At 34.5% G+C, this 118,184-nt stretch overlaps 8 protein-coding genes and 1 long non-coding RNA gene across 16 annotated transcripts; 6 read left to right on the top strand and 3 right to left on the bottom strand.

The window, feature by feature from the left end:
• The first annotated feature begins 1,526 nt into the window (after nt 1–1,526).
• On the top strand, nt 1,527–3,605 carry LOC105227756 (uncharacterized). The gene is made up of 7 exons (XM_011207262.4): nt 1,527–1,684; nt 1,921–2,057; nt 2,123–2,267; nt 2,323–2,345; nt 2,578–2,709; nt 2,765–2,927; nt 2,984–3,605. Exons 1-7 carry the CDS (start codon nt 1,668–1,670, stop codon nt 3,396–3,398), a joined length of 1,032 nt encoding a protein of 343 aa, XP_011205564.2. The 5' UTR covers nt 1,527–1,667; the 3' UTR covers nt 3,399–3,605.
• A 1,110-nt stretch (nt 3,606–4,715) lies between these two features.
• LOC105227757 (protein spinster) lies at nt 4,716–35,367 on the top strand. Of its 4 annotated transcripts, none has more exons than XR_007422344.1 (9): nt 4,716–5,495; nt 22,239–22,596; nt 24,451–24,777; nt 25,006–25,267; nt 31,451–31,549; nt 31,659–31,952; nt 32,026–32,167; nt 32,334–32,519; nt 33,847–35,367. XR_007422344.1 is itself a non-coding variant. In XM_049452802.1 (8 exons), the coding sequence occupies exons 1-8, from the start codon at nt 5,219–5,221 to the stop codon at nt 33,867–33,869; spliced, it is 1,782 nt and encodes a 593-aa protein (XP_049308759.1). In that variant the 5' UTR covers nt 4,718–5,218; the 3' UTR covers nt 33,870–35,367. The 4 variants fall into 4 exon arrangements, 2 of the variants coding, with proteins under 2 accessions (XP_049308759.1, XP_049308758.1); XR_007422343.1 differs by lacking the exon at nt 25,006–25,267 and adding an exon at nt 25,723–25,984 and having other exon boundaries at nt 4,718–5,495; XM_049452802.1 differs by lacking the exon at nt 32,334–32,519 and having other exon boundaries at nt 4,718–5,495.
• A 1,808-nt stretch (nt 35,368–37,175) lies between these two features.
• Nucleotides 37,176–38,844, bottom strand: LOC105227758 (probable citrate synthase, mitochondrial). The gene has a single exon (XM_011207265.4). The coding sequence runs from the start codon at nt 38,713–38,715 to the stop codon at nt 37,246–37,248; it is 1,470 nt and encodes a 489-aa protein (XP_011205567.2). The 5' UTR covers nt 38,716–38,844; the 3' UTR covers nt 37,176–37,245.
• A 1,923-nt stretch (nt 38,845–40,767) lies between these two features.
• On the top strand, nt 40,768–43,434 carry LOC125777681 (uncharacterized). The gene is made up of 2 exons (XR_007422350.1): nt 40,768–41,369; nt 43,158–43,434. It is a non-coding gene; the product is annotated as an uncharacterized LOC125777681 (long non-coding RNA).
• Nucleotides 43,435–45,409: 1,975 nt separating this feature from the next.
• On the bottom strand, nt 45,410–59,227 carry LOC105227760 (protein transport protein Sec24A). 2 transcript variants are annotated; one of them, XM_011207266.4, is made up of 15 exons: nt 58,946–59,227; nt 54,856–55,629; nt 53,909–54,789; nt 53,742–53,844; nt 52,613–52,739; nt 52,435–52,544; nt 52,134–52,365; nt 51,895–52,052; nt 51,256–51,481; nt 50,836–51,089; nt 50,399–50,767; nt 50,086–50,297; nt 49,910–50,007; nt 49,674–49,812; nt 45,410–48,057 (listed from the first exon to the last, which is right to left on the bottom strand). In XM_011207266.4, the coding sequence occupies exons 2-15, from the start codon at nt 55,594–55,596 to the stop codon at nt 47,946–47,948; spliced, it is 3,762 nt and encodes a 1,253-aa protein (XP_011205568.2). In that variant the 5' UTR covers nt 55,597–55,629; nt 58,946–59,227; the 3' UTR covers nt 45,410–47,945. The 2 variants fall into 2 exon arrangements, with proteins under 2 accessions (XP_011205568.2, XP_011205569.2); XM_011207267.4 differs by lacking the exon at nt 58,946–59,227 and adding an exon at nt 58,088–58,890.
• A 1,569-nt stretch (nt 59,228–60,796) lies between these two features.
• LOC105227766 (23 kDa integral membrane protein) lies at nt 60,797–109,664 on the top strand. Its single transcript, XM_049452811.1, has 7 exons — nt 60,797–60,807; nt 100,536–100,612; nt 102,767–102,854; nt 107,684–107,875; nt 107,957–108,118; nt 108,186–108,377; nt 109,400–109,664. The coding sequence occupies exons 3-7, from the start codon at nt 102,795–102,797 to the stop codon at nt 109,469–109,471; spliced, it is 678 nt and encodes a 225-aa protein (XP_049308768.1). The 5' UTR covers nt 60,797–60,807; nt 100,536–100,612; nt 102,767–102,794; the 3' UTR covers nt 109,472–109,664.
• Nucleotides 62,864–91,511, bottom strand: LOC105227763 (GTPase-GDP dissociation stimulator vimar). Of its 2 annotated transcripts, none has more exons than XM_049452800.1 (4): nt 91,330–91,511; nt 65,509–66,435; nt 64,117–64,503; nt 62,864–64,017 (listed from the first exon to the last, which is right to left on the bottom strand). In XM_049452800.1, the coding sequence occupies exons 2-4, from the start codon at nt 66,275–66,277 to the stop codon at nt 63,413–63,415; spliced, it is 1,761 nt and encodes a 586-aa protein (XP_049308757.1). In that variant the 5' UTR covers nt 66,278–66,435; nt 91,330–91,511; the 3' UTR covers nt 62,864–63,412. The 2 variants fall into 2 exon arrangements, with proteins under 2 accessions (XP_049308757.1, XP_049308756.1); XM_049452799.1 differs by having other exon boundaries at nt 91,022–91,509.
• LOC105227764 (programmed cell death 6-interacting protein) lies at nt 92,000–94,012 on the top strand. The gene is made up of 6 exons (XM_011207273.4): nt 92,000–92,303; nt 92,371–92,699; nt 92,756–92,846; nt 93,049–93,099; nt 93,162–93,622; nt 93,697–94,012. Exons 1-6 carry the CDS (start codon nt 92,138–92,140, stop codon nt 93,850–93,852), a joined length of 1,254 nt encoding a protein of 417 aa, XP_011205575.2. The 5' UTR covers nt 92,000–92,137; the 3' UTR covers nt 93,853–94,012.
• LOC105227765 (uncharacterized) lies at nt 100,639–102,714 on the top strand. 3 transcript variants are annotated; one of them, XM_011207274.4, is made up of 2 exons: nt 100,639–101,209; nt 101,356–102,714. In XM_011207274.4, the coding sequence occupies exon 2, from the start codon at nt 101,669–101,671 to the stop codon at nt 102,392–102,394; it is 726 nt and encodes a 241-aa protein (XP_011205576.2). In that variant the 5' UTR covers nt 100,639–101,209; nt 101,356–101,668; the 3' UTR covers nt 102,395–102,714. The 3 variants fall into 3 exon arrangements, with proteins under 3 accessions (XP_011205576.2, XP_011205578.2, XP_011205577.2); XM_011207276.4 differs by having other exon boundaries at nt 101,328–102,714; XM_011207275.4 differs by having other exon boundaries at nt 100,639–101,280.
• Nucleotides 109,665–118,184: the final 8,520 nt, after the last annotated feature.

Here is a 118,184-nt window from a genome sequence, read left to right as displayed (position 1 = left end):
CCGATTCGCCATTGTCCGAGACAGAAAACCATTTTACCAAATGATGGTAAAATTTACTTCCAAAAGAGTCGATATCGGACGATGTGACCAATGGTATACGGACCGCCCTCGTAGATTTTTTTTTAATTTTTGTTCGATGCAATGAGAACACTTGTAGTAAAATACAAAATTATCGTACACAAACCTCTGGATGCTAATATTGTCAAGGGGCGCCGATGTTTGATATGATGAACTTCCACAAACACATCGGTCAGAACGTTGATATCTTCTGATACAACAATTGCTTTCGAAGCATCTTAAAGGAGTGCAATATATACGAGGTGTGTTCAAAAAGTATCGCGAATCGTAACTGACAGTTTTCTTCGATTGCAGGGGCGTGGTGCATCATGAGTTCTTGCCACAGGGAAGAACGGTCAATAAGGAATATTACCTGCAAGTTATGCGCAATTTGCGCGAAGCAATCCGCCAGAAACGCCCGGATTTGTGGAAGAACAAAAATTGGCTTTTGCACCACGATAACGCCCCTGCTCACACACATCGTTGCTTGTGCGCGACTTTTTGGCCAAAAACAACACACTAATGATGCCGCAGCCACCGTATTCCCCAGATCTGGCCCCCTGTGACTTTTTCTTGTTCCCTAAACTGAAGAGGCCCATGAAAGGACGACGTTACACTTCTCTTGACGAGATAAAGACGGCATCGAAGGAGGAGCTGAAGAAGATAAAAAAAAATGATTTTTTGAAGTGCTTCGAAGATTGGAAAAACCGTTGGCACAAGGGTATAAGTTAACGCATTAGTTTGCTAGTCTGGCCACTGTAGCGAGTTAACACATTAGTTTGCTTGTCTGCCCACTGTAGCGTTCTTAAGAGCTACTCCACACCAGCCAGTAAGCGTGGGAATAGTCCGTGTCAACATTTTCACATCAACTGGCAAATTCTTCGCTACTCCAATATCAACAACAGCACAGCAGAATTGCCGAAATTATGCCAAAGCTTAGGGAATCAGACAGGGCTCATATTTTTTAAGTTTTAGTCTTAAGCCAGACTTTAAGAAGAGCACATAGTGCTTAATAAAATTATTAAATTGTAAAAGTTAAAGTTTAAAGTTTTTTTCCTGGAGGAATCATTTATAATATCTCATGGGGATTACTTTGAAGGGGACAAAATAGATATTCATGAATAAATAACTAATTTTTGAAAAACCACAAAATTCGCGATACTTTTTGAACACACCTCGTACATACATATGTATGTATGTATATGAACCCATAGTTTTCTCCTTTAGTTTCAGGTTATAAGTATGTTGCGAGAGAATTAAATTAGTTCCGTAAAAATCGCAAACTTTACTTGAAAATTATAAAATAATAATACATATAAATATAATAATAATATTAATGCTAACACTAACATCTTATTAGATTTGTTTGAATATATGTATGTATATGAAAACAATTATTTATAATCAATTTTAAATCTTGGCAACTCTATGCAAGCAAACAGTTCACAATGACGCCTTCTTAATGTTTCCAGTTGGAATTTGTTGACAGTTCTGAAATGTTTTCTATGCGTGGTGGTTTATTTAATTTTACATTGTTTGCACGAAAATTGTATCTTAAGTGAATGTATTATTGAATATTTTGCAAAATAATAGAACTTCGTGTTGAAGAAATGAGTATTTGCTCGGGGTAAACAAGTGTTTCTTAAATAAAAACTAAACAATTATGTACGACATAACATAATAAGTGTCAGTGCTAGTAGCTAAAAGGGAATTTGTAAATATTCAATACTTATAAGACATGACATAAAATGTTGTGTTATGTAGAAATTATTGCGACTAAAATAACGAATAAAGTATTTGAAATCAGAAAGGCTAAGTAATTAATGTTGTGTTTGTTGTTTTGTACATTTTATAACTTTGCAGAATATTCGATGACGAACGGCTAATCGAATTGGTAGAAAACCATGAAATTCTGTACAACAAACATTGTACTGGGTATAAAGGTGCTGGAGAAAAAACAGAGTCTTGGATTAAAATCGGCGAGGAATTGGGGTTGACTGGTTTGTAAAATGTATTTATGTCTATACTTTCAGGAATAATTTTTTATTTTTTTATTTTTATGTAGCAGAAGAATGCGCCAAAAGGTGGAAAAGTTTAAGGGAACGGTATTCCAGAGAACTCAAACTAGTTGAAAATAACAACAACTATGTTGTGGAGTGGCCTTTGTTTGGCGCGCTTTCATTTTTAAGACAATTTGTAAAACAACGGCAGTAAGCTTATATTAAATTAAAAATTAACAATATAAAATATAAAGTATAATTTCAGGGGGCGAAGCACCTTGAATGAAGGTAAGCAAGTAGAGGACACTCAAAGTGTAATACTATTAAAATGAAATAACAACAAGAAAAACGAAGTAAGCCACGAAACTATTATATAATATCCTACAGAAATAGAAATGAAATCATACAAGGACTTAATATATGCAAATGATTCCAGGGCTTAATATATTATAGTGGTCCGACCTGGCAAATTTTTTCAGAGATTAAATCGTTGCTTTAAAATTTCCGCATTATTTTTCAGTGAACGACGAGTTGTTAATCCAACTGGTACGTGATCATCATGTACTTTACCAGAAAAGCTGTTTAGGGCTTACGTCGTCCAGTCAAAAGGCAGACGCCTGGTTTGAAATCTCCGAACAGATGGGTATAACTGGTTAGTAAACAAACTTTCATTTTTGTGGCATGAAATAAATTTACACGATTTCTAGCCGAAGGATGTTCTAGCAGATGGAGAAGCTTACGAGAACGTTATACCAGAGAACTAAAGCAAGCGGAAATGCTTTCTGAAAGCAATGATGATGCAAGTTTATGTGTTCAGTGGCCTTTATTTAATTCGCTATCGTTTTTAAGAGATTCCGTTAAGCCACGACAGTAAGTTTACAGTTATACATACGAATTGTGCTTTTACTAATGAAGTCATATTACAGTACCCGTGACTCTAAGGATTCGGCTATTGTTACGATAAAAAGGAAAAGACGGAAACTCGTCTGCACAGACCATAATGAGGTTTCAGGCGCATGTAACTCTCCAACCTTAGTATGCAAAAAGGAATTTTTTATAGATACAATGTCGATGCCTCCAGATAATGAGCTATTTGCTCGAACTATTGAAGATTGTAGAGAAAAAATGATAATACCAAATGGTAATCAGGAAAAGTTCTTTGAATCACCAGAAAGTTGCAGAAATAACATAACGACAGCAAAAACTAATGATTCAATAAATTTATTTGGTCAAACAGTGGCTGCAATCATTTCGGAAATGAGTCAAGCGAAACAAGCAAAAGCAATGCGGGTATTGTTCAATGCTTTAATAACAATTAAAACCGAACCAGAAGAATCCTAATGCCAATTTTTCAAGATAAAATAGTATTAATTTCGTTTAAAATTAAATATAAGCCAACAGAAATGTATATAAAAACGATGGAAAATGTCCACTAAGTTTACTTTAGGAAATCATAATTTTTATAATCGCTGTAAGCCAAAAATTGTTTTTAAATTGCAATAATTATTGATTTTGAATGAATATACATAATTTTTGTTAAGATCTCAACTTTAAGTAAAACTTAATCCCTCACATAACTGAAAATAATGAAGGCATGCAAGTATATGGTACATACATACATGTTTGGAAATCGATGTGCTCCATAGAATTGGAATCCATTTATAATGTAGAAATCAAATATGGTGTCTTAAATTATCCTGGTGTCTACCGAATTTTGGATTGGCTGAATGTGCAAAGCGTTAGAAATAAAATTAACTCTAACTTTGTTGGTATTCTCGAAAAGTTCACATTGTTGTAGTGTTCTATGGAGAGCATTTAAATATACTTAGTATACCACTTTAAAAAAATTTTTTGGAGAAAACCTCACCACTTTTGCCTTGGAAATTAGAATTCAATTAGCAAGATTAATTCGGCATCCATCCATTTCTACCATTGTCCACTCAAACAAGCTTTCAGGCTCTTTAAAATCTAAAGAAATGCTAGAAAACAAAAATGAACGCAGATAAATAGCAAGACCTATTTGGTCTTCGGAAAACTACTTCTATTTGTTTTCTTAAACATCCATAAGCTTTGTGCCGGTTGTGTCCTGTGTGGCGACATATCGAAATTTTAATACACTTAATAAAACGACTCCTTAAATTTATTTCACATTTCTCTACCAGACAAGCCAAGAAAATGAATTGAAGCGGAAGTAAAAAGACGCTAAGAAAATTTGGCGGTCTGCCGGAATTGACTTATCACGGTTGAATGTCTTAACCCCTTAAATGCTCACACTTTGGGCATAAAGTATTAATACTTATAATTATAACTATTCCAACCACATATGATATTTTAATGTTATATTAGACTTAAGAAATAAAATTTACATATATTAATATACAAAAACTTCATGCATTTTAATATAAACAAATAGGAGTGAAAAAACGGGCATCTCCGTGAACACAGCCAACTGGCATATGACAATTTACAATTTTGATGTTTTCTTATTCATGACGTTTGTGAAACATGTGTCAGATTTCATAGCCAAAACCAGAGCTGCCTGAATAATTTTTTTCGCGTTGTAAATATATCGGTCGTTTCCCAAAGAGCGGGTTATTATAATAATGTGATGATGCAACCCTAGCAATCATTCCAATCAGATTTGAGTAAAATTGTTGGACTTTCACATCGAGTCGGCAGTTGTTTTTACACTTCTCTCGCGTTTAGTTGGCAAATTTTAAATTAAGTGAATTAATATAAAGAACGCCGACTTGCGGGAATATATAATTTTTCTATTATTACATTGCTTACATTTTAAAACATTGTGAATATTAAAAGATATAAAAATAATATAGTGTGGTCTATCAAGGAATATCGCACCTATTTAAGTAGAGAATAAAAATTGTACATAAAACCAAGGTCAGTGAATAGGATACCAAATTGAAAGCAAGATTTCGCTAAAGCAGTGCAAATAAAGGAACGTCAAAGAGATTTATGTTCGAGTCAAATTTCTGTAAAGACCGCTAAAATCTTGGAAACAGTAGGAAAAACGGAATTCCATTGCATAAAATAGTGAAGTAAAATACATAAATTTGATAACGCAGATCATAATTGCTGCGGTGTACGTGTGTGTGCGGTTATTTATTTAGACTGTTTGGAATTTTTGCAAAAATTCCACGTGAATGTCTTCACAATCGTCGGCCCGTTATTTACCAATAACCAAAATGGACAATCCCGCTCTGTCTGGGTCCAGTGGTGATGTGGAAGCCGATAGTAATTCTGTGGAAGCTAGTCTACCCGCCACCTGTTCGTCGCAGCAATTAATGCCTCCAAATTCAGACACGGATAGCGTTGTTGTGCAACCGCCAACTACCGGCATCACGAGAACACAATGGTTCACAGTTGTGGTGTTGTGCTTTGTAAATTTAATCAACTATATGGATCGCTTTACTATAGCAGGTATGTAAAAATAACAATTAAAGAAATAGGGCAGAAATAACACCTCATTAAGTTTGAAAATATAATACGTGACGCTAGTAGGGATTGTGTTATAGTTATATATTCATATCTAACAGGTTTTTTATATGAATTTATTTATTAATTCTCGATAGTATGTGAGCTAAAAATACTGATTTAGCAAAATAGTAGAAATGACACGTTGGCGGCTAAACGTCTTCAACGCGCATAGCATGAGTTCACTGTGTCAAGTGCTTGTACGTTCAGCTTCTGTTGTGCTTCTTGCTTTAGGCGCTTTTGAAGTGGATAAATATATTTTATTTCCATTAAAGTGCGGATGTATGCTTCTTTAAACCTCGAGGGCATATCTGCGGTAATTTCCATGATAAATTCGTTCTCTTTTATCGTACATACAAATGTTTTTTTCTTATATATATATATGTGCATACATACATATGCAAGTACAAAGATATATATAGGAATATGAGAGTATATAGCATAAACTGTTTCCTTTCTGATATATATGTATCTACATGTATAACATTTCCATATACATATTTATGTAGATCCTCCACTACCGCAAAGATAAATAGAATGCGTTTGCTGCAAATTAATTATTAAAAATTTCTCTCTTAGCTGAAAATTATTAAGCGTAACCTTTAATATTATTTATTTAATATAAATCGTACGGTAAAATATACTAAGCAGGTAGATGCATTTTTCTTCCAATTGCGTCACTTGTCTTTGCGCTAACCAAATCACACGTTCCTTCAAGTATTTCTAAAATACGCAAGAACGTTTTGTTTATTTTCGCACGCAATCGAGTGTCACTAGATAAGATTGATTTAATTAAAAACTGCTTTTTAGTACACCTACACTTAACATTTTTGAGGAAATATTAACTTATATACATATGTACATATATCGCATCCAGACTTCTTTATTTTCATAATCTTGGAGTGGCATTGAAATTTTGCCGAATGTTATCTGCGACGGACCACTTATGTTAGTTTAGTTATCGGGATTCATTGTGAAATTGAAAGATTTGAATTTTGTGGAAAAACGCGTATATGTTATGAATTATAAAATTATGATACAACTTGCTAAGTAAAATTCTCATCCAAAAATAAAAAAAAATTAAACCATATTATTTCCCACACAAGTAAAAATAATTTTGTTCCGTAGGTAGGATTTGATCATACGAATATTAAAATCAAAACAAACAAACAAATATCTTGTGGTGACTACTCTTAAAGCCAATCAAATATTGCGTTAATTTCGCTTGCTTACAGATAAGCAAATAATCAGTTTAGCTAGTAAAATTAGCTTATAAAAGTAGCTGATAAAAAATGTTCACTAGTTGTTAATATTGCCGATAAGCAAAGCAATGTAAATAACATGGGTAAATACAACCTATGTATATGTACATACATATGTGTGTACATATATTCTCTTTATCTCATTTAAAAATGAGCTTGAGCCACACCCACGTTCAAGGCGGTTAGTATGTATGATTGCATGTACATACATACATACATGTATTGAATTAATATTTTAGAAACAGTGTGTTCCACTGATTTTAAATCTTACAAATTTATTTACATATTGTACATAAGTTTGTATGCTATACTATGTTATTTTTAATAGTACACAAACATTTTTCAACATGCATACCTATGTACATATGTATGTATGAATGTACAAACATTTGACATAATAACTGCTTATCTGCGTATAAACAGTACATTTATGAATGACTATTATACCAGTTTATCGGTGTTTTAGCCACGTTGGGCGTACAAATACATACATACATACGTGCGTACATTTTTGTATAAAGTACATTTAATTTGCGTGAATCATGCCATAAGTGTTGTTTGTATATACATACTACATGTATGTACTCTCCATGCTCTGTGTGGGTCAGCATGAAAAAAGAGAAACTTGTTTTTATTATTCACCAATGGATTTTGTTTGTATTTGATTGCGAAAATGTGGCGTGATTTTACTGTATACATTGGCAATTGTTGTCTTGGCACACAGCTCATCATCGAGCGGAATTTTGTTTTTCCATCTCACACATAACATTGAATAATAACGTATTTTTAGTTACACGTGTGCTGCTCCGTCATCATGGTTAACAGTAGATTCACCTATTTCGGCAAATTACATTGATGTAAAACAAAAAATAAACAAAAACCAAATACTGACTAATAATGATAAAGTTTCGAAAGTATTAATGCTTAAACGAGTAATGGTGTTATTTTTAAGTTCTATGGCACTTCCTAAATTTCCAGTATTGACCGCCAACTTAGTTAAATGTGTAGCACGTGACCGGAAAGTTCTAAGATTCCACAATGTACATAGCTATTGATTGTAACGATATCGGTGTATACAGGAAAATGCACATAGAATTCAGTTACATAAATTGCATTGAAGGAATGCAGTTAGCATAGCAAATAGACACGCCTCACCATAAAGGCGGCAAACCGACTGAATTAATATTAAAGTAATATTGATTCATAGATGGATTTGCATAGGCATTTAGTATGTATAAATATTTAATTAAGCTACTTGCTAACGTATGTATGTGTAAAAAGTACTCAGATTTGTGATTATTATGGCTTATTATTGGAAAATTATTCTTTAATAACACACGTTTTTGCTACAGGTTTTGTTTATTTTTTCCAATAAAAAATAATGACAATAATTGTATAAACCGGGTGTACTAATATTGATTCGAAGTTTATAATGCTCAAAACGAAACGTCGGAGAGCGTATAAAATGTGACAAAATATTTTTACAAGTTTACATTCCTTACAGATAAACATTTAATTACATATTAGTACATGTACATATATATGCATATATAATTTCAGAAAATTGCAAAAAAAAAATTATTTAACTTATGCCCAAATCCATATAGAAGTCATACAAAACTACTTTAGCTATTAATAATCCGAATTTCCGTTAATTAGATGATAATTTGTTATCAACACATCACATGAATAAGTCGTTTCGTACTTTTGTTGTTATTTTATGCCCGTGACATTTTTGGAACACAGCGCTCTTATATTTATATATACATATGTATGTATGTATCTAGATATTTATACCATCAGTCAATCATTTTTTTATCATATTACATGCATATATCAATATAAATGATAACACTAATTTTGTGTAATGTGTCAGGTGATCACAACCTTCAGCTAAAATATAGACCAAGGCAAGTTTTAAATTACATACACATGTACTGTGAGTGACTTTGAAACCGGAAGAACATAAAAAAGTATAAATATGCTTTTTTTTAAGTAAAACAAAGCGTTCACTGACTGAATAGTTTTACAAGTTTGGTGTATAATTTTCTTAAGATAAGGCTATTGCTTTCAATTTCAAAATTGAATGAATTTTTTCAATTTTAAAGTTTGGAATATGAAACGGTTGCAAGGATTAGATAGATCTATTTTTATTTTAACGCCACACATTTTTTTGTAATATTTTTTGTTATTTATTATTGTAGCTTTCGCCTTCATACGTCATTCTCACACAGTTTGTGTCGGAAAATTTCACGAAAAATATTTTAAAACTCAAACAAAAATATTTATATATTTTTCAAAACACTTGCTGATGTGTGCAAGTATATAAAGCTGTTTACAGCTGTCGTGTCAGTTGAATAAAAAAAACACTGCTCTAAAAATATTTTAAAATAACTATAAAAAGAAAAAATATTACTTGCAAATTTTAAAAAACTAAAATTTTAAAATATTACTCCGTAAATCGCCAGCGCAATACACGTGTATGAAATATTATATATTTGTATAATTGAAGCGCATTGTTTGTTTACAATTAAAAGTTGTTAATTGCGTTAGTAAATATAGTGAGCTTTTACATTGTACAACCGTACACCCATAACCACATAGCCACGTTTGTACTTGTATTCTCGAACAATTGTTAAAAGTGGCGTGATACTACGAATATGGCATGAAAATGCAAAAGAAAAAGCAATTGCATAAGAAAACTGAAAATGTGGCGCATGAGTGTGGAGACCAATTGTTGTTGAATGCTGCCAAAAATGCATGGCATTTGCATTCTGCATTTCAACGCCACGTCATTACATTTCGTACACAAATTAACATGCAATTTACACTTGAATTGATTTAGCGATTAATTTTGTAATGTAAATATTTGCATTCTGACCATTTCGCATAAGTATTTACTAGTTTGTTTTTCAATTTAAAATTTTGCATAGGTATATTTGTATGCTGATATTTATTCGAAAATTTTCTTCGAAATGTCCTTGTACATGGAATACAGAACATAACTTTATGTCAATAAATAAATGAAGAAATCAATATGTATGTATGTGACGACCTTGCTATTTTGCCCGCCAATACATTAAAAATCAATGCGAAAATCGTATGTTGTTATACATACACTTGTTCAAACATTTCATAAGGCAATGAAAGAAATTGTAATTCAAAAGCTGCCCACTGCAACCGCGGATTTGGCTGGCCAAAATTTAACCGTTTCGAAAATACACGTTATATTTCGCAACGACGCATTTCGTACATATAAATATGTATGCAATTAAAAAAAAAACGAAGAAATAACTCGTTTATATTTTTGGGCATCTACAAAATACTAGTATGTATGTATGTACGTTTTTGCTGCGACTTTTGGCTTCCAGTCGATTACATATTAGGTTTAGGATGAATTGAACTGAGTTTTCAATAAAAAATAATAATATAAAGTACATACATATGTAATAATTTGACACAAGCCAAGCTGGCTATTAGCCTCTCAGTTTTTGAGTTATCAACCTTACACAGGTTTTTTTTTTCAAAAAGCTGCTCAATTGTCAGAAACGCCAATATCGGGCATGAAATTTTATTAAATCATTCTTCCGCTAATTTTGATAAAAAAAAAAGATCAAGCATATAACTCATATTTGTATACTATACTTGTTATACAGTATATACATTTTTTTACATGCACATACATATATGTATGTACATACATTTCTTGATACGAAGTCCCTGTTTGCCCACCTCAAGCAATGTCTTTGCACAGCATTGATATTCTAATGTCATAATTGATATGTAGTTAATGCAATTATCAATCATATAGGATTTGCAGTACTTAGTTATATAAATAGATAAATAACAAAATGTGTTATAAAGTCTGTGTTTTTGTAATTTTACTTGTTAATTAAGTTTATCTAACTTTAAAAGCTGCACGAGCGCTCGAACACATATTACATATGCATATTCAAGCTTAAAATCCCATAAACTTGAAGTTATATGTAACTTTTAATCATAATATAATTACCGTGACATTTGACTTTCCTATATTTGTTAAACTTTTACATCAAATATTACAATGTATACTTACATAAAGCTTTTATAATGACGAAACTAACAAAACAATTACATAATGTACCTTTTATGGTCGACTAAAATATTACTTAACCTAAAAATAATATCTGATAACCTTAAAAACTAACTATTTGTTATGGGAAGGGTTGCAATTGTATTAATTGAAAATTTAAAAATTTGGATTTAAAATTAGTTATTCAATTCCATTTAAGAATTACAAAAAAAGAATGAAAAGTTGAATATTTAAATTCAAGCTGTTTGCGATTAATTATTAATATATTTTATTTATATACTATACATATGTTTGTCTTCCGATTGGGATTAAATATTGATATATATTATTTATATATGTACATACATACTTTTGTATTCATATACCTGTATATTTTTTTAAAAATAAAAACCCACTCTCCACATGTTTACGTGATTTAGTACCACCACCCACAATATCCTGACCTTGGTATTCATCTGCGCTCTCAAAAAAAAGATATTTGCATTCATATTCGAATTTCTCCACTCAGCAATTAAATTTGTTCGCACTTTGTACTATGTACTATTGTACAAATGGATTTCAAGAAAGGAAACGTGGCAGAAATAAATAACTTTGTCGTTAAAAAATAGCTGTTTTTCATGTTTCCTTTACTAGAAATGTTTTTTTTTTTTAGTAGCGACTTTAAACTGTTCGCATTGTTTCGTGTGTTTAACTTTATTTCTGTTATTTATATTGGCACTTTTCCAAAAAGAAAAAGTCATCGTAAAGAAAAAAGATTTTCGAAAGTTGAACAAACAAAAATAGCGAACAGTAAAAACGAATAATATGCATTTAAATCTTTGTGCGCTATTGCTGCAAATATGTAGCTACAAATGTGTAAAAAAGCTTCTACAAATGCGTATGTATGTATGCATGTGTTTTGCAAAGTATTGTTTCTGTTATATACATATGTACATACATAAGTATTTCATATTTGTTGTTGTAGTCGCGCCCCCACAAATCTCTCAATTAATGACTTTAAGTACACAAGGTGTGCAGCAAAAGAGGAAGACGAAGAAGAGATGCATTCATTTCGGCATTCCTCTGGCCTATGGGTGCAGCAAACGCGAGCAAATTCACGCTTGATTGCTTGCTAATACTTATTGATTTAAGATTTTATGCTTATATCTGTTGATTTAAGATCTTCTTATGCTTAGAGATTCATCCATTTAAGCGCATTTATGAAACATAACTAATTTTGAGCTTATACATATTGATTTTTTTCTTTTTTTGGACAAAATTTCCAAGCATTAATTCTACGCTTTCTTTGCTTATATAAACTTAGATTTTTTTTGTTATGGCGGCAGCTTTTCTATGCCCTTCATTTCTTTTGTTTTTTTTTTTGTCTCTACACGCACAACTGTTGATGGTTGTTTTCGGCCATAACCTCTTCACTTCTGCATTCTTCACAGGTGTAAACAATTTTCTTTTATCACCTTTTGCCCATTCACAAACGCTGGCCCACAGAGCGCATACTCACAGATACATGCATGCAAATACACATATACATGTATATGTACAGTTGTCCACAAAAAAATAGGAGTGGCCACATGAGAAAAACGAATTGTTATTTTTCATTAACAAAAATGTTTGTTTTTTTCAAAATTTTTGCACAATGTAATTTGCTAAATATCTATTAATATTTCCAGATTTCATTTATTTCAATTAAGCATAAGCAAAATTTTTTATCGCAGTTTATATCAAGTAAACTAAAAAACTAGTTCCACAAAAAAATAGGAGTATTTTATGGAATACGTGACCGTTCTATATTTTTAATATATAATGCTTCCAAAGTTTCACAGAATATTAAAATAATTAATTTCCCGTTGAATAACCTCGATTTTTTTAACACAGCATCACATCTCCGAGGCATGGAGTCTATGAGATCCTGGCAACGCTTTATTGGTATTCCTTTACAAGTCTCTTCCACTACTTGCCATAAATCTCTCAAATGTATTGGTTTCTCTTCAGCTACTTTCTTCTTGATATCTGTCCACAGGTTTTCAATGGGGTTGAGGTCACGAGACTGAGCAGGTCACCACAAAACCTCAACTCCGTTGGCCCTAAACCATTTTTTTTGCGCACTTGCTAGTATGTTTAGAGTCATTATCCCGTTCATATACCCATATTAATGGCATATTCCATGAGGCATGTGTTAACTTTACCTTATATAATATTTTGACATATGCCCTTTGGTCCATGATGCCTTCAATTAAGTGAATAGGACCAACATCACAATGTGAAAAACGACCAAGTACCATGATTTGGCATCGTTATGTATAACGGTTTTTGTGGTAAACCGGGGATTATATTCTGAGTTAGGGGGACGTCGGACAAAGTTCCTAGAGCCTGTACTACCAAATAACTCAACTTTGGATTCGTCTGACCACAATATATTTCGCCATTTAGACGCGGGTCAGGAGACATGCTCTTTCGCAAATTATATGCGGGCTTCCTTGTGTTTCTTTTTTAATGGGGGTCTTTTTCGTGGACTTCTGGCAAATAATTTGTTCTGCTCCAAATGCCTACGAACAGTTTCAGTATTAACTGACAAATTTAATTCGTCATGGATGCTCCTGGCTGAAGCGAAAAGATTAATTTTGCAGAAGCGTACTATATTGCGATCGTCTGAAGTGGATGTTTTGAGCTTTTGTCTACGAGTTTCATTTTTGTTTCTATAATTAAAGGCATTTTCTATCATTTGAGGAGAGCATTTTACGATTTTTTGAATCTCTTTATAAGTTTTTCATAGTTTTCTCAATTTTTTTTATCGTTTTCCGCTTTTCCTCTGTATAATAATTTTCTCTACCCCCTGGTGAAAACCTCAATGATTAAATAAAATAATAACTAATTAAAATTGCTGCTAGATTATGGAACTATATTTACTTTTCTAATTTTGTGAAAATTTTTTATGTTAAGGACTATTTTGAAAACGAAATATCTAACACTCCTATTATTTTGTGGAAAGCAATAACCAGTGTCTCCGAGAACTAGCAAAGCAGAAGAAGAACAGCAATCATCACAATAAAAATTTGTTTTGTATTTTAATGCTAGTATCCCGTTATGTGTACCGTTATTGTTTCGTGTCATTTACATGTGATTTAAAAAAGTTATGCAGCCAAACACATTTTTCAGATTGGCACTCCTATTATTTTGTGGACAACTGTATGTACATTCATGCAATTTATTTCTCTAAAGAAAAGGTGTAAATTCGGTCAGTTGAAAAATGCATAGCAAAATTGTGTGATATATTTTTGTTTTTGTATATGTTTAGGCGCTATGCCTTTTCTATGCCTTTCGTATAGAAATACGCTCATACATGCATACAAATTATGTAGGTAACTCTGTACATTAAATGCTTACGAAAGTATCCGCTTTGGGTAAACGAACTTTCTCTTTTCCGCCTTTCTTGCGCTTAGTTTTTTTCTTTCTTATAGTAAATAGTTTTGATTTTTATTGCTCTTTACGGGTTTGTTGACATTTGTTGTGATAGTAAAAAATGTTTTGATTTTCATTCAAGCGATGCGTAACCGAGACGAACCCATAGACCATAAGCATACACTTAGGAGCTGCATACCTATCGAAGGTGAGAACCTTTGGTGCTGAATAAGGATTTTTCGTCCAAAAAAAGTTACAACGATACATTTATATGTTATAATTTTTACTACCTAAATCTGAGTTCAAGTTCAAGCTTGCTTTATTGCAATTTTCAGTATTTTGTCGGCGAACAGTCAACGACTTATCGATTTTACATTTGAGCGCAATATCTTTTAAAGAATAAACAATTGTTGAATTAAAATACTCTTTAAACATTTTTTTACTGATTATATATGTTTAATTTGCTTCCTAAATCATATGCAGAAAAGAAAAATATTTGCTTCTGTCAAGGATCTCGTCAGCGCTCAGCATCCTCTCAATGTCACTCACTCATTGTTAACAGCAATGTTGAAACATGTAAATGTGAAGGTATTTGGCAAAGTAAATTTACTGTGATAATCTGGCATAATTATTTGTAGTATTTTTGATCACTAAACATACATATAAATATCTGGTAAATATATACATATGTACATAAATAATATGATTTTTGTATTTTTTTAAATAATTTTTTTATTTTAATTATTTTTATTTTATTTTTTGTAATTAATTTTATTTTATTTTTATTTTTTTTATTATTTTTGTTTTATTTTTAATTTTAATTATTTTTATTTTATTTTATTTTTTTATTTCTTTGGTGATTAAATTTTTTATCGTGAATTATAATAAATTTCTCCCAATTCCTTTCGTAAATTTCAAATATATGTAGTATACAAAATACACATACTCAATTTGATTTGCACAACCTTCTGTTATGATTGACATGCAAATAACATTATTCTATGCTAATTACAGGGGGCATGTTAGAGCAATTTGTAATCGACTGTTATTTACAGTTTGAACAAATTGGATTTTAAATAAATGTAATATATTCGAACTTAAATCAAACGCACTAAATAAAAACATTTTTATTCGAAAAGTCTGCGAAAACAAAATTATTATGCAATAATGGAGAGAAGAACAACAATTAAAATCAGAAAAAAGCAGAAGAAAGTACGCAAACTGAAGCCTCAATTTATTCAATGCTTCGTATTTGTCAATGGAAGTTTTTTTCGTAATATATGCAAAGTATTTTTTGCCAGACGTTTTATTTTACATTATTATTTTGGCCGCCAAAGTTTTATATGTATTTTCCTCGTTATTTACTCGCAAATTTTACAACTGGAAAATTTAAGGTCGTTTTCAATAGCCACGAACTTTGCTTACTCTTATATTGTGTTGTTTACACTCGTGAATTTTGCATCTGGTTAAAACTTTCCAAAGTTTCCTTATTTATGCAATTAGTCAATGGAATTTTAGCAATTTCTAAGTGATCGTTTTATTATTTTAGGAAAAACGTAATATTAGTTAGTTGATTATTTTTACAGGTACTTTGTTTAGATTAATTTAATTGCATTAAGTAATATTGCAATCGAAAATCTTTTTGAAAGATAGTAACTGAATAGATTACAAGTTTATTTCTATTTCATGTCATTTTCTAACAAACTGTGAACCAGTACAATTAAATAATACACATTAACTTAGTTGAGCGTGTAATTTTTTTAGAGTTCAAGTGGCGTCATTATTTCTGAGTCATAGAAAAACTAATTTTTATACAGTTTATTGTAGTTATATTTGCATTATTTCCACTCATTCTCTATAGGCTAGTATCGTTTGATGATTTGCAAGTGAAGTCATTGAAAAAAATTAAATTAATAATTTTCTATAAATTTTTAATTTCACAATAAATATAAACTCACATATTATTATATATTTGTTTCTTCAAATTTTCCGAATATATAACAATAATTGACAGATATTTTGTTAATTAAACTCCATTAAATGATTCATTTTATCAAAATATAATTATGTTTATGTTAATGTATAATTGTGCGTTTACATTCGTTCATTTATAATCAAATTAACACATTATTATCATATCATACATTAATTTCCCATTATCACATGAGGATAAAGTAGTTCAATAATCATGCCTCAATCATAAATTATGAACGTTTTCACACCAACAAGTGCACATCATGAATTTAACTTTCAATATATAATTATAAATCACATTAGTCTGATGATCTCTGACAAACCACAAACCTACTTAAACATGAGATTGGCATTATCGCTTGACATACAAATACAGGTAATGCCTTTCACGTACCAAAGATATTTAAACATTCTTATATTATATACATATATATAAAAATATATTTTCGGTCTGGGTATTACCAATGTCGGCACATCAATTTTACAATGACTATTATTATTTCCACCTTTTGTACGCTTGAACCTCATAAAATACAAAACACTGCAGAAGTGGTGGAGAGTGCGTCAAAGCGATGCAAATACCACTATTTACTCGTTCAGGTGTCTGGCGTTTAAAGTGACGCCCGAGCACCGCCTCCTACAGCAGTGCAATTTGGCGCATATTCACACCCTAAGCCTCCGCATGTACATGTATGTAAATAGTTTTGAGTAGCCTAGGTGCATGTCATTGACCGAAATGCATTTCTCCCTCTTTCCTTTTCTTTACAAACGCCACAATATGTTTTTACGTAAATGCATATCAGTATATGTAAATTTTCAGTAGCCTCCACATGGCACCTATTATGTATAGAAAGTGCAATAAGCTGCATTAACCCTACCGCAATATTTAAATAGATTTAAATATGTAAAAATTGTATGTATATACATATGTATATATATTTATTGATATGTCATGTCATGCCTATTTTTGGAATTGTTGGACTTATCGCAAAAATTATAATGTGCAAGTAAACGTTAAAATGTATAACTTCATGCCGCTATTTCCAGCTAAAAATTCATAATGAGTCAACACATTTTAATAAGTTCAACGTGGAATAAAACTTGTTCGAATAAATTAATATTTAATTGGTATACAAAAATACAATATTGTCAAAATGAACCGTAAGACGTTTATTAACATCGATTCCAAAATGTTCAGAGATTCGACTTTTTCTCATAATGATATCGAATAATTATGCGGAGAGTTAAGAGGGGAACAGAGCTTTTGAATTTAACTTCTACTTCTTTACCTTTTATAAATTTAATTGTATTTTCGGAACAGTTCGTTGTTATATATAAACATAGTAATTGTTTTTTAAGTATAATATATTACAATTATAATTATAATGACCCATCAAATCTCATTCCGACAGTATGTGTTTATTATGTATCTTTATATACATCTCCGATTTATTTATGTATTTATTCTCTCACGTTTCACAATTAATTATTGCCCGATTATAAGACCGCCACCAAACCTACAATAGTTAAGTACATGTGTACCTTGTAGTATTGTATTGGTGGCGGCATTCTCCCGTTTATTTCGCCGGTGCCGGCTTCGCAAACTGGTTCTCTTGAGCATAGTATTAGCAGGCTATTTTACCATTTCTGCTTCTTTTCTGATATTAGATTTGTGTGCCAGCTTTTATTTCTGTTTTGCTACTATTACTTCTATAACTTCATCATTATGTTTGCTTTCCATTGACATTGAATGCAAGTCTTTCCGCTTCTCGACATTTCGATTGCTATATGTTTTCTTATTTTGATATAAAATCCCACCTTAGCCGCTTAGCTACTTCAAAAGCGACGAAACCGTGCGCAAGCCAGTGAGCCAAGCCTTCAATTCGTCTGCCAAACACAAACACAAACAAAAGTGTGCTAAATTCAATTTTGCTAAATGATATTTATTTTATTTTAAAAACATCATTCCTACCCACAACATAGCAGCTTGTTGGCTTTCGACGGCAATAACGCAATCTTCTCGTTTATGAATGCTTACGTGTTGACGCGCATACCAATTCTACGTATAGCTACATACATATGTATGTATTTGCATACACATACATATATTCATGTCTCTAGATTGCCACCTAGCTCTACCAACAACGGCCCCCAACCAATTCGTTTTTAGCTTTTCACCTTTTCACGGTTGATTTTTTTTCTGCTTGCCGAGCTCACCACTGCTTTTGGCTTGGTTTGCCTACGTAGACATCGTTCGTCCGTCAGCGTTGTTTGCCATTACGTCACTTATTCATTGCTGGCTAATACCGGCGAGCGCAGCGCTGATTGGTTGAAAAAATCGTACGATAAATTTCTCATAAAAAGACCCAGATAACAACGAAAATAATTAAATACAGAAAGTAAAAAAAAAACAAACGCGAATATGCGAGTAGTAGCAAAAGCGCTAAAAACTTGTGTTGAAGTGCGCTAATGGCAAGAATAGCGGGAAAGTTGCGGGGCAGTGCGCCTGCTTGGGTTTGTTGGCTTATTGGGGTTTTTTTTTGCGTGCAGTCGTTGCGGCCACGTCGTGTGTTGAAGGCGGTTGGCAATTATGGGCAAGCAGTTCGGCGTTGGCTGTCTGTTGTCTGACTCAGCGTTTGTACTCGCAAACTGGCTCATAAAACATGCACTGCAGCGAACTAGTTCTGCTACTCATTGCGTTTTTAGATATTTAAGTATGTACTATATACTTATACTCGTTGTGTATGTAGGTATATATGTCACTTGCTATTTTTGCTACTCTTCCGTTTACTTGTTGCGTTTTCCGTTGACAGCCAAGTTCTCTCGACCATGCGCCACGCTACGCTTTCATTAACTCTCCTAGACGCTTTTGTTTGTGTTTGTTTTCATACTACTTTACTATGTTGTGCTGCTTACATACATACATACATATACTTGTATACTACATCACATGAATAGGTAGAATGTAGCTAAATGTATGCAAACATTGAATACTTAACCTGAGTAAGTGATTTTTATCGTGATTTCAGGTAAACAAATGTATGTATGTATTTGTGTACGTATTAATTAACTACCGCAAACTTTACATTTTTATATTCGCTACGGTGGATGTTTGGGGGAGTGCAAGTACGCAAGCAGCGGAATGTGCCTCTGCGTTATTTTCTTCTTTTTTGTGTATTTTTTTTTTATTTGTTAGAATAGTAGGTACTTTTTTGTGTTATGAGTGGGCGCCACATTACACATATGCTAAATAGCCTATCATATTGTCATTCATGTGATCCATTATCAAGGTTGTGCTGACACATTGATAAGTGACGCTTTTAGCACCCAGCTCATTAAATTTGGATGCCACTCGTACACTCCGCTGCCAGTGTGAATATAATGAAGTAATAAATATATGAATGAGTTCTATAACAGGTAAAAGCATTTTAAATTAGTTGCTAACTCAAAAGTTGACAATTAACATTTATTCAAAACAGTTTTATTGTCTCTATTTATCTAATGGAATCAGTCGATTGTTAGATATCTAAAAGAATATTTTCGTAGACTTGTGCTAAATTCTTTATAGAATGAATGATCTTGGGTAAACAGTTTTTTTGTTGATAAGTATATATTCTAAATAAAGGACAAATATTCATAACCATAAAATTTGTACTATTTAAAAAAAATGTATAAATAATTTTCTCTTTGATAAGCAAACCACTCATTTCCGTATACAATGCGTTGTTTCAAAGTTAAAATAATGTATGACTAATTTAGAAAACAAATTACTAAATATTCATGTGTATTACATATGCTTATATCATATCAAACGGAATGTGAAATACCTACATGTGATCAAATTTGACCCGGACAGCCAATAAATTGTTTTTCACAAATTTTAATACAAATCTAGCCTACTGAATACAAGCATGTTAAGGCTTAATCCAATTCTCTATACATTGATGTTGAGATCCTCTGTGATCACTTTGATGCCAACACAACGACTTGCAAGCATTATATCTTAAACTTTTTCGATGTTATCTTCATTAACAGAGAGATAGAGAGAGATATGAACCACTCAAATCCCTGGCTCTACGTACCGGAATTGACCCGAGTTTAATCGGGCCAAGGGCTGTTTTTTCGGTGATCTCTAAACCTATTTGGAAAAAAATGAACGACTCGCATGAGGGAAGTTCTCGGTAACTTCATGTTCTTCAGTGAAGGCTTTTACCACCCAAATATTTGTGTTCGTGATTAAGTGGAATCCCAAAACACTTCCGTAACAGTTTCAAAATTCCAAGCATACACATATACATATTAGAAGCAGTTTTGTAGAAATTCTTTGTAGTTGAGTTTTTTCGATTCTACGATTTTTTTTTTTTTTTGAATCAAAAGTATGCTCTTCAGCGGTTTTCAGATATATTAATAAATACCAAAGCAAATGCAATTAGTCACGCCAAGCGGCTAGCTTGCAGCAATCCACACAAAGTTACTGAAATAAAATAAAAGTAATTGACCGCAAAACTCAAATCATCTAAAGGTTAAATGCAAACGAAAGATGAACAAAAAGCTAAACTTAGCTGCAAGAAAGCTTAAGCCATCAGCAAATGAACTTTATTATATTTTATTTTCTCGTCGCACAAATGCATACTTTAACGAGAAATTTATGTAGAAACGCTTAAACTAGTTTTACTTAATTAAGCTTAAACAGTTTTGTGTTGCGGAATGAAAATGATTTGCCAATGATTAACTGACCGTTTTCGAAGCAAGTGAATCGCTTTTTGCTGAAACACCAGACACTCAGAAAACGATGATGACTAAATGCGCATGAGACTGATAATAATTGATTGCCGCGTGCAACCTTGAATGCCAACAGGGGCCCTGCAGTTTGATGTCGCCACCGAATGGCAGTTGTTGTTTTTATAAAGCTTTCTCAAAGCGAAAAACCATTCGGTTGCCGGCGCTATTGACTTCGCCAATACACTGCACACAAAGAGTGCACGAATATACTTAAAACTTTTGCCTGCACAATATTGCAACGTTTTCTTATTAAACTAATAATTATAAGAATTTAAATAAAAATCTGAAGTCATCGCAAACGCTGCATGCCTATGTACAAATGGCAGTCTAGGACTCAATTAAAAAGAGTATTCCTGGAACTATGAGCGTTTTGTTTGTAGAATCCCCAACAATTTACACGCTTTAACAAAATGCATTATATTCTAAGGCAACCCATTAGCACATTAGTTAGTGGCAAAATGTATAACTTTCTTCAAATAGCGCCACTTCAGCGAATATCACACGAGAAAGAAGTTTAAGTGTCAATTAAGTTTCTATTAAAGGCTCGCTAGTCAGCTACTCGTATCATTCTACACTCACGAGAAGTACACAACATTGTCTTCTATTTTTTCATTTATTTCTGATTAAAACTCATACATACATACATATAAACAGCGCGATTGCAAAAAAGTCAACTGCTGGAATGTGTTAATTAAATATGATCATTGTAATTATCATTACGGTGTGGTCATGTTATGTGCTAAAATTAGAGTCGTCGGGCACGCGGCTCCAAAGCTTGAATGGCATTCATTCATTTATCGATGAAAGCGTAAGTTGCACACGGCGTTTCAGCATATCTTAATGCAATTGAAAAATGCTGTGTTGAAAAGAGTTGCCAAACGATATGTGAATGTCAAAAATGTATATGAATCCTAAGCGAACTTCATGGCCATTATTTATGAATTCGTCTTTTAAATATGCGTTTCGCACCCTGTATCTTTTTTTAAACTTATAGAAACAAGAAAGAACGTTAACTTTGGTGGCACCGAAGCTGTAATCCTTTTAACAATAAAAAGTGTAAAAGATGACCTTTATATTGGGTCAGTTTTGAATGATAGCTATATACTATAGTGGTCTAACCTTCCTTTACAACCTTCCTTTAAAAAATTATTTTCAAAAATAAATTTTCTAACCTATATTTTTCCTTTTTTATGAATATTTCAGGTGTTTTAACAGATATTCAAGCAGATTTTAAAATTGGTGACGATGATGGCGGTCTGCTGCAGACCGCTTTTGTGCTCTCATATATGGTTTGTGCGCCACTTTTTGGTTACCTCGGCGATCGTTACTCGCGTCGTTGGATTATGGCTATCGGTGTTCTGCTATGGTCGACAACAACGTTGCTTGGCTCATTTATGGGCGGCTTCGGTGGTTTCATCACATTCCGCGCGTTAGTGGGTATCGGCGAAGCCTCGTATAGTACCATAGCGCCCACCATTATCTCCGATTTGTTCATACACGATTTGCGTTCGAAAATGTTGGCGTTATTCTATTTCGCGATTCCAGTTGGTTCAGGATTTGGGTAAGAATTTAAGTGATATGCAATATTCATTAGCAAAATATTAGTTTTTAATAGTTAGCGTCGGTTATGTTTATGTCGTTGTTTTGAAATCTGTTTATATTTAATCATAGCCTATGTCTGCTTATCAATTCTATTTGTTATTATAATGTATTATAAATTTGCACAAGTTTGCTAAAATTAGTTCTGATAACCTCAGTCTACGCACATTCTAGTATTTATGGCACTGGATCCGGTAATCTCATTGCTGCAACTCTAGACTTGTTAGCGATCGCAATAACATTAACAAGTTTGATAAGGATTTTATAAATATTTTTATATTAATATTACTAAGTCCGCCTTATATACATACATATGTGTGTATGTATGAGCTTAAGTATATTTCTTTCTGTTGAGTCATTCACCTCTTGCTGACTTTTCTAGCTAAAGTTTAAAAGCGTCGATCGCGTGATTTCAACGAAATTGTGCAATGGAAACTATTTAGCATATTGATTACAATTCATAAAGGAATTTCGATCAAACGGCCGATCGCGTGCTTTCTCATGCACTCCCATGGCAATAAAAAAAATTAATTGTGTAAAACAAGGCAGGTCAAAGAGGCGTTGGCTTCCTTCAATTGAATTAAATTTTTGGAATTTTTATGATGAACACGCTTAAATGTCATCTGTAAATATTAACGTAATAACTTTAAACAGTGGAAATCAATACTATGCAGACGAGCCTTCACCAGCATAGCAGGTTTTCTCTGCATACCAGAGGGATGTTTATGGGTTTCTTAAATTACTCTGCATGCTAAAGGGAGGAAGGGGGAATACAGTGACAAAACTAATAACGCTGTTATATTTCATAATTTTTATAAAATAAAGTTTTTAAAATTTGTATAAAAAGAAGAGTAATATTTTGGACTCCGTTTAAAATTTTTTGTATTTTTTGCCGTATCTTGAATGTACTATATAGTAAAATTTGTAATGAACTCACGTTTCTATTTTGATCAGCAGTTTTTTGTATAGCAGTAAACACTGGCTTTTCACCAATCACTACCTCCGTTCATATGTATGTATGTTCATATGTTCCACTTTAAGAAGTTCCACTGTAGATTTATCCCACCAATTGCTTGCAACTTATTTCCATATAGTAATATATAACTTTCTACATTGCACGCGTTCAAATGTTAATTAATAATAGAAATTTTATTAGTGACATTGTCAATTCAAATCTAAATCAATTACTTTATTTTCATTCACATCAAATACGTACATAAGTACAAGTATGTATAGGCTACAGTAAATAAGTGCAACGAATTCTTCGCCTCACATCTTTTAATTTTGTCATGTCACTGCCATAGAGGTCATAACGTAAAATTTATAAGCGCTAAGTGCTTTCCCTCAAAGAAAGTCACGAAGGGAACCTCCCCTAAAACAATTCGAGGCGAGCGTCGCGTTGTTAGCGTGTGAACTATGTGCATTTTAGTTGTTTTTGTAATAATTAATGGATGTACGCATTGTTTAATTAAGCTTGGCATAAATTAAAAAAGTACATGAATAGGCTGGAGGCCTTCAATTTGTAGTCAATCAATTAAGTATACTTTGTTATTGATTGATTTCCATTCAAACCATTACGCAAAAGATGACAATTAGCGCTAATTTACTTTTTTTAGATTTATAAGACTCTTCGAGAAAACACTTAATGTGCTTCCATTTATTCTAAGCCATTTCCTGAATTAAAATAATTAGTCAATTATATGTATGTAGTTATCTTTAAAAATTAATTATCTCTATATTGATGCATTATTTATGAAATATATTAAATTATTGTTTAAAATATGCATGCTAATCTGCATTTTCTCTATTTACGCAGTTACATTGTCGGCTCGGAGACTGCCCGCTTGGCCAATAACTGGCGTTGGGCGCTGCGTGTTACACCCATCCTGGGCATTGTGGCCGTTGTGCTGATTATATTGATCAAAGAGCCAGAGCGTGGTGAGAGCGAAGGCTCACCACATTTGGAACCCACCAGCTACACAGAGGATATTAAGGACTTGGTGAAGAATCATTCGTTTATGCTTTCGACAGCCGGTTTCACTTGCGTTGCCTTCGTAACCGGTGCGCTCGCCTGGTGGGGACCTAAATTCATTTACCTAGGCATCAAAATGCAACCAGGCAACGAGGAGCTGTCGCTGAATGAGTGAGTATAATTGAAATGAAAGAAAAACTTTGTAGATATGTATACATGTATACTAGAAGAACATTAATTTTTGGCTTCCCCAAAAAATTTCGATTTCTATGTATTTATATGCAGTGTAAATACTTCAACATGTTTACGCACAAAAATTTAATTTACAAAAATTCTAGCATATTTAAAAACTAAAAAAGAAACACATAAAACATAAATCCTATTTATAAAATCAACTAGCGTATCGTACAAGTTTGGCATCATCGCCATGATAGCCGGATTGATTGGTGTGCCAGTGGGCTCGTTTCTGGCGCAACGTCTACGACCACAACACGAAAGCTGTGATCCATACATTTGCGCCTTCGGTCTGCTCATATCAGCGCCGATGGTCTACTTGTCGTTGGTGACACCACAAACCACAACCTCGTTCTGCTTCTTGTTCGTCTTTTTGGCGCAGGTGACGCTGAATCTATGCTGGTCCATAGTGGCGGATATTTTGTTGGTAAGAAAAAGAATAAGAAAGAAAATCAATGAATGAATGCGGGCGTTCTGCAATCATCAGCAAATGCGTGAAAATATGCAAAACAAAAGCAAAAACAATGATAAAACAACACCACCACTGTCTGCTCCCTCAAACACACACACTGAGCGCGCAACAATAACAACGAATGAGCAAAGAGCTTGTACGATCGCTAATCGCAAGAATATTTAAGAATTCCAATGTTCGAGTTTTTGAAATTTTATTATTTTTTTTTTTTGTTATTGCAATTTTTATACTTAACACGAGTTTTCTTGTTTAAACGCTTTCAACGTTCTTACTAAATTTTGTTCTTTATATTTTCTTTGTTTTTTCCTCATACATTTTGGTACTAAACAAATTCAACTTTAAAAACGCACCATAAAAAATCCGTAATGTTTACCTGTTCGAAAAAAAAAAATGAAAAAAAAATTGAACAGCGTTTCGATACGTTTTGGCGTTATTACAATGGTAGCTGGTCTAATTGGCGTGCCGCTCGGCCCAATAGTGTCACGTGCAGTTGCCAGTTACAAGAACAACGCCGATCCCTTGGTATGCGCCTATGGATTATTCTTTAGCTCATTTTTCCTTGCTGCCGCGATGCTGTTTGTCACAAAATACGTCGTTATGTCGTATGTTTTAATGTTCATCGGTCAATTATTTTTGAATCTAAATTGGGCACTAGTGGCTGATATTTTACTGGTAAGAGAAATGCAAAAAGTAATTGTTGTAAAAAAAGTACACATGTTTTGTTGTGGTGGTTTTTGTTGTAATATACTACAGTCATACAAATTTACATGCTTACGTAACAAATGTAAACGTTTTATAAATTACTTAAATGCATAAATGCTTTCATATATAAATTATTGTAGTATATACATAAATATCCATTTAGTTAGAGCATTTGTAAATACTCATTATACATATGTATATTCATTTTCAATTATTATATAATCTATTATTTAAATTGTACATAAGTTCTGTTTTGATTATCTTTGTAAACGAACGGCAAAAGAAAGCCCTGACTCAGCATGATGAGCTACGACGATTTAGTCATTTCCGCCTTTTCGCCTGTCTGTTTGTATATACGCGAACTAGCTGTTAGTTTTGGAGATATCAATATAAAATTTCGTACACGACTTTTTCTTCTCAAGAAGCTGGTTTTTTGTCGGAACCGACATTGTCGGACCACTCTAGCATGTAGCTGCCATATAAACTGAACGATCTGAATCAAGTTCTTCTATGGGAAACTTTTTTATTTGACAAGATATTTTCACGAAACTTGACAAGGATGATTATCCAAGAAATCTCCTTCTAAATTGTTTAGGTCGGACTACAATAGCATATAACTGCCATACAACCTGAACTACCAATATCAAATCCTTGTATGAAAAAGATTTTTATTTGACGAGATATCTTCACGAAATTTGGTGTCGATTGTTATTCAAGGCAATGGTACAATTTCCGAAAAAAATGGTGCAGATAAACCACTCTAGTATAGAACTGCCATACAAATTGAACGATCAAATCAAATGCTCGTATGTAAAACATTTTTATGTGACGAGATATTTTCACGAAATGTAGCATATAAAGGCAACATTATAATCTCCGATCAGATCGGATCCCTATAGCATACAGCTGTCTCATAAACGAACCGAAAAATATAGCAGTGTTGATGATATTACTTGACATGCGTTTCTTTTGCCGCTCATTTAAATAAAAATGTAGTTTTAGAACGCTGCTTAAGCTTATTTATTTCATTATATGATTTTTAGAAGAAGATGTAGACATATAAGTCATATACTATACCTACCATACCTTTTTTTGCAATTTTAACTTAATTTTAGAATATTTAACTAACGCAATGAATTATTTTATTTTATTTCACCCCTATTTTCTATAATATTTATACCATTTCCTTTATTACTAGTTTTAAATCCTTCATTTGTCATACTTAGTTTCTTCGCTAAAAACTCCTTTCTGTTTTCTTAAAAATATTTTGTATTTTATATGCCTTGTTCTTAAGAAACTTTTGCCATTCTTCACTTCAACTTAATTAAACACATTTATCAGTATTAAATAACGAAATATACGAATGCATATTCCCTTTTATTACCGCACAGTGAAGCACTCACGCACCCAGCAAACTTGGCCCAGCCCTTGCCCACACGACGCGAGAAAGTTTTCTGTCCCTTTTTACTATATGTGTGTGCAATAATAAAGTTTTGCAATTTATTTATATGCCAAAATGCACCACTTATCTGCTTTGCAACCGCGTGACAACAACAAAAAACGTTTAACAGTAAATCTACACTTATACACACATACACACGTATTATAAAATACTCCCCTCGGCACTTGTGCTTTCAGTTCGCCGACTCGAATATTTGTAATTTGCTGGCCCTCGAAACAAAATGTTGAAAAAAAACATAATAAATGCAATAATGTCGAAAGAAATTACACCCCATGGAGTTGACATATTGCATTTTCACTCATTCCTTTACATATATACTTACATTTGTATTTGAGACTCACTGACTTCCAGCCAGCTTTCTATTGTACATCACGTGCTATATTGGCGCCAACTCCCCCCATTAAGCTCTTCGAATTTCTTTGCATTTTTTCCTTTTTTGTTTGTGGTTGCACACCCTTCCTGGTAGCAGTTGGATGTATGTGTGTGTAGGTGGAACCTTTGGTGCATTGGTAATCCTCATATTTTACGTATGCACGTGCTGTTCTTTCATATTAAAGGCTCTTCTGCTATTATTAAAGTACCCTGCTTAGCATATAAATACAAAAATGTTAAATATAGAAGCACACATTTTGTTAGCTCGATAAATCTTATTAGCGCTGGTGTGTGGATACCCCAATTTCTTTACTCCCTAGGGAAAGCGTTTGTCACTTCAACAGCACATTTAAGAAAATTGACAGCAGAAGTAATATCATAATAATATAATGCAGTCTTATCATAAATCTTGTAGACTTTTAGCTTAGCAGGTATTTTAAGCTTTGAATAAAATATGATAATTTTGATTTTATTGAAAGTGAAGTTTGAATACATGTTTACAAACGCTTTCTCTCTTTAAAAATATTCTTTTGGTCTGTAATATGTTTATTTTTATATTTTTGTCTGCTATAAAAAGCTTTATTATGTTTTTTGTAAACGCGGTATTGATTAGCCATATTATTTCGCAAAAGTACAATATTTATATATTTCTAAATTTTTTTTGGACTTGGTTTAAAAAATGTTTGATAATAATAAAATCGTTGATTTAACTCAAGTTGCTTCCTAATTGCAATTAATTCGAAATATTTTTATATATTTAACCACACTGTCTAAAATCTTGCTAGAAACGCGGAACGTCGTTATCTTTCAATTAATATTATGGCAATCTTCTTTGTTAAAAATTTTCAAGAAAAAGGTCAAATATTTCCTTGCATCATCCAAATAATATAATTACACATATGTACCTCTCAATCTTATCTATGTGTGTAGTTCCTTTTTTTTACCTCCATACTAATTATCATTGGTTATCTCTTCGACTGTCTAATTTTATCACGATCAGATGTTTTATGTCATCCAATCCAATTCACGCATACGCGCACATACACTCGTTATACAAATGCATACGAGTATCTGCTAAATATATCTCTACTTATGATCAGCTAGAAATAGGAAGAATATCGCATGTTATCTAAATGTACGAGTGCCAATTATTATCTAATGAGCTGTTTGGTTGAAAATTATATTGTCAAATAACAAATAAGAAAGAAAGACCTTTTAGCTGTATACTTATTGCTAAGCCAAGCGCAAAGTATTTTGCTATTTTTTTAATAGATATTTTTTATTAGTATTTTTTTAATGAAGTTAGTGCCTTTATTCACCTTCCGCTTTTTTTCTTAAATACAAGTTCTAAGTTTAAATATTATACACAAACATATACACTTACACACATTTGTATATTTATACTTTATCTTTTCATATCAATTTATTCAACTACTTTAACTCTTTACGCAATGAACTCTTTAAGAGAGATAATTTAAAAAATGCGTGAGTTGAAATGCATGGGTGTACTTACATGTGTATGTGTGTATTATATATAATTCTTTATCACCTTCACGAACTTGAACGTGCTTACGTATTATTATTAACAATTGTTTTTATCATTGGTTTCATAAGTTATTTACCAGGTTTTGCTTCAATTTCGTCAGCAGATTTATTTGACAGTAATTATGACTTTGGCATATTCCCTTATACGCTAGAATGGGGTTTATTATGTTTGCCACGAAGTTTGTAACATACAAAAGAAAGCGTCAGAGACCCTATATAATATTTTTTATAAATTATCAGCATAATGAGTTAAGTCGATTTAGCCATGTCTGTCTGCATATACGCGGATTAGTCACTCAGTTTTCGAGATATGGAGAAGCTGCACATTTTTCGGACTTTCGATTTGGAACCACTATAGCATAAAGCTGTTATACAAACTGAACGATCAAAATTAAGTTCTTTAAAGCAAACTTTTTTATTTGAAAAGAAATCTTTTTCTGATTGTTTTCCAAGAGTATATCCAAATATTTTTTTCTGATTGAACCACTATAGCAAATAGCTGCCATACAAGCAGAACGCTCAGAATCAATATAAAAATAAAAAATCCGATATGTAGATCTGACTGTCGTGGGAAAAAAAATTTTTTTTTTAGCCTTGTTTGTTAGAAGAATGCAGCTGTGAAGCTGTCTTTTTCTATTTAATACTTCTAGAGACATTATTACTCCTATATGCATTCTTTTTTGCCGACTTAATAATAGTTTATATATGCTCTTTTGTTATTAGATATATATTTCATAGTTATTAAGTAATTTGAATTACATATAGGGCCATAGATCACGAAGTAATTACTTGAATTGGTCTAATGGGATTCAACCTTAGTACTTTCCAGCTATTATAAGCGCAAATTAGCTTATTTTTAATATAATTGCTTTAATAGTGCAAATATTAAGAAATATTTAAAGAGTGTTAGTGTCGGCGTCAACTATAACATTTTTTTTTTCATATATGCATAAATAAATAAGTGTTTATATATGCATACACCTCGCTATTGAAACAATTAAAGACTCGTGGATCAAAATTTTCTATAATGCCTACAATGTCTGAAAATTAGCAAGCTGGTCTAGTGTGGATATAGAAAGTGTAGTAAATGCTTCACAAAACACACAAACTTTTTGTTGTTTCATTAGTAAATTTTCGAATTATTATCTATATATCATAATGACTCTTTAACCTTTCAATAGCGATGTATGTATATGGTATGTATTATTGTAAATAATAATATTAATCTAAATACTATTTTATATAAATTTATAAAACGTTTACATTTGCACAACAAACCTGTACACACACACAAGCACACTCTTATTCTAAAACGCTTTTGTTGCACGCATATCATATTGATTTTAATACAACACAGAATCCCTTTGACCCATAAGCCCGAAGAAAGCAAAAAAAGCAAAACAACTCGTTAATATTACATTATAAAAAATTTAAAAATTAAATTCTATCAAATAATTGCGCTGTCCCGGTATGTACAGCTCATATCGCTTCTAATGCCTAAAATTATGCAATGTCATTTGATAAGGAACGCGCGTTGCAACAACAGCACACAGTGGTGGCCAAGAATTCGTTAAATTCTCAAAAATATGCTCCGCCACGCTCTTAATTTGCTGCTGGTTGAATTATAGCCTACGCTTTTATAACGTATGTGATTGTAATTTAAACTTTCTCAAATAACGCATTATCCTGTACACAAACCAGTTGCAAGTGCATGTGTATTAATTTTTTGCTTTCTTTACGCGTTTATGGCCCCATCTGTGTGTAGCTTTTTGCAATTATAGCTAATTCCAGTGTTTCCTGTTCGTGCAAAAATCCTACCAAACACAAAAATTAATACTTTTTACGTTTTTGTTTTGCTCGCTTAATTCGCGTAGAACCAGCAATGGGGGAAGGCTTTACTAATTTTAGATAAATAACACATTTGCGCACAGTAGAATATTTTTTTAATTTTGATTCAGCACACACCTTTTTTTTGTTGTTTTTATTATGTAGAATGATTTAATATAAATAAATAGCAACAAGTTTACAAATTCTTAACGTTTTCTTCACCTTTCCAGTATGTTGTCGTGCCGACTCGCCGTTCCACCGCCGAAGCCTTCCAAATTCTGGTCTCGCATGCATTAGGTGATGCCGGCAGTCCTTACTTCGTTGGCTTGGTATGTATCAATATAGAAATGTGTCTTTATTTAATTAAATAGTAAAATTTTGTAAACAAGTTTTCTTATTTCGAAAATAATTTAACATTTTTCTTGCAATTCCTTTCAGCTCTCTGAAGGAATCAAGCGACATTTGCGAACCACTACCTCTCAAACTAGTGAGTTCAGTTTGGGTATACCTAGCATGTCACTGACTTTGGAAGATAGTAGTCAAAATATTACCGACAGCTTATTGTCGAGTAATGCCACGTCAGAAAGCCCGAATCTCTTAATGCAGGCCGCCAGCATGGTGAGTGAAAATGTCACAGCGCTGGTAGCGAATGCCACAAGCTTATTACAGCAAAATGCCACCGATTTCGTCAGTGAATTACGTGAAGAAAAAATACTCGAAATCGACTTGGAGGTGAGTCCTCGTGTTGAAAATTATTGCATGCATTTGTTTTTCAATTTCTCATACATTTCATTTGGTATTTTAGGATACCGATATCAACAGTTTCAAAGCGCTGCAATATTCACTCTTTTCCACAAGTTTTATTGAAGTTTTGGGTGCCGTTTTCTTCTTTTTAACTGCCATCTACATATTAAAGGATAAGCGTCGAGCGACGCGTTCCACACTTGGTAAGTTTAAAATCTTTAAATACACCGTAATTTGTGTTTTATAACAAAAGTATTAAATTTCTGAGTTAAAATGCGCTTTTAAATATCACAACTGTTCAATTGTAATTATTAAAAAAAAAGAACTTTTTATTTATTTTTGTTTATATATTTTGTTGTTATTTTTTAGTTAACGAATTAAACGATGTTAGCAATACAGCTAATAAAAATAAACAATTCGATTTCGAAGATTCTGAATGTATCGTCCTTTGTACTGATATTTCGCGAATACAACGTGCTTAAGGGGAAACAAAATTAATAGCAAAAGTTCATTTGCTCAAAAAAATATTCAGATTTAGCATTATTGGGTTTAATCGTGAGTTTGGTTTACCTTTTTTTTGTTTTGTTTTTGTTGTTTGTCCTTATTACATTCGCATTTGCAATCACTTGTTGAGCGAAAATCAGTGTTTAATGCTTCCAGCTATCATGCGTGCTAATTTTATTACAATGACCGCTTCTTGAAATGATTAATTTTTTTATTCTAAATATATTTTAATATTGATTTATATTATTTAAAATATATATATTTTTTGCATATTTATTTAAATTTTATTTTTGTTTAATTTTTTTTTATATATATTTTTTATTTTTTTATTATATTTCTATTGTATTTTATCAAAATTAAGATTTAATATTTAAAATGTCAAAATTTTTTTTTAGTAAAATTATTCTTTTATTTTTTTTTTTTTTGGCTATTATTACACATTGATTTCATTTGTTTAAATTATGTATATTTTTATATAACTCCTCTTTTGTTTAAATATTTTTTTATAATAATATTCTTTGAAATTAGTAATTCTTTATTTATTTTATTTTTAATTTTTATTTATTTATCTTTTTTTTAATTTTTTAGTAATTTTTTTATTTTATCTTATTTTCTTATTTATTTTTTTTTTAATTTTTTTATGTTTTATTTATACATTTTTTCAATTACCAATTTTTTCTTTTTCTTTTATTTTTTTGCTTTAATTTGTTAAATTAAATTTTATACCTTCTTTTACTATCCTTTTTTAATATTTTATTAATTTTTTTAATTAAATTTTGTATTTTTGTAATTACAAATTTTTATTTTTAACTTTTTTTTAATTTTATTTATTTTTTTTTAGTTTTTATTTATTTTTTTTTTTCAATTTTCTTTTTTTTAATATTTTTCTTTTTTAATATTTAATTTTTTTGTATTAAAATTTTAAATTAAATTTTATTCTTTTATAATTATCTTTATGTTAAATTTTTATTTTTTTTTAATTTTTTTTTTTAATTTTTTTTTTTTAATTTTTTTTTTTAATTTTTTTATTTTTAATTCTTATTAATTATTTTTTTAATTGTTATTTATTTATTTTTTCATTTTTATTTATTAATTTTTTTTTTATTTTTATTTATTAATTTTTTTTTATTTTTATTTATTAATTTTTTTTTTTTAATTTTTATTTATTTATTTTTTATTATTGTTTTTTTTTTAATTTTTTTGGTCTAATCATCACAATGTCCGCACTTAATCTACAAAAGATTTTCCAGAAGATATTCGAACTGTATTGCCTTAACATGTCCATTTGTCGTTCTTTTGTGTTCTTTAAAACTATCCCGTGACTTTTTTAATATCCCGCAATAACAATAATTTGAAAATATTTATTTTTCCATTTTAGGCAGTCAAGCAGCTGAGCAGTGAAGTGCACTTTCATTAAATTATGCTAATGAATAATTGATATGCCAGTTATCCGATCAGCCAACTTATCAACCCACAAGCAATCGACATATAACAACCACATAACCCGCCTAAGCTGGGGATGTGTTGCGCAGAAGGCAAACATACATACATATGACTGAAATATTAGTTTTAACTAATTATTTTGTAGTAGTAATGATTAGCATAGAATCATGTGTGCCTCAAGAAGTGGGTGTGTTCCTATTAGAAACGTGTAAATGGATTATAATGCAAACATCTAATCATTCAACATCAAACATACATATTGAAAGCATGTATATACAAAAAATAAACATTGATCATTCTCATTTAGCAAACACCATTAATCGTTAAGATGATTCCTATTGTGTATTTATTTGTATTATGATTTTGATATTGTCAAAATGTAAAAGTTTGTTAAATGCGCCACATAAAAACATATCTCATACCACATATACATATGTGTGTGCATGTTCAGAGTGTGCATGGGCATAGACGAGTGCGGCGCGATTATGAGTGTGGAAATTGCATACCCCTGTGTATGTAGTCGAAAGCTCAGTGATAGACATCATAAGAATTACAATAAAAAAAACAAACACCAATTTTTATGTGCAAATACAAATTGTAAATTGTATATTTTGCTGAATAGTATTTAGTAATTTTAAATTTTTGTTAATTACAATTTTATACTCACGAAACCACTCATTGCCCTGTGCGGTGCACATGCTAATTTTACCGCTAACTGAACATTTAAAAAGTTTAATAATTATGACATACATATGTACAAACATATATATATGTTATTAAGATTTTTTTTAATTTTGAAATATGTCTACGCAGACAGCAAGCATTGTATAAAGAGGAGTATAGGTACTAAATGCACATTAGGTATATACATAAATTAGTTAGCATTACAATAATTAGATAAATACTAATTTCTAAATAAACTAGTGGAATAAGCAGTGAGTAAGCAGCGGGTGTGCATTACAACAATTTCTCTAGTATTTCTATTCTAACTAAAAACTTCCAACTCAACTGAAAACCAAATTGCATATGAAAAGCTAAAATTCTTTTGAAAAATTTTCATTCTAAAAAAACTGAACAATTATGTCTCATTTATTGTATATTAACTGCCTTTTCCAACTATCTTGCTTAAATTACTTACTTTGCCTGCCGTTTATAAATTGTTGTTGTATATATGCATACCCCCTCGCTACCGTAATGAATCTGTTAGTTTTACCAAATTTCGCAATGGAGCAGAATTCATGAAATAAGACTGTTTTAGGATTTGTTATATATACATATATTATATATAAATTTAAAATAACTTAATTACAAATATATTGTATTGAATTAAACTTGTACGCATACTAAGTAAATACATAAATATTCTTATACATATTAAGTATTTATGTATGTATAGCATAATTTTTGGGTTTATTGAATGCTTATAAAAAATAAAAATAAAACATATTAAACATAATTGATTTGTTTCATTTCTGGTTCCGAAATTCCATTTATTTTTTATTCATTTATTTATTATTATGTTTTTTTTAGCCGTTTGTATGGCAGATATGCGATATAGTTGTCCAATCTTACCGATTTCGATAAATGATCAATAGAATATCAAAATGCACCTACATACATATTAAACTTCTTGCGGATATCTCAAAACCTGATGAACTAATTTTTAGAATCTCTAAAAAACTTCGGCGTATAGTAGAACGAGGATGATTAGTGACTTGTTGAATTTGGTCTTTGTTTGTCGAGAGAGAACCTTACTCCTCAATTGCCTACTCGGTTCAAAGTAGCACCTGTTGGCATTCGAGGCTAACATGGTTGTTGCTGTTAATACTAATTCCAAGATAGTTGGAATTATCTACGACTTTGAAGTTTTGACTGTCAACAGTGACGTGGGATCTAAGTCGCGAATGCGACGACTGTTTGTTTGATGACAGGAGATACATATTTCGTCTTGCGCTCGCTTTCTTATCCAGTTTGAAGAAAGCAGAAGTAATGGCGCGGATGCTGACGCCAATGATATCGTTGCCATCGGCGTACGTCAACATTTGTATAATCGTGGAGAAGATTGTACCTTCTCAGCTCGAATTATTTTCTCCAGAAGTAGGTTGAAGAAATCGCACGATAGGGAGTCGTCTTGTTTGAAACGTCGTTTGATATCGAACGGCTTAGAGAGGTTCTTCCCAATTCTGACGGAGCTTTTGGCATTGCTGAACAAAGCCATTAGTTTTGCGGGTATACCAAATACAGAATTAGCGACTTATCCTGCTATATGGTACAGAGTCATGGACGATGACAACAACTGATGAGTCGGCGTTACGAGTTTTCGAGAGAAAGGTTCTGCGGAAGATTTATATTAACATAGTTTAGCGAATTAAGAGACAAAGATTATGCTGGCTAGGTCATGTCCGAATGGACGTACACACTCCAGCTCTCAAAGTATTCGACGCAGTACCCGCCGAGGGAACCAAAGAAAGAGAAAGACATCCACTTCCTTGGAAAAACCAAATGAAGGAGCTGGCTTCGTTTGGAATCTTAAATTGGAGCTAAACAGCGAAAAAGAAGAACGACTGGATACCTAAAAAATTTTAATACTGATGTATTGGCAATCACACGCATTGTTGGTTTGGTGGAATCCGATACCAACTGTCGCAAATATCGACAAAATAATGGAAATTTTCCAGTTCAACCTTCAAGCAAACACTATTTTAACTGCCCAGAAGTTAAACCTTGCACAAAACCCCGTTTAGATCCATTTAAATAAGGCTGAATGCAACAAGCAGCTCGTTGTAGACGCAAACGGGTGAACTCAAAAAAACTCATGGACCGAAATTCCATTTGCGAATCGATCCATTGTTGAAGCCAAAGATTACTGATAATGAAAGGTGTATCACTGCGGCATGAGAACATTTTCGTGGTCGGATCACGGGGAGCTGGCGCAACCTGTGATTAAACCAGGTTTGATGGGCAGGAGTAGTTTACAGCGTGTTTGGAGCGATTGGTAGGGAATCGTCTACTGTAAACTGCTCCCCTACCCCAATTTCTCTCAATTTGAACTTGACTGCCAACAATTGAACCATCTGTTGGAAGCAATAGCCTAGAAGCAGTTAGCCATGTCCAACAGAAGCCAAATTGTGTTTAATGATGACAACGCCAGGCCATACACGTTGATAGTGTCTTGTAGAAGCTCGCGAAGCTTGGTTGAGCTGTTCTTATGCATCTACCTTTGGACCTAGCGACAAGTGATTACTACCGTAATTCAACTAAAAATTCAAGTTCAATAATTAACGGATTTTATTTGTTATTGTGTACAGTTAATAAAGGTCATTTAATAAATTTTCTATTTTTTATCACCTTTGTCATCGCATTTGCTTTTACTACCTGATTTTCCTTTCACAAACTTCATTAGTGCATCGCTAGTGAAGCTCTTCGGTCGTTCAATGGGTATTTGTAAGGCCCGATGCCAGGTTATGGATGATAACACACCAATTGCGCGTGAAATCCCAAACAGCACCGTATAGTATTCCATTTCCTTCAAGCCATAGTAGCGCAACAAGACACCGGAATGGGCATCCACATTTGCCCAGGGATTTTTTATTTTCTGCATTGATTTGAGAATGGGTGGGACCACTTTGTAAATTGTTTTCACCAACAGATAGGTTTCGTATTTTGGCAAATACCTTTCGCCGAATGCTTGCAGCGCCATATAGCGTGGATCAGTCTTACGCAAAACCGCATGTCCGTAACCGGGTATCACATGGCCTGATTTCAACGTTTTCTGCACATATTCTTTGACTTTGTCCTCTGGTGGATTTTTACTACCCAATTCTTTTTGCATTTTTCCTATCCAATCTAATACTTCTTGATTGGCCAAACCATGTAGAGGCCCAGCTAAACCGCTTAGACCGGCTCCATATGCAAGGAACGGATCACTTAATGCCGACGCCACTAAGTGAGTGGTATGTGATGAAACATTGCCCGAATCGTGATCGCTGTGTAAGAACAGATACAGGCGTAAAAGTTCGAAAAAGAATGGATCGTCGAAGCCTAACATGCGGCCGTAGTTGGCCGACCAATCCAGTTTCTTATCGATCTCATCGCAGCCCTTGCCGTCACGATAGATGTTTCGATAAATTCGCGCCGCTATATTTGGCAATTTGGCAAGTAGGGTTATGCCATCCTCCAGCGAATACTTCCAGAACTCGGCTCGCTTTACGCCGGAATGGTAGGCTTTTAAGAATTTACTGTCTTTGTTGAGCGATGTTACAGCCATTGAAAATTGTGACATTGGATGCAGATCTTTTGGTAAATTATCTAACATTTTTTTAACATAATCCGGCAGCGCGGCCTTTGCATTCCATTCGTCGGTCACCATTTTTGTCTGCTCTGCAGTGGGTATGTTACCCGTCAGTAATAACCAAAAGATGCCCTCTGGCAAAGGTTCGTCGCCACACTCAGCCTTCGGCATTTGTTTTTGACATTCTGGTATGCTGAAACCTCGGAAACGTATACCTTCATTGGGATCCAGTAACGAAGTTTCGCAAAGTAATGCTGGTATACCACGCATACCACCGTAAATTTGTGATATCTTCACTTCGCCTAATTTGGTGTTACCATGCTCTTTGACAAACTTCTTGAGTCGTTCTTGTTCGGATTTGATTTTCTCGGCGAGGACTGAACGAAGATCTGCTTTACCGCCTTTACCACCCTTCGTATCGCATTTACTGCTGTTCCAACGTCTACATATTTTACTCATATTTGGTGCCAAGGACCTAACGCACTGATGCGACGAACGTCGAAAGAAATTCATTGCCTTTAAATGTTTGTATTTTTAATTTTTTCCAAAAGTTGTAAATTTTTGTTTATTTTAAGAAATAAAAACAAATAAATAAATTTATAATTTTTAATTTTTTTGAAAGAATGTATAACATAAAATACAAAGAAGATTTTAATTTTCCTTTAAAGTACATATATGATATTATATGTGGTATTAAACAAAGGCAAGTTTTAGATTCTTTATTGGCATGGACACCGCTTATGCGCTTACAGCCGAGTTAATAACAGCGCGCCAATCGTTTCTTCTTTTAGCAATTCGGCGCCAATTCAAGACAATATGTAGGTGCTTCTCCACCTCTCTCCAGCATAGTGGACGTCTTCCACTTCTGCTGCTTCCTCCGGCGGGTACTGCGTCGAATATGTACTTTTAGAGCTGGAGAGTTTTCATCCATACGGATGACATGACCTAGCCATCGCTGCCGCTGTCTCTTGATTCGTTGAACTATGTCAATGTCGTCGTATAACTCCTACAGCTCATCGTTTCATCGAATGCAATATTCGCCGCGCAAAGGAACATAAATCTCCGGCAGAAGCTTTCTCTCGAAAACTCGTAGCGTCGACTCATCGGTTGTCATCGTCCATGCCTCTGCAACATATAGCAGGACAGGAATAATGAGTGATTTTTAGAGTTTGGTCGTTGTTCGTCGAGAGAGGACATTACAGCTCAATCGCTTACTCAGTTATAAGTAGCACTTAATGGCAAGAGTTATCCTGCGTTGGATTTCGAGGCTGACATTGTTCTTGCTGTTAATACTGGTTCCAAAATAGACGAAATTATCTACAACATTGAAGTTATGACTATCAATAGTGACGCGGGTGCCCAGTCGCGAGTGCGACGACTGTTCGTTTGATGATAGGAGATATTTTGTCTTGCCGTCGTTCACTACCAGACCCAATTGCCTCGCTTCTTTATCCATTCTAGAGAAAGTAGACTAACGACGCGGTTATTGAGACCAATGATATCAATATCATCAACGGACGCCAGCAGCTGTACACTTTTATTGAAGCTGGTACCTTCTTTATTTTGCAACTCGAATTATTTTCTCCATGAGTGGATTGAAGAAGTCGCAAGAGAGGGAGTCGACTTGTCTGAAACCTCGTTTGGTATCGAACGGCTCGGAGAGGTCCTTCCCGATCCTGATGGAGCTTTAGGTATTGCTCAACGTCAGTCAAATTCAGACATAGCGGCATAAAGGCAGCTCCTTTTCATTCTGTCGAAGCAGCTATAAAATCGATGAAGAGGTGGTGTGTCTCGATCCTTTATTAGTTGGCTTTGGAAAATTATTGGTCATAAGGTGGCATACTTTTAAGGAATTATTTGTGCAAAATGTTACCCCATTATATTAATTTGAGTAAACTGAGTGGGAAGTAGGGCCATGCCATTTTCGCATTGTCACATAGGAATATGATAAGAGATATGTAATTTCCCCCAAAAGTGGTCGGTGCCACCCCCACAGTCCACATTCAGCGCCGGCTTCTTTAAGTCCCTGATTATTGACTTATCTTGTTTTTAGCAGTTTTTAACAGAGCCGTTATATGGGTAGTATAAGGGCTTATCTTCCGATTTCTCCATTTTTACAGTGTCGATAGGGTATCAAAGGCATTTGTGCTGACCGAATTTAGTTATTATAGCTTGAGTGGTTTCGGAGATATGTACATTAAACCAATTAGACCAATTTTAGTGCTTAGTTATGGTACTCTATAAGTTTTTAGATAATGGCATTTTGTGGGCGTGGCAGTGGACCGATTATTTTTTGCTCCGTGGGAACACGTTGACCAAGTTTCATAAAGATATCTTAATTTTTACTGTTACAGCCTGCACAAACGGAAACAAGGACGGACGGACAGACAGACAGCCACCCGGATTTTAACTCGCCTCGCCTCCTGATCATTTATGCATATATGTATATTAAAACAAAATTTTACTTCCTAACACACAAGGCACGAAAATATCATTTTAAATTGTTGCTTACAGATCTTTCACCAAAAACGCCGGTTTGGGTACAGCGAATCAAACAAGAACTAATTTTCTTGTGACTTTTTGTTCAGTTCGCAATCGTATCGGTATTCCAAAATTTTCCAAAATGATAAACAAAACGCAAAGGTCGGTGCTACTTATAATAAATAGATCACACGTGACAGATTTAAAATTCAAATTCGAACACATCATGCGATGCCACCACCCCCTTGCTGTTGACTTCATCTCTGTCAATCGTTATCACCGTTTGCGATGGTGTAAGAAATAGCATCGCTTTGAGCCCCTCAAAACAGTTTCTTTTGAAATTTCAACGCGATCGGTACTGTCTAAAGACCATCGGACTATCAATTCTCGCTTGTTAATTGTTGTTTGCTCCCGAGCGTTCGAATCTTGCAGTTACATTTGTGAATATTTGCTTGCGCTTGCCTTTTATTATTAGACGATTGAGCAATTCTCATAATCGCTGAATCGACAATAACAAGCAATTACACAACAAGACAGCAAATTTGCATAAATAAATATTGTACACACAAAGTCTCGTTTGCGGAAGCTACTTTTCGGCCGGAAAATGTTGTCACAAGTTATCGTTACAATCATCGCTATAACAGTTATATTGATGTCGACGCTCAGTCACGCTGCGCCGGTGCTTGGTAATTGAGAATATTTATGAAAATATAGATATTTATTTACATACGAGTATACTTTTAAATGCAAATACCACACTTACAAGTCAATTACGCAATCCCGGAAATATGGGTTTCTACCATATAAGTAGACTGGTACCAAAAGATTTTTCAATAAGAGTGCAAAAGTTTTTTTTCAATAAAAAAAAACGGTTAGGGATATCAATTAACATGGGTTCCACGGGTAAGCTTGCAGAAGTACAGACGCTGAATCAATTTTCGTTTTCAAGCATAGATCGGCCGATACTGCTGCAACTTCACCTTCGATATTCGCACGAAGTTCGTCGGTTGTCGCTGCCTTGTTAGCGTAGACCATAAACTTGACGTAGCCCCACAGAAAATAGTCTAACGGCGTCAATAGCACGACCGAGGTGGCCAATTGACTGGGCCATTTCGTGAGATAACTTGGATGAACTTGGTATTCAATAAATCGATTGTGACATTCGCTGTGCGGTAGTGATTCCCATTCACAGCAATGTGCCGGTCTTGATCATCGCGAAAAAAGTACGACCCAATGACGCCACCAGCTCATAAACCGCACCAAACCGTACGTTTTTCGGGATGCAATGGTGGCTCATGGAGTACGTGTGGATTGCTTCCTGAACAATAACGCATAGTTTGTTTATTGATGAAGCCATTCAGCAGAAATGAGCTATATCGTTGAAGATGATTTTTCGATGAAAATCCGGGGTTGTCAAACGACTTCAGTTCTTGCGTCAATTTGATCTTGTAAGAATGTAGGTCAAGATCTTTTCGAAAAAATCGCCACAGCGACGTTATTGATTTGGGCCTTCTTCAATCGATGCGCTAGCGGCAACAAAATTCTCGACACTACCGGCACTTCTTTATATCACTAGCACAGGAACATTTTATACTAGAATTTTTCCACTAGACGCTCAATGATTGATCTGACAGGATGGTTATGACGACCATATCGGTGTATTTTTGTAGTGTCCCTATTGAAAAACTCGTTACTTTCGTGAGTCATTCTTTGAAACTTCGCATGGAATTTACAAATAATGTAAAATATTCTGATAGGAGAGCCCAAATCGTCAATAGTGTCTCTGATATAAGAGATTTTTTTTTCAAGATTCCAACAGACGTTCGTTATATATTTTCGGATGTGGCGGATACATATTGGAGTATTTATGAATGAGATTACTCCGAAATTTTCTAGAGTCGACACTCCTGGTCTTTCGATCCGGCAAATAGCTACAGAATTATGAGCATATTTATAAGAATTTTTTAATTTAGTGCCGTCGGCTCCCAAAATAGTATCGTTGTTTTCAGAGCATTTCTCCGAAACTGGATATACTCGTATTTGTTAGGTAATGATCGAAGGAATACGATTTTGGATAATAATGTAAGTATTTTCTCAGAAAACGTATTTTTGGAAAGCCACTATTCTGTTGAAAATCAAAACTAGTCCTTGGATCATTACCTGTTTCCATAGCAATATTAAATATGTTTGGTTTTTGGGTTTATATAAGTTTAAATCTTTCCGACCGCCAGACACATATTTTCGGTAATCCTTCAGGAGATTGGATACGCGATCAACAAAATCCAAGATTTTTCGCAAGATTTTGTTTCGGCAACTTTTGAAACCACAACCCACATTTACTTTGCTATGGGTTGTGGGTTCAAAAGTTTCCGAAACAAAACCTCACACATGATTTCTGGGCTGCGAACTTAATTTCTGCGTCCATTTTTTCCTTTTATTACTTATTTATTTAATTATCTTTTGTTATTTTTTAGGGTATCAAACCATTTTCGAAGACGATACCCGTACTCATGGCCGCCCCAAGCCGATTTTCGTGCATTGTGACGAAATAGGAAATCACTTGAATTGTATGCTCTATTGTAAGAGCAGGGGTTACAATACCGGAAATTGTGGCGATTTTACGTGTAACTGTTTTTAGCTTTAATCATTCGAGCTTATTTATTTTTGTGTAGTTAATTAATATTATGCTAAGGAGCTTTGTAAATTTGTTCTAAATATATTTGTAATAACAAAAAATATGATTCAACTTTATTTGAATAATTTTTTTAAGAAAATAGTGTGCTTTGAGTTAAACGGAATATTTCGCCTAATGGTTATTTACTTCATAGCAATATTAACAATGAACGTTAACATTTCACAAAAGTAAGTATTATGTAAAGAGAGAGGCCGAAAAGCGTGAATACGAAGAGCTTGACAAAAGTAATGCTCGAAAATTCTACGAAAAGATGCGGCCGGTGACTAACAGAAGGTTTCAAGACCGGAGCATACCCCAGAGGTGATCTAGTGACTGATGCTTAAAGCATAATAAAACTACACTTCTCCAGTCTGCTGAGTGACAGTGAAAGCATAATACTAGGAGACGGTGAACTTGATTCCCCATTCGATGACGAAAGAGTGGACGTTCCATTGCCTGACCATGAAGAAGCTCGATTAGCAATTACCCGTCTAAAGAACAAGTCGATGGATTGCCGGCCGAGCTATTCAAACACGGTGCGAAGAACTGATATAGAGCATGCATCAGCTTCTTTGTAAAATATTGTAAAATTTAAATGTGCTTTACGAAATCCACAAAAAGAGAGATCCTACAATCAGCGCCAACTACCGTGGGATAAGCCTCCTCAACATCACATATAAAGATCTCACGGGCATATTGTGTGAAAAATTAAAGCCTACCTTCGACAAACTGATTAGACCACTGTGTATCAGTGTGGCTTTAGGTTTCAGACAAGACGACTACTCACTGTGCGACTTTTTCAATCTATTCCTGGAGAAAATAATTCGAGATGCAGATTTGAAAAGAGAAAATATTTGTGTAAAGCTACTGGCGTACGTCGAAGATATTTATCATTGGCCTAAATAACAGCGCTGTTAGTTCTGTATAAGGAAGCGAAGCAAATGGGTCTGGTAGTGAACGAAGACGACTATGCTCCCGCCTCACAGTTGACAGTCAAAACTTTGAAGTCGTAGATAATTTCGTCTATCTTGGAACCAGCATTAACAATAACAACCACGTCAGCCTTGAAATCCATCGCAGAATAACTCTTGCCAACAGGTGCTACTTTGAACTGCGTAGCCAATTGAGAAGTAAAGCCCACTAAGTAAAATTGACCACCACTTCGCTTGAAAATATAATTTCTATATGCGAACGAAATCATAATACACGGCCTTAGCCGTTCAGGCAGCATGGATCTAAAAGTAATTTGTTTACAAATTTAAATTCAGTGCGAAAATGGTTCTCAAAGCTCTTTTCCAAATGCAGTTAAGAAAGAACAAACACAAACCACAAACTTCTGCAGTTTTCTTATTTAATTTAAATTAGCTTACTGCATTAAATTTATTAAAAATTATGCTTTTATCCACAATAGTTACAGTTACATTATTGTATAGCATATTTCTTTATACATATACAAATCTGCTTGTATGTATATATATAATGTATGTAAATATAGGTATTTATTTATAATTGCATAGAACCGCTAAAACCGAAAAAACTTAGTCCTAATACGTATTTATAATAATAATTCAGAAAATTACTAACATAAGTATGTTTATCTTTGCTTAATTCATAAAAAATTAAAATAATAAAAATATTTAACTAACCAAACAAATTATGTGGAAAGACTTTTAAATGTAAAATCTTTTAGACACATTGGTTCAAAGCATAAAATAGGCGACTGGAAAAGCACTCAACAATATTTAAAAAAACATATACACGCATATATTTTTATATTTAACGGCTTTTTGTTAAGATTACAAATTAGAGGAATCACTTTCCATTTTAGAATAACATTTTAGAAATAAATTTAATTATGTTTACTTCGCAACGTTTACAAACAATATAAATATTTTGGCTGCTACAACTAAAAAAAAAAATATTTTAAGAAAATTAAAAAAAAGGATGTTGAAGTAAAATTATAGTTAGTACATACTACATACATATACTTAGTATGTACTTACATATGTATTAGTTGTTTTTGTTATTACCAAAGTTCATTATTTTTGTAAACTCCTTAAGTTTCAGTTTTTGTCTTAAAAAATTAACCATTGCTAACAGTTATTTATTTTCAATTTAAAACGTGCCTAAATAACTTTACTTTTTCCATACATTTTACATGGAATTTTTTGTTTTTCAATATATTTTCAACTAATAAATATAAAAGAATTATACTCAATATTTCCACTGCATAAAAAGGGTCTTAATAATTTTTTACCTAAAAATATGTCTTTAAAAGCTATACACAGTTAAAGTTATGTATCAAATATTATCAATTCATATAGTACACCATGTCGTATGAGCAACACAAAATGTGCAAATCACTTGTATGAATTCTCAAAACACTTCATATACAATTTTAACTGTACGACTTTTAAGAGTGTTATATGAAAAAAAAATGATAACTTTTTTATAGAACGAATTTTTTAATGGAATATCATATCACTTGTTTAATGCAAAACGTAAAAAAATCCTTTTTTTTATATATGCGAAAAGAAATATGAATTAAGTATTGTTTACATTTTAAAATAATAGCTTGCTTACATTGGAACAATTCTTTAGGGCACAAACAGAAACTGCAGTGGCCGTTTGTAAAAAAAAATCAACTTTGTAAATAACCCTAATGTACATATCATCACCTAAATTACTAATATTGAAACAAAATTTGAGTTTTGGTTATAAAATGGTTATATCTGACAACCGAAGCTGAAAATTTAATGTTACACATACATATGTAATATGATGTAATAAATAGTAAGCAATAAAAAACTGAATTTCGATTTTTTTGAAGATACATTGTTTTGCATTTTAGGTGACGATATGTATGTATATACATTGTATATATGCTAACCAATTTCAATAAGCAACTAAGCAAACATACTAAATAATAACTATTAATTTATAATTTTCATGCTTAAACAAATTTTTTATATCAGCTACCACATTTCCATGCCACATGACGTATATTTCATTATTTAACGCAATTTTCGTAAATTGCTCGCTTTTTACAATTCTTAGTAAACAAAAAAATTTGATATAAAGAAAAAATAAGTATGCGCTCTAAATAAATTTCAAATCGAACCACAAACGTAATATATACTCTTCATATTATAATTTATTTTTTCGATTATTAAACACATTTAATATTTATTTCAAATAATTTTTTTTTAATAAATTAAAACATTGAAGCTTTCGTTGTAGTCACCACACCTTTCATAAAACCAAAGCATTTACTTAAATTATTAAAAAAAAGTGACAACAAAGAAAATAAAAATTAAAACACACGCTTTCATATCAAATACGAAGCATGAAAGTTTTAAAATTTTAAATTACAAAAAAAAAAAAAATTAAATTAAATAAAAGAAGTATGCATGTGGAATTGGAAACTTACTTAGGTATTAAAATGTTTTTAATTTGTTATTATTTATTATTTATTAATTCCCTATGTACAGACAATAACACAATTGCATTGCTATTATAAATACGCGTACTGCAGCTAGCTAGAATGCAGCCGGCTAGAATGTTTCACACTTTTTACTTTTTACTCAATATTTTAACATCGTTATCTCGTCTACTTAATTATGCATTCGTTTGTTTCTATAATATTGCCATCATCAGTCAAATGCGCCCCACATGCTGCGTTACTGCTCATCAATATGAATGAGACTTATGCCACCTGCCGCTCGCTCTCGCACTACACAACTTCGTCAGAAAGATTATCTAGATTTAACTTTGAACAATACAACGGGAAATAAGGTGTTACAAATATGTATGTATTCGCATAGTACCACAGCTGTTTATTATTAATCTCTTCGCTACTTAGGCACGCAGCAAACAAAGTTTAATATCGCTCACGTTTTCAGCTAATTTGCTCTGACGATAAGCCGGTGTTTTGAACACGCTTTTTGAAATCGCATTTCTGTATATTTGTATGTATGTATGTATATTAAAAACCCCGTTGTAGTCACGAGGCGTTCTACTCCGCTGCGTTGTTTTGAGTTTGTAACTAATATATTTATTATTTCAATTGTTGTTGTTTGCTGTTTACGCTATGCAAAGGCGTCGTTTACTCTTCGCTTCTCCGTGCTTATAGACTACACATTTTTAGTACGATTTCTTGCTTTCTAAGTTGTTAAAGACGTATTATATATATATATATATATATATAGGTATATTGTTAGTTTACTCTTTTTTCGTTTATAATCTAAAGTTAATTTTAATTATTCATTTTCGTATTTGCTTGTGGATTATATGCGTACTTATAACTGTAAATTCCTTATTCGTATATCAATCAACCACATAATAGGTAGTAAGTAGTTAATTGTTTAGCGAATTTATTGTTTGTTTATATGTATAATATATTTATATTTATAAGTAATTGATTACATTCATACGCTTTTACGCTTTTACATGTAAGATAAGAAATCGCTTTTTGTATTTGTTATCTTCTTTTCATCATTTGTGGCTAATTTCTTTAAATTATTGTATCTATGTATGCATGTATGTATATGGTAATCAATTAATCCGTTTAATTTCCACTTATAATATACTATTTAACCTGAGTCCGTATATGTTGCAAAAATTCATAATACGATAAACTAGATTCACTACGATCATCGACTAATTTCTCAATAAACTGTGGCTTGGCCGTACTTGTATCCCTGGAATGATAAGAAAAAAAGCAAATTAAGTTTTGATGATATGATAGAAAATGTGATAGGAAAATGTGTTTGATTAAAAAATAAGAAAAAATGTTAATTTCGGCTGTGCCGAAGCTATTATACCCTTCACAGTTGCACTTATTATAGCATATAAGGGTACAAACAGATCTTTATCTTGATTTCGATGGGTTAGTTTAAATGTCAGCTAATCTGAACAATTTGTTTAAAGATTGTGTCGTTGCCTAGCACAATAGTATGTACCAAATTTTGAGATAATGAGTCCTGCAAACAGGCGATAAATCGGTCGAATATCGTGGCAAAGGTGAGCCGAAGCCGAAAACCACGTCAAAGCAGATGAAATATCAAGGTTTTGTTGACAGTTTTCTTCAATTATCGCAAGGCAAAATTCCTGCCGAACGGCCAAACTCAACAAGGAATAATATTTGAAAAATAATGCCGGAATATGGGCCGACAATTCTTGGTTTTTGCACCACGATAATGCACCGCATTGATTGTTCGTGAGTTTATCGCCAAATTTTCAACCAAGATAGTGCCACAACCACATCATTCGTCCGATTTAGTTTCTTGTGTCTTCTGGCTATTCGGCAAACTCAAACGACCGCGGGGAAACCGTTTCGAGTCACTTGAAAGCATTGAATCGATACACGCATTGAAGGCCAAATATTCTTGAAGCCAATTCGACAGTCTTTGGTCGAATAAATATACGAGTTCGGAGAACTTGACTATACTTCTCATATGTAAGAGTGACTTTTAATGGCTTCAATGGGCTCATGGCGTGTTTCTCGAAATGAATTATTCAGTTTCATAAACAAAAAAATGTCGCAGGGAGCGAAATCTGGCGAATACAGTGGCTAAGCAATAACTCTATTTTCGTGTCTAGCCAAAAGAAAAGTCAGTAACAATCATGTTAAAATGAGACGGCGCATTATCGTGGTAAAAAAAATTCATGAATTTTCTGCTCCTTTCGCTCACGATGCATAGCCTAGGATAGATATGAGTTTAACCTGTTACAGTATCCATAACGAAGCAGAGCAAGGGTCACTCTCCATGTTGACCGTCTGATTCTGTGGAACGAAGCGAAATAAAAGAAAACGATGAGAATCACCTTAATTTTTGACCGAATTTGACATGGTTTTTTCGATTTCGCCCTTCGCTAAATTGTTCGACAGTTTTAACGATTAATAAACCAACGTCTCGTCAACAGTATTGATGATTTGGATAAATATAAATTCTCTTTTGCGACCTCTACTCTACGTTGTTTTTGCAAACGTTCCAAGTGCTTTGCTACGAGTCTACAATTGACATGCTCCAAAATATGTTGAGTCGATATAAGGCAAATTTTCAATAACTTTATTACATTCACTGCAGGCTTTGTGCACTCAATTACATGTGTTTGCAATAAAATAAAATTATCAAAACAGTTCTGCAAAATTTTCGACAATTCAACATACAAAAAACATGAAAAAAGATGTACCGAGTTAAATTTGATCAGATAAAGGTAAAGTTGCACTTATTTAGTCATTCGTAACCTTCTTAAGCAAAAACAAATTTTGCATAGACTTGAATTTAATCACGCAAAGTAGCAAGAAGCTTACCTTATAACCTGTACCATTGGCGGATACGGTTTGTCATCATTCAGACGCAATATAAATCGCTTTAATATGTCGTTGGCCGGACTAGTCACATTCGGCAAGCCATACAAATAGTCGGGCAATTCTGCGGTAGCTTTAACACCTATTAAATATAATTAAGAATCAAAGTTAATCATACAAATAAACAGAATGAAAGGAGAATTGATAAGAAATCGAATATAAATACACGCAAAACATACCAAATACACCTTCCAGCACATTGACGGGCACGTTAAGGCCAACATAGATGATAATTAGATTACCGCAATCCAACAAAAATATTGAACGCGAATCCAAGCTGTGAAAATGTAAACACAAATATGTATGTATATATGGTAATGCGTGTTATAAGAGATTTGTATTTGTGTGCACTTACAATTCAGCCGATAGCTGCAAACGCGGCAAGTCTGGTAAATCTTCCTCCTCCTCATCTTCTAAAGCATTTGCATTCGGATAGAACAATGCGTCGATTAAATAAAATTCTGGATAAATGAATTTCATCAACTGATCCAATGGCAAAGTCTTCATGCAATCCATCGCATATACGCGATCATCTAGACGGGTGCTGGTGCCGACGCGGAAAGCCGGCTGTGCAAATATAAAAATAAGGAAGCAAAAAACAAAAGCAATTTGTATAAACAAACTTTCTTTACATTTCAGACTTGTGCTTCAATCAACGTGTCACTTACGTGCTTGAGTAACGCCGATATATATAATGGCATCAGTGCCAAACTGCGCGGCGCAATCAATTGACCACTCTGGCCAGAGGGTAGATTTTGTGCAATTTTAAATGCATTAAATATATCTACAGTTGCGTTGATGAATGCCTCGCGCGCATCGGCAACATTCGACGTCAGCGACCGATCAACTGCCATTTTCGAAAGCAAACCAATTATGGCTTCCGTATCGGCGGCATGCATAACTTCGGGCAGTGAGCCGGTTACGGGTAGGCACATTGTATGGACACGTATGCGACGTTCACCCTCACTGTTCGTGTACAGCAGCGCTGCTTGGAAGCAGACCGTTTTCGCTTCACTCAACGACTCCTCGTACGAAATCTGAACGTGTGACATACAAATGAACTCAAAAATATGTAAAGTGTGTAGGCATGTTGTTGGTAACTAACCTGCATGCCATAGCCGGCATCTGGATTGACGTTCGGCAATGAAAGTAAGTCGGTTGAACGTACGAAGAAATTGCCATGGAATGTGTGCACCTGTAGGCCGCGCGTACAGCGTATGCGCATCACAGCCTCAAAGCCGATCTTACGCACCAAATAGCGTTTGAAGCATTGCCTCACTGAGTCCACAATTTGCGGCTTCGTTTTCTGATAGAGCGGGAAGTGATGCACGCAGCCGCCACTATATTTGCTGATGCCCGCTGCAAAGATGGATGAAAGTATTGTTTGTTTCACAAGCGATTTTTATATTTTGATAGCAATAATTGTTTAATTACAAACTCTTTTTTAGGTTATCACAAAAAAGATATTAAATTTGTAAAATGCAAGACAATAGAAAACAACTACATAAACGAAATCATTACTTACATATCGTTGCCATATCACTATACTGTTGATTCAGTAAAAACAAATCCACTGCAATTTGGTAGCCCGAACATTCCAAGGCAAAGCGCTTATAGAAATCTGTTGCTGGATTTAGATGAGCCACATCCTTGGCGGATCGATTATTGGGATCTTCACGCGGTTCCAGCGAACCGGGTCCTTTATTAGGAAGGCACGTTTGGAAAACAGTTACGCGACCGCCCGATGCTTGCTATTGGAGGTAAGAAAATACAAATTTTAACATGATGAATAATGAATACAATGTTAAGCGGGATAGCCCTAGGAGTATACCAAACAAATTTAATATGCAAAAGACTGAATACCGTTTTCAGCAAATATTTTTTTAGCGGCCCAAAAATTGTTTATAGTCGTTCAAGGTTTTTGTTAATAAATTGATTGAAACGAAAATCATGTTACAAATGGAGTCAGGTTTGAGGGTTTCATAATCGTATTAAAAACTTCCGAAATATATATTTCTGTAAAATTTTAAAACTCTGAAGCACAAACACTCAACTTTTTAAAAAACTTTGGTGAAATAAATCAATAAAGTTTCTCAATATCCCATTTGTTTAGTTAACTCTTAAAAACAGTTGCCACACTATATTATCAACCTAAACTACTCACCATCAGCTTATAAGCAACCTGCAAAGCAGAGCCGAGTGCTGAACCCGGATCGTGTGTGTCGGCAAAACGCTTAGGCAGTTGTGTTAGTAAATCTTTTACTAATTCCTTGCACTCCTTCAAATTGACCAATAGATTGTCAGGTCGCGGCAGAAACGGATCTTTAATTATAAATATTTATTTAAGAATTAAAATTTTTGCATTAAAATAAAATAAAATAAACCAAAAAAAAAACAACTAACCATCTATATCGAGCAACGTGAGTTCGTGTGGCTGATTATAGCCCTCAGCCATGCTGTAGAAATGCACGTGACTGTTGTATGCAATAAAGCCGATTTGTGTGCGTGCATCACCCGGCATATCGTCTAAGTGTTTACTCAGTGTGGCGCAAATATTCTCCAGATAACCGCTTTGTTGGGCAATAATGGAAACATCGAACAGGAACAAATAGATGGCGGGTTGCGGTGGGCGTAACTAAAAATTATGTTTAAGTTTAATAATAAGTTTGAAGTAGGTATATAATATGTAGCGATTATTACTCACCATATACTCAGAAGGCGCAATAAATTCAATAGTGCTTGAACGCACTTCCGGACGACGCATTACATCACCATATGTTTTCGTTGCTGGATCATATTGAAAATCTTCGGGCACTAAAATGATGTGAAATATTGCAATAATTAACTTTGAATAATAGCATTCGTGAATAATAAGCACTTACATTCATTGACCCGATAGCAAAGATTGCACTTCCACATTTTACTGTCGACGAAATATACAAAGGGATTGATGTACGTGCGACACAAACGACAGCGCACAATGTTGGGACACTGAATTACTGGTAAACTCTGCAAATGGAAATACATGTTGTGTATATAGAGCTAAGTAGCGAATTTGAATTTTATAACTAGAGGGAAACAATTAAAAAATATGCTATTTTGAAGGGAAAAGTAGAGTCCTAAATAAACTATAATTATTTGTATACCCTGAAAAGGGTATATTAAATTTGTAACACCCAGAAAGAAACCTTATAAAATATTTACGTACTATATAAATAATCACCGTAATGACCAGAGCCGATTTAGTCATTTTCGTTTGTGTATGTGTATACAATACTGAACAATGAAAATGAAGTTATTGTATGGAGAACTTTTTCTTAGATATGATATCTTTACGAGATTTGGCATGGAACATTGCCCAAGACAATACCATAATCTCCGAAGATATGGTTCGGATCGGACTGTTATAGCTCATAGTTTCCATACAAACTGATAGATCGAAATCTACTTTTTGTATGGAAAACTTTTTTATTTGACATGAAATCTTCACAAAATTTGGCATATATTATTGTCCAAGGCAAGACTGCAATCAAAACAGATATTGTTAAAATCGGGCCACTATAGCTCATAGTTCCCATACAAACTGATCGATCAAAATCTAGTCCTTGTATGGAAAACTTTTTTATTTGACAAGATATCTTTACGAAATTTAGCTTAGATTATAGTGCAAGTTAACCCTACAATCTCCAAACATATTGTTTTGAACAGACCATTATTGCACAAAGCTGACAAACAAACTGATCGATCAAAATTAAGATAAAAATATTATATATATTATTATATATTAATATATTCAAGAAATCTACTTGTACATTTTTACTTGTAATTTCATAACATTAGCGCTAGCTCTATTCAAAGTAGATTGGTATCAATTCAGCTAAGACAATTTTACTGATTTAGGTTATTTTTAGTGATCGGTAATTCTATTTTAAAGCAATTCTAGTAGTTTCACAAAATACCGTTACATAAACTCTTATAAAGCAATCATCAAAATATTTTCAATTTACTTACATTAATATCACGGAATGGATGTATCAAAATGCCCAATGGCAAACGAGACTTTTGTAGCAAGGCATTGCTTTCTGGTATTTTGGCAATAGTACTACGCATTATGCTGTGTGAAAAAGTAATAAATTATTAATTTTCTTGATTTCCAGTTTACCATCGAACAAACTTACTTTGGATTGCAATTAATCGATTCGTGGAATTGATTGTTGAGTACAATGCGGGGAGGTGTTACAGTGGCAGGCGACAAAATGTGGCGATTTTGCATTAAATCAATTGTATCTTGACCCCATAGCCGACTGAAACCCGCCTGTGTGACACTCATTTGCTGATTATATGCGCCACCGCTTGGTATAGGAAAGTTTTGTTGTTGTTGTTGCTGCTGATGGTGCTGTTGTTGGGGCTGAGGGAATTGCTGCTGCTGCACTGGCGGCGGTTGCTGCATGTAAGGCTGTGATTGATATTGTAATGGTGCGGTGTTAGGCTGTCCATTGAATAGACCCGGCTGTGGCTGATATACTGGCGCATAGGGCTGTTGTGGCTGCTGTTGCGGTGTAGTCGCTAGCGTTGGTGGCGGTCCAGAAGGATACATCGGTTTTCGTAAAGTCGACGTTTGTTGTTGGGTATTATTATTCAACTGATTTTGTTGCAGCGCTGTTGCGGCAGCACTTGTGGGCGGTAGTGGTGACTGCATGGCACCAACTGCTGTGCTTGGTGCGTAATTGGCATTCGCAAGAGTCGCTGCTTGTGGCGGCTGTGGATGCGCACTTGGTGGCGCATTTGCCAAAATAGGTTGCGAACGCGATGTTCCGAACATAGCCGCACTGCTGGCTGGTGGTTGCGACGTTGGTGGCTGTGCACCCGCTGTAGCGTTCAAAGTTTGCGTTGGTGCTGTTTGGCTGAACGATGTATTCGTGTATGGTGTTGGCGGCTGCAAGGGTTTGCCGCCGGCATAAGCGGCAGTCGAGTGCGGTGGCGGAACGTTAGCTTGCGAAACTGGCGGCTGCGTTGACAAAGGTGTGGGTGCATTCATGGCATTCGTACGGAAATTGGCCTATATGAAAGTTTAGAAAAATCTTTAAAAAAATATGAATTAAGTAAGTAAATTATTTCTGCGCACCTGGTAATTGCTTGGGAACGGCGTTTGCTGCTGCTGCGTCTGGTTTGGCGTTATCGACGGTTGCCGCTGTTGCTGCATATTCGTTGGAGGTGGCATGTTCGCCGGCGCTGCGCCATTGGTGCGATTAATACTTAAGTTTTGCATGCTGCCCGACAAAGCTGCAGCGCTTGCTGACGAGTATTGCGGATTACTTGCAGTCACATTACCACTAGGCGCATGACTGAGTGGCGGTTTCGTGTTATAGCCGCCAAACTGTGCTTGCTGCGCCAATGAAGGTGATGCTGTGCGCGAAGAGTTCGTGCTCAAATCACCGCTACCACCTCCACCATTGGTCAAGGGCATAGCTCCGGGTGGGCCGTTCATGCCAGGCGGTCGCATATGTGGCGGCAAATTACTAGCTGGTGCTTGCGCTGTTGTTGATGGTGGTCTCGTTGGTCCATTAAGTGCTGCTGACGACGCAGAATTTGACGTTGGTGGCAAAAATTTACTCATATTACTTTGCAATGTTGGTACCGGCTGCGACAATATTTGTTGTTGTTGTGGTTGTTTCTGTTGTAGTATTTGTTGTTGCTGCTGCTGAATTTGTTGTTGAGGATTTGCGGAGAATGGCGGTGGTGGTGCGCCGGCAACTCCTTGGGCTGTTTGCTGTTGCTGTTGTGTGGCTGGTAAGCCATTCACCAAATTTGTTTGCCCCATGGGCGGAGGACCGTAATTAGTATTCGCATAGCCAGACATTTTCATGTAGCTTTGCTTAATTCATAGAAATGAAAACACCTGTTGATGAGAGACGAAAAATTGTAATTACGAATTGTAATATAAAAATTTTTAATATAACCCTGAGCCCGACAGTCAAGCGGCATCAACCATTAGCACGCGTCAATTTTCACGCCCTATTTCTTAGATATCACAACTCAGCGTTTGTCAGCACAAATTCTCAAGGCATTTTCAAACACTTAAAAGTGTTATCAAAGATAATTGAATACAATATATACGAACGCAACTCTTATCTCAGTGTACGAATAACAACAAGGAACAACGTAAAGGTTATCTAAGTATGTTTTAATTGGCCTTGCGGATGTTTAAGTAAAAGGTCCAGTAAAGTGATATATACATTATATCTAATAAAAAAACTGATAAAGATTTATTTTTATGTTATAATATTTTACAAAATAGTTAAAAAAAAAAGATTTTTTGATTTAAAAATATTTTAATTTAACAAAAAAAGGCAATAAAGGCTTTGAATGCAAGTAGTAAGTATCGGAATAATTTCCCATTCATATGAAAGTGGGATCTACGTTACCAGAATGAAACCAAATTTTTATGCGACAAGTTCTGAAAACTCAGCAGCATTCCCAAAAATCCTTTATTATATTTAATAAAAGTTCTGAAAATAATTCAGATGGGCCAACTATAGCACATAACTGCCATAAAAGTTGACCAAACAAAATAAGATAAACATTAATAGCCAAAAAATTGATAATACGACTATAACTACTGCCTTCAGAGTATCCGAATTGACCAGCACAATTCCATATTTTTATCATATACATACTTTAAATGAATAGAATGAAAGTATAATTGTGTATTTTAAGATAAGGTGTATGTTATTTATTATTATATTATTTTTCCACTTTTTATTTTATGATATTTATTATAAAAGATACAAAGTGTACTTACTTTTAATTGCAATTTGCTTCCAACTTTTTAATATTTTAAGTCTATTACATAAAATGTAATTCAAAGATAACATATCATATTTTAATTTCCCATTATCTTATACAAATTATTATAAATTGTAATTCATATTTTAGTCACGAAGAATCAGTGGACATGAAATATTAAAAATATAAAAACTAACAGATAGGTAGAAAAACAATAATTAAATAAGTTATAAAAAGCATGTCGTCAAAAACGATTACGTATTAAAAAGTGAGCCTTAACCTTGACCTTAACCCAGCAATAGCTGGTACAAAAATATACTTTTCGCAACGCTTATATGTTATGCATACATAATTTTCGAATCATCATTGTTTCCATTATCTAAGCCAAAAATTTTACTATGAAATTTGTTGTTTTCGCCGTAAATACAAATCGACAAATTTGTCTGTATATGTTGGTGGATGTACATACATATGTATGTTTTGGTTTTAATATATCAACGTACATGAATATGAAGGAATTAAATATTAAGAAAATCGTTGAAAAGAAAATAGCCACACACATAAACGTACATTCATAAATATTCATATTGCATGAATTAGTAAGCAAAATTCAACAAAAGCGTTTAATTATTGCTTTATACAAAATATTGCATTCCGATGCACAAAACATCCCTTCCTGCATTTTTAATTACACGCAATATGAATCAAATAAACGAATGAGAAGTTGTTAGAAACTTAATGGGGAAATTATTCCTAAAATTAATGAATTTCTCAGTGAAAATATTCTTTATTTTAGGAACGCTGCTGATTTCGAAAAATTATGGATTTACTTTGAATCAATAACTTGAAACCTTTTTCGAAAGGCATTACAATGAAAACATTTTAGTCATTAAAAAATCGTCCGGACATGTAAATATGTTACAGATGGTTCTATGTAAACTTTAACTCTATAATTTGTCTTATCAGTAGGGTCTGCGGCCCTAAATTAATGTTGACATGTCACGCACAAATGCCTTCAGTATTGCGACCACCGATGTAAATGTTTACTTTTATGCAGTTGTATGAATATATACGTCTGCCAATACATAGTATTACACATAGTAGTTACATATAATTGAATATGCCCGTAAATCTGAAAATAAAAGCTTCTACTTCGCATGGCAACTGGTAATACACATATTCACAAGTTTAACAGAGTTTTGAACGTTGGACCTTCAATTAGAATTGTGCCAGACGAATTCTCTTTGTTGTTGTTGTTTTTGTTACGATACCTTCAATTTTATTTAATGTAGACAAGTTAAACTTTACTTCCGGCATCCAAAACGGTTAAATTGCAAAACACATATTTCGTCACGTAAAGTTAAGTATTTTTCTCGAAAGATAATATCCGTTAAGTTGTATGTGTAAGGAACAAATTCGAATTTCTTATGTTTATTTTGGACTGAGAAACATTTATGATGTATATACATATGTATGTACATACAATAAACATTTCACTAAAAAATGTTGATCGAGATAAACCAAAATGATATTGAATTTGATAAGAACTACCTATACCTATCTATACCTACGCAATCAGTTAAGACATTATGAGAAGCAGAAACATTGCGTGTGCCAATTTGTCGTAAAGGTATGTGTACACAACCGGTTGAGAGTAGTTTACTGAAGTGACGACAGCATAGTTGTGACGTATTTCGGAAAATCTCTTATCTATATTTCCAGAGAAGCTGTTGCAACGATTGGTCAAATGACGTATTGCACGTTTTGACAGCTGCTTTCCGCGTGTACTTTACTATCCTATCTAGCGCACGTTTGCTGTTAACTTGCACATCTCCATTGTTGATTTACTAACCCCACTGTGGCGACGAATGGCGAATATGCAGAAGCAAAAATGCAAAATCACTAACGCGAAAAGCAGGAAGCCTAGTCAAAAGAAAGCTATGAATTTAGACAAGTTTTCGCCTTTCTTTGCGTGTACGTATTAAATGGCCCACTACTGACGACGACAGCAACCAGCTGAGTAGATGAGACGTTCACACCAAATCGAAGGGACGAGAGCAACGACAATGTGTTAGATTTTCATTCCAATAAGAAACATTTTTTCTATGTGAAAGCGCTTATATACCGAAATTTTTATATGATTTTTAATAAGGACGATGTGATATGTCAATTTAAACTTTGTTACTTGGGTCAATGTTCGCTATGTCCAATCATCATGAGTACATTTGGGCGTTGTATTAAATTGCGATATGTAATTATTGACTACATCTGTATTATTACGTGCACTCTTCAATTGAATTTTCACAGCACATCTGAAATTATCTCCGGAACTAAGAAAACGTGCACTTTTCACTAATGTTAATAGTATATCTAATTATTGACCATATAATAACTCGATGATACTTTTGCAAATTTTTCGAGGCACTTACACTTTTCTTTGCTGCTTTTGTTCAGCGAAATTTTTATCAGCAACTTTGGAGGCAACAGCAAACTGAAAATTTCAGCAAACACGCACACACGTTGATTAAAACTATTTCAGAGAAATTGTTAACGCAAATCTTGCTTTTAATCACACGGTTTAAAAGATTTACCTAGTTTTATAGATTTAATTAAACCCCAATTTAATTTATTGGCACCACAAAATTGGCCCGACAAATTTTCATTGAACTGCAAAGACGAGCAAAAGCGAAAAATAATGCAATACGAACAGCAGAAACAATTGGGCTACACATTTTTTAGCAAAACTTGACGTGGCCTTTGGCGATGCCACATTGCTTTATATTATTATATTAATTACATTTGCATTATGGACAAATTATTTGTACAACGGTTATATAAAATATGAATTTTTATTTATTAGTTATTAAATATTTACATTATTTATGATATATGTTAGTATTTAAGTTAAAATGACAAAAAATACCAATCAGCATAAACTGATTTTGAGGGACATCTATTAGTCGGTAGCAGTTATAACGGGTTTTTCAATAGGGTCGTTACAAAAGTAAACCGATAAGAACAACAAACGACGTCCGCTACAAAATTTTTTTTAAATAAAACTAAAACAGTTTGGGATATAAATAAAATTCTTTATTCCTGTGAAAGTGCATTAGTGCGCACTCCATGAGTCACCATTGCATCTCGAAAAAATTACGGCTTGGTACGGTTTATGGGTCGCATGCCTCATTGGGCCGTACTTCTTCCGTGGTGTTGAAGACCGGCACTTGACTGTGAACGGGAATCACAACCGCTCATTGATAATCGAATATTTTTGGCCCGAACTGAATGAAATGGACTTGGACAATATGTGGTTCCAACTGAACGGCGTCAGAAGCCCGCGATTTGACGCCGTGACTATTTCCTGCGGGGCTACGTCAAGTCTATCGTCTATGTCAAAAAGCCAGCGACGATTGATGAACTTCGTACGAACATCGAACGTAAAATTGCAGCAGTATCGGCAGATTTATGCTTGAAAACCGTCGAAAATTGGGTTCAGCGTCTGGATTACTGCAAACGTCCCGTTGTGGCCATGCAAAAGAAATCGAATTCCATAAATAATGCCACTGAATGTGCTTTCACAGGAATAAAGAATTTGTTTTTATAGCGCTCTTATTGACCGCCATTAGGCACGGTTTCGATTCCCCAGGAGTTACACATTGCACAAAGACCGTGTGGAACCATCAAGGACTGAATTTTCACCTGCGAATTTTCATCTTGAACTTTTACATAGAAGCGGTCAACTTTAGCCAATAGGGTAGAATTTGTCTGACATTTATATGCCAGCAAATTATCTCCAATCGCGTGGTGTTGCGCAAAGGCAAGATTATTTCTTAACTCACCGTACAAGTGTACGAATTTCAAAATATAATAATATTGAAAAAAGTCACCATTTATATTTTCATCAAAGCCATAAATAAAATACACATATTCTACTATCATCGATTTATTGATTTCGAATTTCTTGGTGATTTATTTTGTGGTGTTAGAGCAGTTTTAACAAGGTTTCATTGCTTAGACTATGTTTATTTTCGAAAGAATGTATGATGTATAATTTCTTCACTTAAATTATTATTATTTTCAAATTTTATTTGAATCTCATATTTTTCTTTTATGTTCAAATGTAATTATCAATATATTAAATAATGACATTGTATAAATGCCGCTAACCGATTTTATTACAATACTTTGTGTGGCTGATTTGACTCAATTCATATACAAACTTGCGTGCATGTTTATCAGTATGTATGTGTGTACCTACAAATGCACATGTCTATGTATATATTTAATTCAAGTAAATTAGTTTTTGCGCAAAACATTACATAATCAATATTGTGCATGTTTAAAATTTTATCTTTGAAAACATTTTTTGTTTTTTAACACCCGTTTTATGTTTCGTATTGTGCTGATTGTTCTTAATATGGGGTTGAAAACCGTCCACACAGTTGCTGCTTGATTAAATGCTATTTACTTTACTTTCACTATATTTTTTTTGTTTAAAATGCTGTGAGTGCAGTGTGTGTTTTTTAATATTTGTTACATTGTTTTACAACTGAATAAAAAAAGCTTTTATTTTAAGAATATATTTGCTTCACTATGTAAATAACCAGGATTTATGTATGTAGGTATGTTATTATATTTGTAACTATATACCTAAACATACCTTATATACTGTGATTTTATAAACTATTTAAAATAGAAATAATTTATTTGTTTTATTTAAAAATAAATAATTAATACTTTTCGAAACGATAGAATATCTTGTTATGTATGCACATGTGTGCTAGACCAAACATCTCCAAAGCACTTGCATTTTGTTTATTGTAGAGATTAAATATATAAATATAAATTCCAAAACTTTTTCTTAATAATGAGGAAGAGAAATGCAAGTATTCCAAGTACATAATTTATATCATAAATGATTATGCTTGTATAGTACTCTTCAAAAAGACAGCCTTTGGCATAGTGAAAGATGTAATTTGCACATAAAAAAATATATTTATGATGAATGATTTTTTAGTAAAAAAAATTTGTATTAAAAAATTCGAATTTGCATACGCGAAACCATATTTTAGTTAAACAACTTTATTTCTTCTTTCTTTATTTGGTAAATTGAGTTTACATGCTTTGCTTTTAATGCATTTAATTGAAAAAGTAAATGAAAGCCTGCAAATGCAAATTATGTTTACCAAAACTGTTGGTCCTCAAAAAAAATTTAATAATTTTTCTTTTTGCTCAGGTTTGAATTATATGAGACTTTTTTCTTCTACTACTAAATTACCATACAACGTTTTAATATTGTATATGCTATTACTAAAAACTACAAGTCTGACTGCAAATCGTTGTTCTAGTGCATGTGCGACATTACGACTCTCTCAACTTTATTATATACTTATTACTTATAAACTAATGTGCGACATTAAGTTTTTTAATAGTACAATATATGTATATTTATGAGTGTATATTAAATAAAATTCACAATATACTGTTGATTATTTAAAATAATTTGTATTGGTGCAGATGACGGTATATTTCTTATTTTTGTGCCATCTATTTGTATTATGTAAAATGTATGTATTATGTGAGCACATGCGTACAGGTGGAAACCAAAAGTTCGGTGTGGACGAGTGTCAAGAAATTGGCGTTGGCAAAGAATGGTAACTATTTCAGAAAAATTGAAAAGTATGCCTCGAAATTTGTTAAGCAAATATGTATCTTAAGGGGTACAAATAGTGTGAAATTGAAAAAATAAATAATAATAATAAAAAAAAATAAATAATAATAATAAAAAAAAATAAAAAATAAATAAATAAAAAATAAATAAATAAAAAATAAATATAATAAAAAATAAAAAACTTTATATTCATATTTCAATAAGTTGTTATAAGTTGCAAAATAACATACTAAAATTTTAAATCGATATCCGAAATAGATTTTGAGTTACGGCCTTCTAAATTGTAGCCGCTAAGTTCAACCAGTGTCATCAGTTTACCTTTAAACGCATTTTTCTCAAAACAGCGCTTATTCGAATTTGCTTTTGAGTGATTACCCGGAGGCGAATGATCACTACAAAATTTTTTCTGTACGTTTTTTGTATATCGTTCTATATACATACATACAATACCTATCATTTTTTAGCAGGCCAAATTTTTTGAAAAATCTAAAAAATAAATATTAAGAGGAAAAATAAAAACATTATAAAAAAAAGATTAAAAAAATTATTAAAAAAAATGTAAAAAAAAAAAAAATTTGAAAAAAATTATAAATAAAATTAAAAATAAAAAATTAAAAATTATAAAAAAAAATTAAAAATTATAAAAAAATGTTTAAATTATAAAATCATCATTAAAGAAAAAATTTAAAAAAATTGTATTCAAAACAAAAAACTAATGCAAAATAGTGCCTTATAAATTCCGCCTATACGCATTATTACCGCCGACACATTAATACTTTCGCATTTATATATTTCAGTGAGTATATATGTATATATAAGTGTCTATATGTACGTATGTATGTAAGTAAATGGTCACAACACTAAAAAATACGCGCAAAATGCTAAAACGCTTAATCGTTCGCTACGAAATCTTTGCAAATCTACTTCTCACGTGTTTACTGCATAGTGCCGAAACATATATTCTTGAATATCAGCACTTATATGCATATATAATTGTGTGTTTAGAGAAATAATAAACTAGTCATTATTTATGTATGTGTTTCGCGTTTTTTCTTTAACAATTTCAACAATTTGCATTTGCCAACATTTTTCCCTAAATTAAAATTTTATCTCGTTCCTCGTCACTCGTGTGTTTAAACCTTCATCAAATCAAATTGATTTTGCCAGTTCCCTAACTGACAAGAGTCCCCAACCCGGCGGCAATGGACGCACAGTGCGCATCCTTTTAAAGTGTGCAGTATTCGGTTAGTATCGGTATCGACTTCAGCAACTCATTGATATTGTTCTCCTCCAGGTGCGTCACCAATTTGCCGGAAGTGCGCAATAGATTATTAAAGTTTTGTAAATTTTCCACAATCTCCTTGGTCATTGTGTCTGATGATTTACGTATTAATTCCGCCAATTTCTTACCAACTTCATATTTAATATAAATCTCGGCCAGATTCACATCATCACTCTTGGCGGCAGCGCTATTCGTCAAATACACTACAGACAATATACATAAGGCAATTAGCGCTTCGTTTTGCATGACTAAATGTTGCGATGTCAACATGTTGATCATAGCCTCGACGGTGCCTTCAATGGCGATGAACGCTTGCAAACTGCTGCGATCGTAATCCTCCGGTGGCAGTTTGTCGGCGAAATGTTCAACCGGTGCATCGCCTTTGCGTGGCAAGGCGTAGGCGATGCGACCCAAATAGGCGTGCTTGATTAGCCAAGCCATTAGCCTCAGCGATTCGCCTGTGACGCCAGCATAGTCGGAAGATTTGCTCCAGTGTACAAGTTGTTCGATAAGTGTCTTATTGCGTAGCAGTTCCAGTGCCAATTTTTCTGCAAGATTTATATATAAATAGTAAAAATCATATAAATACATACATATGTACATATCGAAGTACATATAGGTATAAACATATTATATGTATGACAAACCTTGACCATCCACTGTCATGCGCAAAGTACCCAACAGCTTGAAGACGACCGGCGGCTGATGTATCTCCAGCATTGGCAGTATGGTTTCTACAAGTCCAGCTTGTATGACAGCATTTTTGTTTGGCTTCGGTATGACAAGATTACGCAATGCGCTCAGCAGTGCATGCTGTAGACGCACATCGTCTTTGACGCCATTATTTTTGGCCAAGACATCGAGTAATTTGTTCATAATCTTATTTTCCACCATATAAATGCAATGGCTGTCTGTGCGCGCGAAATTGCCCAGCGCAAGCACACCGGTGGTGAGCAGATCGATATCCTCCGAGTCAAGCCAGTCTTCCATGCTCTTTAGCAGTGGCGTCGAGTAAAGAAAATGCATAGATTCGTCTGGAAGTGTGTGAAATAATAAAAATATACAATTTAATATTTATGCGTTTAATATAATACGCTGTGTGATACAAAAAGTAAGGTTAACGTGTGATTTCATTATCGAAAAAAAATCTAGCAGCTGTAGCTGAGAGTGTACACGAAGACCATGGAGAGCCGATTCAGCGCCGTTTCTAGCAACTCGGACTGACGTATGGAACGACTTGGTGCATGTTACGTCGAGTTCTTGAATTGAACTGAAGTCCCTCGATCGCTCTATGACCTCTTCAAAAGTTCCAAGAAGATCCGACGTTTTTGAGCCAACTTTTTTTCTGCGATGAGGACCATTTCTGGCTCAATGGGTATGTAAACAAAAAGCATTGTCGTATTTGGGATGAAGATATTCAAGAGCTGACATTTCATCCAGTAAAACAACGGTATCGTTTGTGGGCCGGTGGGTGGAATCATCGGTCCATATTTCTTCAAAAATGATGCCGGTGAGAAGGTAACCGTCAATGGCGACCGTAATCGCGCCAAGATAACCCACTATTTGATGCATAAAATTGAAGCTCGTGATCTCGGCGATATTTGTATCAATGAATTTATTGAAAGAACATTTCAGTGAGTAGATAATTTCACGTTTTGGGCCGGTCGATTGGGCACCAAGTTCGTGTGATAACACACCGTTAGACTTTTTCGTGAAGTCTAAAGTCTTTGCGGCCAATTCCGCTTCAATTCAGGCATTGGAGCAGAACATCACGGGTGTTATTCGCCAGTTACCACTCGAAATGCTCATACGAGTCATTGAAAATTTGGACACAACGGATCGACCATCTAAGACGTAATTGTGGCCAACATTTGAAAGTGATAATCTTCAAAACATAAATTCCAAAGAATATTCTTTCAAATTATAATACTCCCTATTCCCCATTATATTTAAGTTCCTATGCTTTTTCTTTAGAAAAATAGGGAACCTCGATAAGGATCCTACTTTATAACAATATGACTTATTTCGGTGCCACTTACCTCCCGTGAGTATTAATACAATCAATTCGCATGCCAGCTTCATGAGCGCACGCGCCTCACTGGTACTCGCCAAAGTCTTATATTTCTCAAGCAGATTATAGATCGTCTCACAGAGGCCATCCTTTGCCAGCAGCAATTTCACATCATCATTTTCCGCCTGATAATGCAACAGTTCAAGGCACATTTCCGCTAAATCGGGATTTGTGGAGGCAGCCAAAATATGCGACAACTGTATGTTGAGATTCGCATCGAAATTCAAATCGGGCGCATTTTCGGTTAGTATGCTCAACAGCGGTAGAGTATTCAATAGCAGATCCTCATGCTCCTCAACATTACCCATGCCGATTGTAATAATCTGTTGTAGCTTTTGCATTATTTCCAACTCCAGTGCGCGTTTAGCCAAACCTTCGCCACCCAATAGATAATTCGAAAGCAAACCCCCGCGCACTTTAATAAACTGCAATGCGTTCTCCGTGTCGTCGACTTGCGTTATGTCGAGCAGACGCACGAGCACCTCATCGCCATGCAGCTCAAGTATGAGATCGCGCGCCTCATCGTTCAAGTAGCAGATATTGCCGAGCGCTCGGCATATTTGTATGGGCAACTCCAAATTCGCATCGGCCGGCAGCTCGCGCAGATATTTTAGAAACACTTCGATAATTTCACGTTTTGTGAACTTCTTGCGTTGCACTTCGGATTTTGTGATTTCGGCAATGCATTTGGCTGCCTCCTTGCGTATGTTCAATTCCTCTGATTGTGCCAAGGCCATAAAGAGATCGGCCAATTCATGTTTGTCGAAGAGTTTGGGATCTTTCGTAGCGGATATTTGGGTGAGTAGGCTGTTGGTGTTGCTATAGCTGTCACTGGTCGTGTTCTCCGCGCTCACCGAGGTCGTTTTCAGTTTCTCTATTAAATCATCGATTTCACCTGAGTTTGAAAAAGAGAAAAAGTGTGTAAAAAGCGAAAATTAGTAAATGCCAATAAAGTAATGTATGAAATTGGGTAGAACTTCTTATTATTTTCAAAAATGTAAATATATTTGTCTAAAGATTATGGTAAGGCTGCATGCAATCCTCATTGCATGCCTCGGCGAAGCGGCAATAAAGCTGATTATTCAAAATAACTTGCTTGACCTAGTTTTTTGGAGACATCAAAACTATAAGAATTACAATTGTTCGAAAATTGCATGCCTCTAAGCTACATACACACGAATATATCTATTTTATTTCCTTTGCAATCGCACTGCATAGTTCCAACACACGAAGTTTCTAGCTTCACTTGTTTGTTGTTGTTATTGTAACTGTATGAAGCATTCTGCAAGTAATTCTGCAGCACGCTCATGATGTGACAATCCTCAGAAGGATATACCATCTGATCAAATTTGACCCGGACTAGTGCATTTAAATCTTCTTTTATGTCGGTATGAACCTACGTTTTCATATATTTATTGGCACGAAAAGTTTGTCTAGAGCTTCCATGGTAAAAATTATGAAAGAAAGTTGACAACCGAGTTTGCTTGAAATTTTGTGTTTCAAAGGCATCACGACTACGTAATCAGAGAAGTTCGTGAAGTCATCGAAAACTTGATTCATGCGAATCGTTCATCCACCTCTGCTACTGACGTTAACATTACAAAAGTTAAAGAAACAGGGATGGAAATCAACGTGTTGGTATCAGGGAGATGGATTATGGATCGACTCAACACATTGATTCCATTAGTTAATGTTTGGATATGCAGCGTATCAATGCTAGCCCCTTTGGTACAACGCCGAGTGGCGGTCACAAAAGTGAGATTTGACAACGTAGCTGATGACTCTTCATCAAACGCATCACTACTGGCGACGAGACGTGGGTTTATATGTATACATCTAAAAAACAATTGAAGCCGATACCGATGACGCTGACCATCCCAGCCGAGGCTTTTAACTGGTATGGAAACTATGGATTAAGCATTGACATGGTTGTATTGCCACAGAAGCCTATTTTAAAGGCGATCGCACAACAATCGGGTCTACATAACCGGAACGGATCCGGGTTTTAACCGCACGAAAGCTATTAAAGTTATTAAAACTCGGCAGCATTCCTGAAAATTATTTGGGTGATGGTTTCTGGCGTTATAACCACAACAGTTGTATTAAAATGTATTTTTATTGACAGTCCGGGTCAATTTTGATCAGATGGTTGGTAATAGGAAAAACGAGAATCAATTCATACAAATTTCCTCGAACTCGACGTTTTTTTGTGGATTATGGTGATTCGAGGTAAAGAAGTTTAACTGTATATAATTTATTCCTTGGCAAATGGCACACACGTGTGTTCTCCAAAAGTATTTTCATCGCTCAAAATAGTTTTCCATATTCAGTCTCCGTTTACTTCCTTCTACTTACATACCATATGCAAATATGTGCTCTGCAATTTAATGTTAATTTTGCTGTGGAAAGTTTTTGTTGTCTAATCCCCTAATTAAGTCCTTAAAATCATTTCTAAAGTTCAACGAGTCATTAAAACTGCGATAAGCAGTAAGTAAAGACAACACAATTCAACCCCAAATGGAAGCAGATCCCTGATGTGTGTGTATGTGCGGCCTGTAGAGCACGCACATATGAATAAGAGTTAATCCGTGTCCGCCAGAAGACTGCATTCCTTGACTGCTTGGCCGAATTTGTTTACATTATTTTACATCATCAGCATGAAGTCGCTACGATGTGCTCTGCCACAAGTATGTGCGACAAGTTTGCCCAAACATAAAAGTACAAATATACTAACACATATGCACACATGCATGCACACATACATTTACATAAATGTGTGAATGTATGTGGATATATTTCTTTGCTACAACACGAGTTATGTCGATATGTATGATAAGTGTCTGTGTATGATCATGCCACACCAACGGCCTGAGCTGACTCACAAATTGTGCCACCAACACCCGCAACAACAACAGCGACAGAAGCAGCGGTAGGAGCAGCAGTCTCATTTGTATTTCATTTGTGCGCATTGACGCCTCGCAGCTCATCTGCTGCTGGTTTGCATTCGCCCGCCCGCCCATTATCACATTCACATACATATGCACAGCTCCACTCATACACACCAATACACATGACGGAAAAACGGCAAATTGTTGGTTTGTGCCTGCTGAAATGTCCTCGTTCATCCGACTGCATACAAATTTCCTGCTTAAGTATGGCCAAACGACTTGAGTGTGCTGCGCCAGTGTTGACAAACGGAGCGGAGTAAATGTCGTTTGTCTGCCAACTAAAGGGCTGCATGAATACGCAAAAAACAAACTTTGAGTCACTGTCCAAAAATTTCAACTTGCACTCACTCACACAACGTAAAAATGAATTCTCATGTTTGGGTAAAATAAGGACCGAGTCTCATTAGTGAGAACAACAACGAGTTCGCTCAACTCATAGCACTCTCACAAGTAACGACCCACTCTTTGTAGAATGGGTCTACCAAAGCATTTCATTCTGTTGGTGTGAATTAATTCTGTGCAAGAAGGATGTTGGATGAGTGAATGATGTTCGTGTGAATTAACAACTGTTAATTCGAGTTATTCTAGTTGCACGACTAGAAAGAAGTATGTATGTAAATACGCATAGATAATTGCATATGAATGTGGATAAAAAAATGTTTCCAATATTCAATTTTATTGCAATTTTTCATGAAGTTTATTTAGGGATTAATAGATTCAACAAAATATTATAAAAAATAAAAGTATTTTAGAACTAAAACCTGTCCTTTGGAACAATTGAAAAAAAAACTCTTTTTAAGTCACAAAATACATACAACATTTAGTTCCAAAGTATCACATTTTTATTAGTTACATTCGCGTTCATTTCCAGTCACAGTATACACAAAACAAATGACGAATTTAAATATTTAATAAACTGTCTCGGTTAAGCGTCTACGGCCAGTACAATGCAGGCAAACATGTTCTGGGGAAAACCCTTCCGTTTATCTTCTCTACTCGCTTATTACACGCAGCAACTTTTGTCTCGGCAACTCTTGGTTTATAGGCGAGGGGGCGACGAGGAGAGGAGAATCGCGCCGAGTTTCCAGTGTTCAGCAACTCGCTTTGTGTTCTCATTCGTAGCAGTTCGCTGCGACGTTTTTCGGCATTCGTGTTCTTTCTTTCGTAGTACATAGTTGCATTTGCCTATATTTTTTTTAAATTAATATTTTGAATATATTTAAAAAATTTAATTTCATCTTTTGGCAAGTAATTTGCAAATATGTATACAAATATACATAATATAATTTAAATATTTTAGAAAATGGAGTATGACGAAAAAATCGAATTAATTAAAGATATTGTGAAATGTATGGAAAAAGCCATACAAATTGATTCAGACGATAGTGAAAAGGGTGACATATGTATGTGAAAGTCTGTCATATAATCTTTGTTTTAATTTTGAATTATGAATAAAATGTATTTCTTAATTGTCAGAACTGATTAATATATGTGATAGAGTGGCCCAAATACCCATAAGGAAAAAGAAACGACAATGGGTTAAAGTAAAGAGTAGACAATGGGTTAAAGTAAAGTGAAAGAGAATGAGAAAAAAACTCGAACAGAGTTGCGCAACACAAGTTGCTCGTGTGAAGGTAATGGGCGACAGCAAAAGAGAATCGCCCGAGAATTAGCAACTTTTATCGCCTCGTGTAATAATACACCTATTTGCTTGCTTAGCTGAACACTATGGGTGCACAGTGTTCTGTTAAAAGAATGAGAGAAACAATGAATTCACATAACAATAAGTGACGATCACACACTATTCCACTACTAAGCGAACGCTAACGCTTTGCATTCACTGCTGGTTGATGATATGAGTGTGAGTTGGGTTTGTTTATGAGATGAATGAGCTGAGTCTACCTGCTAGCGATAAACAGCAACTCACAATGTCTTCTCTGTATCTGCATTCACATAATTCCAACTCAGCGTCGGCGCTTAACTCGAGTTATGAGATGAATTCATAAATTCTCTGTTGCATTCATAGCGTGAATTAATTCTTGCAACCCTTTACTACCAACATACACACACACATACAGATGCATGTGTGTGAATGTGGGGGTGTTTAGAAGTGCGAATGGTTTCCCAGTGAAAAATTTTAGTAAATTAAAAAGTGTGATTTATTATTGATTAAAACAACATTGGAAAATTGGTGTGTACTTGTAAACTTCCTTTTTTCGTTTGGGTCTCTGAAAAGTAGGTTCTTAGACACCTCTAAGAAGTTCTCTCCAAGTATGAGCTCTTAATTGTAATGGGAAAGTCTTCGGCCTTCGCAACTTGGCGCCAGTTCGAGATACCAAGTGCAGCCAGGCGCTTCTCCACCTGATTTCTCCACCGGAGTGGAAATCTTCCTCTGCTTCCCCCGGCGGGTACTGCGTCAAGTTTTTTCATTCATATGGACGGCATGACATAGCCAACATAGCCGCCGTCTCATAAGTCGATGAATTATGTCAATGCCGCCGTGTAACTCGTACAACTCATCGTTCCATCGAATGCGATATTCGCCGTGGGCAATGCGCAAAGGATCACAAATCATCCGCAGAACCTTTTATCTCTAAAACTCGCAACGTCGGCTCATCAGTCCATGCCTCTACGCCATATAGCAGGACGGGGATGATGAGTGACTTGTAGAATTTAGGTTTTTTACGTCAAGAAAAAACTGTACTTCTCAATTGCCTTCTTAGTGCGAAGTAGCGCCTGTTAGCAAGAGTTATTTTGCGTAGAATTTCGAGGCTGACATTGTTGTTAGTGTTAATACTAGTTCTAGCTTTTTTCTTATTATCAGATAGACAAAATGAAAATTTCAATTCCAACTACTTGAAAAATATATCGTTTCAGGGTTAGGTACCTTAGATCCGAAGCGGAATGCAAACAAGAAAGACACCTGACTTTGCAGGTTTCTCAAACTCTCGTAGATTTGGTAAATTATTGCTCTCGAAAGTTGTTGATTTCAAACCGCTTCCTTAAAACTGAACTATACTGGAATTATAGATGTTGGTTTGGGCAATCTTCTATAACAATTTTCTGTAAAATATATTGTCCAATAAAATAAAAGTTTTTTACTACAAATATTTGATTTCGACCGATCAGTTTATATGACCACTGTCCTCTTGAGCTCAAGCGTTAGATATATGGATTTCCCGTGAGCTTGGCAATCGCTGATAAACAATCAAAATTTGTGCGGCTCCGATATCCTGCTGACCCAAGGTGAAACGTTTCTGAAGAACTTGCGCTTAGCTTCGGTTTACACCGCCGTCATGTTTGGCATTCTGATTACACTATGTTCATTAGGTTTAGACGTAGTAAGGCTACATATCTTGTCGAATGCAAATTGACAAACTGTATAGAAGTGGAATCATTTAGACTTTCTTCTCTACTGTCCAGCTTTTGCCAGACTGAGATTCAAACATCTGGGTAGACATCTGCGGCGAACTTGGCGTAGTTGCTGGGTTGATATTAGCCGCCTTAACTAACTTATGATAGACAAAAAGGCTTCGTCAATCAATAAGGGTCTTGTGATCCATATTTAAGAGTTTTGGGAATCACAAACGATCATCATTCTCAGCTGTCCAAGTGGGATTCTTTGTCACATTTGGTGCGAGGATCAGATCCACGACATAACTGAACCTATGGAGCTATATACTATGTATAGTAGACCGGTGGTTTAATAAGCAGCTTTTTGGGAAAGAAAGAGTTTATGTAATATTTCAGATGGTTATCACAAAAACTGGGGGACTTTTTCGATATATTCGTAAATGACTCAATACTTTATAGGGTCTCCGACATTACTTTCTGGCTGTTACAAACTTCTTGGAAAACTTTATGTACCCTTTTAGGTTATATAGGGTGATTTTTTAAGAGCTTGATAACTTTTAAAAAAAAAAAAAAACGCATAAAATTTGCAAAATCTCATCGGTTCTTTATTTGAAACGTTAGATTGGTTCATGACATTTACTTTTTGAAGATAATTTCATTTAAATGTTGACCGCGGCTGCGTCTTAGGTGGTCCATTCGGAAAGTCCAATTTTGGGCAACTTTTTCGAGCATTTCGGCCGGAATAGCCCGAATTTCTTCGGAAATGTTGTCTTCCAAAGCTGGAATAGTTGCTGGCTTATTTCTGTAGACTTTAGACTTGACGTAGCCCCACAAAAAATAGTCTAAAGGCGTTAAATCGCATGATCTTGGTGGCCAACTTACGGGTCCATTTCTTGAGATGAATTGTTGTCCGAAGTTTTCCCTCAAAATGGCCATAGAATCGCGAGCTGTGTGGCATGTAGCGCCATCTTGTTGAAACCACATGTCAACCAAGTTCAGTTTCTTCCATTTTTGGCAACAAAAAGTTTGTTAGCATCGAACGATAGCGATCGCCATTCACCGTAACGTTGCGTCCAACAGCATCTTTGAAAAAATACGGTCCCAATGATTCCACCAGCGTACAAACCACACCAAACAGTGCATTTTTCGGGATGCATGGGCAGTTCTTGAACGGCTTCTGGTTGCTCTTCACCCCAAATGCGGCAATTTTGCTTATTTACGTAGCCATTCAACCAGAAATGAGCCTCATCGCTGAACAAAATTTGTCGGACGTAAAGCGCGAAACACATTTCGAACCGAACACTGATTTTGGTAATAAAATTCAATGATTTGCAAGCGTTGCTCGTTAGTAAGTCTATTCATGATGAAATGTCAAAGCATACTGAGCATCTTTCTCTTTGACACCATGTCTGAAATCCCACGTGATCTGTCAAATACTAATGCATGAAAATCCTAACCTCAAAAAAATCACCCGTTACCAAGCAAGTTACATTATTCGAGTCGCATCAAAACCAAGCGAGTTTGTCAAAGTAGAAATTCTTTATGCCAACTACACCAGTTTACACATACAAGCAACACACACGGCGGAATGATTCGGATTCGCTCACTGTTGGGTTTGTAAATTTAACTTTGTTTACTTAATGCACGCTGTGCGGCTACGTGAAACGCCTGGAGATTTCCAGCAAGCAAAGCAGAATAAATATAAAAAATATGTAAAAAATAAAGTAAGCAAAGATAGAGAAGGAGCTGAAAGCAGAAAGTCAATTGCTGCACTTTATTTACACGACGCATCCGTAATATTTTCGAGTCAGTCGCTGGTGAAGTGGAGCGGCAGTCCTGCTTTTATTTATACCTCTACAAGTACATATGTATGGTTGTGCGTGTATGTGTGTGTATGTAATTGCATATGTACATATATTAAGATAAATATCTAAGTTAGTGCACTGTTACATTTCGAGTCCAATTCTTCATATTCTTTCATGCTTTGCTGTTTTTCTAGTTCATAGCAGCGCTCACACTAGTTTCATTCCCTGCTTTTGTTTACTTCATCTTTTGTATTTTTTTAGTTTAATCTAGAATACATTTGCCGCCACTGCACGTCCCATTTTTATTTCCTTTCCAAGTCATTTGCCTCATTTTCATACATAATCTCTTTCCTCTTGCTTTTATTTGGATTTCTCATGTCGAACTGCCATATTGCTTGAACTTTTATTTAAACACATTTAATATGGAGTCCTGATGCAAATACACGCACGCAAAAGCTTGCACAGACACACACACACACACACACACACAAACACACTATCGGTGCAAATGTGGTCTATCCTGGTTGTCAACCCTATTAGGCCAACTGAAAGGGTGATCCACTCACTTTGTGTCAACGAATTGCTGCGCTGTGGGAATAGAAGTGTCGGACTTAATGGTTATTTTCCTTTTCCATTTCCATTCCCAATGTTGTTATTTTTTTTATATTCCGCAATTGTCCTTGGTTTCTCGCTATCAAACCATCATTAGGACCCTCTAATAGACGCCAATGGTCGTGGTGTTGGCACAAAGGTAAATATAAATATACATTTGTATGCAATATTGTATACATGTGTGTATGTGTGTGCGTTTGTAAATGAACTGAGTCATTTGTAGAGAGTTGTGACCGGTTGCGTTGCGAGGCGTGATGGCGTTAAATTTATTAAAAAGCTAGAAGTAGACAGAAAACGATTTACCCTTTTATTACACAATTGCTTGGTCCCTTTGCCCAAAGAGAAAATTGCAATAAACGCAAACATGCGCCTCTATACCCCCCGCTGCTTCCGTTCCAATACTCGTTGGATGTCCATTGGCAAAATCGTTCCGCATTTCACTTTTGCATTTTTTTGTAAGTCAATTTTCCACTCTTTATTTTTGTTTTTAGGTCGCCTATTTGTTTGCAGTTGCAACGTTTTGTTATTCTTTCGTCTCGTTGCCTCCGGCTGCCTATGAACACAGTGCGGGCAAATGTCAATTTCGCGCCCAGTCGCCGCTGTTGTTTAGTAAGCTCCGAGGCTATTTTCATAGGTCTACAAGCGTTTTGGTCCACACTTTGATATTGAAATTTGACTACGTATAGTATCGATTTCAGTGAACTGGTGTTCGTGCCTAAATAGCAAATACCATGGTGACTTTGAATCTCAACTAAACTGTTGTGAGGATGTGAGATATTCCGTAAACCACTGACTTTGCCAATCAGTCCCAAACGAGCTTGAAGAACTTATTATTATTGTTACATTATAGGATTTCTAAGGTAACTCAAAAAGTAAGTAATTAGGTATTGTGGTATGAGTAGATTTGAGTATTTATGAGAAGAGGCGATTAATATCTTTTCGGAGCTCGTTTCATGTCGGCAAATCTTCGGGGTTAAAATCAAATTTGGATGTAGTATATCAATATATGCATACTTGTAATATAGGATACCATAATACTATATATCGTACGAGCAGCTTTTTCTGGAAGCATGCTTCTATGTAAAGATTCAGACAGCTTATGAGGCTCTCCAAAGACGTAGTTCGTAATGTTGCATACAGGACAATGGAGGTTAAGGTGTCATATATAGAAGATGGAAATCTGGTCGATGGAATGCTGTCGATTCTGAGACCTCGCCTTCTCCTTGATTGTTCTGAAATCACAAGAACGAGTCAGTCATCGGAACGAAGGGGATACCTTCAAAGACGGTCGAAAGATCGTTGAAGATACGCCTCGTTCAGGACGATCTTTGACCTCTTCAACTGGTGAAAATATTGAAAAAGTGAAAGATATGGTACCTTTTTTATTGCCTTCAGAATAGGCTCCTTTGAGCCAATACAAGTAGGCAAACACTTAATCCACCTGCTATAATCCTCGTTGGGATGACATTCATCGAATGACTTTTAATAGCTTATGAACTTATGGCGCGTTCGACGAAGGCGATTTTTCAGTTTCAAGAGCAAAATCACAAGAAGCCAATATGATGATTGTGCGATTACTCCTTTTACGTGTTTGGGGAAAAAACAATTCAAATCATGGTAGAATCTGACGGCTCATTATCGTGGTGAAAAATCTAATAACGAACTGCTGCACACAGACAAGTAGTATTCGTTACTGACCGTATTCGTACTGATCGCTAGATTCTTGAACAATTTGAACGTCATATTCATAAAGTCACAAGCTTCATACCCAAAATATTAACCAAAAAGTGTTGAGTCGGTACATAAGAGATGCTCTGCTATTTCTCTGACGTCGATTTTAAAGCTCTGTTTCTTTGATTAATTTCATGTTATCGTCTTTAACAGATCTGGATGGATGACTCGCATGAGTCAAGTTTTCGATTATTTCCCGACCTTTACTCAATGCTTTGTGCTATTGTAATACTTGTTTTCGGACTAACTTATGAAATGACTTGGCGCATTTAGCGTCGAAATCTTAAATTAAAAGCCTACAAAATACAGCTTGTGCAAGAACTGAAAAGTTCCAAGAAGATCCGACGTTTTCGAGCCAAATTTTGTTCAGCGAGGAGGCCCATTTCTGGCTCAATGGGTATGGGTATGCTTCGATTCAGGCCTTGGAGCAAAACATAACGCGTTTCATTTGCCAATTGCTATTGGAAATGCTTGAACGAGTCATCGAAAATTGAACTCAACGGATGAACCATCTGAGACGTAATCGCGGCCAAAATTTAAAAGAGATAGTCGTTAAAAAATAAATTCCAAAGAATGTTCTTTCAAATGATAATAAATATACCCATTAAATTTGAAGTATCTGTGTTTTTCTTTAATTAGAAAAAATTAATCAATTTTAAGGAATCATTTAAAACCAAAACTTTTGTGATATTTTCTGTTATAAATTAAGTGTAAAAGAGAAATAGGAAAGGAGAAGCGTGAACAAATATTGAGAGCATTTAAATACATATATATAATTGTGGGTCTAAATTCACTGCCTAAGCAATCACTGGAAAAAACAATACGCCGTTTTACAACTACTTTGAAAGAAGTTGAAGTATTTCATTTATTTATTGCAATTAACTTCTCCAAATTACACTAATTTATCGAATTGACACTTATATATTAATACTATGACTTTGAGTCTCGTAAACGACAATTTGTGTTTAATAGATTGTTCTAACGATACCGAGTAAACGAACTACGCTTTCCTGTTTGATGGACGCATAAATTTTGAAGAGGATGTTTTATGAATACATAATAATTTAGGGCTTAATAATCAGCCATTCAAGTTTTCGATAATTATTTGCTTTTATTTATATGTTTCTATAATTAAATTGATATACACGAATGTATGTATATATACGCATTGGTTACCAGGCTTAAGCCAATACTGTAAATATAACACACAATAATTTTTATGAGCATATATTGCATTAATAGTTCGGTCGCATTCAAAATCAAAAAGCGTAATTTCATCAACTCCAATAATTCTAATTCGAGTAATTATGCGCGATTGCCGCACGTTGCCATTACAATTCCATACTCCATGCTCTCGCTGGCGTCAGCAACTGCACACACACTTAGTAAAGCGAATAGCGTGTTATGCCAATTTTCGATAGCTTCTCACATGATGGCATTTTCAGTGCTTGTGCCTGTGCGAACTTCATGCTGCTGCCGTAACTGCGTGCACGTGCCATCATGCCTTCACCTGCATGCCGATGTGTGGCGCAATCATCAAGTCGCCGCAACCACCACAACGTATCAACCAAGCAAGCAACACAGGCGAAAGTTGCAAATCCGGTGATTGCGGAAGTGAGGTTAAAGTTGGTCGCCGCGGTAAGTGGATGACGAAGGATGTTAGTCAACACAGGCAGCCGATAACCAAGAAGTAGAGGAAAAGTTTGTTGTTGTTTTTTATTGCTATTGGTCTGTGTTGGCCATAAATATTTATGATTACTTACGGTAGCTGCGTTCGCGATAACAGTTCTGTTTCATCGTATAGATGAAATCCTCCTCGACGGAATTCTCTAAACGTCCCAATGAGCCCTGATAATCGCCGCTGAAGCTTGTCTTTACATAATACGGCACGGAGAGGTGTTGCGTCTCACGTTGCACGGGATATTTGCTATTAGCGTGTATGTATGCACGTGTGTTTGTATATATGGTGGCAAAAGTGGTTGTTTTCATTGTATTTTTAAGCGACGAAGAAAATTGTGGTTAGTCGAATTTAACTTGCTTATAGTGGCAAAAGATACATGTAAACGTATGAATGAATGAATGAAGAAAAACAACAACAAAAACGCATTAAATACATTTGCCAAGGGTGGGGAATTTTAGTGCATACACACGCACTTCCCTACCACCGTATGTGCCCAGGTTAAACAGAACGCAAAATGGAATATTCAAGAGCGCGGGAAAGCCTCGTTGCTGAAATGAGCGCGACAGGTGACAGCTGGCCAGCGGCTTAGTGGTGGCATTAATTTTAAATTCAGTTTTTTTTTGTATTTTTCATCTGCCTCAGCTGGCCTTGCTTCAGGGGAGAATGCATCGGTGTGCAGATTTCACAAATCCATTTATAGGCGGTGTTTACTTTCACAACAAAATCCCGCGCAAATAAAAACGTGAATGCCTCCGCTTACAGGGTGGGTCGTTGCAGCAACATTATTCAATAGTCTGAGGTTCGTATGAATGATATTCAATTCATCAGGAACTATTTGGCTCCACTATCGAGCATTAATGACTAGGGTCAGGTTAGGTTCTGAACCTTCACAATCACCAGACCTGAAGTGAAGTGAATTCAATAAAGTTACCATGAGTCCTATAATCGGAAATTACTTAGGTTTCCATCCGTTGGCATCAGAGAGTTAGCAGAGGATCTCAAGATCTTTTATAGATCGACTCAGCGCATTTTGGATAATGTTTTAGGTATGAAACGTGTCAATGAGAGCCTAGTACCAAAAGACATGAGTCTTTTGAAAAACCGAGGTCAAGTATACATCCCAAAAGATGCTAGACAAAGCAGCTGAGGACCCTAAATTTCAAAATTACTGGTGACGAGACGTCGGTTTATTAATATAACGTCAAATCTTTCCAATAATCTAGTGAATGGCGCTCCAAAAATGGATTTAAATCGAAAAATCCAAAATTCTGTGAAGCCAGTAAAGGTCACCACAGCCGAGGCTTGTAACAATTGTATGGAAAATCGGATTAAACGTTGTCATGCTTGTATTGGCTCAATTTTAAAGTCGTAAAATATTTGAATTAAAATATGTAGGTGGAAATGTTTTTTTTTTTTGTCAATCCGGGTCAATTTTGATCATATGGTACGACGAAAGGCACTAGATCACTGCCAGTATTTCTGATATGAAAAAAAATTACCTGATAAAGAACTGGCAATATTTCCAAATCGGATTTTTTTCCGACAAAAGAAACAGATGGATGGACGAAGACAAAAGATCGCAAATAACGACACAAGAACAGACGAAAACAACTTTCCTAGATGTTGGTCTGACAAGTAAACTATTTACGGGTGATCCAAGCAGAGGTAATTTTTTTAACAGCCTCACCACTTCCCACACATCACATCAACCAATGAATCTATTGAGAGAACACTTTGGTGAGGAAATAATTTCACGTTTTGGGCGAGTCGATTGGCCACCCACGTGTGATATCATACCGTTATACTTTTTTCAGTGTGAATATGTAAAGTCTATAGACGTTATTAGCGGTCAATTCCGCTTCGATTCGGGCTTTTGAATAAGTCTTCAAGGGAGTTGTTCGCTAGTTACCTCTCGAAATGCTCGATCGAGTCATTCAAAATTGGACTCAACGGATGACAAACATTTGAAAGAAAAATTTTTCAAAAAATAAATGCCAATTGTTTCTTAAAAAACGAGGGAACCTTGAAATAGATCACTCATTAAATAGGGAATAGAACCAAATTTATAATTTCGACAGGAGAGAGGTGCTTTTTGTCCAGATATAAATCCAGATCAATTCCGGTTACGTAAACTCAACTGGCTTGGTAACGGTGGAAAAATTTATAGAAGTTTGCTTTCTTATCGAATTACTATTTTGCATTCTATTTAAGCTTGGACACTCAGAGCAAATAAATGACAACGTAAAAATATATGAAGAAATAAACGAAACACGGAAGATATAAAAAAGCAATAAAATCAATACACAAACGCAAAATAAGAAATTGAGTGAGTAAAACAACGGGAAACACAAAACTCACCTCGACTGCACCAAACTGTAAAATGGATCGGATGTAAGGAATGACGAAAACATCGAAATCAAAATCAACACCAAAATCAAACCAAAAGCCAAGCTTGGTTGTTGATTACGCTCCTGTGGTTGACGCTGATTAGCCGGCTGATAAGGGCGCCTTTGCGATGGGCGTGCATGTGGCGGAAAGTTGCCAAAGAATATATTGAATAACTCTTCTGCAGTGATATCATCGCCGAAGGCCGATTCAAAAGTAGTGCCACCATGAAAATAAGCGCCGTTATAGTGTTCGTGTTGATGGTTGGCACCCAAATTCGTGCTGCTGGCGTGTGTCGTCAACGTATTTGCGCCGGATGCATCGTAATCCTTGCGACGCCGCTCATCGGTAAGCACTGCCACTGCATTGGCTAGTAGTTTAAAAGCCTCGGCAGCGCCGGGCGCCTGATTCTTGTCCGGATGCAATTGCAATGCGAGCCGCTTATAGGCGCGTTTAATGTCCGAATCCGTGGCGGTGCGCGACACATTCAACACTTGATAGAAATTCTTGCATTTATTTATGCGCTTCACCAAATCCAGTTGGTCCCTGGTGTAGCCATGCGGAGCACTGGCATCGCTATTGTTGTTGATGTTTTTGTTTTGGGAATTTTGACAACGCTGACGCAGGCGTGTGGGTGAATCACTGCCATAAGCTGCATTATCAGTGGCAGCATATCCCGAGGTGGTGGCCCCTTCGGCGCTTTGCTGCTGTGTTGCCGTAGCGCTGGCGTTTAATTTGGTTAGCAGCTCTTGTAGCTCGTCTGCCTGCGAATCGGGGTAGAGCTCCTTTGCCTTTCTAAGCAGTTTAATGGCATTATCATAGTTGCCGGTGTTGATTTCACGCAAGGCAACGTTGATGTAACGTTGTGCTTCTTCTTGTTGTTGCGCATCCATTTGCGTAGTCTTTGCTGTTGTTGCACTCGCTGGTGTGTTAATTCCGTCAGCAGCTTGTTTGAAGAATAACACAAATTGTTGGCGCTTTATTGTTTTCAGTATTTATTTTCGTATTTATCTTTTTTTGTAATTTGAGTCTTGTTTTTTAGTTAAAAGTTCCGAATTGCGTAGGGAAATGTCTGAGTGAAAGTGTGTGTGAGTGTGAGTTAATTTAAAAATTACTTCTAGCGTAGTAAACAGTTACACTGGACATTTACATAAGCGTCCCAATTCCAAAAAAGTTTTCTTTATGGATTTTCAGCAGCTAAGCTTTAAATTTAATCCACAATCAGATTATATTTAAAACAAAATTTGTTGTAAATCCCAAAAATTCTTTACAAACTTTGTAAATAACTGCACTATCGTTTCTTAGCACACACACACACAGACATAAACATGTGTAAATCGGACACAATCGGTTCTCTGCAATTGTCTTTCTTTTTCCTTTGTTCCAATTCAATTTAAACCGATTTGATTTGCGACTCCAATTCGCCAATATTATTCGTTTACACAGGTTTAGGTTAGGATTTGTCTTCCATTCAACTACATACACAAATTCACCGACATTTAACGAATTAACGAAAATACTTATAGTCAAACACTACACGTGAAGGAGATTCGCAAAGGACATAGATGACATTTGTACACACGAAAATATCAATAATGATTTGTTAGGTATCGAAAAAATTTCAAAAGAACTCAATATTTGATTGAACTTTCTTAGCATGTGTGAGGCTTGAATTGCTGTAAGGGCTACACAAGCGCAGGTTGGTAAACAAGCAATATTCATCTATTAAGCAAAATGTTCTACTCTATTAAGGATCAATTAAGGAAATAAACAGTTTGATGATGTGACTATTTTTTGTTGTTGAAACCACAGACAATTGAGATGCCGAAACTCCTCATGTACCGTCAAAGTGACTTGAGGCTATGACAAATATCTTGAAGCCATTAATATAGTATAATTTGAAGCTAATTCAAATGGTTCACGGAAGGTCTAATAGGTAAGATCTCAGTCTAACAAAGCTGGTTAGTCGAGGAGTATATCCCCAGATATTTTCACATCGTTTTCCCTTAGACAATTTTGACAATTGGCGTAACTATTAAAACTAAACAATTTATTTGATTCCATAGCCGATCCGTTCAGGAAGAACTCAAAAAAACAGGTGCTTGTCGATGAGGAAGAGTTTTGTGCTTAAAATTGTCTCAAGTCCAAAAAAAAACAAAAATAAAATGCGATATTACAATAATGATCGAAAGACTAGTGAAAATTTTGATTTTAGAGAAAACGGCGGCTTATAAAACAGTCGTTTTTGTGGGAAATTAACATCGAAATTGTGTGGTTCTGTCGTTTAAATGGATGAAAATACTCCAGCTCTGGGAGTATTCGACGCAGTACCTGCTGGGGGAAGCAGAGAAAGAGGAAGACCTCCGTTGGAGAGACCAGGTGTTTACAGTTGGAATCTCCAATTGGCGCCAAATAGCGAAAAGGAAAAACGACTGGCGTGCTGTTGTAAACTCAGCCGCAACGAAGTCCTCACCCAAAACTAAAAACTGTGAAAAAAGTGTTTAAAGTTATAGATACCGAGGAGCGGTGTAAGGCTGATGAGCTTGCTGGATAGGCACTTCATAAGCCATAACTACGAAATAGGCACGGGTTGGAGCTTCTTTGGCTTCCTGTAGTTCACTACTTAACTGTTGGGCCTCAGACCGAATCAGCAAGCGCTGCTATGGCAGCTGTGCAGTCTCAAGGTTCTTCTGGTTCAGGGTAAATATCAGGATGTTCAGAGAACACACACCTTTCAGTGCTTGTAGTCAAGGCAAAACATCTTGGACGTAACAAACTTCAGACATACACGTAACTCCATTTACAGTGGTGTCATTAACACCTTCACCGACTCCCTTTCTGTGAATGACGTACCTGAAGTCAAACCACCACCCAGCTTGAGTTGCCGCGAGAATCCAGAGTGATCTTTGCGCAGCTTCGTTCTGGATGCTGTAGCAAGTTAAACTCCTACTTATACAGAATCGACCCTGACATATCACACATTTGTCCAGCGTGCAATGAGTCCCCCGCATGACACTACACACATCTGACACCCCTCAGTAGGTTTCCTGGTCCTATCGTTGGATGACCTCGATTACAACATATCTAATCCTTACCATCCCAATGGGGATTAGGTATCCGTTATAACACCAACAACAGCCTTGGATGTCATATTGTTAGAAATACACGTGAAATATCGGAAATATAAGATTTGTTATAGGTTTAGGACGTTTATGCCGACAGCTCACATCCAACTACAAAAGTTTTTCGCTTGGCATTTCAAAGGGCTGTACAAAACAGTCTAAGTGTGATTACCCTACAATGCTGGGGAATCAGCCATTTAACCTAACTTATCCTATGGGGGCGGATTACACTAAGTTAAAAAATTTTTTAAAATAAAAAAAAATATTCTCAAATATATTTATATTCGATATATATAGGAAAAGCAAGACAAATATCGTTTTTTTGAAATTCACTAGTGGATAGACATAAGCGCTTCAATGAATAGTGTTCCTATACATACTCGTACATATGCTTTAAATTTAAGTACTTCAAATTTCTAGCCTACTTAACTTTAAGCCTTCCTAAATTCCATAAAATTGGGTTTAATATGAAGTTGCAAAGAAGGACTTTTGGCTCTTCAGTATACAAGTTCTCCAGAAGCAAGATCCACAATTTATTCCATATAGGGTATATAACAAATGTGATCTGTATTTATAAAATACAACATAGTGTGTTATATAAGTATGTTTGTTAATAAGAATAATGATGATTTTGTGTTTTAAAGTTTGTAGAATACTTCATTTTTTGTTGTACCCTTTTGGCAGTTCATTTCTTGATGCTTTTCATGCATTTGCTGTTTAAGCATGCTTATTTTGTGACAAAATTTACAAAGCCAATTCACAACGTACTCTCAAAATCATAAATAAAATTGTTTGTGAAATTCCACGACAATTTTCCAAATGATTTAAGTACAATTTGGATGCGCCTTTATGACTGACTAACGAACTGAGGGAAATTCCAATTAAAATTTAGAAAAGAAGTGCAATAAGACGAATTCATTTAATTGCATATAATAACAGCAATGACAACGTGAAAAGAAAAGTAAAATTATGTTAAGCAGTGCAAATGCAAGGAAGTAAGGAAGGCTAGAGCCGTTCGGCATGAAACATGCTTTTATAGGGCATATGCAACATGTTTAGAAATAACCGGCAAAACTAAAATTTAAAAGTAATTTTAAGGTAAAATGCCCTTTAAACGTCAGATCAAATTTGACCCGGACTGGTCCATATACTATAAATAGTTCGTGTGAACCGAATCGAAACATTTTTTCCTACATTGGTACAACCTTTCTTTATATTTCTGAGAATAAGATAAAAAATAGTGCTTAAAAATCTCCGTATTGGCATCAGAGAGGATCTAGCAACTGTTTTGGATCGACTCAACACATTTCGGTTAACGTTTTGGCTATGAAGCGTGTGAATACTAGACTCGTACCAAAAGGCCTAAATCTTTTGCCCAAACGAAGTTGAGTAGACGTTTCATTATTGATGTTGAAACCAGTGTTTAGGAATATGACGTCTTAAATGGCCAATAATCTAGTGATGGCCGTTAAGCGAGAGCCAAAACGAAAAAAAAACCAAAACATTCCTTCTTCTTCTTTATTGGCGTAGACACCGTTGTAGACGAGTTTAAAACAGCGCGCCAGTCGTTCTTCCTTTTCGTTGTTTGACGCTAATTGGAGATTCCAAGAGTGGCCAGGTCCTTCTCCACCTGGTCCAACAGATTGGAGGTCTTTCTACTCATCAGATTTTGCCATCGTCCATTCCTCTGCCACATATAGCAGGACGAGAATGAGGGACTTAAAGGGTTTGGTCTTTGTTCATCCAGAGAGGACTATACTTCCACACAATAGCAACCCTGCAGAGACAAATAGCAAGTGCATGGCATATTGCTCGCGTTGGCTCGAGAGTTTCTTTTCAAGCCGATAATAAATATTTGCAATAAAATCCCTGAAAATGTTGTTTTCTTTGTCAGTCCGGGTCAAATTTGATCAGATGCTAGTTAATTATTTAAAAAAGTTGAAAAAATTAATTTTACGCGAAGTTGGCTGCGGATGTTTGAACAAGCACCAAGTAGCCGTAGTTTTTCCCAGTCGCTCATTTTTAATGAAGCTCTCGTCACTCGGTAAAATATACGAGTATCTGTTGCTGCTTTAATTATTTCACCATAATTCGTTGATACGATTTAAAACTACTGCCAAGCGAACAAATTTATAATACCCTTGCACAGTTTCTGATACCGAGGTAAAAAATACGGTGGAAACCAAAAATGATACCAACAAAAAAGGAAACAAAAAAAGTTCAGTAACTTTAATCCAACAAGGTGCCCCACTAAATTTATATAGCTCATTTATAGCACATAGCGTGCAGCAGAAATAAATAAAAACAACATAAACAACACAAACAAAAACAAAAAATATGTAAAATTTTGGTATGCAAGTGAGCATTTCCACCAGCAACACAAACGACGGGGTTGAATGGGGAAGCACATGCCAGGGTGTATGATGTAAAAAATCTTATTAGCAATAAAAAACAACTTGCGGCAATTCATAAGCAACAACGTTAAGCATCTACGACGCCGGGCAACATTGAATGGACTGAGCGAACAAAGGCACCAACAATTGGTCGGCGGCTGGAACTGCGCGAACTGCCAGCCAGTCAGCCAGTTAAGCTATTTAATAAGAGAACAAATAAAGCATGGCAGCTAAAGGGCAATCTAATTTAACCCTCCGTTCTGTTGTACGCCTAACAGTAGGCAACGAAAAGTGAGCAGCAGCGGAGGCGGCGGCGGCACAATTACTGCGATGCCACATAAATTTCTGAAGTGAATTTCAGCTAATCTAAGTAATCTGCGTGAAATGAATAAACCCAAAGCACACACAACCACACATACAGACATCAAGGAAAGATGATGGGGAGCAAAAACAAAGCACAAGTACAAAAGTAGCACAGTTTCTTCTAGAAACCCTTGCAAGTTACACAATACACACAGTTTGCTATTATGCCTTGAATAGTTTCTTCTTTTTTTGTTAGCTTGCTTGCTTGCTTACTTGACTGGCGGGTGTATAGTCATAGATATAAGTATTTCTTATCAGCAGCAAGGTACAAATAAGCCACCACCGCAGTGGTAGCGAAAGGATGCCGGCTTTATCATAAACTGTTAGTTGGCAATTGTTGCAGAATCTACGTTGCGTAAGCGGAATACATACATGCATACGTACATATGTATATATACAAGTTTATTATGCAATAGTTAAGAAAAGTGCTGAAAAGGCATTGAAAGCGTTAACTGCCATTCGTCCTTGCGCGGTAGAGGAACAATGAGTCACTTACGGAGTCGAAATAAATATATCAACTGATCAAATTTCACCCGGACTGAAACAAATTTTTATTATCCTCCTCCTACCCTCAAAATAGGCTTCTGCGGCAATGCAAGCTTATTCACACTTATTTCAACTCTTCATACACTTGTTATAAGTTTCGGGTTTTTCGGTACTGGACTCGAATGGATTATTTTTGGAGCGCCATTCGCTAGTTTCTTGGGACGTTCTTAATTGTTTCGACGTCTTATTCATAAATCTATGTCTGGCCACCTATAATGATATCTTTTTTGAATGTAAGGTGGTCCTCAGTTTTTTGTGAATTTTTCTTGGTACAAAAATTAATTATCGAAAGAAACTTTTGGTGTGCGCATTATCTCGCATCGTGGGCCTGTGGCGTGGCTCAAAGATCATGCGATTTAAGCGCTGCACTATTTTTTGTGGGGTTGTGAGAAATCTCTTATCTACGCTGGCTCGAGACAATTGACGACTGACTTCTGTTCCCACGACTGTCGGGTCTACGTAACCGCAACGGACCCGGATTTTTATCCGATCAAAAACTGCCAACTTGGCAGAATTCTGCCGCTCCAACAACAACAACAACCACTAACGCTTTGGAAGAGAATATTCGAAGCATTATAGCTGACATACGCGGATCCAATTGCTGCAAAAGCGGTCGAAAATTGAGCCTCTCAGCTGGAATTTATTCGAGCCAAACGTGGCGGTCACATGCCCGAAATCATTTTAAAAACATAATATCAAACTCATATATTTATAATAAAGCTATTAAATAACTTTAAATCACATGCGTTTAATTTCTGCTTAAAACCACAAAACTAAATAAAAACCGCATTTTTAACTTCTTGCAGGTCGTTTAAAATATTTCATAATCTTTCAAAGAACTCGCAAGAATACAGTTCTTGTTCGCTTCATACACCCCTTACTCCAGTCTCTTCTCCCCCTCTTAGTATATGAAAAAAACCGAGTTCTTCGGCGCACTTGTGTTGGTGGTTAGTGTTGACAGCCGCTGTCAAACTCTCTGTAGGCCTGCTGTGCCGAACAACACATAGCCACACAAAGGACCAATTAAAAGGTGGTAAGCGATAGCGGGGGGTTTCAACTTGCGCGGCATCACTTGGTTATTGAGCACAGCTGTTACTGTTGCTTAGCGAAAGCCAAGCGCAATGAGACTCTTTGGCGCGCACAGTGTGTGTATGCTCAGAGCATAAACATATTGAATGCGTACATATAAATGGCGTATCACTTACCGCCTTACATAGATGACACGCACAAGGGTGCTCCATCAGCATCACCACCACCACCAACCGTAGCTCCATATATTGCCATTGGCGTTACTTGGCTTTTTATGAGGATGCTTTCTCACATACCACTACATACATACATATGAATGTGCAAATGGCAAGGAGCTCAGCCGTAAGCTTCACATCAAATGCGGCGTCAGGCATCTGATTGCGTGCTGCGTTGGGGAGCGGTGCGTCAACTTCACGTGGAGACACACATGTATGGATGTAAATATACATATATGTATACATGGATATGTGCCTCGAATAGGCTATGCGTCTATTATGTAACATAGTTTATGAATGGCAGTGCTTACAAGGATGTCGATGTTGGTGCTTGCTACTAAGGGCTGTTCACTGACTATTGTGTGTTAGCTTGCTGTTGATGCTGCCTGCTTGATCCTCAAGGCGTCGAGAAAAAATGTAGAGGATGTGTTGTTGATGTAAAGCATAAGTTGTTATGTTATTTGTGGGCATGTAGGAAGCAAGCTGCTGAAACTCTCGGCATTGATTTTGTTGTTGATACATACCACAGGCATTTATGTATGCACAACATACTTACCTATGTATATGTAAATGCTTGTGCCTATATATGTATGTATGTTTGTCTGTATATACATTGAATTGTTGTGATTGCTGTTGCCACTCTTGTCCTTGTTGTAATTTTTCCATTTTACATTTTGTTGATTTTCATTTCGCTCCCCGAACATACCATTTTTATTCCGTTTTTTATTGACATCACAGAAATGCATCCATACTTTTATGTGTGTACAGACACGTGTGAGGATACTTGAAGCGGCAAGCCACTACAGACATTGCACTTTTGCATTTGCATTTCAGCACAAGTAGCCGTACACATGCACACATAAGTGCACACATATACATACATATATTCGCTTTTGCTCTGTGCTACTTGTAGGCTTGTCAACATTTGATACTAAAATTGAATTTGAACTTTATTTTGAGTTTTTATTCACCTTCTACACAAAACTGAAATCCCATTTCAGAAGCAAAAATGCACAAATAAAAGCTTAGAATTTATTTTCGCTAGTTTTTTGGGGAATTCAGAGTCAATAATAAACCCCAAATGAAATTTTATTGCAATGTATGGATACATTTTAAGCTTTAGAAATAATATTTATTTCCCGAAAAAGGTACATACATATATATGTTGTACTAAGTTTTCCAAAAAATGTATGATATACATTTATTTAGTATATATAAATAAAGAGTGTGACGAGCTAATTCGAATTAGCTACTTATGTAACCCGTCCGTCTGTTTGTATATACGCGAACTAGTATCTCAGTTTTTGCGATATCTATCTGAAATTTTGCACACGTAATTTTCTCCCCAAAAAGCTGCTAATGCTTCAGAATCGCTGAAATCGGTTCACATATGCGTATACTGCTACACAAAATTAATGATCTTGTGTGGAAAACTTATTTATTTGATAAAAAGTTTAGTAAGAATTTTTGTTGTTGTTGTTTTAGAGGCAAACAAAATCCTTGAAGTATTTTCGAGGAATAAGAAATGCATCTAGAGAAATGCAAGAATTTCAAATTATACAAGAAAAAATAAGGACTAATAGAAACTAACATACATATACATATTTGCAGCGTGAAGGATATCGACCAAACATATTAGGAATGCATAAAGTTCAAACTTACATACATACATACTAGTACTTACTTATATTTACTTTATAACATAACATAATTTAGCTAAACAATATTCAAGTATTTTTTTTACAATTTAATAGTTCTTTTTACAGCACTAAACTTTGAAAGTCATTTTTACAACGCAAACAAAAAACTTTCTCTATTATATTTTCTTTACAACATTTTGACTTCAAAATTCTAAAACGCAAACGTGTATCATTTATTACTAGTCATGAATTTTAAGAAGCCTGAAGTATATTTTTTAGTTGGTAAACGTATCACTGATGACTCTTTTTGCGACATAATTGTACTAAGAGAAAGATGTGATCTGATTCCAGTACTTATAATATAGCGATATTTCAACGTTGGTACGTAACCGTATTTATGAAAAAATTTAAGTTATATAATCAAATATTTTACACTATAACACTAGAACGGGTTAAGATGACTACTATGAAATTATGCAGTTAATTTAAAACCTCGCTACAAGCCGAATACGTACTCAACTCTATTTGACATAAATTTGGAAACAAATTTCAAACGGGATAGAGATTGAATATATCACAATGTCCCTTTAGCACAGAGACAATTGTTGGAGAATGTGATAGATTCAATCACATTCGAGGCAGATAATTAGAACCAATAAACCACTCCAACATATGAACTTACTCATGGGTTTTAGTCTATCAACGCAACGAACTTTACCGGTTGATTAATTTTTTTTTATATTTTCAAAGTTTCCTATTAGGCAAATGTAATTTTATAATTTTCTTTGGATTATTTCAGAATTATTCAGAATATTCTTTTAAGGTATTAATAAATCTTCAAAAATAAAGGCTACAACTACTCACATACAAATATTACATTATGCTTTCACAAATGAACTACATTTGTTTAATGAACACGACTTATTGTGCGTTGGATTTATCGTGCGGGGTGTAAGGGAATGATAACAATGAGTTAGATAGGAAAATTGCAGCACTCGTACAATATGCGTTCATGTTTACAGCCGAGATGGAGGATAAACAGTGGTAAGTATTGATTTTTCACACCAGAGTAAAAAAGCGCAAATGCAGATCTCCTTTAATTAATGCAAATAATGCTAAGAAGTGCAGCACTTGGACACCTGACGCAACTGGAGCACATGGTCATATTTTAAATATGTATGAAAGTGAGTAAGTTAAATAACGTGTGTTAAATTATATTAAAGCCCAATGCTGTTGCCTACAGCAGAAGCAACAAAACAAGCCAAAGGTACTTCAAAAAAATAAATACGGCTCAAGTAAATAAACATAATTCAACTAGCAATGAAGTACAAATGCTCCTGAATGCTGTTAATGTTGCATACATAAATGTAGCTACATATGAGATATAATGGACTGGTGAGTATAAAAACCTCATTGAAGCAACCATTTGAAATTTGCTTTTGTTTATTTTGTAAGATAAACATAACTGCAGCAGGCGCAGTCTCTGCAGTCAATTATATCCATTTTTTCACATAATCATTTAGGCTTAAGCTATTCATGAAGTTATCTGGCAAACAGCACTAATAGCTAGACAAGCTAGACGTTGGTAAGCATTTCCAATTATGTTGAAATTTATGAAAATGCATTCTAAAAATTCTTTACTTGCTGCAATACTTACTCGCCATGATATTTGTCTGGTTGCTTTCCTGGTTGATGTTTTGCTATTTGGTGTTACTCCTTTGCTTGCTGCTGCGGGTCTGCCAATATACACACAAATATACCTTCCGTTGGTTTTCTTATTGGTCACGATATTGATATAAAAGTATTTGAATTTGCGCTATGATTTTAAATTAATTTTATTTTGTTGAAACATTTATTTTTCTGTTTGTTTATTACACGACTTTTGTCTCATGCAACTATGAATTTATTCGCTAGCCGACAGAAAACAACTATGTAAGATATTTTATTCACAATTAATTCGCTTACTCTTTATCGAATATCACTCCTTTTGTATCACATTTACTTTATGCTTAGATTTTACAGCTTTTTATTAACTTATTGTATTTTAATTTAATAAATACATAAATCGTCATGCACATTAAACACCAGCACTTTTTACTTCTTTCCTGCAACACAAACGATAGAACATTGATTTGTCTCCCTCTTTTTGTCTGGCCAAAATACCTTCAAGCAGTGTTGCCTTAATCTTCTATTTGGGACGGCACCGAATACATAAACAACACTTCATTTTATGTGATTAACATTTTACAAAAATTTAAAACTAATAGTTTAATTTAAATTATTCCATTGTATAGTTATATCCAAGTTATTATAAGATATAAAAAAATAAATATATTTTATATTCTAAAGAATTATTTTTGTTGGATTAGCTCAAGAAACAGCATTGTTTACAGAAAGTGGTGCCCAATTTTCGAAAACAAATTCTGCGCGCAACGTTCAAAAATTTTAGTTAAAACGTAATTTCTTTATAATATATGCGTAAATTTGAATAAATCAGTTTAATAAATAATTATTAATAATTATATTTGCACTAGATATATTGTGGTTTCTTATTATATTTATATCCCGATTTTTCGGTGAGAACCGTTTACATATACCGAAAAATGCAAAATCTGGCCAATTTGGCGTTTGATTTATACAATTGGGCAACTTGGCAGGGTCCAGCTGATCTGCGTTTTCCATCGAAAACGAAAATATTTTTTATTTGTGGTTTTTATGAATAATTTTAAAAATAGGTTTATTTAATAAATATAACCGTAAGAAGGACGAGAAGATGACAGAGAAGAAATTTAATTCTAAAATGCCATCTGCTTCGGCCTCAGCTGTTAATAATAGCAATAATAATAATAACGCAGCTGCCGCCAAGGCTGAAAGGGAGGAGCGCCTCAGATCAGCACTAAAGGCATTTGTTCTTAAGGAACGACAGCGAAAAAAAGAAGGTAAGTGTCTGCTTGAAGTTTTTTGATTTAAAATGAATGATCTATGAAATTCTCATTTATTTTGTAGAATATGATGCAAAAGAGGAAGAGGAACGTCTGCGTAAGGAGCGTGATGAACTTGATCATCAAAATGATGTCTCACTTGAAGATACACGTGACAAAATTGCCAAACTTGACCAACAAATTAAGGATTTGCATAATCAAAAGCAGCAGTTATTTTTACAGTTAAAGAAAGTATTGAACGAGGATGAAAACCGTAAAAAACAACAAAAAGATAACGAATTATTCGCAATGCAAGCCTTGCAAGCACAACAAGTAAATGTTGCACCGCTGCCACCACAAGTTTTCATACCACCCGTTCGTATGCAGCACCACCCAATACCCATTATTCCCAAGGTACTGGAGTATTGGCAAACTAATTGTTTTATATAATTTATTATACATTTTAACAGCCTGTAGCCAATCAACCGGTCAAACGAACGCGAAGTCCATCACCTCCATCGCACCAAACTTACTATAAAAATGCCGCCTATCCTCAACCGAGTAAGAAAAATTACTTCTTTTAAAATATTAGTAAATCATATTTTGATTGTGCTGATATTAGTGCAAGTGCAAAAAAAAAGTTTTTAATAAAACCAATATAATGGTAATAAGTGAAGTAATAACGAATTATATTTTTTAGTACGATTCAGATAGCAATAATATATTTTTTAACATAAAATACAACAACATTCTTACTTTGCAGAAATCGATGATGGTCGTCGTGGCGCTGAATATTCCCGAGTTGCATGGAGTAGTAAGAATTTGTTTTATTTAAATAATTTTTCTTAACTATACATTTTTTTCGAAAATATTTAGAACCACCTGCACAGTATCAAGGACCCGGTGCATTATTCTATCCCACAACAGGTAATGCACCACCACCACAACCAGATGGACGCGGACCAGCTATAATATATCCATATGGCCTACCAATACGACAGGGCTTCCACCTCGATCTGCAGTCAGCACCCTCTGCACCTGTGTCAAAATCAGATCAGGCACCATCGAAACCAGCACAAGTCTATCATATTAGTTTGGATGCACCACCCATATCACAGTCGGGACCAGTTTCATCTGTACCGCCAGGTGTGCAATCGCAGAAACCACAAGTTACAATGGAGAAAATCAGTGATCGTTATCATCCTGATGTAAAGCACGACGGACCACCAAGTCATGGACCACCGCACCAATTGCCAGAGGGTGTTGTTTACACACCAATGATGCCTGGCATGACGCTACATCCCAACATAATGCAAATTAGTAGCAATCCAGGGCAGGTTAGTTATTACAGTTTACAACTTTATTTTAGTAAAAAATGTTGAATTAAATGTAAATATTTTGCTTTTGTTAGAATCCCAAATCAGGGTCAAGTATAACCCAGGGCTATGCACCTGGCCGTGGTGCTTCTGCTGCACACGAGCATATGGCGCGTCAACCGCAAATAATGCAAGGCCAACCGGGACAGCCGCCACAACAACAAATAAATTATACCAGACGCATGTACTAAATGGGAAATGCTACGCTTAAAATAAGTAAATCTTAGTTATGCATAAGTGCACAAGTAAATGTAACAATTTTTACAATATTAAAAAGATTATTTGAAATACAAGATAAATAAAAATACATACATATGTATGAATACGTATATAAACACTTGCAAAAATTAATTATAGTATTTGTTAATTTTTTGTTTTCAAAATTATATATTTTGTTAGAAGAGAATTACAGTCATAGAGAACCAGAGAAATGCTATTTGCGAGGAATTTAAGTACAAAATACTTTAAAAAAATATACATACATATGTATATGTATGATTTTCATATATCAAAACGATTTAAAGGAAACTCGTGTTTTTTATTTAGCCAATAAATTCTATGTATTCACTGTTTGCTCAGTGAGCATTTAAATCAATTTAACATTGAACTTGTCTTGATGTAAAGCTGAAATGTAAAATTGTATATACGTAAGGGGTAGACGAGAAATCGGCAGATGATTCATACAGTAAGCAATTGTTAATGACTTGCTGGCAAATTAAACACTTAAATGTGTTGAAACAACTAAAACGCTAACTTCAGCTGCACATAAGCATTTATACCCTCCTCAGGTGCATTTCTTAAAACATAAAAAGTTAGAAAATGATTTTTTATCTTGATTTTGAACGACAGTTTGTATGACAGCTATATGCTATAGTGAACCGATTTTTACAATTTGTTTGTGTAGCGTTGCCCTAGACAATAATATATGCCAAATTTAAATATTATACAAAAATTTTTTATTCAAGAACATGATTGATCGTTTGGTTTGTATGACAGCTATATGCTATATTGGTCCGATATCGACAAATTAGCAGCTGCTTGGTGTGAAAGGACGTGTGCCAAATTTCATTTAAATATTTCACAAGAGTGTGACTAGTACAGACAGACAGAGACAGGGAGATGAGTAGACGATTCATAGCGTATCCGAAGTTTCCTTCTGGGTGTTATAAACTTATGTCCATATTCCTTTTTGTATTTGCGTCATGTTCATCGAATATCAAAATTTTGCCGAAACAAACTTTAAAAAGTACAAGTTATTAACTAACATACTTCGTTGTCCTCCTTCCGTTGGTTCTTGGTTATGTTGAACTATAAATTTAAGTCGGAAAATTTGTGATAAGAATAAATAAAATGCTTCCACGTTTACAATTTTTGTTAATAAGGAATTTCATTCATTTATACATATGTGTGTATTTATATAAGCAAACTGTCCCTTGAGAACAGTTTTGCACATGCACGCATATATGGTAGTATATTCTCAATTTCCATGTCACGTATACGCAGTGCTGACTATAGAAGTTCACTGACCAATTCCAACTCCACAAGAGAACACGTTTCAACTATAAAATGCTTAAATAAACACGTTTTCCATATATGAAAGTATTTGCAGGCAGACGAAACAGAGCACCCAATCACCTATTCCCTATTCAAAGGCAGTGAGGTGCATATTTAATTTTTTTCGTAAAAATAGTACTTTCGAAATATATGTTTTGATTATAACCATTGAAAAGTTCCCGACGTATCATAGTAACATAAACTTTTTTGGGAAAATTCTATTTTTTTATTAAATATAGTATCCTGCAGCGGTGAATTACTGATTATAGCAACCTTCCAACTTTTCGATACTAGTACAATTTGTCATTTACTTTAAAATAGGCTTCGGTTTCGAAGATCACTTTTTATTGGAGGAAAATTTATTGTTTCTTGTTCTCAGATCTCAAAAAAAATGTTCGCTGGGGGCCAGATCTGGAGAATACGGTGGATGCGGTAGCAATTCAAAAGGCAATTCATGTATCTTGCCGTCTGATTCCGGTGTTCGGCGATTTCGTCCTTCGAACGATCCAATAACGCTGTGTAATAGGAGCTGTTGATGGTCCTTCATTTTTAAAGGTAGTCAAACGCATACCAATATGCAGACGCCATAAAATTGACAGCCATGGTTACGTTTTTCCACGGCTTGCAGCGGGTTCATCGTGTGCAGTCCACTTGGATAACTATTGATTGGACTTCGAGGAAAAATAATGGAGCCATGTCACATATTGACCCAAAAACTCGGGTTTACTACACTGCAACATCTCTAAACTCTTCTCCCAGTACGAAGAATTAACTTACAAAATTTCTCAGTTTTAAAAAATTATAATCCATTTATTATTTAATTCGGCTTGGGATTATTTTTCGAGGTAGGTACTACCTACTAGGTATTCAAATCAGTAAAAACGCGTTAAATATTTCACAGAGGGTTCCTTCTTTAATTTAATTTTATAGACTTAGAGATAAAAGATATTCCATCGCCATGGCTATACAGTCTACTCCAAAGACAAAAGGGCACGCTTTCCTACTTATACAGATCTCTAAGTTTATGACCTTTTTCTTTAAAAATTATTTATTTTTAGACCATTCGTTTGTTCAGTTGGTTGAAAGCAGAGCTTAATAGGATTTTGGAAACACCAATAAATATTAACTGAGGAGCGGTTAGTAATTTTTGAGCCTCTTGTTAACTTAAGCAATATTTTTTGTGAGATTTGATTATCAGTCAACCATTTCACAGTTGTTTGTAATGGACTTGATTTTAATCGTTCATTTTGTATAGCAGCTAAATGCTGTAGTGGGTCCGATATCGAGGGTTCCGAAAAAAGAACAAAATAGTAGATCGCTAACCCAAAAACTGAGGGAAACTAGCGTATACACAGATGGTCAGAGACGGTGGTCGGACTTGAGTAATTCGCTCATCTAATTACGCTGATCTTTTATATACATATGTATATATTTAAAGCATCTCCGACATTTCCTTCTTGGTATTATAAACTTTGTGGCATAATTTAGCCAGTACAGGGTATAAAAATTAATGAAATCAAGAACAATGAATATTAAACAAGAATTTGGAAAAAAATAAATAACAATCAAGTAAATAGGTTAAGTAAATAAAGGCCTCAAAATCGATTTGTGAGCATGCAGTTGAGATTTTTCATGTAAAACTCACCTTAGAGTCATTTGTAATTGATCTCATTGTGGGAGCGACCAAGAAACAATAATAATTAAAAACCGGTTATAAGAGTTGACCGAAAAGCAACAAATTTCAAACGACGACAAGCTTGTGATTTGTAAGCGCATTTTTAAAAGCACGTATTAACTTAACTGCATACATATGTACATATTTATGTAAATATATATTTACAAAATTAAAAAACGTAGATGTATAATTTTATTTGCTCGCACATACATACCAATGTCGAAATGTATGCATATAAGTAAATAAGCTCGAAGTTGCTGTGGCGCGCTTTTCCGGTGTAAGCAGCTTTTCCGTCACCAGGCAGTTACACACTGCCAATTGCTTATATACCTATGTATGTAAATAAACATAGATGTATGTATATGATATACATATGTACATAAATACAGGTTTATTGGATATACTATTGCTTGTTTACTTGGCGTATGATCGAACGTGTGCATTTGTTTTCATTTTATGCAATCGGTCACAGTCAGTCAGTAGCATACTGGGCAAAACAAGTAACAACAATATGCGAGTTAACAACCGTTGCGCGACAAGAAAAATAATCAAAACAAAAGCGAAAACACTATTTGAGAATGCATTTTTTAGAAATAAAAAGTGGTTTAGTGCTGTTATTGCTTATACCTGAATATACAAGTACATAGATATATGTACATATGTATGTAAGTATTTATCAACGAGTTAAGAAATAAACAAAATGTTGCTTATGCGGGCGTGGTAGCGTATTTTAAGTTAGTATGCTTTCAATTATGTAAAAATATATGATCTTGAGTGCTTTTTATGCATGTGTGTATGTATAAATGTATGTTTACATGTACGTACATTTGTTTGTTCGTATATTTGTGTGTTTTTTGTGACACTTTCACTTATAAACGAGCTTTTATTTTTATGTTTTCCATTATATTTAAAGATTTCGTATATTTTAATCGCACGTGCGCATACATACATACATACATGCATACATAAGTACACAAATAATGTATTTATAACAAGATTTTGCAGATGCAATTTTTTATATTTGTTTACAAAAACATATTTTCACCACATTAATTTACATAATATAAAATATTATATATACATATGTATGTATATGTATATTTATATATTAAAAATATATTGTATGTATGTAAGTACTCTTAAATGTACTTATCAATCCAAAATTTTAATAGCCATAATGGTATTAATTATTGGCAAAGGCAAACGATAACCTTCTCACCTTCTTATGGGCCTTGAGTTCGTTCGTCTCTGATAGCTGTAAATTAAATGCATTAAAGAAAAACAAGATGTGCTATCAGCGCGTACCAAAAAATGTATATTATATGACTGTAAATAAATATAATAAATGTTTTGATTCTAAAAAAATGTTAAGAAATATTTTTTATAAAATAAAAGGGGGTAGTTGTATTTTATAAATGGCTTGAAGGGTATTTAATTTGTAAGACAACCCATTTGTACCCTTACCGATCAGTCGAAGTTTTTTAGGTCACCCGTTAATAATTATTTATTGTTTTTTTCTCTCCGTAAAATTGTAAATGATAATATTTTATTTGCTTGTGTACTCTGAAATTCATATGTATGTCGCGACGTGCCAGCTACTACCAACATTTTTTAAGCAATTCGAGAATTGTAACTTTTATTAATAGAGCTTTCTGCTCTAGCGAGATGTAATGTTTCCTTAACGAAGCCACATCAAATGAACCAAATTTTGTGAGAATTTACTATACATATGTACATATACTATGAGTCTTACTTTTAAAGCAATAGAATGTATATCTTAATCGCGGTATTACGCATTTTTATATCATTTTCCTAATGGCAATTTAATCGTGATGTGCTCAGATAAACCGCATAATTTTGCTCTCCATCGAACATAACTGACATTAGACTAGGTTTCGTTGCGGCAAAAAAAACACTTCCTAAATAGTTATATACATACTATATATACATATGTACATACATATGTACATATACAGATATTCGCTATAACCGCAAATCCATATAGATTCTCTCTGCTGTAAAAGTCTCCGTTATTAATCAAAGTATTTGATTCTTTGCTGTAAATAAATTATGTCCATATACACATCCAAATACATACATTCATATGTATAGACAATCTAAGAAAAAAGCAATAAAATTGTCCTTCACCCAGATCGAAGAGATCAGCATTAGTGCATGCAGTAAAGCTTTTGAACTTTACAGAATCATTATGCTCAAGGTAAACGCATGCAATCTAATGTTGCTGGTGGCAACAACATAATGAAAAATGTTTGTGCAGTTTTGGAATAAAATAAAAATTTGTGTTGTATTAGAATAAAAAGTTGTTATTTACTCTTTCAACAAACGAAGTAGTTTTTAGGTTATGCCATTGCCAATTGACAGATGGTTTTTTATGACAAGCTTTTTCGCATGAAAAATATGTGCAAAGGTTTGTTGTTGTTTGTGGATTGTATTTATAAACTGAATTTATGCAAAAATATATATGCACTTACATACTTATTTGATGAATAATTATTTAATGACAAATAATTTTATATAGAATAAAAAAAACGTAAGCTTCGGCTATACGGAGCTATTATACCCCTCATAGAAGCATTTCTTATAACATAAGAGGGTATAAAGATATCTTTATTGTGATTTTGACCGGTCAGTTTGTATGACGGCTATATGCTATAGCGGTCCGATCTCAACAATATGTTTGAAGGTTAGAGTGTTGCTTGGACAATATTCTACGCCAGACTGCGTACAGATATCTCGTCAAATGAAAAAGTGTTCCGTATATATTGCAGATATTTATATACTAGAGCGATATTGGCTTCTTGGAAAGAAAAGACTATTTGGATAATTGCAGATCGATATCTCAAGTAGATCATTTCTAATTATACTTTACAAGGAATTCGATATTTATTTGTGTTATATGGAAGGAAATGGATGCTATGATGTATGTATGCTCATAAAAAACATTTAATACTATTAAAGCATTTGTATTATTGAATCGCAGACGAAAAATATTTTTATTTTTATGAGTCAAACGATCGTTTTAATTACTGGCAATATAGACTGTCTAAAGCTATTTCACGCCACAATCGCAAAAAACCAATATAGACTGCTTTTTATAAAATTACAACAATAGTATGATATAATGTAAAAATTTTGTATTTACAAATATTTTTTCCACGCAGTCACAATGGAAGTAGAAGAGGAATCAGCAGACGTAGAGATGATTTATTATTGTGCGTATAGTTGTACGAATTATGGCGCGGCAAAGACAAACTCATAACAACAATAAAAGCAAAAAAAAACATGGAATAATATAATTTACTATATTAACAATATGTGCTAATGCCGAATAGGCAATCAGCAACAACAACAAAAGCAACAGGCGGTTTTTTAGGCACGAAATCAGACAGCTGCGCTGCTGCGAGTACTCAACTCATAGTCGGCTGCTTGCCTGTTCGCTTGGCTTTTATTCGGCTACCGCTGTTAGCTGGCTGTTTTGCTGTTTGGTTGACTCACTAACTGACTACGACGTTGTCACCGTTCGCGTTTTGGAGCATCGCCACAAATCCACAGTACTTGGAGATTTCAGTCTAATATAACGACCGAACTGGTGAACAACCGATGCGGATAAAAAATTTAATTCAGTAAAAGTACTGTACTAACGGAAACATACAAACTTCCTGTTAAACGAAATTTCAAATTTCTTGAATTCGCTTTCGTAGGTACGTCGTTATTCTGTGTTTTCGTGGTGAAAATGGTTTTATTTTAATTTATTAATCAACAAGTGGTTACCTGTGATTGTGAGAGGTGGCTATACTGTTTAAATGTCTAAATAAAAATGTTTGTTATTACGAAAATATAAAGCAAAACAAGAAACAAATTTAAAAATAAAACGATATAAATGACATAGTAGGCAACTTAAGTAAAATACAAATAAATATGTGTAGCAATGTTGTGAAAGAGAAGAGATGAGAAAATTTGTCCCGCTTTGGGTGCCGCGTTTGTTTTTATCATGGTGATCCAATGCTGCTGTGTCTTGTTTTTATGGTAGCTCGTACTCCACCTTCAAATGTGTTGAAAGCGCGATAAGCAATATTGTGATCAACGAACGACAAAACGACGAGGTGTGATGTGTGTCTACATTTTCTTAGCGATTCAGTCATCTATTTTGCGTTCGCTGAGATTTAGTAGCAATTCAAAAATTTACGAAAAATACGATTTTGAGCGAACTTAATTTGTTTTGAATGAAATTCAAAATACGCACCGCCACAAAAATACGAATGATTATAACAATAATATTGCCAAGAAGGCCTTAAAGTGTACGTAAAAGTTATATGATGTCATCGATAATTTGGAATGAAAAAGTTACACAACATTTAAATTAGATTTGGTTTGTGCAAATAATTTAAATTCAAAATCGATTTCTATGTTGTATAGTGTTTAATGAACACTTTTGGCATTTTAGGCAATAATCATACACACATACGGATATAAACAAAACGATTACGTGAACTCCAACCGATAACTTCGTATCATACCGTACCGAAGTCGAAGTTTATCTGCGTACGTGCCGAAAGTGATAATCAAAAAGTAATTTTAAGCAACAACACCGTCAGGGTTCTAAATAAAATTTGTATTAAACACAGCTCTGGAAATCAAAATAAGGCAGAAGCTACATTAAACATAGCACTGCAGCAAATCTGGACGTCAACAGCTGGCTAGTGCATTTTTCAACCACAAATTCATAAAGAAGTTATTAAATTTTACCGGCACTTAAAATGGCGACAAACAGTTTAACATCATATATAGCTTCCAAATACGAAGGTTTATGCAATTATATGGAGCAGGACACAATTGGCACGCAAGCTGCTATATATGGCACATCAGGTCTTATGCTACTGATTGCATATATTAAACGCAAACCGGCATATTTGGTGCGTCCTTTCAAAAAACCTTCGCACATCCCAGAGAAGTTGATAAATGAACGTATTATGCATACTGGACTAATACGTGATATAAAAATGAAAGATCAGGATACCATATTGCTCATCAGCCACAGACCGCTAATACCGATATTCGCCAGCAAGGATAGAGTATTGCCCGTTAAGTTGCCCGGCATTCAAGTGAATGGTAATGGCATATCTTGGTTGCAATCATGCATAGTTGGTCGTCGTGCTACTTTCTTACCACTGGCAAAAAGTAAAAGTGATGATTTTGTTGTGAGTCAACTCTGTTTAGTGCACCCGCCCAAAGGTGGACGTCTAATCGACATATCTGAAACTTTATTGAAACTATGTTTTGCCCGCTTTGCGCCCGACGAGGCTGCCGCTGTGAAGCGTAATGCCAAATATTATGATCATCTAAAGAAAGTGGAAGCGAGCGCATTGACAAAACAATCCTGGGTGTATTGGTTAGCTAAACATCCATCACTGTGGAGTATGCTGCTTGATGCAAAGGCCAAAATATTTTCACGAAAGTCTTTACTGCCGGAACTAGTACGCTAAGGAGCCGTAAATATTAGCAAATGTTTGCTGTGTGGTAAACAGCGTTTGGATCTTACAAAACGTACTTTACTTCAAACCTTGTGAGGGAAGTCTGCGACTTTTATGATATTTTGATTGCGTGCTTCTGCAGAGAAAACAATACGTGTTTAGTACTTAGAAATTTTAAGTGCCTACTTTTATGAATGCTTGCATTTGCTTTGCAATTTTTGTTTAATGAATTTTAATTTTTGACATTGTATATACATTGCTCCACTCACAATCTGGCGCCACTTTAATGTCAATAAATACTGTTTATAAAACGGTAGAAATTATTATTGAAATTCTGGTTTCATTTTCTTTTTTTGTCTATATTATGTTGTCTTCTTTCTGCAGCTGTAACAATAACTTAAAAGTTCGCACTATGAGTTGTGGCATCTCTTTGGTTAAATACCTTTTGTTCTTGTTTAATTTGCTATGTTCGGTAAGTGTTTTTTTATTTCTTCAATCTCTACATTCAAATTGGCTGGTATATAAAATATAGGCAGCTTATTATTAAATTTTTAGTTTTTAAATTATATAAATATTTTATTAGAAATATGCAAGTTGCATTTGAATTATTGTAATTAATAATTATTAGCGCACAAAATATTTGCAGTATTGTGAGATCATCAATTGCCCGATTTGACATAATTTATATTATTCAGTTGCATTTTAGCCAGTTTTCATTCGGCACTGAATTTGGATGCACGAACCTGACCAATTAGCATACTTATTTGGAAGGTTGCGCCTTTTAATTTATACTTCACCTTTGGAAATGGGTGCATATATTCGCATACAAAAAGATCGATATGTGTTTTTTAATTTATATTTAAAGCTTCGTATAAATATACCGTGTTTTTATTAGGTTTAAATCTAATTTTTTTAAGAATATAATCCAAGCATTCTTATTGGCTTTGATTTAAAGGCGATTCTTTGTTAATATCTTATGTAAAATTCAACAAAGATTTTAATTGTGTATAAAATTTATGGTAGCTATTTTCTTACATATACATGCACATACATACGTATGTACATATATACATAAGTAAAATTGTTAATAATAGTTACACAGATTTGAGGATACTTCGAAATGTGTAATGACTTTATAATTTAGTAGACCCATGACTTTGTAAAAAAACTATTTTCAAAATTAATAGTTATGTGTATATTGCACAGGTATGAATATACATTTGTGTTAGTTACATTTTAGTATTTGTAGAGATATAGACATAAATATTTATATGTATATGCAAAATCAAGCTTATAAGCCAGTTGAATTTGAAAACAATTAAAAATGTAGAAAATTTTTTAGCTGCAAAGCGCAAATCTAAGTTCTTTGAAGCGGTTTATATGTATATTTTTATGTATGTATGTATTTACATAAAAAGGGTTCAGCCGCAAAAGTATAGATTTACTTATGTATATGCAAAAATTTTTAACACACACATACACATGCATGTATGTATATATGCACGTAAGTCTCTTTGTAAGTTCTTATACATATATGTACATATATATGTATGTTTGTACATATTTATGTCAAATTCTGAAAAACTGGTTTTCAAAAATCTTGTAAATTGAGCTTGAAGCAAATTTAAAGTGTAGAAAACACATATGTACATACATACATATGGATTTGTAAGCTACAAAGATGGCTTAGAAGCAACATTCGAAAACAAGTTTACTTTCAGTACAACGGTAAACGTCATCGTTTGATAAATAACGCATATTATTTCACTATTGTATAGAGACGTAATAGATCTTATACATATGTACTATATAAGTAAATATTGTATACATACAAGTACGTACCTTAGCATATTCATATGAGAAAATAATAATTTATATTTGTATTCGGTGACTGAAAAAGCAAATATAACTTTTTTTATTAGCTTCGCATGCGAATAAAAATTATTGGCTCAGGCGCGACAATTTACAGTTCGAACCTTCTCATAAGCGTGACAAGTTTTCTTTTTGAAAAATATAAAAATGGGTAGAATGGAGTCTTCAGAACGAAAGTATTAAGTTTTTTCTGTAAATTTTCATGGTTTTAAAGTCATAAAGCTGATATTAAGAGGTTTAAGTATACATATATGCGAACTTGACGACTTTTAAAAATGGTGCTTCGAAGTATAAGAAGAGTCGTTTTTTGATAAAGTATAGTTTCTGATAGATCCATATGTAGAATTCTAAAACTTTCCTTATGCTTACTTAGAAATATATATAATATTAAAATGATTAGGCTTGGGTGGATGATTAATGAGATAATGATTAACAATTCACCACATGTTGACATATACATATACTTATTATTATATATTATACATACAATATGTATGAAAATAAATTAATTCATTCATGAATCCAATGCGAGTAATTCAAGTTATGTACGGATATCCAGAGAACTTGAACTTTCAATTAAATTAGCGGTAAATTATGCTATTTCTCAATTTTGTGCAGATCACATACATATGTCCATATATCAATAGTATACATATCTATAAACATATGTATGCATGTACTCGCCTCTAGCATTTTTCGAAAAAATTTGTCAATTAACTAAAAACTCACGCCTGCGTTTGCCACAGTTTCGCTCCATACACATGAGACTTAATTGCAATTATTAATAATTACACTTGGGTCAATACGAAAGTTAAGTAAATAATTTAATAGCTATTGTACTGGATGTGTATGAACATACATATGTATGTACATATGTATAAGTATGTTGGACATAAGAAAGGTATATTTGTATGTATGTAGATGAATGTCTATTAACGGTCTTGGCTTAGCGCTGATAAAATTTTGTAGATATTGTACACATACATATATTTTATATGCATACGATTTTCAAAATGTATTTCTAATTTGTGCTAAAGCTAAGCTTCATTTTGTGCTGAGTAAAAAATGGAAGAAGAAACGATTATGTTTGCGCATGAGTACATGTGTACATACATACATATGTACATATACAATATTTGTACGTGCTTTTTAAGAAGTCTATAGTTTAAGGTCAGTCTGAGTTAAGTAATACAGTTAAGTTTTTGTGAAAATTTAATTGGTTTTGCTCGAAGTACACTTTTACTCAATAGATCACTTATGCATGCACGTATGCATGTATATAAGTAGTATACATGTACATATACATATATATGTGGGTAAATAGCACATTGAGCAAGGTTATGTAACAAACTTCAGTGTATATTTGTATATACGTCACTAATTGCTGAAAATATTATTGATATTTAAGAGACATAATCATTTCCTAATTTTTATTTATATTGTATTATTATAATTTTTGTATTTTATATATAAAACGTACATTTTTATATGATTGTATGAAATTGTTTTCTATAAACTTATATTGTTAGCTACGTTATTATTTTTTATGCGACTCTGTTGTCACGTTATTTACTTACTAATGTTATTGATGTTGTTGTAAATTTCTATATAAATATGTATTACCTACTTATAATTGCGTTGAGAAACCTCTAGAAATTGTTGTTTACATTGAATATATGTGTACTGGGAAAATGAGCTATTTCTAATAGTGAAGTCAATCATTAGAAAAATAATTAAAATTTGCACGAAAACTGTCAGTAATAAATATAATATAAATTATAAAGTATAAAGTAATAAATTAAAAAAAAAATTTCCGATTTTGGTGTAAATACTAAGAATTATAAAGGCAGCAGTATGTGAAATAAAATTTGTAGAATTTGTTTTAAATATTATATCTCAATTGACCAAGGATTTATCTGCCTATAAATGTGTCGGAATATTTTCAAATTCTACGCATTTTTCATTTTGCATAATTATATGTATTACATATATCATAATACATGCCAATTAGTTCAGGGTTGCAAATAATGCATTAAAAATAATTTATTTTACAGTTGAATTAATTTGTTTCTAAAATTTTAATCGTGAAAATCTTTATTAAAAATAATTTTCGAATTTCTAATCACATATGTATATCGGATTGTAAAAAAAAATATAATTAAAAATAATAAATTTTTAAATCTACGGCCGGATTGAGAAAAAAAAATAATTGTTGTAAATTTAGATTTTTTCGAGTTTAGTTACTTTGCGAAAAAAATTATTTTTTGAAAGTTCTAATCCTAAATATTGAATAAATATCAATCTCAAATAACGGATTGAAAAAAGTTGATGCCGAAAATTAAGTCTTTAATCCTAAATACCGAACTAAAAAAAATATTTAATGTTTTAGAAATTAGATTTTCCGCTTTTTCGTACTTTGTGATCTACCATTTTTGTTATCTTTTGAAATATAAGGTTTATTTTTTATTAAAATATCAACATATTTAAGCTTTATTGTCTTATTTATATTTAATTGCGTTAATTATAGCGTTTCAGTTAGAAATATGTAAATATTTTCTTTTTATCCCATTTTATTTCAGCTTTTAATTTTAAAAATAATTTATTTGCTACTAAAATTTTTTAGTTAAAAAATATTTTATCAGCTTTTAATCCAAAATGTTTGAAATTAAATATTTAATTTTTTATAAAATATTTTTTAAATTTAATTTAATTTTTAATAATTGAATTTAAAAAATTTTAATTTTTAAAACTTAAAATAAACAAAAAATCTTTATTTAAAAAAAAATTTGAATTTAAATTAAATTAATTAATCAAATTATATAATTAATATTAAATTTTAAAAGTTAATTTTGCATCTCAAAACCCGAATTAAATCTCCAATTTTTCATAAAAAAAATTTTGAATAATGAAATTCGCATTTTTAAATTGAAAATAACTTTTAATAATTGAGTTAAAAAATTTCATTAAATTAAAGTAATTAATCAAATTAATTTTAATTTGAATAATTAAATCTAAAAATTCAATTTTGAATTTCAAAATCAGAATGATTCTCCAATTTTTGATCCAAAAATGTTTAATAAAAAATTTTTAAATTTAATTTAATAACTTAGATTAAACCCGAAAATCTTTATTTAAAAAAAATTTAATTTAGTTTTTAAAAAATAAAATCAAATTACATTATTAAAATTAAAATTTAAAATTTAATTATGAATTTCAAAATCCGAATGAATCTCCAATTTTTTATCCAAAAATTTTGAATAAAGAATTCGCAACCCTGATTACTTTATATATTATATTATATGCAAACAAATTATTTCTAAAATATACGAAATGTGTGACTTATAACCATATATCTAATACTTTTAGGTAAAATGTCATTATACATTAATTATTATAATTTTTATCACAATTACAATTAAATATATTTAGATATGCGGCATATTGCTGATCGTCTTTGGCATCCTGCTCTTCAGCAATACACACAATATCGACGACATAGCGGAGGCAGTGCAAACACAGCAAGTGCCCATCACAATGATCGTTTTGGGTTCGGTGATATTGCTGATCTCCTTCTTCGGTTGCTGTGGCGCGATACGCGAGTCGTATTGCATGTCGATGACGGTAACAAAACTTATAATAATCATCTAAATAACGGTTTTGAGTCTCAAAATCTCTATAATCTCTATATTCTCTACCTTTTAGTACTCTGTGCTGCTCTTCGTGTTAATGATCGGACAACTCGCCCTGGTTATATACATGTGGGTACAAAAGGACCGATATCTGGTAATGATGGGCGATGTCGTCGAAAAGGCTTGGGCGCGTAGAACCCACAAAGCGGACTACATGGATGCCATACAAATAAGTGTAAGCGGCTATTTATAGCAAACGTGAAATAAGAACAATAACTGATTGAAATTTTATTGAATTGTAGATGGAGTGCTGTGGTAAGAACTCTTACATTGACTACTCATTCCAAGGCTACTATCCACCATCGTGCTGCAAGGGCAACAACTGCAGCATTGAGAACGTCTATCGTCGTGGCTGTAAGCAGGCATTCGTCGATTTCTGGGATAAGAACAGTGATGTTATCAAATATGCGGGTCTGGTTGTCGCCGCTATTGAGGTGAGTTCTCATTAACAGGTTTGGTTAAGTCGTAGGGTTGATATAAAAATCGATAATCTGTATTTGCCCTTGGTGTTAACTCCTAAAATTGGACCACCAGATCCAAAGATCGACAAAGAGCTTTGAGCTTAACGCAAATTTATTAACGCTGTTAATATCAATCCTATTGGGATCTTCGCTAGATTAGTGAAAGGTGTGTCTACCGAGGTATCTCAATCTGGCAAAAGCCGAGCCGTCAGGGCTCCTCATATACCCAGCTTCACTAAGTCTAATAACAGTTTTTGCCGCTAAGAATCTACAAGCTACATTGAGTAAAATTTTTGGGGTTGTCCTTAGGGCATCCCAAATGTCGATGAAGGTAGTTTCAGCTGATTAGCTAGATTGGTTTTTAGAACATCCTCTAACAGACAAAGACCTCATAAAACATTATACAGTTTCATGGAGCCAGAACATCACTTTTAGTAAGACACTCCATCTCTTCCCAATTACTCCTCGACAAAAATATAAGGAGAGCAATACTTTCCTCACTTTTTCCTCTATATTTGGCCTTCCATGAGAGCTTCCTACCAAGGATAGTCATCATAACCACCTGTTGAAGAATAGGGATGGAGAGAAAACTGAGGGATTTTGTGTCTCCTAGTAAAAACAAAAAAACCACCTCAGCTTTATTTGGATTTATGGCTAATCCATTTCTCCCTTCCCACTTGGTAACCATATTTAGATAACCTTGTGTTAGATTGTAAACGGGAATTTTCCTTTTGCACAGAGCTGCATCGTCTGTGTGAGTAACTGCCCTGCAGACTCGTTCCTCAGGTCCTTCCAAAGATCGTTCACCGGCGTCTTTTTAGATCAAAGGAGAAAGAACGTTACCTTGCGGGGTGCCCGTATTTACTTTCCGAAATGTCCTTCTTCTCTATAAACAAATATGTATCCTTTAAAAATTAATACTTTCAAACTGTACTGTATATTGTTAATTTTAATAAAAAATATACTAATTCAATATTGAAAATGTTTACTTTCAGTTTGTTGGCTTCATCTTCGCCTGCTGCTTAGCGAATAATATTCGAAATTACAGGCGTCGCTCGGCCTATTGAGTATTTTGAGTATCTGCTAAAACAGAATCTCAAATTAATTTTGCAAATATGTATGTATTTATAAAGAGACACAATAGCGGTAATGTTTATACACAAATTAGTTATATGTATGTATAATCCAACGAAACTGGCAACAAATGTACAATAAAAGTCGAAATTTTTAAATCCGCACACCGTTGCAATTACAAGCGTATACTTACCTTATATATTTATTGTAAGTGTTTTAATAATAATGATGAAAATAGCGTTAAAAAATTTAAGAATTTAAAATAAAATTTGTAATTACTAACAAACTTCACAAAAACAACGAGCTTTTTTCTTGGATTTAACTACCATAAGTAGACTGAAATAAGAGGGTAGTCTGAGCAGGGCTGTTTAAGGAGGGACAGGGTATTTATTATGAATACTATTGGACTCGTTCGTATTCGGCTTCGTTTCGGAACTTAGTCTGTTTTGGAATATAATTTTTTTTATGATTTTTTTTTAGGTTTGTAACTTTTGCGACGATCGAATGCATATGCCATAGAAAATCTGCGTTAACAGTAGCTACCTACTACAAAAACTCTCGAAAATTGAAGCATACATTTAGGCACAAGCATTTCAGTGTTTTATTTGGATGAATAGATGAAGCCACGAATTTATATATGTTTACAAATGTATACATTCCTGCTTAAGAGGTTATATCCACTTGAAAATTTCAAAAGAATTCAGAGTCAGTGAGGAAAATTTCTTCGAAACGGTTAGACCGATCGACTTGAAATATTCACACGACCTTCTTAGAAATACTTGTTAGGCAATGATCGGAAGAATACAATTTTCGCCCATAATTTCGATTTTTTAAGTGACTCTAAAGTAAAATATTTTCAACAAAGTATACAAAAATTTTTCTGAAGCCGCCGTTTTAACAAAATTCAAAATTTCCACTTCCGCCAACTCGGTGGGATGTCTGAAGGTAAATATATGCTCCCAAGTGTTAATGTCTTGACCTCGCAAACGCGGGACAGTCAAGACGGAGACTGTTGAGTTGTTTCCACCTTATGTTCTTCCATACAGCTTCTCCAAATGGCGTTTGGCAGGATTCCCATCATAACTGCGTGGACGTCGATAGGGTAATGGCCCATTAGAAGCGCCACTACTAGGGAGTGACTAGTCTTATTATAGGCATAGAGATCTCTTGATCTTTTGCTATCGATATTGAGCCAAAAGGCTTTTGCGACAGCGCATGTACCGATTGTGTCCCAGCGCAGACCAAGCTTCCGTGAAGCCCAGCTATTTAGTAGTAGACCACAAGAGGATATGGGAGCACCGATCCACTCCCGTTCCACCGATAACGGCTCTAGGGTGCCTTTTATTGCTAGCTCATCAGCTTTACAGTTTCCTGCGATTCCGCTGTGGCCTGGCACCCTAATCGGTCTTATCACAATGGCATTCGATGATATTAAGAGTGAGGTTAGGCACTTTTCGACCAGCCTTGAACGCACTGTAAATGAGTGCAAGCCTAGTATCACCGCTCTACTATCTGAGTGGACGGTCACTTCTCTGAAGGCTGCACTCCGGAGCAGTAAGTCTACTGCTACTGTATTGGCTCCATAAAACAAAAATATCGGCAAAATTTTCTGCAAATAGTGTGGCCCTCTCAACTGAAAATCGTCGAAATCGCAACATAACTTTTCAAGACACCAAATGCCGAATATATGGACCTCAGTACCTATAATAGTCATTTTCATAGTCAATTCGGAGAGTGTTTAGGGATTTTCATATAGAATAATTTTGATACTTGTATTTTTCTCTTTCACTTCTTCCACACTTATGTATGTAAAGTAAGACAAAGTACGTATGTAGGTTTTGCAGAAACTGTCAAAAACTGTAAAATTAATTATTACCATATCAATTGATAACTAAATTCGGTTATATCAATTTGGCACTTGAATTTTCCCAAAAGAGGGAAATAAATTAGACAAAGTGTTAAATTTGATAAAGAAATAATAAAACAATACAAATACCTTTCCAAATTAGTAAAAAAAAATAAATAATTTCTTAGAAATTCATCAATAAATTTATTGCTCAGCAAAAATTGATTAATTTGCAATACATACACATTAGAGCGGGACGATTTTTTACTATAAAATCGCGTATGCTGGGAATGTTCTACTGATCATTCTGAACAACTTTGCTTGAGAGACTACGGATCCAAACTGTAAGGGAGATAGTTTATATATATTTCCGATATTTCCGATTCCAACAAATGAGCAATAGTAAATTTTATTGGAATATCTCTAACTACGAACTAATTTTTAGAATCTCCAAAAACTTCGCCATATAACAGGACGGGGATGATGAGTGAATTGAAGAATTTGGTTTTTGTTTGCCGAGAGAGAACTTTACTTCTCAATTGTCTACTTAGTCTGAAGAAGCACCTGTTAACAAGAGCTACTTTGCGTTGGATTTCGACAGGCGTTGTTGTTGGTGTTAATGTTGGTTCAAAGATAGACGAAATTCTACGACTTCGCAGTTGATGGATCGATGAGCTGTACAATACTTGACATACTTGTAGTTCAGCGAAGTAAGAAACAGCGGTTGCGCTAGCTAAGTCATGTCGTCCGAATGGATTAAAACACTCCAGCTCTGAGTGTATTCAACACAGTACCCGCCGGAGGAATCAGAGAAAGACCTCCACTCCACGGGGTATCTCCAATTGGTCCCAAACAAGGGAAAGGAAGAACGACTGGCGCTTCTTGTAAACTTGGCTATAACCAGGTGAGCGGTGTCTACATCAATAAACAAGAAGACATTTTCGCTTTAAAAATCGCTAGCTCGAAACCGGTTTTTGACCCAAAGTCATTTGGGTAAAGTTGTTCACAATGAGAACAATTCCTTTTTTTTATATTTTTTGGCTCCCTATAAATCGACCCGCTCTAATGTAAAGGTGAAACATTTATGAATCACATCCAATCTCATGGCGCTGTTAATTATAGAAACTTAGTAGCATATACGCGCTTACTCATACATATGTACATATTTGCTCTTCATAATACATATTCTATATGTGTAGATTTATAATTCATAACTTTGCACCGGAGAGTGCGTCACAACTTTCGTTCTGTGTCTATTGAACCGCCATTAAACACGTTAGTTATACTTGTACGAGTACTGAACCACCCGCATATATGGTATACAGGTAAATGGTACTTGAACGCAGTTTATATGTGTATATTAGGGTGTGTAATTTTCAGGTAACTTTCTTTCACTTTACCTTCTTTACCCTTTTTCAACCGAAACTCAGGCTAAAAACTTGCAAATAGTAAAAACGTTTGGGTCAAACGTAACATTTCATATCCTTGCAACTTGCTTGGATCGAAACCCTGGATATACTACTTTCAATATCATAAATATGTTCAGATAATTTTGCTTAGATATCTAATATATTGGCCGATATATGCGGTATAAAGTCAATTGGAGGTTTTTGCATTTGACATATGGGGCTAAGGGAAGTATTGATTTGTCACCCACAGACATACTATTATCAAGAAAGCAGTATCTCCGAATTTCAATTAAATATATAAAAAAATTGAACAACTATTCTTGCCGGGAATTGACTCTCTACAAAAGTGCCCAGACATATTTTTTTTATACCATGAACTATTCTGAAGATACAAATGTATAGATAGATAGATAGATAAATAATAGAGGCATGCACTGCGACCATGGGTCTATTGTGCCCTCACCTAACTCACAGGGACTCGCTTAGCCCCAGTATATTGATGAAGTCCAATATTCTACTGGGTGCTAGTGAGGCCGTGTGATCCCTATCCGGAAACATGGATCCGAGGGCCTTTGACCTGCGCCTACAGACTGCGTTACAGTCGAACAGCAGGTGCTCCGGGGTTTCAGGCTCACTGTCACAGAACCGGCAGTTAGCGCAAGATGAGAGGCCCATGTTCGATAAGTGCCTCTTAAGCTTGCAGTGGCCGGTGTAAAATGCAACTAGGAGCCTGAGTTTGTTCCTTGGGAGGTTGATTATAGTCTCGAACCTCTTCTGATTATACCCCCCAACTAACAGTTTGGCATGGCGCATCCCGTGCGCACGCTGCCAATGTGCCTCCCTGCACGCCCTTTCCTCTTTACGAAGCAGCTCCTTCACCGTATGAGGACCCACTCCAGTGAATGGTTCGGGCCCCACCATGGCAGTGGTGGCTGCGGAGCGGGCAAGCTCGTCAGCCAGTTCATTGCCGGCTATACCCCTGTGACCAGGCACCCAAATCAGGTGTACCTGGTTCCTCTCGGCTAGTTTGTCAAGCCTTGTTCTGCACTCTTGCACTAATAGCGATTTGATCTCGTGAGATGAGATCGCTTTTAGTGCCGCCTGACTATCGCTGAGTATAGCAATTCGCTCGTTGCGATAGTCGCGGTAGAGGTTTATCTCGATGCACCGACTAATGGCTAGAACTTCAGCTTGGAAAATGCTCGGAAAAGATCCCATCGGAATGGAGAGCTTGGTACGCGGACCCGCGATACCCGCACCTATTCCTTCCGATGTCTTCGAGCCATTAGAAATGTATTAAAATATGACAGATTTTTTTTTTTTTTAAACTGAGAAACAGACACTTCTAAATACCAATTATCAAGAGCTTCAATTTTAAGTTAGGGTTTATTTTTTACCCTTTTGTAAGTTTTTAGCCCGTTTTTTGATGAAGGGATCTGCTTTTGCATGACTCACCCTAGTGTGTATGGTATACAGATCATATTGGGTATTCCAAAGGGGGATTTTTTGCGACTAAGAACTTCTGTACTGCGTTTGTCATTCATCTTTTTAAAGCGGGAAACAACAACACAATTCTAATTCAACAACAAAACCAGTGATCGCAAACGATCGTGTGCACTAATATACGAGTACATATGCTATATCGAGTACATACATATGTACATAGTATATAGAGTGAGTCATAACATTTCATTATCACTACATTATCGTTTACTTTTCTGCGACAACAACCTGTTGATAGTACAGGCATTAACACACCTTTCTCGTTCACTTCATAAACATTGAGTTAAAAATAAAATGTACCGATACTTGCGTCAACTAATGCATGGGAACACGTTGGCAAAAAAGAGCAGTCTGATAATAAATATAACCTGTAAAAGTAAATAATCAGGTGCATGTAACCTTGCCGAACTAGTTCGAGTACATTTACACATTTTTGGTACAATCAAACTTTATCACCACAACTCCTTGGGTCCACGAAGGTCGTTAAGGGGGACATTTGGTGTTGAATAAAAATAAAAGCGTTTACCCCCACGGATACTGCTTCGAATATTGTTAGAGTTAGCGCTGGAGTGTTTTCATCCATTCGGACGACATGATGTAGCCAGCGTAACCGTTGTCTCTGTATTCGCTAAACTATGTCTATATCGTCGTAAATCTCGTACAGCTTATCGTTCCATCGAATGAGATATTCATCGTTGCTAATGCCCAAAAGACCACAAATCTTCTGCAGAACCGTTCTCCCGAAAACTCGTAATGTCGATTCATCAGATATTGTCATCCTTCATGCCTTTGCACCATATAGCAAGATGGGGATGGTGAGTGACTTGTTGAGTTTGGTCTTTGTTCGTCGAGAGAGGACTTTACTTCTCAATTGCCTATTCAGTCCGAAGTAGTACCTGTTGGCAAGAGATATTTTGCGTTTGATTTCGAGACTAGCGTTGTTGTTTGTGTTAAAGCTATTTCCAGGATAGACGACATTATATACAACTTCGAAGTTATGACTGTCAACAGTCACGTGGCAGTCAAGACGCGAGTGCGATGACTATTTGTTTGATGACAGGAGATATTTCGTCTTGCCCTCGTTCACTATCAGACCCATTTGCTTCACTTCCTTGTCCAATCTGGAGAAAACAAAACTAAAGGCGTAGATGTTAAGGCCAATTATTTCAATTTCATCGGAAAAGGACGAATAAGGGAAAGGGAGCAAAATATCGATAGTTACTTTCTTTGAAATCATAATTGATAGTGTTCAGCTAATGATAGTGTTCTATACAGAAAGAACGTATGTTTAAGACAAATGCCTACGAAAGAGATGAACGATCACCCGTACCCATGAGTCGGTTGGTTTTGCCGATTAGGTCTTAAGAACCCATGATAGATATCTCTGATAGCGTTCTGGAGTACTTAACCTATGATTTAACTGATAGTTTAGTTCCATGGTAAGTTTTACACGTTTGTGAAAAGAGTTACAGATACTACATATATAGAGAAAAGCAAAACTGAAAGTTTGTTCTCGATCATTGGAATATATAAATGAGAAAGTTGACGAACTAGTTGAAACCGGAGAAACTCTGCGCGAACATAAACATCTAACCGCTTTTACAGAAACCCACACTATAACAGTATAACTAATTTGGTTATCATTTTTGTTAGAATCTCTTAAGTAATTAGCTTGAGAGTACTTTGTTTTTCGTTACTCGACCAATTGTATTTATTCCAAATAATATAATTGCTTTAACTAATCTTACTTAAGAATCTCTTCCGGTATCCTAAATTTACCATTAATTATTACTACAACCACAAACACGTCAACTCTTTATTGCTCATAATAAAGATAATGTGACCTCTCCCACAACATTATGTGAAATTATATAACTACTTATCAGAGGCTATAGCAGGAGAGCTTAAATAACATATTAGAAATAGATAAGGCAAATTAGTTATTTCTATGGAAGACTTTTAAGATTTCAAGTGCCTTGTAACCGCTTGGAATTGGGTTTTTTGGTTATCATAAATAAACAAACTACATTTGGACTGATAACAAAAGTTTAAATTGATAATATTAAATTAAAGTTAACTCCATTTAGTACTCGCAAAAAGTGATTTTTAATATTAGCGATAAATGGAAATCTTACAAAAAAGAGAGAAAAATTATGATAATACCGGAGTAATATTTTGAGAAATACCTTGCTTAAAAAAACGTATTTTTAAAACAAAATTTTCGGAAAGTGTCATTATATGATAGAGAGTTGATAGTTTATCCTGGAAAAAATTTTTGCACACCCTGCTCGGGAAATAAAAAGCGAAAATATAGTATAAGTGTTCTATTAAACAGAAGGATGTTTGGAGTGTCATCAACAAGGCTTAATCATCCAAGTCCATAGGCCCAAATGGAATAAACATGTTGATGATAAAAACATCTAGGTTCGGCAGAAGTAAACTACCTAACCAAAGTCTTTATCCTGTTGCTGAACACCGGATGTGTGAAAAGTCGGAAGAGGGTACTCACTACTGAAGCCTGGAAACCCACCAGTTTTCCCAGTATTAAAGAGCGTCGAGATTTTACGACTCCCGATGTTTACTCATCACCTAGTCTAGCAGATCATCAACATGGCTTCCGCAAAGTGCATAGGACCACCACAGCTGCCGACTAGTGACTTGAGGACTTTGTTGCGGCTCTGTACTTTGGCAGTTATCGGGGTAGGGTGAAGGAATACAGGCTGTCAAATGTAACATCTAAAATATTAGGGTTATTGACCGTCCGATTTTTAACGCCATAAACTGTAATGATCCAGTGTGTACTCCTTCGAAATATAGAAGTTAAACAGTAACTTAAAGAGGATTCCTCCCTGCGGAACCCCCTTTTTAATTCTTCTAAATTTAGAGTTTTGACCTCGAGGCAGTACGGACGATTGCCGAACGTCCAGATAGTTCATGGCCCAAATCGAAAGCCATCTTGCAAGAGGACGATCCTCTTTGCGTTTGAATTGTCAAAAGCTTTTGACACAGTTAATCATAAAACGTTTCTTGAGGACATAGAGCAATCCACGCTCCTTCCAGGGCTGACGAGGTACAAAAGAACTCCTCTGCAAAAAGTTTCTGCTGAGATGCTTTCGTGAAAACCATCCTTACAGTCGTCTGCTTGAAACAAAGCCACATCCTAGGAACATACAGCGGTCTTTGATTGATTACGTCGACGTAGTCGATCAGTACACCGACCAGACTTCGAACACAACTAACTTTAGACACGCATTGGTCCACATTTACAGGGGAGCCATTAACTCCTTTAACAATTCCTTCTCAATAAATGGCGTAATTGGAGTCAAACCACCACCCATTGCAGACAGAGAGCTCGAGTTGTCACGAGAATCTAGAATGACCCTCACGCGACTTCGTTCTGGATACTATAGCAAACTCCTACCTATCCAAAATCAACTCCGGCGTAACAAACCTATGTCCAGCGTGCAATAAGTCCCCACATGAATCTAACCACTTTTTTGTATGCCAAAGGAAGCCCTCCGACCCCGTTTCTTGGGCCTACCGTTAGATGACTTCGATGACAACCCAGATTAGATAACCGCTATAACAATTACAGACTGATTTGAAATTTGTTATAAGTGTTATTTAGAGTCTTCCACTTTCTTTTTATTACGCTTTGTCTTATCAGTTTTTATGAATAAAAAGTAAAAAAAAAGTGATGATACCGAGGGAATTTACATATGAATAGATGTCATCCATTTCCGGAAACAAGCCACAAATTGTTATGCGTAATAACACGGAAAGGAAGGAAGTCGTCAAAATTAACATTAGGTCTATTAAGGACGAGTTTATTGTATTATGTAGGTTGTGTGGTGAAACAAAGATAAGGGAAGGACATGACTCGATTTCGCCTATTTTCGGTGGTTACCTTAATATAATGTTCTCTACATATGTTCCATCTAGGCATTA

This window comes from Bactrocera dorsalis, chromosome 3 (assembly GCF_023373825.1).
Source record: "Bactrocera dorsalis isolate Fly_Bdor chromosome 3, ASM2337382v1, whole genome shotgun sequence".
Taxonomy (NCBI): domain Eukaryota; kingdom Metazoa; phylum Arthropoda; class Insecta; order Diptera; family Tephritidae; genus Bactrocera; species Bactrocera dorsalis.
The sequence above is the reverse complement of the archived record's forward strand: the minus strand, read 5'-3'. Positions and strand labels throughout refer to the sequence as shown.

Excerpts from the sequence above, each read along its gene's own strand:
- LOC105227756 (XM_011207262.4), top strand. Across the intron at positions 2,268-2,322 it reads CAATTTGTAAAACAACGGCA|GGGGCGAAGCACCTTGAATG; the intron begins GTAAGCTTATAT and ends GTATAATTTCAG. Across the intron at positions 2,928-2,983 it reads GATTCCGTTAAGCCACGACA|TACCCGTGACTCTAAGGATT; the intron begins GTAAGTTTACAG and ends GTCATATTACAG.
- LOC105227757 (XM_049452802.1), top strand. The coding sequence starts at position 5,219 with ATGTCTTCACAATCGTCGGCCCGTTATTTACCAATAACCAAAATGGAC. Across the intron at positions 5,496-22,238 it reads GGATCGCTTTACTATAGCAG|GTGTTTTAACAGATATTCAA; the intron begins GTATGTAAAAAT and ends TGAATATTTCAG. Across the intron at positions 31,550-31,658 it reads GTCCTTACTTCGTTGGCTTG|CTCTCTGAAGGAATCAAGCG; the intron begins GTATGTATCAAT and ends AATTCCTTTCAG.
- LOC105227758 (XM_011207265.4), bottom strand. The coding sequence starts at position 38,715 with ATGAATTTCTTTCGACGTTCGTCGCATCAGTGCGTTAGGTCCTTGGCA.
- LOC105227760 (XM_011207266.4), bottom strand. The coding sequence starts at position 55,596 with ATGAAAATGTCTGGCTATGCGAATACTAATTACGGTCCTCCGCCCATG. Across the intron at positions 54,790-54,855 it reads CGTTCCCAAGCAATTACCAG|GCCAATTTCCGTACGAATGC; the intron begins GTGCGCAGAAAT and ends ACTTTCATATAG. Across the intron at positions 53,845-53,908 it reads TCGATTAATTGCAATCCAAA|CATAATGCGTAGTACTATTG; the intron begins GTAAGTTTGTTC and ends TTTTTCACACAG.
- LOC105227763 (XM_049452799.1), bottom strand. Across the intron at positions 64,504-65,508 it reads TGTATTAATACTCACGGGAG|ACGAATCTATGCATTTTCTT; the intron begins GTAAGTGGCACC and ends ACACACTTCCAG. Across the intron at positions 64,018-64,116 it reads CATGACAGTGGATGGTCAAG|AAAAATTGGCACTGGAACTG; the intron begins GTTTGTCATACA and ends TAAATCTTGCAG.
- LOC105227764 (XM_011207273.4), top strand. The coding sequence starts at position 92,138 with ATGACAGAGAAGAAATTTAATTCTAAAATGCCATCTGCTTCGGCCTCA. Across the intron at positions 92,304-92,370 it reads ACGACAGCGAAAAAAAGAAG|AATATGATGCAAAAGAGGAA; the intron begins GTAAGTGTCTGC and ends TTTATTTTGTAG. Across the intron at positions 92,847-93,048 it reads TGCCGCCTATCCTCAACCGA|AAATCGATGATGGTCGTCGT; the intron begins GTAAGAAAAATT and ends CTTACTTTGCAG.
- LOC105227765 (XM_011207274.4), top strand. The coding sequence starts at position 101,669 with ATGGCGACAAACAGTTTAACATCATATATAGCTTCCAAATACGAAGGT.
- LOC105227766 (XM_049452811.1), top strand. The coding sequence starts at position 102,795 with ATGAGTTGTGGCATCTCTTTGGTTAAATACCTTTTGTTCTTGTTTAAT. Across the intron at positions 102,855-107,683 it reads TGTTTAATTTGCTATGTTCG|ATATGCGGCATATTGCTGAT; the intron begins GTAAGTGTTTTT and ends AAATATATTTAG. Across the intron at positions 107,876-107,956 it reads CGTATTGCATGTCGATGACG|TACTCTGTGCTGCTCTTCGT; the intron begins GTAACAAAACTT and ends TCTACCTTTTAG.